Source organism: Rutilus rutilus, assembly GCF_951802725.1.
Source record: "Rutilus rutilus genome assembly, chromosome: 3".
In the NCBI taxonomy this organism is placed as follows: domain Eukaryota; kingdom Metazoa; phylum Chordata; class Actinopteri; order Cypriniformes; family Leuciscidae; genus Rutilus; species Rutilus rutilus.
In genome coordinates this window covers 34,257,163-34,371,927 of record NC_140211.1, presented here as the reverse complement: position 1 = coordinate 34,371,927, position 114,765 = coordinate 34,257,163, and the positions used below count along the sequence as shown (strand labels likewise).

Genomic DNA, 114,765 nt, shown 5'->3' with positions numbered 1-114,765 from the left:
ATAGTGAATCAAAAGTTATCCAGTGATAATGTGATGATATTGTGTGTGTTTAAATCCAGTTGTTTAGATGACCACCATAAAAGTGTCCAGTTGTTTAATCTTAAACCACTCTGTCCCATAGACAGTATATAAACGCTCTGTCCTCGTCACTCATTAGCTCCGCCCACGGCACGTCTTCCAGGAGCTCGACTGTTTTCGGAAAGAATCGATACAGCTGTATCTGTCTTTTATAAATCTGATAAAACTAAAGACTCTTCGGAGATATGAAGGGTGCAATAGTACTTTATAGGTAGGCCTACTAAAGATTAACATGTGTGTGGTGTGTAAACTGTGTGTGTTATGTGCCCTTTAATATACCCTGCAATTATAGGCTACTGTTGGAATAATATTGGAACATGAACCAAGCTAAATTGGAACAAGTAATGTTGTAGGCTACTTAATGCACTTTAGTTATCCGAAAATAGTGCTGAAGTTCAACTAAAGATTTAAAGAATGATATTTTACAGTGAGCATACTGTTGTCCTTACTAATAGTGATATTAAAACACATTTTAGGCTTAATATTAAGAAATGTGCATTGTGCAATAAAGAAGTAGCCTACTCCAAATAAAGTGTAATTATAATATTTATATCAGTATGTCGCAAGCGATATGTCAGTATGTACATTTATTTGTAGTATAGCCTACTTAGTATATGAAATAAATGTATTTTAAATACATTTTGGGATAGTTTTTTTTTTTTACAAGGGAAGTCTCACCATGTAAGCTATTTCAAGTCTGAGAACGATGCAATAATTTTTTGATGATGCTATGTAGGGGTGGGCGATATGGCAAAAATATCATATCACGATTTTTTTCAGGAAAATCACGAATCACGATTTGATCACGATTCCCTTTCATGTTGGTTTTACTATTTTGTAAAAATAGTATTTCATGTTCATAATTCATGTTGGTTTTACTATTTTGCAAATGACTGAGCATTACAGCCAAACTAATGTCTCTATTTTAAAAACGAAACCTTAGGTAACAAAAAAGAATGGCAGACATTTAGGCCAAAGTGGCGAAGATAAAAATCTTTGTCATTACTATCTTTGTTATTAAAAATTAAGCATTACACATGCATAACTTAAAATACAAATTAAATAAACAGTGCTTTATTATTTCAGGTACAGTAGGTGTATTTAACAGTAGCATTGAAGAAATTAAATGAACAAATATGTAAATAAAACGCAACATAGACTTCACTGTATAAATTATACATTGATTCTTATTAAAGCTACTATTAAAGTTCTCAGTCAAGAGCAGTGAGTGATTTCCTCTTTGTGTTTTATTAACATTAAAGGGATAGTTCTCCCAAAAATTTAAGTTGTCATCATTTACTCACTCAAGCTTTTTCAAATCCGAATAAGTCACAAAATAACAAAAATTTTAAGCTTGTGACTTTGGAATTTGGAACATCAGCTCCCAAAGCAATAATGACAGGTGATATTGTTGGTAGTACTACAGCTATCAATTCGAGCCCCAATCTGATCCGGAAAAAGCAGATGACCAAGCTGATCGATCAACTTTGTCAGCGCGACTGGACCAGATCGTATTAGATTGGTCAGGTTTTATTTCATTGGGGACATAATTACTGATTATAATGGCTTATACTGTCTTTTTACACAATGCGCCGCGCTACGGGTGTGAGAACACTATGTAAACATACAACTACGTCTGCATTTGTGGTCATAGAAACAACATACAAGAGCTACTCACTGCTCAAAACTCGCGTTTGAATAGTCAGTAACAAATTCTTAAAATATGAAAAAATACTTATCGTATCGTGTGAGTCAGAGGCGCCAGACTGTATTTAGAATCAGCCTTTGTGCACAGCCGGCCTTGTACTCTCCCAGGTTCTGGAAACAGTCCTCCGAAAAATGTGCAGCACACAGTCGAATATTTTGGTTGTACTGAACAGTGTTGTAAATAAAGCTTAACCACTTTTTTCAAATCGTGTCCTCTTTTGGAAGGCCAAACAAAGTAGTTTGGCTTTCGCAACGAAAAACACAGCGTCTCCACGACATGGCGGACATGGCCGGCCATAATAATATATATTTTTTAAACAATAATAATAATACAGGAAGAATCAAAGTTACGCCTTCATTTGGGCGGTGTTATGAAATTCTGCCCCCACACACTGACGTAGATTTTCTTGTATGCACAAACAGCTACGTAACACACTAAAGAAAAAGGAAAACAAGAAATGGCATCATATGACCCCTTTAAGCTGTGCCAAGCTATTATTTATAAAGATTACATTATTGTATTTGAAGCACACAATAATGATGCCATTAGCACACTTGAGCCCCTTTCACACAGAGATTACGGAAAATACACGGATAAAGTGACCCGGGATTTGACCCGGGTTCATTTGATTTTGGTTCATTCACACTGCCAGTGATTTTCCGGAATCAGAGAGCGCGTTCACACACAACCCGTGTATGTCCCGGAAAGACACGTGACATCGATGTGACTTGTAATGTCTCAGCAGCGTCTCCAGTTTGCTTATGAGCTGCGATTTCTCTCTCGAGAAACCACGCTTGTGCATTTATTTCTCTGATTCGATCATAAAATTGCGCATTTCGTACCGCTTTACAGCTGGCGAACGATCCCGGCTTCAGCGTCATCACTACGACACGGCATTATTACGGCTTTTGTTCACACAGCGCGCGTTCCGGGACTGAACACGGCAATGTTACTAGGTCCCCAACCCGGCATCGATCCCGGCATTAAACCCGGGTCGTGTTTGCGTTCACACAGAAGGCGTTCCGGCAATTTGCCGGCAATTTCCCGGGTTCAATGCGCTGTGTGAAAGGGGCTTTGGATTGCAATGCATTTTAAAATCACAAAAAGTATGACCTCAGTTTGTTATCAGTATAATATTAATGTATGTTCAACACTCTTACAGTGTAATTGAACTGCAGTTTTAATGTCACCAAAATACATTTGAAGTTTATACTGAGTAAATTCTGCATTGCTGCATGCTAAATTAAAGGGATGGTTCGGAGTAAAATCAACCTAGGGTCCTTTGCACCGTGATCTCGAACCAAACACCCCTCCCAGAAGCCTTTTTTCCCTTGGTCGAACATTATTAAAGTTAGAGCTTATTTAGAGAAATCAGCCGAATGGCTAACGGATCCAAGGATAGCCTATATCTCGTAAATTACCCCACTAATAAAGCCCAGTATGGTACCAAACTTATACAGTAGTAAAAATAGGTTCTGTACTCATAAAACGAGGCATTGGAAAGTTTGTAAGTACATCAGGAGTTTATTTAAATAACACTGGCCTGACGACTCATGCTACCGCTAATGCTGGGTACACACCAAAAGATAATCGGGCTGATTTTGGGCCGATTTCCCCCCTTCCGACAATCCTAGCTATGTCCCGATTATCTTGATGGTTTAACAGATTATTTTATCAGATTTTCCCTTGGTGTGAGGTTTGTTAAGAGTGTCCGGACCTGCTCGGAAGAACGTCGGAGCCGCTCCGATCGCGAATCGTAAATATTAAACATGTTTAATATTTACGATCAGAAATCCTGATGTATGGGGGGAACCCCGAGGACAAACGCGCGCTCGCTCTGGAGATTATCACGTGAAACAAAACAATATCCAATCAGAAAGCGAGATGATGGAAGACACGGTCATTCTCTCACACACACACACACACACACACACACACACACACACACACACACACACACACACACACACACACACACACACACACACACACACACACACTTGCAGGAAGCTTAATGTTAAGATTTAGTATTCATAAGTGTAAATTTCGAGGAAACAAGCCTTTGTTGTTCATTTTAAGTGCAGAAATTTTACAATACCTAAACACAATTGGGTTTGAAAAATAAGAAAGCTGCAAAGTGCGTTTCAATCTGTAAACATTTTCAAATTTTTGTTTAACTTTTAAGTTTGTCACTGTTTATGTATATGTCTTTTTATGTTTGTTTATCGGCTTTACTCTTTGTACCCCCTGACTGTAATTGTAATTCTTAAAAAAAAAAAAGAAAAAAAAAAAAGAAGCTGAGTGTTAAGGGTTCAGTGAGGTTCTATAGAGGGATTAAATAACTTTTTCTAAAGAGACAATAAATCCAATAAAGAATAAATAAAGACAATAAAGAATGAATATATTTCTGTATAAAAGGTTATATACAATGGTAGGTACAATGGTTTTTTCACGTGAATTTTCTGTGAAAATCATTCCAAACACTATCGCAATTTCTTCCTGCATGTTGTCCGTCATGCTTATTCTGAAGTCTCACGATATTTTGCGATATTTCCTGTGTTCATAGTCGAGACCCAGGTTGAAAATCTGTTTGTGTGTGGTGTGCTGTCTTTGTCACATCATGGCACACCACACACTATAGGAGCAAAACGCTTAAATCTAGGATTTTTTGTCCTCATGTTTGTGGTCTGTCACATTTTGAAAATCTTATAAGATGTCAAAAATCTTTTGGTGTGTACCCAGCAGGACGTCAACGTCACTTCAGGGGTTTGGGAGTCCTGGCAGAAAGCGATGCATGAGGATGTAGAATATGGGGGATGTAGAATATGGTCTTGAAGAATAAATGCATAATATGTGCTTTAAAAGTACCAATTAACAGCCAATATCCTAGTATTATGCATGCTAATAAGCATCTAGATGCTTTATTTTGCTTTTGAAATTAGTTGCTAAAAAGATCTTCTGACATAAATATTATCTTTATTTTTAGATATGTCATCAAGGCTAAAGTGAAAGTTTTATTCACGATAGCTTTGGTGACATTATACGTGGTGACTGGATACCTGTTTGGAATATATTAAATGCAAGTGAAAATTTGAATCAGATTGCAAAGTTTAGGCATCATAGAAACAGAACTTTCAGAATCTGACATCGGATAGGAGTTGAACATTATTTTATATTATTATTTTGTGCCGGTTCTTTTTAATGAACCATTTTATCTGATTCACAAATAAGACTGAACAATTCACTCTGATTAGTTTATGAATCAGAGTTCAACTCACTGATTCAATGATCTGACACTAAAGTTCTCAAGTTAATGCAGCTGTGGGCACTATAATTACATATTATGGAAAAGACCTGTGTGGAGATTATTAGAAGGACATGAAGATGAGTAAATCATGATAGAATTTTTTTAATTTTTTTTATTGTTTTTATTGAACTATAAAAGGAAATGAATGAAAATGAGATAAAATGACACAAGGTTAGGGGTTATAAAGGCTGAGAGGAAATCTGGCTTCAACTGTTTGGCCTCAACCCTTCTTCCTGTGTCAGCGGCCGCCCGTTCATATGGGTCTCTGGTTTGTCACGTTCCTCATGAGCAACAAGAGAAAATATATGTGTGTGTGTGTGTGTGTGTTTTTGTGCGTGCGTCAGCACTGAAGTATGTTAACTAGGCCTACATGAAATAACCACCAAAACGATTTCTGACCACTCAGAATAGTTAGAGAGCAAAACACTCTGACCACAAATTAAGCAGACCTGGATCCAATGTGGATGTCCACTATCCTATATATATATATATATATATATATATAGTGGTTAAATTGGGCCGGGGCTCTCTGGGGCTCAGCCCCGACACATAAGCCTGCTTGTTTGTAGTCAGTTGCCTACTGGAAATTATGTCACATAAAATTTGATGAAAGTGATGCTTTTGAAAACATATTTCTGATTATAAATGAAAGATTTTGAAATGGCATGTCTATTTTGTCTCGGCGGAGCTGAGATGAGGACAATCGGAACACCGCCGTATTCTTGTTCAGCTGCTTAGTCTCGTTGTCAGTCGACCATGATCGCGCATGCATGCGCATCTACATAGGCTACTACTCAGAACTCCGACATGGATAAATGTACGCAGCAATAATGAATGTTCCTGGGAGATCCGTAGTTGCGCGGGATGTGGAAGCGCGCAAAAGTTCCAGAACCTTCTACTGCCTTGAGAAAAAAATAAAATAAAATAAAAATCACGAACTGCTGGCCGCCGCTGCAGCAGCAGATCAATTTTGTCAAGTTCAGCACAACGTTGGTTGTACAAAAAGTGCCCTGGCCTTGAATGACAAGGTAAGGAAAATATGTTTGGCACATTGTATGGGTCACTATATCATAACAAGGTAATACAATGTGTTATCAAGCGTTTTATATTTAATATGAGGGAAATAGGCTACACATTCCGTGGACGTGACACAAAAAATCGTAAACTTTTAGGTGGCAAAATATTTTTTTGTAATTCTGTGAATTACACTGCAAACCAAAGTAATACTACCCACCGGATGAAGAAGGGTTGGCTCTCCACAGAACATAACATATTCATTTTATTTTATTTTTCATTTATGAGGGAAAAACAATGTTACGGACGGGACCACTCTGAAAGCGGCACTAAAAGACTGTTTAAAACTTTCACAGAGACCTCAAACAGAAAGCACAAAGCCTTTCTTTAAAATGAATTTCGTTTTGTATTAATTGTATCTTAATTTTAATCAATGTTTCATCAACCAATTGCCTGGATTTAATACATAAGAAGTAAATTTAGTATATAGGCTAGACCAGCGGTTTTCAATAGGTGAGGCGCGCCTCCCCTGGGGGGCGCCAAAGAGCCACAGGGGAGGCGCGACACGCAAAGGAAAAAATAACTTTGCAGCTCTATTGATATCGGTAATTGTGTGTGCGAGTATTAGCTTTAAAATGCGTCGTTTCCTTGTCCCAAGTCAACAGAAGTCAGCATTAAGGGAGGATACGGAGCCCGGGAAGTCACCTGTGTGAGTAAAAAAAACGATCCGTGGCGACGGTTTTGCAATCCGTCCGCTCAGTTTATAAACAGTAGCCTACTCACAAATTCTCAAACTGTTCTCTCGGTTTAACAAATCGTGCCCACGGATTAATAAACCGTACCCACGAGTTTCTAATCCGCGCTCTCAGACTTGTTAACCGTTCCTTCAGTTTTTTCACAAATTCATAAACCGTGCCCACGCTTTCGCAATCCGTTCCCACATAGTATTGCGTGACGAGTTCATAATGCGGTGAATTCCCGCTCCCATTTACTTCACAATCTCATTAACATTATAGAGAGACGCTCGTCACGATCTGTGCACTGCCGCAAGTCCACTTGCGCAAAAACGTTTTTCATGTTCAACTGTTTTTTTGTGTGTGGATGCTGCTGATAAAACAGCTTCGCCGAGACTACAAAGAGACATGCATTTGTGTGTGTGTGTGTGTTTGTTTGTTTCTTTTGTAAAAGTTTCCCGGATATAACTTGCCTATTTAATGCACAATTTTCCTTACAAATGATATTATCAGCATTACAATGTGAGTAAATGTAGCCGTGTAAAATGTAAGGGATGATGCCACCCTTCTACAACAATGTGCATTTACGTTTAGATTGTAACATATTTAATGGCATGGAATTACAGTGTAATTAGTGTTAGCCTACTATCTTAGCCTTTTTCAGTGCATTAGGTGAGGTAATCTGATAATATTAGTGATTCTCATTTAATATATAAACTGTAGTGCACAGTGTTTATTATCGGGGTAGAATCTGCAGCTCAGTACTCACTACTCACTACTCATGAGTACTTTTAAATAAGCTACTTTTTTACTCTTACTCAAGTAGTTTTTTGGACAAGTACTTTTTACTCTACTCACACTACATTATTTTGACATGTAATGGTAGCCTACTTTTACCTGAGTATGTTTTTTCAGTACTCTTTCCACCACTGCTGATTTTTTTCGAGATGATGTGCATCTCCTTCAAATGTGCGCTTAAAGCCCAGACACACCGTGCCGATTTCAGCCATCAGGTGTCGTCAGTGGTAGCTTTGGCACCGATTGCACATGTTAAGCATGTTTAGTTGACTTGTGGTTAGGCCTACTGATGTTCAGTGATTATAAAGTAGCCTCAATTAGGCCTGCATGAAGTTGGAAATTATTTGCTGTTGCAAAGAATCGTTTATGAATGCGCTTTTAAGAAAGTTGTGGAAATAAAATAATATTTACATTTTATCAGTTGTTATTGAAACTCATCATTGCCTGGAACACACAAAAGATGGCATTTACTGCAGAGGCGTGTGTGGGGTAGGGCAGGCGGACAGGATTTTGGGGAAGGGGGGGCTCGGCTGTCCTTACCTACTCTAAGGGGAGGCTCACATTCACCCAATTTGAAAACCCCTGGGCTAGACAATAGATAATCAAGACACCGACGCGCCGGCGAGAACTGGACTCTCGTCTCATAAATGAACTGAAACTCAGCGTATAAGGGAGCCTACTTGCCTGACAGACCTGATAAATATATCTATAGAAAGCTTGGAAGGTCTTCTTTTAAACAGAACAATTCAAAACGAAAGAAAACAGACCGCTGCTTGTGTAATCTGTATGAAATGCATTTCTCTCTGGCGCGTTCACTACTGCGAAGATCGCGAGTCATCGTCAACTTCATCAATGCAGGGCACTGACACAGAAAACAATTGTTTATTAATAAACAATTAAAATGTCTCCTTGCTATATTTTACATATTCATAATCATTACTTTTGCCGGTTCTTTGTGACAGCTTTTAGGTGCTTTATTGGCAGCGCCACCCTTACATGTTACATGAACGCGTCACCACCGCATCAGCACCGAAAACAGGAAAAAAAATTTCAATCCCTGTTTTGGCAGGGGGAAAAACTGATCAGAAAATGTAACGAAACGTTGTAGAAATGTAGTGGAGTAGAAAGTATAATAATTGCTGCAAAATGTAACGAAGTAAAAGTCAAAAGTATGCACTATTGATTCTACTAAAGTAAAGTAGGCCTACAGAAACGAAGTTTTTGTACTTCGTTACATTCCACCACTGCTGATTAACAGTAGTAAATGCTAAATGTCCTAATACCTGTTGATACTACAACAATGCAAATATGTTCTTAACCTTGCAGTTTTTCACATATCATGTAAGACTCAATTTCTCCATTTCTTTGCACAAAACTCTCCAGAAAATGCCATTTAATAGTTTTTTTTTTTTTTTTTAATTCCCGGGCGGGCATAACCCCGGACCCCCCTAGGCAGAGAGCCCCCCCCCCCATAATAAATCCCAAATTAATATATATATATATATATATATATATATATATATATATATATATATATATATATATATATATATATATATATATTTCAGCAAAAAGAGAATGAAACATGCCACACAACAGAAAGTTTTGTTTTCAGGGTAGTCAGTCGGATGGATATGGATTGAAATGACACATCACAGTAAATTGTGACTCATGAACAGTGTGGATTCAATAAGAATTATAAGATCCTAAAACAACCATCATGGTGACATTATGATGAGAATAAGATGGATTTGGTTAGTCAGAGTGCTTTGATATGCATCCATTATTTCCATGTCCCCATGGAACATCTTGAAACCAGTCTGGCTTGTAGTCAGACAGCATGTGTGGGGCCACTATTTGGGGAGAAAACTTGACTAATATCCACATTAGTTCCATTACAAATGGTGTGGATTCCCATTGCATGAATGCCCATTGAGATAAATTAATCTCAAACCTAGTCAATATTTTTAATATTAAGTTTGGTTTCACTTTATTTTGATGGTCCCTTTAACACATTCTGTTGACTATAAGTAACAATGCACCTACATGTCTACTAACTCTCATTAGAGTGTTAGTAGCGTATTAGTAGACTGGTAGGGTAAGGGTTAGAATAATAAGTTGACATGCAATTGCAAAGTTACTTATAGTCAGTAGAATGTCTGTTGGAGGACCATAAAAATAAAGCTGAGAGAAAAGAATGATATGGAGTGTATAGGGAAAATGGAAGTATTTGCTTTCACCTCAGAAGGTTTTGTTGGTTTGACAGCAGTACAGCTGACTTCTGTCTGCCCTGGTGAAATACTGAGACACCAGGCAGAAGCAACTGGAGAGGTCATGAGATTTTAACAGCGCGTATACATTTGTTTACTTGAGCATGACACTGAACCATAAACTCCTCTAGTAGGACTGTCTCTGGAATTGGTCTTAGCCACTATGGAAAATGAATTGTTTTAATTATTTTGCCTTTAGCCTTTATTTGATATAACATTGTGAGCAGATAGGAAGCAATGGGAACAGGATAAGGAAAGCATCTCAAGCCTGGACATGAACCCAATTCACCCAAAGCGTTATTGTGCCATACTGTATTTTAGAGAGCTGTCCTCAAGGCAATGGCTGCAAAAGTAAAGTGCAGTTATGTCATGTTATTTAATTATTTAATTTAATTTGTTTTTATTTCGTTTTTCTGAGCATTAATTTCGTTTTTAATTTTCCACCCTCTCTCTGAGCCTCAAAATATAATAGGCTGTCCAAACAGTTGCATTATTGTGACAGGTGCACAAACCACTGAAATATGCCACTCAAACTCATAAGGTCATACACATATTTAAGGATAGTTAAAAATAAATCATGCAGCCACTCTTTTTCTAATGTTAGGATCTTTCAGAAGGATATTATGGAGCAGCAGGTTCTCCACACAGGCTTGACTGACTTTACCACATTTTACTCTCATCATTAATTATCTTGGCGTTTAGCAATAATAGTATCTGTTAGTGGTCATGTGACTGTTTTTGACGTCAGAAATCAAAGTATTTTGGAATGAGATGTTTTTGTAGCTCATATTAAATAGAGCTTTTTCCGAGTGAAAGTTTTGAGTCAAGGTATGTTTTCATAGTACAGTGAACTATTTTTAAAGATGAAGGAAAGTTTTATTCCTCAATATATGGCTATTTAAACTTATTTTCTAACTCTTCTTAAATCTCAGACCTGACACTCTAAATAACCAGACAAAAGCTTTGCCCTTCACATTTATTTTGGAGTCACTTTACTCACAGCTAGGCAGCACCAGGTGTTTTCTTTTTATCATTTACATAAGGTTGACCAAACTTGAATGACTTTATGAGAAGGTTACAAAAAGACAAAAAAGGACGGATATTTCTTTATCATTAAAACCAGGCGCACTGCACACAGACACACGCTCACACAAACACTTCACTAGTTTGAGTAGATGACATCTTCCTTGGCTATTTAAAGCACTCAGTGGCCAAGGTTACTCATCAAGGATTCATACTGAAATGGGAGATTTGAAGTCTCTAATGAGTGCTTTAATTAGAGCTATAGGTACCAAAAAACAATATTTAGTGAGATCTTCCCTGTAGGCCATGGATGGAAGTCCTAAGAACAGTTTCTAAAACTAAAAATCTTTGCATGGAAATGTTTTGCATGCTCATGTTGTTGTTCTTCTTTTTCTTATTTATTATTATTATTATTATTATTATTATTTAAAAAAAAATAGAAAATTTAAAATAGAATGAAAAGGGTCTGTCTTCAGGACAACACACTATCTATTGTGGGGTGGCTTTTCAAATTAGTCTGTGGTTGACCATAATGAAACCATCTTTTTTTCTTGAAATGCTTTCAAATAATTTAAAGTAAAAAAATGTAGATTATGTGATGTAGATTTCACAAGAGAGAGAGGTTGAATTGCTTCTTTTTTAACCCCAAAGGAGGACAGGGTTGAGGGATGAGGAGAAAGAGAGATTGAGGATCGTATTGAATTTAAACTTTTAGAGTTCATTGAACATGGAGAGGGCTATTGGCCCTCAGCCTTTGCTCATTAGGTGGAGGGGATGCATTCAAGGGCTGGAGGACAGGGGAAAGTGATAAAGAGGGCAAGAGAAAGAGACAGAGATGGAGTGGATGGGACAGGGTAAGAAGTAGTGTCTCCTTTTTTGTTCTGGTGCTCATCAGTTATGCTCTACAAATTCTCCACAAACTTGTCTTGTTCACCACATTTCCTTTCTTTCTTTCTTTCTTTCTTTCTTTCTTTCTTTCTTTCTTTCTTTCTTTCTTTCTTTCTTTCTTTCTTTCTTTCTTTCTTTCTTACTCACTTTCTTTTACTTACTTACTTGCTTGCTTACTTGCACTGGCACACCTATTTATCTAGGTCATGCCGTTGTTTTAATAATTTTCCTTCGTCGAAGCAGAGACCAGGAGACGTTGGGATATCTTTCAAGCAGGATTCTTTATTGAGAACTCGCTGTGCGTCGCTGTAGTCATCCAAGTCTAAACTAATAGCTCAGCACAGTAGAGTTTATACCTTTCAAGAGGGAGGGATTTACGTAGAGGTGGAGACACTCTGAACAAAGCATGCAAATAAAGTACCAGAGTCAGCCCGTTACCAGAATTTCCCCAGCCCTGATCTCATCAGCATAAGTGTCATTCAAATGCATAGATGTTAATCCAATCAGTTTATATACTATTGTATTGGAACCTAGGGTGTATTCACACCTGCCTTGTTTGGTTCGTTTGAATCGAACTGAAGTTCGTTTCCCCCCTTGGTGCGGATCTTTTGGGCAGGTGTGAATACAGCAATCGCACTCGGGTGCGGACCAAACAACCGAACCGAGACCCGGCTGAAGAGGTTAGGGATCGACCGATATCAGCCTTAGCCGATGACCGATACGGGCTGCCGATTTTCTTGGGCTGATATTTAGAGCCGATACTGCTTTTGCTCACTCAATTTTACATCATAAAAATGACACAATGATGATAACAAATGTTACAAGTCTCAATTTAAAAAAGGAACATTTATTGAAATTAAAAAAACAATATTTGACAAATATTAAAAACATGTGAGGTAGAACAAGTAAAAAAAAAAAAAGTTCAGTGCTGAAAATACTGAAAATAAATATTTAAGCATAAATAAAATAATTACACAATTGCACACAGTAGCAACAAGCAAGCAGCATAATAAAGTGCAAACTGTACTATACTTAATTTTAAAAGTAACCAACTATTTACAACCTAGTCATTTAATGCTTAGGCATACATTTTAGTGCACTTAACTTAATCTCTTGTAGAGCAAATGGCTTTTCTAAGAAAATGGCTTTTCCTCCATTTTAAACAAAACAAAAATGATTTTAAACCAAATAGATTCTCAGTTTATTATGAATTAGGGACTGTTCACATATCGCGTCTAAAACGTGTGGAAAGCACTGCCGCGCCGCTTTCTCCTTTCTACAAGCGCTTGCGCTCCTGTGGCGTCTGTCGTTGCTATGCAACCATGAACTGCCCTCTCCATGATGACGAGGAAGTAAGGATTAATTTACTTCTAGCCCTTAACGACTACATATATTTATGGAGATGAGAAATAAAAACCTGCCCTGTCCAGCTATGATCAGCTGTTCGGCCGAGCTTTCGATGTTGTTTGATCTTTTTCAGTTGTTTTTTGTCACATGACCTGCGTGCGCTTGCGGCATTCTGAAAAGTTTAGATGTTTTCATCTCACCACGGCATAGGAGCGCCTGGACAAACGAGCGCGCTGCATCGCATGCGTGTCGCAACCGTGTCGCTTCTTTTACGAGCACACGTCCAAACCTCAGCCAGGTGGTCGCTGAATAAAACTCCCACAAATATCACGGAATCACGGAACAACGTCGCCATTATTTAATCCTATTACCAGTGTTCGTAACAGCTGCCGTATGCATATGGATAGCCTCAAACTTTACTATTTGCAGCTCCCTAAATACAGTGACAAGCAGTTTTATAGATGAGGCATTCGGCATTCGCGTTTTCCATTTGGACCCACAAACTTGCTTAGCTATAGTTGCACGCACATATAGAGCAACGTGTTTCCACTTTCAAAGTGTATGGCAATATTTCAGCTAAGTCAAACAGTTAAAAGATGCTTTGAAAGTTTAAAACTTGTCTTGAAGAGGCTTCCAGCACTCTGCTAGTGTGGGAGGGGCAGTGCATGGGCTGCACACTGCAGCGTCTCCATCAGCACAGAGCTGCCTGTACTGACGCCTGTCTGTAAATAATGCTGGGAAAAAACTATCGGCGAACGCAGCAGCCGTAAAACCCGCAAATATCGGCCCGATATATCGGTCGATCACTAGAAGAGGTGGTCTCGGTACGGTTCCAAACGAACTCTGGTACGGTTCGTTTACGGTGTGAACATGAACCGACCCAATTGCTGGAAATAACGCATAAAAATACTGATGTGTTCAGCAAGTTTCGCGAACGGATGAAGGAGAGGGGATATAAGTGGTCTCCCGCACAGTCCGGCGCGCTGTCTGTGCACACGATACTGTTGCGTGTCTTTCTACGCGTCGTGTGTGCATCAGGACATTTACAGAGCGTTCTCTTTTGTCTTATCGCGCTTAAATGGTTTAAAAGCATTTGCATGAATAGGAGAGTGATCATATAATGTAACGGTAGTTTAAAAATCCTATTACAACATCGTATAGACGACATTGTATCATATGATGCTCATTAGATTCTTCATATTACGTTTGTAGAGAATAACACCAAATCAGTAAAAGAACAAATATTGCATTACGAAATATCTCCATACTGAGCCTGTTTTTGCACTTCCTGCTTTTCCCTGCTTGAGAATTCCTGTCCAATGAATGGACGACCTTAGCCCACATGTGGTTTTGTTTACAAATTTGATTCACTTGCAAAAAGAGCAGTGTGAAAGCGAACCGTACCAAACAAAAAAAAAATCAACATTGTATTTGGTCCGGACCAAAGCAAGTGAACTATCAGACTTTCCTGGTGTGAATACACCCCTAGATTTAACATTTAATAAATTTGTAGTCCAACACTGTCTACAGAGCATCAAGCTCTCTGCTGACGCAACAGCTTTGTTCAATCCAAAAACAATGAGAGCAAGTAACATTAAAACAGCTGTGGTAAAATGGTTCCCTATCGGTCAGTCACTTCGATGTTGTGATGAAACTAGGGGTCGCACTTGGGAGCCCCAAACACCTCTGAGACTTTGAGAAAAGGCCAATGAGAATTGCCAAGTGGAATTTGCTTATGCCACTCCCCCAGACATACAGGTATGAAAGGAGATGGCGTGCATCTACTTATTCAGATTTGTTCTGCGGAGCCAAGCAGTTATCTACATAATTGCTCCTTCCATTCACCTCACGATTGATCTGCTGGTGTTACGGTGCATTGCAGTGGTCTTTCCCTCACGCACGGATAAGTGCAGAGAGCTTCCCCTGGGCACTTCAGCGATCCTCTAAAAGAGCAAAACTGATGGAAAGTGTATTTTCAAAGATGACTTTCTGTCTGTGTGTTTCTTGATGGATTCGATACCTCTCATCCTCAGACGGCCGTGCTCTGTTTAACGTGTTTGGGTCGTACCCACACTGAGATGGTTTCTGGATGGCTCATGTCCTCACTGCGAGAACATAACCATGGCAATGTTGCTGTCGCAGCTCTGTTTTCTGGTCACAGAGATAGTTACATCCGTTGCTCCCCATCCCAGACCTTCTGCTATGCACAAGGCCGTGGCAGTAAACGATGAGGGCGATATGGGGACAACAATGGGAGTATTCCCGCCAGGTCAATCCCCACAGGCCTCCCATTTCTCGTCACACTGTTTTCGCCCAGTTGAGTTCTTGGATGAATTAGGTGGTTTGTCTCATGGCAAACTTATTTTCTCATTCTGGGCTCAAGATGAGGATGAATTGCATATGCAGCTCACAGCTGCGCCTGGCCCCAGAGCCTTTCTTCCTGGAAGGTGCATGAAAAGCTGGCAAAGTCACGGAAGGCACCTTTTACTGCCAAGTACGGCTTTGCAAGCTCTTCCAGCCTTGCTACCATCGACGGTGGGGCAGCCAGGGGGTATACTGAGGTTCCACAGGTGTAGCATTTATGCCTGCAAAACACTGCCACTTTTTGGAATCGTCCGATTCCTGCCCAGGGCCTGCAAGTTCACTTCGTCTCTGACGGCGAAGGCTTTGAGTGCCGCTGGATAGGCTGCATCTGCCCTGCATGCCATGACCATCCTTGCAAGTCCATCAGGCCAAGGCACTAAAAGAGTTGCACAAGGGTAGTTCTGAGCAAGGAATTGATGCAGAAACTGTGCTCGACGACCGACTTTCAAGATCATGCAGGCTCTCAGCCAGGTGATGTCCACCTGGGTCCACCAGGTGAGGTACTGGAGGGCAGAGAGGCCCTCCAGGTGTTACGTGAGTTCTTGGATGAATTAGGCGGTTTGTCTAAGGATAAGCCAGAGAGGGCTTATCCTTGCTAAGGTGCAGGACACTGACAAAGTTCCCATCTCGCATGGTGGCCTCTTTGACGCCACTATCGAGGACCAGCTTCTTGGCAGTCAAGAACCAGACGGAAGCAATAAAACATATCTTTCCTCGAGGTGACTCCACCGCTACCTACAGGCCACAGAGCAACCCTGCCTGCCCAAAAACCTGCAGTGGACCACAAGGAGCCTAATCCAGAGCCCAGCCAGTCATTACCCCAATACACAGACATTAAGCCAGAGCCCACTGGGTCCAAACTGGGTGCTCACGACTGCCGCGATGAACGAGCCAGAGCCTGAGACGAGGACTGAGCCTACCATCGCCCCGACATCACCCTGGTCAGACGTCGCCCTGCCTGTGCCACGGTCTTACGAGCCGTCTGCTGCCCTATGTCTCTCCACCCCTTCGGCTCCGTCTGGCTCACCTTCCCTCCAGCTCCGCCTTGGTCCTCATTCCGGTGTACTACACTCCGGTGTAGTAATATGTTCTGTTGGTGTTTAATTTCATTTTCATGGACTTTTAGTTTGCTTCTCTTCAGTTACCTATTTCCTTTGTTCTAGTTTCGAAACCCCTTCAAGAGAGTCCACACGCAGCGTTTAACAGATGTGATTTTAGCCTCAGTTTAAAAGTAGGTAGTGATTCTAGTGATCTAATAGCGAGGGGGAGATCATTCCATAGTTTTGGTCTGTGTTGTGTTGCACGTCACCACGTATCACACACATGACCAGCGTCGCCCAATAGTGAGCCTACGTGGTGACGTGCAACACAGACGTGCTACGCTTAAACACTACGTGAAAAGACTCGAGGCCCAGAGAGAAGGAAATGAAAAGTGGAATAAAGTCGTTATTTTTGTTTGTTTTTGCGCACAAAAAGTATTCTCGTCGCTTTATAAACTTAAGATTGAGCCACTGGAGTCACTTGGACTATATTAAAGATGTCTAATACATTTTCTGGGCCAGCAAGTTATAGTGTCTTAGAAGCCTATGGAGGAGTGATCCAGCACTCAGATTTAATAAAAAATATCTTAATTTGTGTTCCGAAGATGAACGAAGGTCTTACGGGGTTGGAACAACATGAGGGTGAGTAATTACTGACAGAATTTTCATTTTTGGGTGAACTAACCCTTTAATTTTTAACCCTGATCATCTTCATTGGATTTAATTATAGAATTACAATATGGTTACGATATTAATGCATGCATTATTAGTGCCATTCACTATTGTAAAAGTGTTTTTAAGTCATAAGAAAGTATTGTGCTGAAAAGTAAGTGTTTATTGTAATCATAATTTGTGTGAAAAGGAATAAAAGTTGTTGCTTTGTTACTGTCACTAGTGTTCATTTCAGATGAAAATTGCTGCGAATATTACAGGATGTAGGCAAGTAGTGTGTTCTTTGGAATTTTGCAAAAATAAATAGTAGTTAGTCACATATTTTCAGTGAGATTCCAGTGGAATTGTCAGGGAAGCAGCCGCTCATATATGCGCTTGTGTTGTGACTAACCTAAACAAAATACATCTTATACCACAATTAGGCATACAATGTATTTAGAAAGTATTCAGCACCTTTCTTTTTTTTCATATTTTTGTTCTGTTGCAGCCTTCTACGCAAATGCTTTAAATTACTTATTTTTTCAACATCAAGATACACTCAATACCCCATAATGATGAAGTGAAACCAGATTTATGATAACTTTTCAAATATATAGCTGGGTGCCTGGCCAAATTGAGTCAAGAAACCTAGGGTTCTATATAAACTTTTTTTTTCCCTAAGAATGCAGGCCGAAGCTTCACATTCCAACAGGACAATCACCCTAAGCACAAAACCAAGACACTGCAAGAGTGGCTTAGGGACGACTCTGTGAATGTCCTTGAGTAACCCGGCCAGAGCCCGGACTTGAACCCAATCAAACATCTCTGGAGAAACTTGAAAATGGCTTTCCCCCGATGGTCCACATCCAACCTGAAATAGCTTGAGAGGATCTGCAGAGAAAAATGACAGAAAATCCCTAAATCCAGGACTGCAAAGCTTGTCGCATCATACCCCAAAATACCTAGATCCTTGAGATCGGAGAATCGTCATCTTTTATGTGTGAGTAGTAGGACCAAATATAAACATGGGGGTGACAGAGCATTTTCACGAGCGGGTCCAAAACTATGGAATGATCTCCCCCTCGCTATTAGATCTCTAGAATCACTACCTACTTTTAAACTGAGGCTAAAATCACATCTGTTAAACGCTGCGTGAACTCTCTTGAAGGGGTTTCGATTGCAACTGCATCGGTTCTATGTATGTATGGATGGATGTATGTATGTACTCTTTTTTTTTTTTTTTTTCTTGTTTTTTTTTTTTTACATACTGATGTTGTGTGTGATTATAAAGCACTTTGGGCAACTTGTGTTGTATTAAACTGTGCTATATAAGAATAAAGAAAGAAAAGAAAGATACCCCAAAATACTTGAGGCTGTAATTGCTGCCAAAGGTACTTCAATTAACGGGGTGGTATAATGCCCCCTTTTACAAGATGTAAAATAAGTTTCTGATGTCCCCAGTGTGTGTATGTGAAGTTTTAGCTCAAAATACCCTACAGATTATTTTTTACAGCATGTTAAGTTTGTCTCTTTTTGAGGCTGAGCAAAAACGTATCGTTTTGTGTGTGTCCCTGCAAATGAGCTCCGACAGAGGTCGGAGCTTCAAGAGCTTGTATGTTAGCAGCTCTGATTACCTCACACAGACACGCACTAAAATGTCAAACTGTTCTGCCTTTTATGTTTAAACTGGAATCGGACAATGATGGAGAGACTCAAGAAGTGTCAACATGTAGAATGCAACAGGACGTTTCTGAATGGTTAGTTGATGAATTTGTTGCTGATGTGGAATTAACTATCTTCAAGTCTTTGATTAGCATATTCTGTCATGATATTCTATAAAATCGCTTGTGTGGGAACTGTTTTAAGATGCCTACAGAGTGACATGCTATTGCATTTGTGTTACGTACTGTTAAGTTAACAGCACAATGAGTGCATCTGGACCTCCTGCAAAACTAGTGCCTTTGGTGCATTTTGAATATGATTAAGGAAACATTGTATAATGTAAACATACAATGTCATATAGGCCTAGCTTTTCTAAGTAGGATTAACATTCTATAATCCCTACACTCCACTTTCTGCTGAGGAGTCACAATAATTAAGCATGACACCAGGATATATCATCATTTTCAATACATAATGTGTGACACAATTATATAGTGTGTCATTGATAATCACCTTATCAAAATAACTAATTCTACATTTCCACACAAACTTAACCAATTGAAGTGTAATACATATCCCCTCAGTGAGTCAGTTTTGAGACACGCTAATCCTGCAGAAAATACTATACAAACATAACCCATTTTCAGATTCAATTAAACACAAGAACCAACTGGATCATTAAAAATAAATAAATTGGTTGTAGGAATTCAAACAAAACTGGCTATATGGGGCAGATATGGGAGAACATGTGGTGGTAGTTGTAAGACAGGTGATGGTGAATCTGAACTATGAAACAAATTAAACAGCCATTAAATATGTCTATCAATAAAATAGTCACACAAATACCAAAATGCTTAAACATATATCATTTTACACAATGAGAATGAAGATTAGCTCATTTTCTTCATTAGAAGCACGTATGTATGTCATGCAAATGAGATGTTCGAGCATGTGTGTTATATGCATACTGAGGGGATCCCTGTCCATGATTTATTTAACAGAGGGGGATGCTGGTTATTGATGCACATACATTTGTGATAGATGTGTCCTTCACGTGATTTCTGTGTAATGTGTGTGTGTGTGTGTGTGTGTGTGTGTGTGTGTGAGAGGGAGGGAGGGAGATCTTGCCATCTCCTTTAATTTCTCCCATGGGAGGCTGTTAAGAACCAGGCTGAGCGAGGGGGCAAACTCCCTAGGCTCCCCCGCTCCATCCTTACATTGATCCCTCACCTCTGGGGTTCACTCTCTCCCTCTCGGATGACCCTCAGAGGGGGTAAAGATAAGGTCATGTCATCAAAGGCTGGAAAGCTCTTGTACTGCAAACACAGGGCATGTTGAGAGAAAAGGCCTAACTCTTTAAAGCTATTTGGCATAGATATGTAGCCAACATATATTCCCCAAGATATAAATTAACATGTTTTTTGGGTACCGGACAATTGTTTAAAAGCAGTCGATGATCAGGGCCGATTATTTCCTGTCAATTTAAAAGGGGGCAGGAAAACATGTCAGGCTGCAACAAATACTGTGTGTGAAGAAAATATCTATTGTGTTGAATTTAGGGCTGTCGGAGTTAATGCGACAATAACAATTTTTTTATTTTTTTTAAATAGTGACACTAAAATATGCTCTATCTGACCCTATGAATCACCCGTAGTTCAAGCCAGGGTTGCCAGGTCTGCAGTTTTTCCCTACAACAATATTTGTTGATATTAGCCCAATATCAGTACAACTTGAACTTAACCAAATGTATCATGTCACATGTAATCGCTCAATCAGTGTTTCAACTGTGCAAAGACATCAATAAAACAACTTGTAAACAGTATGTCACTTAAACTTAAACCTTAGGAAAGTTATCCACTGTTCAGTTAATTAGAAAGCTATAAAAACACTAGAAGTGCTTATTTACTATTAATTATATATGCATGTTTGAATAAATTTGCCATGAAGACGTTTATGTGCAACTGAGTTGTATACAAACATTTAAGGTTTTGAGTGTAATTGTTCCCTGTATAGTTTACAGCATGGGAGAGATTTGTTTTCAGAATAATCGTGTATTTAGTATCGGTGCATCTCTATTATATATATTTTTTTAAAGTTTCATCACTTCTTCACCTTTTGTTACACATTAGTTATTGACATAAAGCCTCCAGGTCGTGCAAGTTTCTTGGGTTTCCCATCATGCTCTGCACATTTTGTTTTTCCCTACATGGCTACATCCCTAAAGACTACAGCATCTAGCATCAGTTACTAGTGCGCCTCTTGAGGCAAGGGAGTGAGGTTTACTCGCACAGCTCTTACTAGTTGGTCTCCATTACAGTTACACGTTACATGTTCTTATTATAGTAATAAAAGTAAGTTATGAATAATTACAAGCATCTAGCCCTAAACCAAACCGAGTAACACTTTATTTTACAGTGTCCTTGTTACACATTGCATGTAGTTACTTTAGTAATAACTATAAATGATGCGTAATTACATGCAAATAACCCTAAAACAAACTTAATCCTAACCCTATAGTAAGCAAATGTGGTTAATTAAAATTACTCTGTACTTATTTAATTACACTGTAACAACGTCACCTTAAAATAAAGTGTAACCCCAAAACATGACCCTATAGTAAGTGCATGTAGTTCATTAATATTACTCAGTACTTATTTAATTACACTGTAACTAAATACGATGCAGCTAATGATAATCATAGAAACAACAGGGACATAATCAGAAACCAAGGAAACCAAAACTAAACAGTGCATGGAAACAGGAACTAAAGGAAACAAAACAGAATATCAACATTAGAGTCCATAACTAATAACTAATAATAATAATAAATTGAATTTGTAATGCACTTTTCTTAAACCCAAAGCACTACAGTAAAATAAACAGAAACAACAAGGGCAATACAACAATTCATTCAAGAAAAACAGCCTTAAATGTGTCTTAATCAACTTTTTAAAGTGTCCCAACGTTGGTGGATTTCTGATGGTAAGAGGAAGCACATTCCATAACTTGGGGGCTTTGTATGAAAAGGCTCTTTCCTCCATGGTCTTGAGCTTACATGAAGGCTGATGTAGTAAAAGAGTTAGCAGAACGGAGAGAACGTGATGGGAGTATAAGGGCTAATGAGATCACAAAGATACTCTGGTGAAGTCCCATATAGTGCCTTGTATGTTAAAATAAGAATTTTAAAATCAATTCTCGCATTTATGGGAAGCCAGTGCAACTGTGAAAGCACCGGTGTAATGTGTTCACGAGGAGAAGTACGAGTGAGCACATGGGCGGCAGACTTTTGAATATACTGTAGCCTGCTCAGAGATTTAGCTGGAAGGCCAGAGAACAGGGCATTACAATAATCTAACCTAGTTGTAATGAAGGCATGTATAAGCCTTTCTGTGTCTGCAAAAGCGAGAAAAGGTCTGAGTCGAGCAACGTTTCTCAGATGGTAAAAAGCAGTTTTAGGGATGTTTTCAAATGTTAACTGTGGATCAAAAATGACACCAAGATTCTTCACCTATGAAGTGGGAATTACCATGCTGGAGTCAACAATCAAACTAATCTGCTCGGCCTTACCCAAGCTTACAAACTGGGCACGATTCGTTAAATAAGACCGAAACCAACTGAATCCTGCTCCAGAAGGCACGTCCTCGCACAGTAACTGATAACTTCAAGTGTGGAGGGAGGGGGCTTTGGAGGAGGGCTTGGAGCTAATGATGGACATGTGGACAATGTGGAGTCGGTGGAGAGACAAAACATAGTGGAGCCGACAGGTGGAGGAAGCCAGGGTGGAGTTTTTGCTGAATGCCTGGGCGGAACATGGAGGGACGAGGGAGCCTGGAGGAGTCTTAGGGCTGATGGACCACATTGGAGCTGAGGGAGCGCAGAGCCAAAGTGGAGCCAATGGGTTGACAGGCCGAGGTGGATACATGGGCCTGAATGCTAGAGGTGAAGCTGGGGAATCCGCATTCTCGTGCCAAACTGGTGATAGGTGAATCCGATGAGCTGCATGGAGTTAGCGGTGGGGGCAGAGCCGAGGAGCAGGTCAAAACCAGTGGAGCCAATGGATTCAGGGGACTGTATGTAACCAGTGGAGGAGATTGGACCAGGAAGTCGGGCTATAAATATTGGAGGAAGATTTCCGAACGGGACCAGCAGAGAAGGCAAAGATTCGACGGTGGGGACTCGGGAAAGAATTGGATCTGCGGACCATAGGTCGACAAGGTAGTGGTCCGCTCCTGACTCTGGGCTGGACCGGATATAGTGTGTAGACTCTGAGACTGACTCACTGGTTGCCACAGGCTCGCACGTTGTGATGGGAAGCTGCCATGCTGGAGCATCCAACCCAAATACTCCACCAGACTCCTCTGTTCTGGCTGGTAAGTCGATGTTTCTTTTAGTTGTCTTGAGGGGTGGTTATTCTGGAGGGCATAATCAGGAACTAAATAAGATAGAGCTGATGATAATCACAGAAACAAACAGGGACATAAGCAGAAACCAAGGAAAACGAAACTAAATAGAGCATGGAAACAGGAACTAAAGGAAACAGAACAGAATATCAAAATACACATGCAACTTCAGAAGCTAAATACAATTTTAATTTAATTAAGTTTTATTACAGATTATTATGTATAAGAATACAACTCCCAAAATCTATATTAATGTATCTTCACGAGAAAAACATTTTTGTGCAAAGCCAAACAAAATTAGTTTGAAGATGTTTTGGATGGATGGTACAATCGTGTGTGTGTGTATGTGCGTGTAGTATGTGTGTATTCATGAGTGTGCAGGAATCTATGTTCTGCATGCACATGCTGTATGTTGTGAATGTGTGCTTATGTGACGCCTCAGTAACTGGGGCAGAACTGATTGCTGCTGATGGCTGTAGGCGCGTAAAGACCTACATTCAGCATACAGACACAGGAAGGAGGCATAGAGAAAGAGGAATAACGTAATGTTGCAGACAGAGTGTCTACTGCCTTGGTTTCATTTTCCTTCACTAAATGTCCACCAAACAGCTGACTAAAAATTATATTTAAAAAAATCATAAACAGTGTGAAAATCACTCCAAATAGAAGTGGAATGACGAATGATTAACAGATGAGAAGGCGTGATTAAAAAAAAAAAAAAAAAAAAAAAAACCCACAACGCTTAGATGGGTCAATCACCAGGGACAGGATCTGGCCCATCTGCTCAGCTGATATAACAGGGAATTATTCATGCAGATTGGCATTGCATCTCCATCCTCACCCCCAAACACGCTTCATGACGCATTTATGCCGACAAAGATCTGGATGTGAGAGGATGAAAAGAGGAATGTGTTATGGGGGTTAACAGAAGTGAAAAAAGTGTGGGTGCAATGGAGAGACGTTTGTGAAGAGAGAAAAATTGAAAAGGCAAAAGGAAAGAGGAAGAGTGTTGCTGCTTTAGGGAGTATAAAGGATGAAGGTGACTTTTCTTCCTTCCTCGTGTCCTTTCACAGGTGTGTGTCTGTGCTCGTGAGAGAGAACCCCTGTGTGGAGGAAATCTGTTCTTCCTTATAAGAATCGTACTGCATGAGCTGACATAATATGACATTATTTCCTTCTAGAACAGCTTTTAGCAGGGGCGATTCTAGGATTTCAATAAAAGGGGTGCTCGGCCCCCAATGAGGGTATGATTTAAAAAAAAAGTTGAGTAGGCTAGGCAATAACAATACATACTGTAGGTTCTGCACTACCTACCAAGTGAACACCTGAATATTGATTTTATTTCAAATAATTTAACCAGATCATATTCATTCATTTATAATTATTGATAAACCTTATTTTGCTGTAACTGTCTAGATTGGCAATATGTTTAATCTGTCCTGTATTAAACCATTCCTTTTTTGTTTTCTATTAAAAAAATTATAATAACAGCACATGAATCTTATCAATTTGCCACTTTTATAATTCAAATTGACATCAAAAACCACAAATACCTTTACTCTAAGGCTAATAAATGTGTCACAAGCTGCTGGGTAGTTATCAGTCAAAATATTTTTTACTTTGTTTATATAGTTTTTCTTTTTTACCCAACAAACATAAGGATACTGATGAACACAAGGCACATGCATTTTTACTTCTTGCGTACTCAATCTATGGCAAATTTTTGTGAAGGAAGACAAGCATGTGAAGTTTATCTGGTTTCAAACTGAAGCAAAAAGCTTTCCTGAAGAACTGAAAAGCTCTTAAACCTATTGTTGCGCCAGCGCCAATAAAGTCATGCAGATTTGAACAAAAAAAATCAAGTGCAAATACAAATACAAATACAAAAATAAGATGAGTAAAGAAAACGGGGTTCTTAATAATCACCCTTTATTAAATATATGAACACAGAAACCCCCTATTAGCTTAATGTCACGTTTCCCATTCCATGACTAGTAAAATAATAGCAATTTACTCTCTGTAAAATGCCGTAATCCGCAGGGTGATGGAGCTGTCTATGTGATGGACACGGAGATGGGTAAAAAGGTTGATCGCTAGTTGGCTACACATTCTGCCGCGTCGCGTGTAGGACAACTCGAGGTATCGCACACCGGACGCTCACTTTCTCAGTTTATGGCCAGCAATATTCTTATGTTTAAGGACATTATGAAATTAAGATAATGTCTGTACTATGTTATGATTCAGTGGCGTACGTTTGATTTTGAAATTGGTGGGGACGGGGACATCAATATAAATATATTTTAACTATTGATCGAAATTATTGCTAAGGATATATCAGTGTCACTGGATATTGGTAGGGACACGTCCCTAGCGTCCCTACTAAATTCTACGCCCCTGTTATGATTGTACTGTACAATTAAATACAATAGTTGCTGAGTCTGTGATCTGAAAACTTTACCTCAGAGCATCCGTTAACTGAATGAATTGAGAATATCACCTGAAAATCCGATAACATCAGCAATTTTCATTCAAGCAGCTGATTTCTGTAAATGAATGTAAAATTAAATGTATATTGCAGCACAGGGTGAAGTCATTTACTAGCCTGACGTCGTTATACTCAGATTCTAGTCAGAATGTGAGTCTGATACTGCTCCATTGAGCTTTGATTATGGGGCGTGTTTCAACCGAATCAGGAAGGAAAATGCTTCTGCACTCAAGTGGATAGACCTACAACCAATCAGAGCAACGGAGTAAGTTTTCATTCATGTTTCCGATCGACAAATGCCTTGATCGCGGTTCTCTGTTCCTCTTTTTAAAATTAATGCGCTGTCGATATCTTCTATAACAGACGCGATGGCGGAATCTACACATAATATTTAATAAACAAAGTTCGGCAGGAGCACGTTCACATAATCAATCCAATCAACTTGTCATCAAAAACCAGGTCTACCCTATCAGCATGAGAGGAAACATATATTCACTCTTGTCAACTCACCTAACATTCCTTGACAGTTTTCAGCATCCCTCCACTAACTCTCGGCTTGTTCTTCCACACACAGCCTGGAATAGGGGAGTACTTTGGGTTCGGGCCGAATACCGAGCCCGGAGCCTCTCCTCGGACAGCACGTCAAATATGCATTTATTCTATCTGACTTATTTGTAAGTGTGAACTCGTGAAGTCTCAATTCTCCAGCGGCAGTCATCTTTGTTGTTAACGAATTCAACCCAAGCGCTTGTTGGTGATGTAGATGATTACGTTGCTCATCTGTCCATCATCGTATAAAGCCCGCCCTGACAATTTGATTGGTCCGAACAATTTTTGTTCGGGCATAATAGCTCCTCAACGGATCGAGTCCAGACCGAACTTCCCGACCTAAAAATGTTGTGGGCGGGGCTAAGTTCGGCTGGCATCCAGGCTAGTCATTTACGATGATTTGAGACAAATATAATGTAAATTTAATATAAAACTATGTAAATGGCGCACTGTGTCGCGGCAGGATTTTGAACAAGGTCCTGAGCCGTTGCTGGGCGCCGCGGACAGACGCCGAATGGCACCGCCGGTGTGTGTACACCATAGACTGTAAAAAAATATGGACGTAGTGTCCGTGATGTCACCTGTAGGTTTTTGAAGACCGTTTTTGAAGCCTAAAGTGGGCGTGGCCGACCGTCGCCATCTTGGTAGCACGTCACTCCAGAATTTAATTATTTTTACAGTCAGACAATTAGCTTAGGTAACGTGACGGCTAACAAACAGCAGACAAATGGCTAATGATGACTAATGACCACTGCAGCGGGAATCCACCTGTCACTCAAAAGTGGACACCCTTAAAGGGGTCATATAATGGTACATGCACTTTTACAAGTTGATTGTACTGAAATGTGTGTTGGCAGTGCCTGTACACAACCATCATAAAATGATAAAAATCCATCCAGTGTTTTTTTTTAAATCTTCTTATGTTTTCCCCCATCTCAAATCAAGCCGTTCGATTTTGTGACGTCACAAAATCGACGCCCCTCCCACGATTGTTGATTGACAGCAGCGTTTCAACACAGACCCGCCCTCGCTCGTGAGCGAGCTGTCAATCATAGTCCGCGCGGACCGGCGCGGCCATTGTTGATACGCTGGAGCACTGTCTATGAGCAGAATGGCGTCTAAGCGATTGTGGTGTTCTGTTCTTGGGTGTAATAATGAACACAGCAGTGATGTTCCTAAATCCGAACCGCTGAAGACGCAGTGGCTGAGTTTGTTTTCGAAGGGAATATTCCCCACGATCAACGTCAATGCTTTTATGTTTGCGCGAATCATTTCACACACCAGACTGCTTTACAAACGAGGTCAGTATAAAGCTGGTTTTGCTAAGAAGCTGCTCCTGAAAAAAGGATCGGTACCAACTACTCGTGTTCCTGCTGCACCTCCAGAAGAAGAAGTGAGTGTAACGTTTTATTAACCTTTATATTAATCTTTGCAAATCGCTTGCTGCACGCTTCACAATGAATGCGGCTGTTTACACTCAGGGTACATTACGGCATGTTTTCTATGTACGACGTTCTCAGTATAGTTCATAATCCCACGTTTATAATGAACAACGCGTTATGGTTATTGTGTTATTGTGTTAACAAACGGTGTACGCACGGAACAGAGGGGCCGGGGTGAGCAAAGCTCATTATCATTTAAAGACACATGCACTTAAACGGCGTGCTGAAAACAGAGCTGTTTTTGACCAGGTAAAATGAGTGTTTTCTTACAATACTAATGAGAATTTTTAATTAAAGTATATTACAAACTTTTAATTTAGACCCTAAAGAATCATATTAGCTTGTACAAAAATGGCATTATATGACCCCTTTAATTATGCAGAACTTTAAGGCTTAATATAATTTAAACGCATGAGTTATAAAAAAATTCACCCCCCTCACAGTTGTCATGAAGGGAAAAATAAGCTATATAGACCAAAGCCTCTTTTTGCCACCAGGCTGTTTTTTTTTCTGCTGTAAAGTTGGGTATTTTAACATGGGGGAGATACAGATTTGACTCACTTCTGCACCCAGCCTCAAGCGGCCAGTCAATGAATTGCCGTTGAATTCACTTCCGTGTTGGTTTCAAGAGAGAGACCGGGAGGTTTCCGCTTGGTGTACACTCATAGAGAATGATGTGTTCAACCATGTCTTACCAGGTGTGTGAGCCGGCAACATCTCTAGTTCCTGTGGACATATTTGTGGAATATGAGGGGATGGGGTGGAACCCTACCCCTTCAACTATAGTGGATAAAGATGCATTGGACTCTGAACTCTTGGTTGATTTTGAGACTGATTCTATCCTGCTTGTTTTGTCACGTTACACTGAGCCTGTTTCGTCACCTAACACTGAGTTACTGAAATATGTGTTCCTGCCCTGCCTCCCACTCCCAACTACACTGCCTGTTCTGAGTCTACTGAGAGATTTATGTGTACATTGTCTGCCTGTTCTGAGTCAATAAAGAAGATCGTTCCTGAGATATTTGTCTGTCCTGTATTTACCTAGAGATTTTTTGGTGAAACCCCTGTCTGCACTGCCCTGTACTTTAGACCACCCCTCAGCCCTTCGTCTCCTGATCAGTTTATCATGAATACGACTCAGTTTGAGCGTTTGCCAGTCCAGCCCTGCAGTGTCGACCCACTAGCCCCATCCAAAACCTCCGTGCCAGGCACCCCACCTCAGCTCCTCACCCCCTCTGCTCCACCTGGGACAATTGTCCTTACGACTACACCAGGGTTCCTCATCCCTCAAGCTCTGCCTTGGTCAGTCGTCGCTCTGCCATCGCCATGGTCTTACAGGACTTTGTCAGTGACTTGTTCTGGCCTCTGGCTTCACCTCAGTCCTCGGGCACACCGGCTCCGCCTCAGTCTCCCGGCACCCTGGTTTCACCTTGACCGCTCGTCACATCGGGTCTTCGGCTCCCCCTGGGTCTCCACCACCATCGGCTTTGTCTCAGTAAGTTGTCCCCCTGGTTCCACCGGTCAAGCCTCCACCATCTTGGTCCCCCTGGTTCCACCACTCCCTCCCTCGACTCTGCCATGGGCTTATGTCATAGGATTCCGGCTGGGTATTCCACTCTGCTTAATTTTTTTTAGGTTTCTTTGATGAATTAAAAGTGCATCAAATAATTTTTTGATCAGTTTAATGCATCCTTGCTGAAAAGTAGTAATGTATTTTGTTTTGTTTTTTAATCACACTGACCCCAAACTGTAGTGTAATAAAAAATTAAATTAATAATAAATAAATAAAACGTTTTTTATTATACTAAATTTGAACATCACCAAATAGAGCCACTCCAAAATAACACAAAGTATATGGATATTGCTAGGGGTGAAACGATACCCTCATGTCACGATTCAATACGTCACAATACTGAACTCACGATACGATATAATTGCGATACTCCAAGACATATGATAAAAGGTTAATTAGATATTACATTATATAAATGGATATTCTTGGACTTGGTGCTGGAAACCCAAAGCACAGGACAACAATAACACCAGCATAAAAACATTCATGGTTCTGCATACTGCAGGCTGCTCAGATTTACCAATGTTCAGAAGTATTGACCTCCACAATCTCCATGATAAGGTTTGTGAAATTTTATTGAAATGTCAAATGGTATAAGAGAGTAATGCCAGGGGGTGGGTGCCACCCTTGCCTCGGCACATTGGATGGACCTCATTGTGGATTTCATTGTGGATATTATGAAGTGTGCCTCTTTTTTTTCTTTTTTTTTTTAAGTCTTTGTAAGACACCATTTTCTTGTTGTATACATCCTCATTTATGGTTGCAAAATGAATGTAAGCAGGACATTTCCCTACATACACAGTCACACAAGAATGTGGTGGTGTGTCTGATGGTTTGAATGTATATGAGCTGTTACAAAAATGTAGTTTCTAGTTATTGTCAGTACTTTAGTACATTCCAGTAGTTTTGATTGGGTAGACTAGCTGTCAATCAGTTGAGGCCTTAATGTTGCCCCTCCCCTAGTTTGCCAGAAGGTTGTGCTCGTGTTGCTGCTTCAAAGCAGTAAAAAAAAAAAAAGACAATTTAAAATTCTGACAATACATATCAGCAACATATGTAGCCATGGCCAAATTGTAATTAGTGTCAGTATGGTCAACTTCTACATTCTTCTTTTCATGTATGCCACAAAAATGTGTAATAAGGGTTTTGTGTTCTCGTTAGGGAAGTATTATGTGCTTACTCATTCAAAAATGCTGTTTCTTGAGTAAATTAGCTAAGAATGAAGGCACTCTGAAGGGTATGTTTTCAGATAAACTGTTGCCAGAGCATCTTTATTTTGTTCTTATGAGGTTTGCAGTGCATCCAAAGGGTGAGAAACACAAAAAAAGCCCAAGTCTCTGAATTCTATGTTTTTGAGGACCGACATGCTAGATTTGTTACCAGAAACCCAAGGGTCTAATGATCCTTATTCAAGAGACCTCACAGTTACCCACAACACCACGCTTCACGGAAATCTCCATCTGCCACTGCGCTGAGATGTGGCCTTTCAGAAAGCTCATATAAACCAAAATAGATTAAATGTATATGGAGAGATGGATGATGGAAAACACAATTATGCTGCATTTAGTGGTCTGCACAGCGAAATGAAAGAAGCCTTTATTTCTTAAGTCTGTGAAGATGTCTGATAGTTTGATGTGTACATATGATGATTCACATGGATGTAACAGTATGTCCATAAAGATGCTAAAGACTGACGTCAAACTTCCCAGAGGGGCATTGCTGGTCAAATCTCCTGTGGAAAATCATCTATTTAGTCAGAGGAGTGCGATAGACTTCAAACATAAGAAAAAGAGCTGTGGGCGGTTCTGTACTGTCTAGCAGAGCTAAGGAGAGGATAGAGAGAGGAAAAGGGGGAGGGGGTATGTAGCGAGAGTGGGTTGTATGACTCATTCTGACCTAGTTTATGGGCTAAGATGGGTAAGTAAGGGATAATGCAGAAACGTGATAATGAAATATTTTTTTGGTCTCCAACATTTAAATCAAAGAATAGTCTTAACAGAACCACAAAACCTATTAATTTGGGAGGAAACTGAACCAGTTTGCTCTGGGCACTTTAGTTTGCTTTCTGATGTCCAGTTAGGCAGTCAAATAGCTGATATGCAGTCTTACAGCTCTAGAGTTTCTCACTGTTTTTAACACTCTGCTTACCAATGTTAGTTTGAGTTAGTCTGTGTTTTCGTAGTGGGGATTTTTCATTGACTTTCTGCAGGTTGCATCGATACACCGGAAGGTGGTGACAAGTGACTGTCTTAATGAGTGGATCCTTGAATCATTTAGTCAACTGATTTGTTCAAAATAGTACACTGAGGTACGAAAACAAATCTGTAGTTGTGTCCGAAGTTCCATATTGCCTGAGAGGTACAACATTTAAATAAGAACTGTTAAAACAATATGTTCTATTCACCTTATTTTTAACGGAAATACGGACGCAGCCAGTTGACGGTATTTTGTGCGAGACTTCCGGTCAGGCACTTCCGGTCACTGGCGAGCTCACCGTAGCGGTTAATCAAACAAGTATTCATAACAACTAACTCATCGTTATGGCTTCAAGGAAGACCGGGATTGTTTGTGCAGTTAGAGGTTGTCATAATAACTGGTACAAAAGAAAGATTTACTTGGCGTTTCTGTTGCGTGGCGTTTTCTATATCTCTGCACACCAGAAACGTGTCTGACGCGGCGCTGCTGCTGCTTGGTGACATATGATAAGCCTCATTGGTGATATATTCGACATATGGGGAGAGAGTTGTGGAAGGCCTATGTTAAACATAAATATATAGCAGCAAAGACAACGTCGGCAGTATTGACGCAAAATAGGTTGTCCACTTAATTCACATCTTTACATTTTATTAGTATGCTTTGCGTGGTTTCGCACCTTGGAATGCTTATTTGTGTGTGTGTGTGTGTGTGTGTGTGTGTGTGTGTGCAGTTTTGAGACAGTCCCTTAATTTGCTTGGCGAATGTCTAACGAATGTCCAACATAAAACCTACTTTACCGCACCCTTCGCCTGTGGTTAAAAGCTTTACATTTGAAGAAACCACCGAAACGACCGTATGTTTGTTCTTTTCATTTCGTGAACACAAGACCGACAGAAGACCACCCGATACCAGAAAAGTGGCTGGGCTATGAAGTCTCAATAAAAAACTCTAAGGAGAAACAAAATCATAGTAACCCCTGTATAAAATCTAGTCATCATGGTGTTTATTTTGTATGATTTACAATTATTTATAGCCATCTACTTATTGCTGTCCTGTGCTTTGGTTGCATTCTGATGGCATTATTAATACATTTGACATGACAAAAATACCTCCATAGATATATTAGTCCAGCGCTGGCTCGGCCGTGTTTAGGGCGGTGCTGAAGGCGCCGGCGAAGTTGGCACTCTGCCAGCTAGATGCATGAGTGTTTTCAACCAGGTCCGGTACCCGAACTGGGTGAGGCGGGGCTTTAGATCTTTGTTGTATTCATCTGTTACGTTATGTGTAACATTTTTCTGTCAATTCTGCATAATCCTTTGCGATTGATATCGTTAGTTAGCCCAGGGAAGCGAGGAAACGGAAGTGCCGCACAAAAACCGGATACTGGACCCATGTTTACTTCCGCGTTCGAAAAATAAGGTGAATAGTATGGTAGTACTATATAGTATTTGAATAATTCATTCAAAATCACTGATTCAGGAACGAAAATTGCAAAGCTTCTACTTTTACTTTGGAACTATTTCAGTTTACAGTGCAAAAGGTAATATTGTGTCTAAAATGTAAGTTACTCAGTATTACTTGTTTATTGAACCGTTGTATAAAAGCAAGATCCCACTCGCAGTCTTGCTGTTGGGTCTCAATATAAACATTCTAAACGAACATAAGAGGAGTACTATATAATAAGCATTCAATCACTTTTGTCAGTTAGTGTTTATCTAAGATCAGACTCAACAAAAAGAGTGCCATGTGCCATGTCACACCTGATAGTCATTAGATTCTTGCTTTATATCCACACATGCTGGTTTATTTTTGGGGAAAGTATCTAGTTCCTTGTTGCCTTAAACCTTGATAACAGTGCCCCCATGAATTGTCATAAAGCAAGATTTCAAATGTAAACAGTTCATTGTGAGTGGAAAAGAGAGCAAAAGATGAATTGTCACGATGCCCTGTGGTCGTGCCCAAGTTGTTTGTGGTGGAGCCTAATAAACCCTTGTGACTGGCTTGTGTACAAAATAACATTGGTGCTGTGAAGGTAATGCATCATTGAGCAAGTATGGGATGTTGCATACATATTAAATTATACCATAACACTGAAGAAGTGATTGACCTGTATTTGGGAGACTGCATAAAAGACCCTCAAAAAATTAGACAGTGGTTTTCTTTGGCATTGAAATTTTGAAACCTTTCCCAGAAATAGTTTGAAGAAATGAATTCGTTTTTTTTTTCCTTGTTATTCTCTCTCCATTTAAAGTATTAATAGTGTAAAGACCCAAGGAATCGGGATTTGGAGGAGGGTTTATGTTCCGCTTGAAATGAATCTGATGTAAGGTACTTGGAATTTGGTTATATTAAATCTTTGTGTTAACTCTTTGTGGAAGAAAAATAACAGTTGGGATTTGGAATGCATCTGTAGGGTGCAGCAGAAGGTAAAATATTATGCAATGTAGTGCTATGGACAATTATCAATATTTTAAAATAGAGGTAATTATTTTCACCAACTGTAAACTACTTTTCTCTCAGGTAAAATTCTAATTCACACTCTGTAGATCTCTGGAGATTTGCATCATCGCTAACTTGCATATAAAACAAGTTCCAACAACCACAGCAGCACTGCTGAGTCCCTGAACATCATTTGGTGCCAAGTACGTGTTCGTGGACAGTAGATCTCAGATATGTGAATGTGAAGATACTAAATTCTAAACACTTAAAAACTTTCTGAAAAAATATGAAAGGAAATGTGGAAGATATGGTAATATATGTATTTTAATAACTGGGGATGAAGGATGGCTGAAGCAGGTGGTTTGGCATGGTTGTTGGCAGGACAATTTGATGCTGATGCAGGCAGTCTAGCTGTCTTGCTGAGTAATGTATGAAATGGAGGGGAACCTTGTTATAGGCACAGACAGTGAAGATCAGCAGACACTGGGTGAGAGAGTGCAAAAGAGAAAAAGTTTTAGAGTGAGGGACATTTACATTTGTCCAGGCAGATCTTTTCTGACTAAAGTGACTTACAATAATGCAAAGTGGCAATAAACAGACAGTCAATACACAGAACTGATTATGTCTCTCTGTCCGTATAGCCAATACGCATTGGCAGGCCATGAACAGTGCCTTGACTTATTTCTAGCAAACAGCAGAGCAGATCAGAGGTGTAACGTGAGAAAATTCCCAAAGGAGTTAAGAGGGAGAGGCCCTTAACCTGGTATTTCTGTAAATATGACACCCGGTTTTGGAGGCAAAGGCCACTCGCTGTGACCTTGCTTTTGAACCTTTGCGAGAGTGCTTCATCCTCCCCCTTCCACTGTGACGAGAACGAGATGATTTATTTTTTTCTTTTTATTACAGCATTAAGACATAATCATTAAATCTTACTTCAGCTTCATTATCATTTATCAGGGCATTAATGAAGTCACTGAATATGCAGATTGAATCCCACCCTTTATGTCCAAACTGAGATGGTTTTCATTTAAGGAATAGTTCACTAAAAAATGGAAGTTCTGTCATGATTTACTCACCCTCATGCTGTTTCAAACCTGTATTTCATTCTTTCTTCGGTGGAATATAAAAGGATATTATATTTCCATATTATGGAAGTCAATGATTACCAAAACTTTGATTTGTCATACTCAACTTGGATACTCAACTGGATCTATTATACACACAATATGCAACATGACAGGACGTGAAATATTTGAAATATGAAATATTTAATATATAATAATTGTATATATCCTAATTAGACATTATTAATAATTCATTATCTTCCAGAATTTTAATAGCATTTTTTTTAGGCCTGTAGTAGCCTATATAGCCTAATCCTTAGGAAATGTCTGTCTTTCAGAGTTTCATATTCAGACTGTACAGAAGGAATGACACGCTTTGGTCTGTATGTTGTGTCCCATCTCTCCTCCCTTCGGCCTCCATGTGACAAGAGAAACTGTTCTGCCCAATACGATTCGCATAGATCGAGTTACTGGCCCTGCCGCGCTGCGCCGCTGCTGCTCAGTTCACTCACTCACTCACCAGTCTCAGCCGGGCGGGTGGCGCACCGATGCACCGCTCCACACACACTCTCCGCTTCTCACATCCATTCAGCTCGATTAAGCCTCGTTGTCCGAAGATGACCGTGACTATTACGGGGCCATCCACGAGCCTAACCTCCTCCAACCGCGGAGAGTAGATCCGGAGCCGAGGAGAGAGAGAGTTAACCCCACATCTCTCTCGTCTCTCCCCATCATCTGCCTCAATCCTCTGGGCAGCAAAACCGACAGCTTCTGCTGAAATCTAGCTCTCACCCACAAACACTCTCCTGCTTTTAGCTCTCAAGACGCGTCTCTTCGGGATATTGTGGAAGTAATTCAACACCAGGAATTTTTTTTTTTTTTTTTTTTTTTTTTTTTTGCTCTGTATTCGCTGAAGATGGATAATATAAACGTGGAGTCTGTGGAGAAGGAGTGCGGGGCTCTTGGTGGATTATTCCAGGCGATTGTCAATGATATGAAGGTGAGAGGTTTGACACGACGCTTTAAACACATGAAACCGTAAATTCTTCATGAGCGTGACCAGCATGCAGATGGTGAAAATCTGAAACCTGTTATCACGAAAGTGACTTTGAGCAAATAAACATAATGCAATATACAATCGCCTATTTATGTTAGACCAAAATGACAGGGGGAACTACTGTATGACATTCACTATCCTTAAAGAAGACAGATAGATAGATAGATGCAGACATACATACACGCACGCACGCATAGTTTACATACAGGCATGTTGTGTATCGTTCAGCTCGATACATTTTTCCTTAATGCCGGTTCGGCTGATGTAGAGAGGAAATGGAGGGGGTTTCACTCACACAATGGGAAACAGACTCAACTGCTGCTGATTAAGCATATGTGGCCGCGCGCCATTCCGTGTCACACACCGTGAGATATGTTGCGTCTTGCGTTCCGTCATATCATTGGGTCTAGTAGCGTAAAAGAGCGACCGCGCTCGCGTGAAAGCACCGTATCGATCTTTTGTCGGGGTTCATATTTTAACCACAGCGTGAAAAGCACACACAATCGTTCTAATGTATGCTGACCGGTTTTTGGGGACTCGTTTCCATGCAATAGCCTATATTCTGACGTTCTGGCAATAACACAGTCGATGAGACCCAATAGCGACCACATGACTTCTCTCTTGACGCTTTCAACCTGCTTGTTAATTTCACAGTGTTTTACTGTATTGACAAAAATACGTGATTTTCTTTAGATCTAACAGCTTTAAACAGCACACCCACCCCATCTGCATCTGATCTCTGCTCTCCTTACACAGATATTATCTTCTCATTCATAATTTAACTCTTACTTTGCCAGCATGCTCATGGTCCCATTTGCTTCCATGCTGTTAAATGGGGGATTGCAAAATATGGGTCAGCTATCATGCCTGTCTGTGTATATGTCTGTCTATTGAGCAGACAGTGGCATTGGTACAGTGGGTCGATGATGTTTGCCTCAGAGCCCCTCATTTCGGTGTCTGGCACAGTTCAGTAGTGAACAAGTGCTAAAGATCCAGATCCAGGCTTCACCTTTAAGATGTAGGTTGATTCAGATGCTGCGCTGTTCCTGGTCTCGCTCAAGCTCGCTCTGTGATTGGACCTTGTTGCCGCGTGGATCCAATGCAGACATGCTGTTTGACCTCGCCAGTCTCTCATGTTGCTATATTGAGATGGGGAAAAGCAGGGAAGTACTGTATGGCGGAGTTGTTAAAGTTGAAGAATTTTATGTTGGTTACTCAAAGAAAGTGCAGACATTTCATTCAGTAATGAAACAAAAATGAAGAGAGCCTTGTTCAAGAGCCAAGATTTGGAAAATCTACCACTGTCTTCTCTCTGCTTCTGCCTTTGCGTGTCTTTGTTAGTGGGTTGTGGGCAGCCTGTGGCTATGCCAGCTCACTTGTCATATGTGTCTCATCACCAGAATGTCAGCTGGATCGTCCTTGTTTCATCTCTGAGGTCCTGACAGTACTGGAATAAATACGAGGCCCCAATTCCCCACCTGAATCAATGAAGTATAGATTCAGCTCACTGTTCTACTAGTGCTCTTCTTCACCCAGAAGATCTGCAGGAAACTAGCATGTGGAGAAAATGTCACTGTATGTGAAAGATTACTGTTTCCTGTCAAATAGGAGCAGAAAGGAATAATATGCCATACAAGGCTCTATTAGGAATGCGAATGTTGTTTCTAATTTAAAATCAGCATCAGTTTGATTTCGATGCATAGCTGTACATGTGTGTTTTTGTGTCTGGCTCTTGGGGGGACACTGTTGTAAAAGGGTTGTTATGATGAGTATGGCTCTGGATCATGGGGGGAGGATGATCGGATTTGAAGGGAGGGGGATGGAGAAATGAGATGGAAGGGGTTGAGGAGTGGAGTGGGCTGTCATATTTAGACCCACATTCTTACCCCCCTTCTTTAGGTGAAAGGGCCCTAAGCAAGCGAGAGGGACACCAGCATTAGACGTGATGATGACACAAGCACACAGTTGTCTGTTTGCCAGCTGGACCTGTTGTATATCACTGCTGTTTACATTCGCGTGCCTCACACAGAGTTGTGCATACCAGCCTAGAGTAGAGACGCTCATATAGACTCACACACTTGGTCTAGATCTCATTCTGCCCGGCTACTGAATGTGAACTATGCCTTCAGTAATCCTTTGACTGTTTGCCTGGAAATGGACCTGAAATCATGCATAAAGGGCTGTTTCTTTGGTTTCTGGCACTTTTAAATTCCAGACGTTGATTTTTAGTAAAACTACATTTAAATGTAAATAAAACTAAACTAAATTTACTTTTAGATTTGATTTCGATCTTTTCTTTTAGTTATATAATATCACATTAAAACCAACTTGGCTCTGTTCTTACTGTTGTTCCAGAGCCAAACTTTCAATCTTAAAATATGAAAACCCATCATAAAAATATGAATTATCACTTTGTATTAATTGTCAGTAAGGAAAATACTTGAGATGAAATGTGGCACGTTTCACTTTTCACAGCAGAAATGTTTTGTTGAGCCAAATTTTGTCAAATTGTGCAAATAATGTGAACATTTCATGTAATTTTAATTTAAGTATAATTGAATGTGTATTTAAGAGACATAGGGTGCCAGCTATGAAAATAGTTAGCCCTCTTATTTAAAAAAAGTAAAAAGTAATTTTCATCACTGTCATTTCTACACCAGAATGCTAATAGAATTTGAGATGTGGCAGAAATGGCACTGCAGTGGGAATTTCAATGATTAACTTTCAGAAATAAATGAGAAAAAAGAAACACAAAGCTCCTGTGATGCATGTGTTGGACATTATTAGTGGACAAATAAAACAAACTATAGAGTCTAATGTCGCTTACTGATAACCAAATTTAGGTTAACCAACATCATTGTCTTATTCACTTTTGCAGAGCAGTTCAGTATGAGTGAGTATGACAGACAAAAACTATTTGTCTGTATTAAGGCCCGTTCACATAAGGTGATAACGATAATGGTAACTATAACTATGAATAAACAGGGAAGTCAACACCACAACTATAACAATGACAAGGAACAATATTGTTGGAATCAGTGATTTTTCCTGCTGATGAATGATAAAAACACTGACAGGCCATCAGAATCCACCACACTTTAACAAGCTTGAGCATTTAAACCTGCAGATGACATAACTGCAGTATATGCTTATAATCGACAGAATGTTATCATGCTTTGGTGTATATGCTAATATAGTTATCATTATAGTTATCATTCTGGGTGTGAACTGGCCTTTACTGCTTTATTCAAACAATGAGGCTGAGAATCGTCATGACCACTCAACTCATGTCCACTCATTGTTTATTTTTTAATGGGAAAGCCCTGAGACAACAGGTTTGCGCCATCTAAATGAGCATGTGTTTTCACTGTCCCCTTGTTAAGCTTGTTAAAGATGAATCAACTTGTTTTGGATGGAGGAGTGTTCTTGGCAATTTCCCAGGAATACTCAGTGCGTCTTTGTTTGGACTGTCAAACTCATCTCATCTCTTACAGTATGTCTGCTGACATGAGGAAAATCTCCCAAAGAGTGATGATTATGGGTAAGCACTGAAATATGTGTCAAATGAACATTTTACTACTCAGGTTCAAAGCGGGGATCTTTGATGTTGGGAATACTGTTATATGAGCCCAGTGGCCTCTTGGTAGGGCATCAGATTTTAGAGCTGAGGATTGTGGGTTTGAGCCCCATCTGGGTTGCCTTTTAAGCTCAGCTGATCCTGCAGCTGAATATGTATCAAACTGCATTTCATTTTAAAGCTCTATCTTTCACACATGGTGCAGCCTAATGGCAAAGGATCAGGGGTGTTAACAGAGGGTTTTAAATGCAGTGGCAATTAAGGGACAGGAGAGGCACATATACCCAGACTGAACGAATGAATGAATTAATGAATGAATGAATGAGTGAACGAAAGATGGAAGAAAATCATCTCTATTTCTGACAAATCACAAGTGTGTGTGTGTGTGTGTGTAATGCGATCTGGGAAAACCCGTCGGATGTCGCGCTGGTACGTTTTCAGTAGGCTAAGGTCTAAAAATAGGTCGAATGACAGTTTTTTTTGTCAAAATTGGGTTTTCATTAAATTATTATTATATAACATCTTGTCTATCATATCTGAATATATCTTGGCAAAATTCACTAGTTTAGTGCAGAAATAGCGATTTATAGTGGCAAGCTGAAAAGACTGTGTCTTTCTCTTTAAGAACACGCAAAAAAAAAAAAGGTGCAAAAAAATCGCCCACAGCATCTCCTTCTCTTAACATTACAAAGACAGTTCACCTATCAAAATAAACCACATTACATCTAGAATAAAGGTATATCAATGCGCATTTCCCGCCAGTCTTGTGTAAACTACAACGGCAGGCAAGTGTTTTTTTTTATTATTATTTTTTTTATCCAACGTCGTGATTATCGTGAGATGCGGAGCGGAGCACGAGAACAACGGAGTCTGAAGTAGCTGGTCGCTTAAAAGTTCTTGCTCGCCTCTCAATCATCCATTTCAAAACAGTTTTCACAGAAATTATTTTGAGTTCGTAAGCTTTTGAATGATACCTAATCTATGATGATCACTAAAATATGTGATATGAAAAAAGGCAATTAAAAAAGAGCGCCAATCGTCCCGCTAGCAGGACGTGACAGTTAATTAAACCTGTTTACCTCAAAATTCCGTTCCTGAAAATCATAGCGATCAGCCGATTTATGATAACCATAACTTTTGTTACCGACAAACGATGAATAGAGAGAGAGAGAGAGAGAGAGAGAGAGAGAGAGAGAGAGAGAGAGAGAGAGAGAGAGAGAGTATGTGTGTGTGTTAAATTAAAAAAATATATATATTTGCTTAGCTTTTATTTTTTACAAGAGGATCATCATACTTGGTCCTTGGTGTTAAAAAATCAGTTTTAACCTATATGGTTTTAACGGAAAGTACTGCTAAGTGAATTTCATAGACTTACTTGTTTCTCACTAGCTCTAGCCAGAGCTATAGACATTGTTGTGCACAAGGGCACCTGTTCTTTCAGCTTGATGACAACCCTGTCGTTAAAGTTGCACCATTTCTCTGACTGGTAGTCAATCACAGTAACCTCCCTTCCTTTTAAATTACATACATCAGGATATACAACATCTAGTATATCTGAGTGGTTTCTGTCATATAGCTTTCAATCAGACTAAGTAGGCTACCCTTATTGAACTTGAGGCAGGAAAACAAGAACATATTTGAGTTGGGTTGGTGGGTTGTCTTAGAAAGAGATAGGAAATATATGTTTATATACACTCAAATCAGTCTCTGTCTGTGCCTAACTGCTCTCATCCTTATGTTGGTATGTTCTGTTATTATCAGGAAACTGAAAAGAATGGAAATTACTGGTGGTTGCGTATTAGAGAAGGATTCAAATTGGAAGGAAAGGGAAATGAAAATGAGCAGTTCAAGAAAAGACACATTTATATTAGAGAAAGAGAGACGGGGAGAGAAAAGAAGAGCTTGCATAGCGCTCATGTTAAGTGATTTCCATTATTCATTAGGGCATGGCTTCAGGCGGCTGTGGTAAATGTCAGAAATAGAGATGATTTTCTTCCATCTTTCGTTCGTTCATTCATTCGTCCGTTCGTTCGCACCAAATACTTTTGTGTACTGTATTGAGTGCTTTGAACACACTGGCACTTTCTGTCCTCTGCCCACAAAGGCACAAAGCCAATCAGTGCCGCTTCAAAGAAGCCCAGCGGAAGCAGAACAGCCAATCACATTTCATGGCTTCCACTAGCCCCTTGATGTCTGTTCTCCGAATACGTGCATTCCTCCATTCCCCCATTCATCCCTTTATCTGCTCGTTGTAGAAGTGGAGGAGGTGAGAGAAGAGATTGTTTTATTAAGAGCATATCAAGAGTGTCAGAGGTTCTATCACATACCCATCATTAGTTATAGCTGAGGAAGAAAGAAATCAAATGGAGCAAATCTTCTCATCTTTTTAGGCCCCTATATCTAATAAAACATCCATAATTTGTTTGTATTACTATGTTAGAATAAGTAAGCTTTTTTACTCATAATTTATGAAGCATACAATCTCACTATTTAATTTGACAGCTGCTTGTCTGCCAGTGTAATTCAAGTTTGATGATTTTCCAAAGAGTCTTTAAGAAACATGATGCACAACTGGCACTCTTTTAATATCATTTCATTTTGTGTAAATTTTTAACCCCATAAACATTAATAATACAAACTTTGCAGTGTAACATTAATCTGTTAGATTAATTTGTATCAGCGAGATAATTTAAATAACATTGATAGTGGGGAACAGTATTATAGATGCTTGAATATAGAAATATTCATCATCTACATTTAAGCTCCACAACTCACATACCGGTAGTGCTAATGAAAACATTAACAACGATTTCAGTAGGGCTGTACTGTCCTAGTCGATTAGTCGATTAGTTGGTCGATACGTTCTGGTTCGACCAAAATTCTGATTGGTCGATTTTCTGCCGCGTTTATTTAATCAGTTTTGCCGCGCTGAGGCGCGCTCATTTCATCAGGTGGAAAGCACTAACTGCTAATGGGGGTGTTTTCAGAATACCCTTGTTTCACTGTAACAGTCTGTCTTCAAAACACCCCCCTTGTTTTCACCTTTTTTGGATTAGTCCAACCCAAGAGAGAGCGTCGAGCGTAGAAGGTTTGATGCTGAATATTATTTATTTAATTGTGAGAGCGTTTAATAGTCAGTCCTCTTCTAACATGTCAACAACAAAGAAATCGACAGTGTGGCAGCATTTTGTTAAAATTGATAACAGGAAAAAGGTCGAATGCAAAGTTTGCAAGAAACAGTTTTCCACAGCTTGACGACAAACATGACATATCATCTACTGTAAAAGTGGTAAGCTCACTTGTCTGCGTTAACTTGCCCTGTCTGTTTTGAGTAAGCTATGAACATATCAGAATTTGCATATTTCAATGTTTTAGTGTGATAACCTAACTTTTTTTTATTTTATTTGGAGCCTAATACGCAATTGCGCTGTGCTGTTGGTTGTGTTAGTTTTGAGCCTAGGATGCTTTATTTTTCAGTTATGCACTTTATTTCGTTTCTGCTCTTGATCTGGTTTGTTTAATAAATATTCTTTTTTTATTAAAGTGGACGTGCCTTTTGTGTTTATTAAGAGTAAAAGCTTTAAGTTAATAGTCTATTCGTGTCTCAGCTGTGAAGCTAACGTTAAGCTCATCAGCCTCGCTCGGTGCGAGGACATGCACGGTGAAATGATAGTGTCTGACTAATAATAACTTATTATTATAACATATGACAAAAATAATTGTCTAAATTATGTTGCATATTCCTCAACAGTTCTTGTGATGATATCACTAGTTGACAACATAGTACTATTTTCGGAAATCATAAGCTATGATATTGCGCAGGTGCACGTGATGCAGCGCTGTCAGAGCTGACAGACTCAAGTGTCAGACTCATTTCAGTGCAAAATAATTAGGTCAAAAACGATTTAATATACTGCAAATAGCCTACTAGTTGTTTATGTTTATTTATAATTCATTTAGGCGGACAACAAGGCTACCAAGTACTGCGCACAGTGCACATCTAATTAATTTAACGTTTTTTTTCCTAACGTCATTTTTAGTCGATTTTAGTCGATTTTTAGTCGAAAATTTCAGGACTTCAGTCGACCAAGATTTTCTTTGGTTGAGTACAGCCCTAGATTTCAGAGGCCCTCTTAAGAACTTTTTAATGAACTACTGATCAGGGACCAGTCCTCATGGATCACTTGTTACCGTCATATGAGCCTTCCCAGTATGAATCTCTGATTTAATTAACCTGTTAACTGTAATTTTTGTAATTTGTGAATGCTTTGAAATACAGACCTAAGGTTGGTGTCTTCCATAGAAGCCACTCAGCAGATTATTGCAGATGTTAAATGACTTCAAAAAAAGCACAACATAATTTTAACTCTAAAAATGCTAGACAATTAAAGCCACATGTCTAACTAAGTTGGGGTCCAATTTTGACGTTGATTTCACAAAAATTGAGCCCGCAAAACAGATTTTAAGTACCCTTTCCACGGTGTCCATATCACAAGATGAACTTTGAGTGTTTAAGCTTTCAAATGATACCTAATTTATGATTATTACTAAAATATGTGATTGGGAAAAAGGCAATAAAAAAGCATGCCTAGTGTCCCTCTACCGGGACACTGACAGTTAACAGGTCGAGTAATATGTCTCTACTTTTTAGACTTTGAAGCCCTCAACAATTTCTCACTGTTGTAAGATGTCATTAGCTATGTTTCCATCTAAAGTTGCACATTTAACTTATGCGCAAAATTGGAATATTGCATAAAACATTTGCAAATAAAGCATTGTCTCCATCCCATGTGTTCAAGAGAACAAAATCATCACTTCCTGGGAAATTGGCACAATATATCTGTAATAAAAATTTAAGTTGCTGCAATTGGGAAGCCACCATGGCTCTTTTATCCTACATCATAGGCCTACATATACATAAAAAATGTATCCACCTCAATTGAGCTCATACGTTTTTTAAGCATTTTTTTTTTTTTATATATATTTACTTTATTAATAATTGATAATTTGTTACATTTATATAGCGCTTTTCTGGGTATACTCAAATCGCTTTACATGGAAAGGGGGAATCTCCTCAACCACCACCAATGTGCAGCATCCACTTGGATGATGCGACGGCAGCCATACTGCGCCAGAACGCCCACCACACACCAGCTGACTGGTGGAGAGGAGACAGTGATGAAGCCAGTCAGTATATGGGGATGATTAGGAGGCAATTATGGACAGAGGCCAAGGGGCAAATTTGGCCAGGATGCCGGGGTTACACCCCTACTCTTTTTCGAATTTCGGGATTCTTAATGACCACAGAGAGTTAGGACCTATTTCATTCATAAAAAAATATATAACATTATAACACATTTATTCCTCTGCCAAGCAATGTAGTTCCAAAGAGGTTGCCAAGCAACACATGCAGCAACAAAGAATCACAAACGGCAGTTGCGCAGTAATACTAATGTAATGCGGTCACAGGTGTATGTTTGTTGAGTAATTTACAACGGCTTCGAACGCGGCTCAACCAATCAGAATCAAGGACCGGAACTATCTGTTTTATAATCTTGCGTTACCAATGCAAGGACTGAAGCTTTTGTAATACATTCCAAAGAGCAGCGGTTGTCAGCCCTACAGTGGAAATGGAACCATATCCGTACCGGCTGGCCCGGATCGGTATGGAATGGAACTGTTAAGCAAAGACAACGTTTTGGCCCGACCGTGGAAAAGCGGCTATACAGAACAATTATACTAATACTTGGACATAGTAAGAAAAGGCTGACAATAGAATTCAGTTTCAAAAGTGATACTCTAGATAAGTGTATGAATTATGAAATAAAAAATCCATTATTGTTTAATGGCTCGGGCCTTTGTTTGAGCATTTGAATTGATTCAGTTGTAGAAACAGAATTAGTCTAATGCAGCTCTGCCTTTGTCTTCCGCAATCACTAGCGAAAGCAGTGGGGAAGAAAAGAGAAATGAAGGCAGCTGCAGTGAGCTATTCATTTTAGGATCATAAATGAAAATGAGTCATTTGAACTTTGACAGAATGTGTCTTTAAGATCTGAGGCAGTGGCTCCTCGTGGGATTCCATTAGCAAGAATAATGCCAGAGAGGGCTTCCTTTGTTAAGCCAGATCAATAGCAGCAAAATCAGTCTTCTCTGGTGATTTCATAGACATCTATGGAGCTAGACTGTCTCTTTTAGTTGCATATGTCACTTTTATAGGAATTACATAGCAGACATACTGTACTTCTGAAGTTTCGGAATCATTTGCTTAAGGATCATTGACAATGATGGAGCTCAAATTGAGCAAGGAGTATTTCTCTGAACAAGTTGCGCTGACCTTTACAAGCGCCATCATCATAATCAATTGAATGTAATCCTCCTCACATTATCAAGGCACATGGTTTGTTTGCCCTGTACACCTCTACAACAGAACCTGGGATAATGGCTGACAGAAAGTATTTGAGGCCAATGAGAGTAAAAAATGCAGTGGCTGATCAATACATGTGTTCATGTGTGCGTCTGCGGTTGATACACCATGTGATTCTCAGAGATTTTTAATCATGTTGATTTAATTAAAGTATCTCTGGACCTGGGCTACATTTCTCAAAAGCATTGTGAGCTAAGTTGATTGTAGAGACCATTGGTGGGTGGCTTTTGGGAAACGCATTCCTGGTCCAGAGATAATTAAATCAACATTATTAAGCACAATCATGGTGGTTTGGGATGTGTGACATTCTTTTTTTCCCCCAGATCTGTTAAATTGTTCAAAATACTTTAAATTTAATTCATACTACTCTTATTTGACAAAAATGTTCATTTTTCAATTTTATACAGTTAGGTACATGGCACATGCATTCAGGTTTATTTATTTATTTTTAGATTTTTCTCTTAATTGTCATTGACCCACATCCAGCAGCTGCCTGCTATGGTAATGTTGGCAGATTTAGTAGTATCACTATATTGTGCTGTTGCTTACGGAATGCATGAAATGGCTTTAGCTTTTATCATCGGCCAGAATTCGGGCTGTTTTTTGGCCTTATTAAAATTCACCTTTAGTGCCGTTTTTTTCCACTCGGTTTGGTAAAACAGAAAATAGCCTGCTTCCTTTACAGGGCTCATCTGAGCATGTTTTATCTAAAATGGTGGGGAGAGGTACTTACCCAATTGTTTGTGGATCACTTGGCAAGTCCAGAAAGAGACTGAATAAAGACAGGGATAGAAAGATGTGAAATGACTTTAGTAAAAATGAGCCAGCTAACAGTATTTGCATAATTGGACACAGTGCTGCCCTGCTATTGGATTAGCCTATGAATATGCTAATGTCTGGAGATGGATGAGGGGGGTGGGTCTTGTGCCTTATCACTCTCCCACAAGCCCCCGAAGATGATGAACCTCTGTCCCGTGCTGCAGATTAGAGCACTTCAAACAGTGCAGGGGTCCCCTCTGGAGTAACGTGTTCAGATTTCAGAGCAAATTAGCAGACATCAAACAAGCAGGACGAGATGCTGGATCAAAGGAGAGACGCTCACAATCTTTGTCAGCGTACCAGCCGCTTTTGTAGTGTCACCAGTGACTGGGCCCTTCTGCGCTCATCCACTGTCCTCTGCGCTGTACTGTTCTTTCTTTTTCTTTCTTTCTTTCTTTCTTTCTTCTAAAGGTCCTTGCACGCTGAGTCCGAAATTCAAAGAATAAATACGACCTCACGTTGTGTCAATCACGTTTACACACTGCCTCTGAAACTTTCGTCCGTAAAAAAAAAATTGGATCGGATTAAATTTTCTGCATTTTTCGCATCCGTAGCAAGCATTTTGAGAGGTGTTTTGACAATTCAGAGCTACCGTACAAGCGAACACTAAAATCCAGAACTGTTCAGGATCAATTGGTTCACGGAAATTGTGGTCTTTTTTTTTATATGTGGCTCCAGTATCGCTAGCAAAGCATCAAACTGAGCCTCTGACATCCTGAAGTAAACTTTGAATCGCTCGGGATAATCCCACAGCTCCTTGATAAGGAGGTGGAACTCTCCTTCCTCTCTACGCAATCTCAGGATTGGATGGACCCAATATTTCCTCTTTTTTTCCTCTTTTGTAAGAAGAGAGAGGACAACAAAATCATCCACCCTGCTTGAAGACTCCATTTTTAATTGTTTTGCAAGTTTTTTTCACAACGGATTCATTAATACGCATGGGACTCAGTGCATACAACCAGTACTTTTGGGGCTAATTCAGAGGTCCTCAGAGAAATATTATCTTGTCTGAATAGAAATATCTGCTATTGTGGAATATTATTTATTAATTCTACTTTTCATTTATTTTCACCTTCATCACATAGCCTACCGTAACTAAAGCTAAAAAATGTCTACCGCTTACAGTGCATGTCGGAACCAAAATGGCCATATCTGAATTCAGAGGCTTACTCTGCACTAGTATACACAGTGATATGAACAGTATCACACGTTAGTTTTACCATATCAAGTCCTCATACTTGGTAGTGCATGCAAAGTGCATTTGCTTTTTTTTTGCATCTTCTTGACATTTTGACAACATGAGCCAAACTCTTTCAGCTACAACTACAGTGTTTAGGGGCTTTCGCACTGGAGGAACCTTTTCATAGTTCCTAGATCTATTGGTGGAAGTACCCGGATTTTGGCGTGTTCGCGCCGCAGGAACTAGGAACGATTTTAGTTCTAGGAACTCCTTTTGGAGGAACTAATTTAGCTCCTACTTCAGAGGGTCTAAACCAGCACTATAGGAACTACCAGTGATGTTAGTGTACGCTGATTGGCCGAACGCACGCCAAACACCAGTACCCATCATTTAAAAAAAAAGCTATGTACACACACAGATTATAGCCTATATACTCTACTCCACAAACTAACTCTGCGAACATGGAAAACAGTGATAGATGGGCCTCTTAACCTTTACGCTAAGGAGAAAATCCAACACAACTTTGAGGGAACCAAGCAAAACATGATTATGTATTTCAGCTCAGTCAGCAAAACTGGACATCAACCACACGGCATACGCTAATACCTTTTCATATACTGTCTACTTTCTATGTATAACAGTTCTATCTAATAACGTATTAGACAGGACTGTTAGACAGATCGTAAACTAATGAACACGGAGAATGCGAGCACTATGTGCTCACTGCTCAGGCTCTGGCTGGCGTTCTCAGCGCCGTCAAAATAAAAGTCACAACAACGAGCGCGGCTTATGTCATTTCAGAGTTCCAACTGACGGTGAGAATGCAACCAGGAAAATGTTCCTAAGGGTACCATTAGTTCTCGGGGAACCACCCTGGTGGCTAGTTCCTAGAACTAAGTTCCTAGAACTACCCGATGCGAAAGCCCCTTTTAAAAGCGGGTCAAAGTAGACATAGGTTCTTATTGGAAGGAAGACTGGAGTTACTGATGACTCGTTTCAGGCAGTTCAGATTCGCTACTTTCTTTTGAGAGACAAGAACTCCATTTATTGTGGTCTTTGAAACTTTGCACACCTTTTACATTCACAAAGTGTGTATAACAGACTACATGAAAGGTAATGTTTGTAAAAGGATAATAGGGGCACTTTAAAAAGTAAATTAAATGAATAAAGAGCGATAGATTTTGCCCGATTCAGTGGATGAAATGACAAATGTCCTGAATTTTGAATAGTAAGCCAGATGTCATCTATGAAACAAATCCGTTCTGAACAGTGCTCTAGGCTATTTTGCTCCAGTCCCCATGTGTCAGTCTCTTTTCTCTTTATCTTAAAATTGTTCTCTCTTTTTTTGACTGTGGGGCAAGGTGAGACATGGCACAGGGGTTATTTGGGTAATGTGTGGGTGTATGAGGAAGGGGAGGGGTCTTCTTCCAGTTGCTGAGCACAATCTTGACCTCCAGCTATGCTCTGAAGTGCGGCTAATTTCACCCCTTGACACACAGCGGTCTGAATCTGCCCTGCTCAAAGCCCAACTGAACTCAGCGGTCTTAAGATGCTAACAAAGACAGCTGTGGCCAGGGGCGGTTTATGGAGATACTTTCAAAGGAGCTGGAAGTGGAGATGCAACAATGATAGTGAGATCACAAACTAACTTGCTGATGAGTCATGCTGATTGATAATAGTAGAAGATTCTTGGGTTTAATATCTCAAAAACATACTTAACATTGAAGTAACGAGGTGATACTTAATAATAAATGTTGCTAATAATTTGAGAGTTGATGTCCTCCATGAAAATAAAAACATACTAAATTTCACATGCTTATATTCTACACTCCTGTTTACATGATACTCCAAAATCACACTGTAAAAACACTGTAAAAAGTAACCTGCAATTGTTACTTTAAAGAACTATTTCTACCTTGTCTTTCCACTAAATTTAGTTTTGTTGGTGTAACCTACCATATTTAGGTTGATTCAGTAATGTTGCATAAGACTTTTAAAGGTGCTGTTTGTAACTTGTTCACTCTACTAAAGCATAAAATACCACAATATGTTTGCAGATATTTAGGAAACATGCTGAGGTCACATACTTGTCTCTCTGAAAAACACTTCTACAGCCAGTTATTTTACTTTGAAATGTGCGTTCCGTGTTGGAATGTCTGTTTTTGTTTTGGTCTGTGTGATCTCGCCCACTGCCAGTTCACCCAATAGTATATCGACACCCCGGGATGCCAGATGGCAGGAAACACAGCGTTTTGCAGCCAGCAAACAGACTGGGTCAGAGATTGCAGATTCTGCCCAACCTAAAATGCCTCGGTATCCATCTAAAAATCTCAAAAAATAAATAGAAATAAATCATATAAATCAACTCATCAACTTACGTAATAAATTATTACGTTACTTACGTAACTTACGTGTAAGTCTCCTCGGCTTTCATTGTCAATTGCGCTTGTTCCTGTTGCGTGTCCTCAAACTGGCAACCCGTGTGAGCGTCGAGGCGGGGGAAACAACGATATAAGCAACTGATGCTTCACGATCTCCGATATTTTGAATTTGGACTGCAGTACCTATTTCAACCACTAGCTGCCATTCTTACAGACTGCACCTTTAATTTGAATACAGTTCATTTAAAGCGATAGTTCACTTTGAAATTAATTTTTGATATGTTTTAGCTTACCTCAAGGGCATCCAAGATGTAGGTGTCTTTGTTTCCGCAGTAGTTTCAATTTTGATATTTTTAGGTCCAACCGTTCTTGTCTGTCAGTCATATAATGCAGGTCTATGGTCATTGTCTCAAAACACAAGCACAGAGTCCAAATTAAAACAATTCCCCATCGTCCAAATGAAACAATTCCCCATCATAAGTACACATTGATGGCCTAAGACACGAAACGAGCGGTTTGTGTGAGAAAACGAACAGTATTTATATCGTTGTTATCTCTTGAAAACAGCACACGTCCAAATGATCTGACGGCGCGGGCGGGTATAGATATACACTAGATGTCGCCTTCGCTACTGCAGTTCATTGGAACGAAACCGTAGCCAAGGCGACATCTATGTATATATCTATACCCGCCCGCGCCGTCAGATCATTTGGACGTGTGCTGTTTTCAAGAGATAACAACGATGCATTATATGACTGACAGACAAGAACGGTTTGACCTAAAAATATCAAAATTGAAACTACTGCGGAAACAAAGACACCTACATCTTGGATGCCCTTGAGGTAAGCTAAAACATCAAAAATTAATTTCAAAGTGAACTATCCCTTTAAATGGTAGCATATTTTTTAGGTTACCGCTTTTTTAAGTAATTATATCATTTTAAGTAGTTATATCATGCCCAAAAACATGCCATATACCATGTTTTGTTATTGTGATGTTGCAAAATTTATCTTGCTGTCTTGCTATATTAAAATTAATTTCAAGAAGACAGTTCAAGAAAGAAATTTAATATAAGAAAAAATCAGTTAGAATCAAAATTGACTTAATAATATAAATAGTGGGAGAGAGTTTCATAGTATACTGTTCTAGAAGGCTATTTTGACCGTTTTTGAAGCAAGATCATTATTGAAGTGATTTCAAGAGAGAAAAACACCATTACAGCTCAGGATGACAGTCACAAGATTGTGTGTACTAGTCGACATGCTTGTTAGTTTCTGCTCGGTTACTGTGATATTGCATTTAGCCTGTGGCCTGTTGTAAAGCAGACTTCACACAGAATACTTCGTCTGCTGCGTTTCCGTGGCAACTAGGCAGAGATGTACATGGCTCGTCCCCTTATCATCAGGCGACACGTGTCTCCTGTTCCTGCCCCAGGACAAAACACATCCTTGCAAATTATCATATCCATATAGATACACACACATTATATATGTAAAGGCCCGCATGACTACAGTGTTTTATCTATATCTAACGTCCTGCTGCAATTCATACACAGACTTCATTAAATATATTCACCTTTATTTTGTACACATACTGATTTTTTTCACACATTTGCTATTAGGATTATCAAAAGTGACAATAAAGACATTTATAAAGTTACAAAAGGTGTTTTATTTCAAATAAAGGCTGTTCTCTCTATTTGTCAAAGAATTCTGGGAAAAAAATTATCACAGTTTTCCACAAAAATATTAAGCAGCACAACTGTTTTCAAACCTTATTATAACAATAAATGTTTCTTGAGCACGAGATCAACATAATTATTAGAATTATTTCTGAAGGATCATGTGACACTGAAGACTGGTGTAATGATGCTAAAAATACAGCTTTGCCATCAGAGGAATGGATTGCATTTTAAAATCTATATTTTATAATTCTTATTGTATTTTGTGTAAATACCTGCAGCCTTGTTGAGCGTAATATATTTCTTTAAAAAAACATGAACAAATCTTACCGACCCCGAACTTTTGAATGTTAATGTACGAACAATGCGCTGAACTTGAAAAACTGAAATTACACATTTACTGCCTTGTACATTGAACGCATATTTACACAAAGGACGCACTCATAACCCGCCTTGTGTCTTTGTTATTTTGCAGTGTTCATATCCTGTCTGGGAAGACTTCAGTGCCAAGGCCACCAAGCTGCACTCTCAACTCCGGTAAGTTCAGTCTCCGGCTCACATCCGCACCTGTCATGTGAAGAAGGTTTTATTGAATGCTAAGAAAAGACAACGTCATCAATTTATCCCATTGGTTTTGTGCTTTTCAGAACCACTGTGCTAGCAGCAGTGGCCTTTCTGGATGCCTTTCAGAAGGTGGCGGACATGGCAACCAACACAAGAGGTATAGGCACAATTACGGATGTGTGAGAGTGTGTGTGTGTGTGTGTGCGATTTCTGTCCAACTATGTGTGTGCGATTTCTGTATGTATATCCCATTATGAGGGTTATGCATAGCAGAAAACACGACTGGAGAGAGAGATACTGAGTGTCCAAAACAAAGGATTATAGAAGGCACAGAGCCAGACTCTCTAGATTTAATGCTCCTGTTTGGCTGATGAAGTATGTGAGGATGTATTTGTGTCAATGTTCGTATTTGTGTGCATGTAAGACAAAAGCTGAACTAACTTTATCAGCAAATGATTAAACACAGTTGCATTATTCATCTTTATCTCTGGTGAGTTTTGAACAGTATTTTCACATGGCAGAAATAAACAGATGACTATATTGGATAAATGAGAGGGAAGAAAGACGTGGCTCATAGCTGTAGAGAGTGCTTTTGGTTATTTACGGCGTGATGCTTTATTAATGATTTGACAGAGTCGAGATCTTCAAGGGGAATCAACTGATGAAAAAGTTGTTTGGAAATAAACCACAAGCCTCATTATGATTATATTATTGTTTTGGGCTTTTTTCTCTTGGTTGGGGGATTTTCTCATTTCATCTTGTCTCGTGGCTTGCCTGAGGTAAAGACTGTGTTTGAAGGAGTATGATGATCTGAGTTATTATGGTTGCGTGTGGGCATGTTGTGTTTTTAATGAGCTGACGGAGGGAGCCTTCCCGTATGCCTTATAAAGGCAACAAGGATCGCATCCAATCCCACTTGTGACACTAGCTTCAGATGGAGGCTGTTGAGGTGCAAAAGGAAAGTGAGTGACAACAATAAACAAAAGGAGCATTAAATAGTCAGAGGAACAAGGCTAAAAGAAAGTGAGGCATTTTATTACAAACATTTTTGCAGATAAATGCCCTTTTGTCTCATGCAGTCTTCAAAAATGTGCATTTTTCTCAAGCTTTCATATACTCCAAAATTCAAACCCACAAATCTGTGTATTATTTTCCAATAATATTAACTACTCGTCTTGAATAAATGGATTTTGTTGTTTTTCTTTATGCTTAAACCTAAATATATTATTTTATATCTTATATTTGGCCAACTCTCATGTTCACTGTTGAGTAACTCACTGCTCTTACCAGAATGAGAAGGACAGATGCCAGTAATTTACAGATTGTATAACTTATTGATGACAGTATAGTTTTGTAGCACATAGCTAGTGTCCTGGATGTAGGTCGGATTATGCTGCGCATCACTCGTTTCTTCTTTAACACTTTTTGATATGCAAGCTTTTGCGTGATATTTCCTCTGTTGTGATTTAGACATGCATCAGCCCACATCCAGCCTTTGGCTCAGAATAGACTTAAAATGACTGTAGTTGAAAGGATGACAACAGCTTTCACAGATACACATTTCAGAATGATATGAACACCATATTTTTATTTTAGCAGTCAATAAAAGTGGATTAGGAAGATGTGGAGTATATAAAAGTGGGCTAGATAACCCGAGGGTTTAGCTCATGGCACAGGTGAGTGCTCTTAAACACAGGTCTCTCCATGGGAAGGAGGGGTCACGTACTGCTCAGTGATCATGTGACCTGATTGATGTCAAATTTGTTGAATGCCAAAAGGAGAATGGCCACGAGCTCCGACACACCTCACTGGCACTTCAAAGAGAGAGAGAGAGAGAGAGTGCGTGAGGCAAGCAAACATAGTCTATGGATGTGTGACAGTGTGTTGACCACAGGGCTGCAGAAAAGATATTTTAAGACCGAGAGAAACAAAAGGAGAGAATATGAGGGCACGGTTGTGGTGTCGTGTGACAGGATAAAAGTCAAGTGAACTCTGAAAGGAGGATGTATCATAATGTATGCATCGCATTCATTTTTGGGAAGTTTCATTCTAGCAGGGCCATCTGGAGTGTTGTGGGTGAAGGGACACACAAAGGTCCTTAATGGGGCCCTGAGAATTATTATTATTATTATTATTTAACCATTACTTTGAAATATCAATGATCAAAACTGACTCTGAAAAGAATACAAATGCATCTCATATTTACAACCCAGGTTTATTGGAAAAAAAGTGTCTCTACGTAAATTTGGTAAAATCCCAAAAACAAACCTATACATGCAATTCAGGTTCCAGCTGAAATTTCACATGGTTCTTGTACAATACTATTTTATGATCTCAAAACACTTTTACCACAGTGCATGGTTAGCAAACTAATACATTGTGATGTATGCATAATTAGCTCAATATGTCTGGCTTTTCTGACGCTTTCTCAGTAGTTCACCTGGTACAGCACTCATGATGATGATGCATGATGATGCGGTGCGCTCAGGTACGAGTCCCGTGAAACACAAGTCATGAGAAAAGAGCTCAAAGAACCAATTCATTTTTATCTCACCTTTGCTTTTGTTAAAGGTGCATTGCGCAACTTTTCATGTTAAAAATACCCGTTTTCTAACCCATACATGCTTAAACAATTGCCTGATGGGCTGACTGAGCCCTTCTCTGATCACTGCGATTGCCTCTATAATCCTGTACAGTAAAATAAATAAGAGGGATTCGGGTCGGAATCTGAGACTGGGCGTGACGTCATGCGCGTTCACGGCACGCTCATATGTCTGGCAGGTTTGTGTATGCGCCGACGCCGCCATTCTCCGTAGAAAATGGATTCTAAGAGACCGGCTTGTAGTTCATTTCAAACACCAACGCAAACTCCACGTAAGATAAAAAAAAAAGAGAACTTTTGTCTAGTGCAACCAAAAGGTCCAAATTGGAGTCAGACAGGCATCGGGGTAAGATGAGAGTAAACATAGGGAAGGCTTTCAACAAATGGAGAGATCTCCGGTCTGCTCTAGGGCTCAAACGGGATCCTCAGTTGTCTTTTTTCTTGATAAAAAGGTAAGATATATCCCATTCTCTAATGTCTGATACGGCCAATAATGACAATAAATGACGATCCATAAAATGTGTAATGCTTTAGCGTAAGCTAGATAAATGTACAATCGGAATAGGTTTTACTAACTTACCATTGTCAGTGATCAGGTTCAGAATGATTGTGATATAAAATGCTGATATATAAGTTAGATACTTAGACACAAATTTTGAGCAAATTACTGCTTAATTACGATGTATTGCTATTGGAATATGCTACTTAGCTGATCAATAAAACAGGCTAAACCCCCGCAAATCTTCGGCGGATTAGCCTGTTTGGCTTTTATGGTAACGTCATAGTGCCACTTGATTGTTTATTACCTTGAGACATTTGGGTGTACTTTGTTGACCGACTGTGTATGGTATGGTTTCATGATTACAATTTTGAGCTTTTACAAAGTTATAACTTATATTGTTCATGAACGTGTTTCCATAATAATAGTCATAAGTGGATACAGTAAACACATAACACAGTTCAACATGGAGATAGATGGGAATAAAAAACGAAGTTTTCTACTACCCCCATTTTTTCCCTCACACATAAGTGTGTTATTTACTCAATTGCCTTTCCTTTCACATATTTTAAATTACTTGCAGATTTAAAACTTTATTACCTCTGAAGACATTATGATTGTAAACAAAAGATTTGTGCGGCTGATGCTCCTTGGGTTATGACCAGCTCGAGCTCGTGCAAGCGCGCGTGTGCGTGTGGTCCGTGAGCGTGCACACCTCTGGTTGCAGTTTCGCTTGCCGCCAGAGGGGGCGTAGTTCTGCGAAAACTCAGACTCTCGCGCAATGCACCTTTAACTCTGTTGGTTAGGTTTAGGGTAGGGTTTAGTGTAGGTGGTATACGCTATTTTCAAGCACAATAGAGCATTACACTTTTAGTGATACTAACCAGACATTTCATTTCTAAACTGCCACTATATGCAAAACAACCAATATAATAAAATGTTGCCAGATTCACGGTCATCTATTTCAGATAAAACTGACAGTGCTTTTAGTGCCACTCACTAGACATTTCACTTTGCATCACACAAAAAAGTGTAAAAAGCAATGTAAAATTATTGTGCAGAAATGTTGCCACAAGCACATTTTTCCATTGAATTGCATATTCATGTTTAGCTGGTAAGGTTTATGTTTGGGACAAGTTTCACCCCCTCCCCATCACAGCGCCACAGACTGCCACGATGCAATGAGGAGGGGATGGCAGTGAACCGCAACGAAACGGAAGCAAACACACAAACACAACCGAACACACACACACACTCCAGGCCTTCATCCTCTCAATGGGGGTCCGCCGCTATAGTGAAGGAGGAAACTGATGCTTCCTGCCACTAACTGCCTATAATCTGCTTCTCATTTACTTTCTTTACTGTTCTTCTTCCTTCAGCTCATCCTCCTCTTCTCCTGCTGAGATTGAGTCTAGCTAACTCTCTTCATCACCAACACTTTTTCTTGTGTTCTCACATTGGCTATAAAATTACTTAAAGGGATAGGTCACCCTGAAATGAAAATTCTGTCATCATTTACTCACCCATATGTCATTCTAAAACTCGAAAAAATATATTTGAAAAAAGTTTTTTTTGTGTGTGCACACAGTGAAAGCCGCTGGGGTCCATTGTTGTTTTGGACCCCTTTAAGTTAAATAGTTCACACAAACCATTCAAAAGACATCTTCCTTTGTGTTACACAAAGTCATACAGGTTTGGATAACTAAAGTCATACTGTTTTAGATGACTAAATGATGATAAAGTTATTATGGTCTAACACTGTCTCCTTTAAGGAAAATCGGGGCTTTAGCCAAGTTATTGGCTTTTTCACATGTGTACAATAAGTGGCAGGGGAAAGGAACACAGCATCGGGAGGCCTAGATAATAATCTTGTTCTGTATGGACGGATTCAGTGGAGGGAGTCTGGCTGTGTGTGTGAAAACCCTAATTCATGAGCCAGAATCAAAACAAAAAGTGCTTTGGCTTGTCCTCTCGATCTTCCTCTCGGCCTCTCACTCTCTCTTTCTCCTCGCGCTCAGTCTCTCACACAGAGACTCTCTTTCCCACTCTGTTCTTGGCTGTGGTGGGAATAAATGTTGATAGATCACAGTCTGTCCTGGAAGCCTGGCACGGGAGCTCGTAAAAAAAGGCGTTCTGCAGATGTGTGCGCGGCGCAGAAGGCTCGTCCGGCGCTTCATAGTGGTGTTTTACTGCCCTGCCTGCATGAGCGGAATAGTGGCAACCATAATGAACATCATAAATCTGATTCATACACCAGGGGGCAAAATGGCTGCCCCTCATAGTCAAAGAGAACATGAAAAAAAAGAAGTCTGCCAGCTCAGCAACCGGCAAGCTATTTGGAGGATCAGTTTGTGTGTCTGAGTGTGTTTGTGTGTGTGATAGAGGTTAGTATTTCCCCAAATGTTTTAAGTAGACTCACTGGTGTAGGCAGCAGGGTGTTACCATTCACACAGCCGTGTAAGCAAACACCAGCCAAACAGTCTGAGAGGAACATTCTCAGTCGCCTTAACACGTCTATTTCTGATAGGGTCTAGTGTAGATTTTCAAGGCACACTCTATAATATCAACAAGAGATAGTAAATTCTTGAAGTGGAACACAAATGTATATGTACCATGAATAATACGTAATGAAACCAGAGGAGCACCTTTGCCGTCATTTTAGTGTAAGAACAAAACACCAAAGTATGACCAGTTGTGCTTAACACAAGCATGGTCTGCCAAGATGGTCTCCAAAAATAATTAATGATCAATTAGTAAAACTGCAATGGAATTGCTTTAATAATTAGCCCATTCTTTCTGAACTGTTATTTTCTTGCTCACATTGCATTACCTTTGCATTTCTAAAGTTTTCAAGACTCCATTTTGATCTTTACTAGGTGAAAAATGGAACGATGGACATTATCCATTGTGATACATTCAGGATGTATTAATTCAATATTAGTCACCTTCCTAAAATAATTGCCCAAGACATTTTTTCAGGTTTCTCAGAAAACACAAAAAACTGAACCAATAATTGAGGTGGAGTAGATTTTCGTTCTTCTTGATGCAGCTGCCATCTTGAAAAGCTTGTAAAATTTCCTAAGTCTCATTGTCTTTTGACTTAGGCAAAATAAAACGGCCTAAGTCACACTCTTGACATAGGCCATTATACTACAGGGGTAGAATTGCATGATCTGTTCAACTGAGGATGTGGGCGATTTTACCAGAGGTGGCGAGCATCATGAGGAGATGGCTTCAAAAAAAATTACTAAGGCAATTATTTTAGGAAGGTGACGACAAGAGCCGGACAGTAACGGAGTACATTTACTTGAGTACGGTATTTAAGTACAATTTTGAGGGATCTGTACTTTACTCGAGTATCATTTTTGGGGAGTACTCATGACTTTACTCAAGTACATTTGAGAGGCAAATATTGTACTCTTTACTCCACTACATTTCGATCCATAACCGTGAGTACCAGTTACTTCTTCAAAAAAAAAAAAAGAAAAAAAGAAAAATCTCGGAAACCCTCAATTTGTTGTTTCCCTCTCAAACGTGATTGGATTGTGCAGGCGCCACTGATTGGGACAGCCTATCAGCAATCACCTTCAGCTTTCCGCCAAAGTCAACTCCATGGTCAGATTTAGATAAGAGACGAAACCATGGACGAAACAATGGATGAAGACGCAGCAGGTCCATCCCGGGAATGTGCCAACCCGTGGCCCCACCTCGCCAGACTATTTCAATTTTCTGAACAAGTTAATGATAGTTTTCGCTTCAAGTGTTTGCTGTGTTTACCAATGTAAGCACTGTGGCAGTAGTAATGCAATATTTAAAAAATGTACTCTTGTACTCTTGATACTCAAGTACTTTTAAAAACAAGTACTTCAGTACCTTTACATCTGACTGTAGTACTTTTACTTGTACTTGAGTAAAATTTACCAAGGGGTATCTGTACTTTTACTCAAGTAATGAAGCTGTGTACTCTGTCCGCCTTTCTGAATTGCTAAAACACATTTCTTGAAACCACCACTCACTTTCTCAAAACCTTAAACACAAAACCAAATTTTCAAACCACATTCAGAGAACCTCTGACTCTTCTGGCAAAATCAAACAATTGCCTCAAAACCATTTTATCTGTGCTCAAAATCAGACAATGCTTTCAGATCATACACACATGAGTCAATATTATAAACACTCCAGATCATCCATTAAACACTAAATAAAAAAATGGAGAACACAGAATCTAAAGCATGCAGTTACAGAAAAAAAGTATATTGGGACAAAGTAAACCATTTTTGCTATTACATAAACAAGTATAGTAATTACAACTTACCGTAGTAAGGTGAATAAATTGTAGACCGTATGCACTGCAAGTATAGTATTGAATGTCTGTATATTCAGCACTTGCATACTTTAAAAATAATGACCCAACTGCAAAAGGCAAAAAGGTTACAGTAAAAAACTCTAAATGAAAAGCATGTTACAGTAAAGTACACTCAGAAGAGTTGTGCAACTGCAAAATCAAGGTCAGTGAGAGAGATTCTGTTTCAGCATCATGTCTTCATGTTGGGTTCAGACTGAGGACTTCGTCCACATCTCTGCAGCCAAAGGGAAAAACCCTAAAGCCAGATCCAGCCTTGACAACATTCTCCACATCTTGCTCTTTCTCGTCCTCATCCTCGTCCTCCTTATATACCTCTTTTACACATACTCTTTCTTCTCTCCCTCTTATATTGCTTCCATCCATTGTTGGTATCAACATTGTATCAGTGCAACATTTTGAGTCAGTTTTGGCACTCTGAATGGACTTGTATTATGTACAGTTGGTTTGGTCACATCATTAGAAACAAGTGTGAACTATTTTGAGTTGTTGTGTGTAAACGATGACAACAGTGTTGTAGTTGTGTTTAACTTTTGCCTGCCTGTGTTTAGGGTTTTGAAACAAAAGTGTATCACAGTGCAAAATGTGTTTTAGTGAGTGAGAATGTGTTAAGAGTTTTGCAAAAAAAGTTAATGAGATTTGTGTTTCACTGCCTGAACTTGTTGAATGTTTTACAGAAAGAGTGATGTATTCGACAATTTGGTTTAGGCTATTGAGAATTTGGTTCAGAGAATGGGGTTTAGTGTTTTAGCAATTCAGAAAAACTGTAACATAACATAATAAAGCATTTAAAGAACTCAGACTGGTATTTAAGCACAGCTTAAAAATATACACTGCTGTTCAAAAGTTAGAGGTCAGTAAGATTTTTTAAATACATTTTTTTAAAGACATTACGGGAAAAAATACTTATGCATTAAATCGATCAAGTGACAGTAAAGACTTACAAAGTTACAAAATATCTATTTCAAATAATCATGAAATAGTTCATGAATGTAGTCCTATATTTATGCAATCTTTAGATTAATAAGCATTTAGAGCATTCTTTAGTTCTCTCATTTCATGAACGTAAAGCATGTTTGTGTTTCAACCAAATGAAAGGGAGCAGGTGCAATTCTGAATGCTAAATGTACAGTTTTTAATTCATTCACCTTTAATTCATTGCTGTCCAATTTCTAATATAAGTACTTTTATAATTGTAGTAACTCTAAGTGCTGTACATTCCTTTGTCACAAGGAAGAATAATTTGACGCTGCGTTTAAATAACTGAGGATCAAGTGAAGTCCATCTGTGTCTGCCAGTCTATCTCTCTATAGCCAAGCCTTTGACAGCCAGTGACCTTGAATGATCCCGTTTCAGTACAGTACAGCCAGGCACTATTATGGCTTCTCCTTTTAGAGCTGTTTATTCTTTTCTCATTAAAAGGATGCATTATCTGAAGAGACAGAGTGTTTTGAATATTTTGAAAATACAGGCTCTGTTTATTAATATAATGTCAGCTTAAGGACATAAGAGGGTTTGTGTGATTAGAAAAGAAACGTGAAAAGACACAACACACAACACAGCCTTGTGATATATGTTTGATAGCAATGGCTGCCAGAAAAGGTATTAAAAAAGGCAAGAAGATAGAATCTCTTCTTACAAACCATCACTGGCTTTGTGCTCCCCATCAACACTCTCTTATTACAGGAAAATTACTGCTGCTCTTTAATTCTACAGGGCGGTTTGATGGTGCAGGACCTCCCGCCAGCATGGTGAGCCTGACTCAGCTTTCCCAGTATACCTCCCCAAATACACACACACACACTCCTGACCTCCTCTAGGGAACACCTGTTCTTACTGAGAGACTTGTACAGCTCAGCACTCCTACATCGTCCCTAACTACACTATCATTAAAACCTTATAATCAAGAAACACTATTAACAAAAGACAGGATGCTTGAAATTAGCTCCTCGACTAAAAGCCAGACGCAAAGATTTCCATGAACAGGTTCTTTGAAGAGAAACACACATTTGTTCACACTGTATTAAAGACCACCAAGAAAGAAGGACCCGCTTTTTCTTTGTCAGTGTTTTTTTTTTCTGTTATACTGTAGGTAATTTACAAGCACTATAGGGAAAGTGGGGTGAGTTGTGCCAGTTTTTACTCAAAGTGACTTTAAAGTGAGGCCATGGCAGTAATGCCTTCAATTTAAGGATGTACATATATTTCAGGATGTGTTGCATCCCTGAGAACAATAACTTTGGATCTGAAATAAATTGTTTCAGAAATATAGCTTTTGGGAAAAAAGTGGTCTCATGGCACAACTTGCCCCTGGTGCGGGGGAAGTTGTGCCTTTGGGGGAATATATTGGGGTAAATTGTGCCAGTGATTTCTGAAGTAAAACAGAACATTTTAATGTTATGAACCGTAATGCTAGCCTGGCAAGCCAGACGTACATCAAGATGTTTAGTCTGGCAACTCACCATAGACACGGTCAATCTGATGGGCGGGATAAACGGCTGTCTTTCAAATTCCCTCTGCACACAATAGGACAGCGCTTCAACCAACCAGAGCGTTTTCCCAACAGCGGAGCTTAGTTGATAGATTCAACTTTTAAATCTGGCCGACAAAACTACGAACACATCTTCCTTTTTTTAAGAATGACTTCAGTGCCGTTCTTTGTTCTTTTCTCAAAGAAAAACTTAACTCCAACTCCTCCAGAGTTGCGGCCAAAGCCGATTCGAAAGACCGTTGTTCTCCATCCGCAGCAGCCATTCTTTGTTTTCAAGTGGCAGGGAGCCGTCGCAACTGTCGTCATATGTTAAGCCCGCCCCCGCCTACTCTATACACGACGTGATTGGCCTGACCCAATTTAGGTTTTTGCAGCAAAAAGGTCTATTGAGAGTTGCTAGACCCACCCTGGCTGCAAAATAATTTTGCTGCCGCTAGGGTGCGTCTAGATTTCTAGGCTACCGTAATGCTATATGAAAGCAAGATAAATTCAATACAAAATTACTCATTTAAGGTTTATTTAGATATTGTCACCCTGGAATACCATAGCATGCGTTTTTCCTACTATGGTCAATTGCATAGGGATTTTGTATTGAACATAACTCTGGATCACAGTGTCATAGAGAGAAGGGGGCAGGCTCATTTTACTCAGACGACCAATCAGTCTCTCAGGATCATTGTGAAGCTATCAAGCTATGCCCTAGCAACCATTTAGAGCACCATAGCAACACAATATATGATATTTGTGAATCATTTCAGGCAAAAAGGCTTTGGCAATAGATGCCTGTTGACATAGCGCTGTCTGTCAACTATGTAACATATAAGAATAAAGTGACTAGGCTAATTTCTAAACATCCTATTGTGACCTAGGCCACTTAAAAACGGAATAAAACTTCTCTTTAAAAACATAGTGCAAACTCAAAACTGAAATCAGTGTTAGCTAAATTAAACAAATAGCAGGCAGGCCCAAGTCAAACAATGATGAGGCATGCCCATCTCCTCACTTCTCAAGATTATCCCCTGTGAGTATGTAGGTCTAGGTGGTCTGGATCTGGCACAACTTAACCCAGGCCCTTTGGCACAAATCACCCCAGACCCACAAGTTTGAAAAACTAGCATGATCCAGCAGTTAAGAGCTAACATCATGCTAACTGTATAGACTCATTGTGTAGCCTACTAAAGCACTAAAACATGTGTGAAATGTTTTCAAACTTGTCTATAATTGTTCAGACACTACAATAAAAAAACCTTAATCATAGAAATTTTACTTTGAAAGGGAAAAAACAGTTTATTGCACTAAAATGTGCTTAACTCTCATGCCATGTGTCTCTCTTCTTTGGAGGATGAGTAAAAGTGATTGCTTTTCAAAATTATATGGTCACATGACCAATTTCTTCTATGGTTTTACAGAAACAAGGGGTGGAACTACTTCCCCCCTGGCACAAATCACCCCACTCTCCCCTAAATTTGGATTCTTTTGTCGATTTTATTTTAAACTCTTGGCTGCAATATCCTTTATTTCTCACTCCATCCTATACTTAAATAGCTGCTTAAACAGTTAGTTCTAGACCTACAATTTGACTGGACTGGTAATGTAACTTATTCCCATTGTCTCTGTTTGTTTTGTGGGTAAACATGGCCTTTCTCCAGGTTAAATCGTTACGCCAGTACGTGGCGACAAGTGTCTTTATGACTGAGTCATTGAATCATTCGCTCATTGAAAAATACTGATTCATTCAGGAACAAAACATCACTACTAGGCTTTGCTAGGTGTCGGAGATGATTCTGCAGTGGATTTGGAACTGTTTTTGTTGGACAGGCAAAACTAGACAAAGTCACTTTCAAAGTAATTTACTACAGTTTTTCTTAATTGCTAACACACTATAACTGATTCATTTGGCCGAATTTCCTTAACCATTCATTCAATTGACACATTTCTCAAAACGTTCAACACGTTTCACCTGTTTTGACACTCGTTCCAATTTTCTCAATGTTTTCTGCAAAACTCGGCACAAAAATGTCCTCATTTTGCACATTTAACCATGCTATCATTCAGAAAACACAAGTACACCATATAATTAACTCAAGTGTCACACTGTGAGCTCAGATAGCACACATTTATCCATATGTAAACATTAAGTAGGTTTTGTGTGTCATCTGAGGCAAAAGAGAATATGTTTTTGACTGGCAGTGGAAATTTGAGGTTTGTACAAACTGATAGATGGTAGTTTTGAGATTGTGTTTATAGTTCATAGTATCATGAATTGTGTGTTAGTAATCAAGAAAAACTGTTACTTATTGTTTATTGAACTATTGTGTATAAACTATATCATACTCACAGTTTTGCTGTTGGTCTGAGGAACAGCACTGTGTACTGCTCCTGTGATATTACCTATATATAATATTTATCAGTTCACACAAAAGGCATTTTTTGAATTCCACCGCACAGCTTTTTTACTTGTTTTTGTATGTAAACATGCATAAGATACATGCATTTGGCCACTGCACAACATTTGCATGTAAACGCTGTGGTTTTGAAAAACATTGTGTCCACTTTTGAACTTGCTTTACCAGTTATATATGTAAGTTTCAAAGCAGTAAACCGATCAAATGAGCTGAGGCACGGTCTACATGAGGCGTGGTCGGCCTGAAATGGAACAAAATGTAGGATGGAACTTGATTTTGTCCATTAGTAATTGATTGGATTGCTTGTCGTTTGCAATTGTTGTGAGTGACAGGTTGTTACTCATACTTTTTAGTGTATTTTTTGGGAGGTATAAAGAGGGGGGTGTGACCAAAACAGTTAGAGAACCACTGGTTTAGAATGTGCTTTTGTTTTGTAGTCTTTAAGTTTGTAGTTTTATTCCTGTTTCCTGTTCCACTGTTAGCCTAATTACCCGTGCGTATAGTGTTTCCTGTGTTCAGTGTTAGGTTTTGTCCTTACGCTTACATGTGCTCAGTTTTGGTTTCCTTGTTTCTCTGTTCCCATGTTCTTTGTAATCTTCTTTGGTAAGGAATCTGCATTTGGATCCAGCTCTCTTGTGTTTTTTAGTTCCGGGCGTGACCGTACATTTACATCCGTACATGAACATGCTCTGAAACAGCATGTACAATATGGAAATTCAGAGGCTCGATTTCGCCTTAATGGCAATTAAATATTAACTATGGTTTGAGTTATAGACCTAATTAAGATAGCATCCTGGGTAGACCCTCCAGCTCTTGTCCCCTGAGAGGATTCATAAAGCTGCTCAGAAGCTGACAGAGATGTCAAAAACTGATCGAAAGACCCTCATTTTTATACAAAGACTGATTTCTGGTTTGTATGGATTATATTAATCAAACCATAAGGTCCTGTGCCATAAAGCCCAATGTGAATAATAGCATCTAGAGAGATTATTTCTGCTCTCCCTCATGTAACTGTATCATCTTTTTCTGCTTTTCCTTAATTCCTATCTTCTGATTGGTTCTGACAGCTCAATATGAGCAGACCCTTGTTATAACAGACTAATCCACATGGGAGAGTGTGGGCTTGTGTGGTGCTCTTGGCATTTACCACAGGATGTCGACTGTTTTTCCTCAAGCTAATCTGAAACACTGGATGCGGTGCAGTGGCACATGACACACAGGTAGACTCTATACCCCACCGCCAGCCAGCTCATTGCAAAAAGGGAGGGCGATCGCTGCATTGTTGCCTAGCAACAGAGAGAGATGTGCCCCTGTTGCTTATAGTGTTGCTAAGAAACTGGGAAAAAATTTTGCAGTAATTTACAGTGTTTGCAGAGTGGCAAAGAGTAACATGGTAGGCTACATGCAGAGCTGCTTGTTTCCACAAGCGTTTTTACAGCGTTGAACGAATGCAAGGGTTCAACAGAGGATACAAGCTCAAACCTTGAAGCTGTAGGTGAAGACTGGGATGAATCTGAATCAGGACTTACAGTGTGGGCGAACTGTGAAGAAGATGCGTCTCTTGTCATTAGTAACAGAATCTCTGTCTAGCACATATACTCCCATGCGCTCACACGCACATACCCACCGCTCTCATTAAGAAGACGGGAGACTTGCCTTGGCAGCGGAGTCTAGTTTCTGCCGCTTCCCACGTACATGCTGCTGGCTGCAGGCACAAAGAGAGCCTGTGACACAAGGAAGTGTCCTAAAGAGAGGCTAAAAAGAGAAAGAGAGAGTGAGAGGGATGCAGAGGGAGGAAGAGAAGCAAATAGATGAGCATTGTGAACGCAGCTTAATTAAAGACAATAATGTTGTTTTTGTAGCACATTCTCAAAAACAAATGGCTGACTCAGAGAGGTGGAGATGGCCTAGTTTCCCACTCGAGAGAAACTCTCAGCTTTTAAGAGAGTTCAGATGAGATTGGCTTTAGATGAAAAGCATTTTCTTGAAAGACTTAAGAGTGTTTGCATCTGTATACATTGACTTGCATTATATGAAAAAAAAAATGGAAAAAAAAACACTGAAACATGCAGGGGTTGGACATTGAAATTGAAACACTGGCCAATATAGTGTTGGATGTTTCACGCCAGTTGGCGTCCTGGTGGCCAATCATCTCTGATTTTACATTCCATCAGTAAGAGCAGAGTGTGAAGGTTGGATTAGCAGAGCAATAGCACAGGCTGGGCTGCTAATGCCAAACCTTTGGTTACTCATGCCAATGTCCAAATGTCAGTTTCATTGGTGTCAACAGGGCAAACATTGGGCTATGGACAATGTGAAACATGCATTGTTCTCTGAGTCTGATGAGTCCACCTTCACTGTCTTTGATGACCGAATTTTCATTACTGGGTGAATTATCGCTTTAATTTTAACCAGTGTGAGAAATCAGTGCATATGTATGGAAACATTGTATCAGACTCTGTTTACATTTAAAATAATTGAAATGGGTCAGATCAGATCATAAGGAGAGTTCCTATACTGTAGAGCTTAAAACTTCCAGCCCTAAAACAGCATAAAATAAAATGAAGCTGCACAAGCACAGTTCTCGTGCAAATCACTCACATGGTCAAGACATTTCCACATCAACCATAGACATAATCACACCCAGTTCTAGGTTTTGGTTGGATTATGCAAAAGATAGGATTATACATTTCAGGTAGTCCTTCTCTCTCGGCAAGGACTTGCACAAATTCATGCTCTTATTCAGTCAAATGTTTGTACTCAGGGACTCTTTGTATTTGCTGATCTGGCAACATGGGAAGTAAAGATACATTTTCAACATTTCCATCCATTTCTACCAGTTTGATCCATTCAGGCCCATTTGTGAATGTTTGTGAACATAATAGACGACCAAAATTGCATTGATAGGGTAATCAGCCAGACAGTGCTAAGGAGGCACTGCATGCTTTCTCGTGACTGTTTTCACCTATATTTTGTTATGCTCCCTTCACATGTACACTTTTAGACCTTTATAAAGGCCTTTTAACACCAGTACAAATGTCCATGACATGCACAAATGTGAAAATTCAGCGCAATAAACATTTTATTTTAATGAATAGCTGTTAATGTGTTTGTTCAGACTGACACAAACATTTCCACGTGGCTTCCACTGATTTAGAAAAAAAAGAAAAAACTGGATAACCAATAAGATTTGCTTTTTTGGTCACATGCCCGGAACAGCATTGGTCTAAACAACCTAATTTTCGTTCCAAACATTCATGTTGTGAACGCGCCTTGAGAATACATTGAGTTCTAAGGAAGCAAAATAGACGCTGCCTCCATCTGGAAGAATTTCACCTCGTGTTTTGTAATCTTTGTGTTGTTTAGTTTGTTGTATTTTTAATTATTTTCTCATCCAACGGTTGAGGAGGTGCTGTTTCTCCCTTGTCCTCAGAGCACAGTAAATGTGTATTCCACTTTTTACATGTAATTTTTCATTTTTGTGAATTTTTGAATTTGAATTTGTGTCTATGCCTTTTGTGTAAATTTGCCATAGAATTTACAGGATCATACTGCCTAGAACAACCTAATATACAAGTGTCTATATGAGTCCAGTCCACTGATAATGACAGATGAGTGTGATATGTGTTGTGTTCAGAATGTATGTGTTTTCATCTGTGTGTATGTGGAGCATGAGTGTTGTAGGGTGATCAGTGGGTGAGCCCAGGCCGGACTGAGCGTAATCCCTGCTATTAAGAATCAGCATTCAGGCGTGATCTACCTCTACAGGCTCTACTGCTGGCTCAGCTGGTGCTATCATCACACATTTCATTAACCCTACTCTGCCATTCTCTCTCTCTCTCTTGTCTTTATGTCTCCTTCTCTGCTGTGCCATCCACGAACTGAATATGTCAATCAGGGAGCTTTTGATCCACCTCTGCTTTGTCTGCACTGCACCCTTTGTGTTCTCCTCACTTACATGTAGATGTCAATCCAGAGCAATAAGTGTGTCATATGTTTCTACGCCCTACCCCAGCACCCCAGACAGTCAAAGAATGTCTTGAAGGGTCGTGCTATTGTCTTGAAAAGCTATAAACTGTTGAAGTCATGAAGTCCATTTGCAGTGTGCACCGTGGGATTGAGAGATGACAGGGGTCTGATGGACAGAGAGAATGAATATAGATTTGAATGATGAGACTATCAGAGCATGAATGGAGACAAAATGAATAGACATTGACAGGTTTATTGATGGATTGTGAAGTGGCTGTACTGTAATTCCATGTTCTGCTCTCTCAATCTCTAACCTTCCTCATCTTTTATTATTTCCTGTCCACTTTCTCTTGTTCCCAGTGGAAGGAGCACATTTATAGTGCTTCTCTCTTTGTCTTTGGGAAACTCCTCTCTCTTTTAATATGTCTGTTGTTATTTTTTACTTTTTCCTGTTGTTTCTGTCTTATTTTACCTGTATCTCTCCATCTCTCACTGTATATCACTTCTATATCTGTTGGTCCTTTGGGTGTGTTGGCATGGCAATCACCTCTGCAAAATCCTGATTTGGGATTTGTTGTTTTTATATGTCTTTGTGTGCATATCTTTGTTTTACTTCCTTTTGCTGCATGTGTTCATGTCTAGAAATAGACATCTCTAACGCACAGACATCACTGGGATACTTGAAGCTTCAAGTATGATGTATGTATGTATGTATGTTTAGTGCATCTGTATGTATAGATGCACCAAACAGTTTTACTGGTAGTTTTATGAGATGGGTAGGTTTTGGGGTTAGGGTTAGGAAATAGAATATACAGTTTGTACAGTATAAAAATCATTGTCTATGGAATGTCCCCATAAACAAGGAAACTTATCATATATGAAAGCATACCGATTAGGCCTAGAGAGAGTGGGAGAGGTTGGAGTTTGGCAGCTCTTTTCACTCTGAATCTCTCAGTCTCCCCTGGAGGTGCATGGAGTGCACTAGGGTGCAGATTTTGTGTCCCTAAAAGTTTTCCTGTGAATGGCCTTCTTGGCCATTGGTCTGTTTGTCTGGTTTGTTACCATTGTCTTGTCATGTTTGAAACGCTGGACACGGAAAAGGTCAGCAAGGGCTGTGGGTTTTCAGTCCTGGTGAAATGATTACAGAGCTCTGCAGTGCCGGACACTTTTTCCCACAGCCTGTAGAAAAAGGAGGGCTGGAGCTCAGCCAGATGGGATTGCTGTTAGCAAAACCATTCTCAGGGAGCCCCTCCACCCAGCGAAAGAGGGAAATCTGGACCCATGACAGAGGGGAAAGTGTTTAAAACTCATGCTGCAGTGATGCTAAATTTACACAAAATGGCAGCATTTGGCAACATGTTGGAGCCTCACCATTTTCCCAGACCGAACTTATGATGAATGTCTTGTTTTTGTCTTTCTCTACTTATTCATCAACTGCCCCCTCTTCTTTCACATGAAACATCTTCATGCATAATCTTCAGTTTCTTATTGCATTCATTGTCACCTACCATTTTTTTCTTTTGATAATGGAGCAGGCTGGAGACTTAAATTTAGCCCTTGTTATTAGATCCTCAACTCTTGTCCTTGTAACACTGATTCAAAGATTCCTACAGTTCTTGCTTTGCAGACGTCAAGGGTTTCCCAAAAATGTAAGGAGTTGTGAAGATCCCATTAACCCTGTGGAGTGTTTGGAATGCCTGAAATACCCAGAATTCTGTTCTGCTCCTTGTAATGAACTCGCTGACAGGAACTTTTTGTTTACTTGAATAGTTCAGGGTACATGTTTTTTAACAATTGCTTTAATACCCTAACAGAATCTGAACAATCAAACAAATTCCCAGAATCTTCTTATCTGTCTGTATAAAGCAATATACATTTTATTTATTTATTTTTGTGGTTCTGAGGGCACAAAAAGTGTAAGAACATAAATACGTCCCTTCTATTCTATTCAATTCTAATCTACACAGGTTTTACAGCTGAATGTGAAACATATTTTTTGTTATGCCGCATTTTTAATCTCACAAGACAATGATTTTTATCAGGACAAACTCTTTTATTGAGTTATGTACAATTTTTTTTACTATATTCTATAGGTTGAATTTTATTAAATGATTGTATTTATTGAATGCTGAATCTGTTTCTGCTATGATATAGCTTGTGACACTGATATGGCTATAATCTTAAATACAACAACTACAGCTGTATGTGTGTGTAAGAGAGAATATGAGACGGTGTATTGATGGGTGTATTTATAGTTAGGCTATTGTGGGAGTTTTCTGAATTTCTGAATTTTTCATGAAGACACTGACAAACTGACTAGATCATGCGTCAGTATGTTGATTGTGTGTGTGTGTTTAAAATGCCACAGGGTTAGTGGTTAGATCACCATAGTCAGTTACAGTGGGATTATAGCAGAGCTAATACAGCAGTTAGTGGATATTATAGCACTATTGCATGTGTGTGTGCATATGCGTGTGCATGTACTATGTCTGTGGTCGAAAATGTAATCCTCTTTGTCACTGTGACACACAGACCGAGTTTTTATGAGACCTGGCATGCCTCTACTTTCATACGCCTGTGTGTATGGGGCAAAGCTCAGCAGATGGTGTGTAATAATCATTGCAGCCATCAGGTTTAAAGGTAGACGGCAAGAAAGAGGCATGCATATCCATGTGCGTTAACACACAGTAACATACAATTCTGCACTGATCATGTAAATCCGTAGACAGTTGCAGTGTTGTGTTACATTAATTTATTGATTTATATAATGCCTTTTGTAGATTATTTGATTGTTCTGTACAGTAACTAAAACTTCTCTCGTCTGACCCAGTAAACAAAAAAAAATATTCTTTAAACGTTTTGCTAACGTTCCCATTAAGTTATGAAAGTGTTATTTATAAACATTTTCTGAACATTCAAAGCATCCAGTTTTTTAAATGTTTTAATACTTTTTTCATTACATATTTTAATTATATTTTTCATACACTCCATTATCATTTTGTAAGATGAGAATATTACTCTTTAATGTTCTGAAACAAGTAGTAACGTTTAAAAAACTTATTTAAATGTTTCAGAGAGAAAATGAATGATATGAATGATCCTTGAATGATATATAAATAATGTTTTTGTGCTAACATTTTGAGAACATTATTAAAGACCAGATAACTTTGAACAAACATTCTATAAACGTTACTGGAATAATGTTTATTCATAACTGAGAGAACATTGCCATAACGTTAGCTCAAGTTTTGAGAAGGTTCCCTGCTAGCTGATGAATTTCTCATCACTGCATTGTTTATTAGATTTTGGTGTTTTGCGATTGTTTATTGTGTGATTTTATGTACTTCTATGTACTTTTTGTTTTTTGCTGGCCATCTTGACCAGGTCTCACTGGTAGAGGAGATACTGTATCTCAACGGGACCTTCCTTTGTTTAATCAACCAATCAATCAATCAGTCAATCAATCAATCAGTAAATCAATAAATAAATAGGGCTTCATTACTGTTTCATGGCACACAGAATATGTTTAAAAGTGAATAATAATAATAATAATAATTACCCATATGAGATGTAACTTATTTGCATTATCTTCAAAAAATTTGAATGCTTCATGTGTTAACCCCCCTGCCTGCCCTTTAGCAGTCTGTTCATCATGAGTATCTAATTAAAGGAAGAGTAAAACAGTTTTTGGCTTGTTTTTCTTCCTTCTCAGAGCTGCTCTCCATATGTGTAGTCTAGAGGCTTCTGCCCAGGGAGTTCTAATATATTTGGTAAAAGCTATCCATTAGTGTCCCATTCATCTCAATGGCAGTTGCTTGGCTGGTGTCTTCAGCCCCAAAAGTATGTGAATTGGAAGCTGCTTTTGGAAACACTTTTTTGAGCCTGTCGGCTGAGCCGTAAATGCCATTCGACTTATTATTCTGGAATTGATGTCATTTTCCAACATGACTTAATGGTGTAATGGTCCAGGACTGACTGCTAGAGATGACCATCCAAACCTTGACCCCTGGTTTGGCCTCTCTTGCCCTGGAGACTGTCTGTGGGCCTTACTTTTTCCATCCCGTCAGCACTTCTCCTGTTCTGATAGATGCAGAAACACACTTCCTCTTCTCTCATTCCAATGCATACAGCATACACAGTCTTTCCTGATCTCATCTCAACACCATTCCTCAGTTATTATCTGTGCATCAGGAAACTTGCCATGAAACATCAGTGGGTCACATCCTTTTAACTAGTCATTTTCTGTCCCTAGAGATTGGGTGAGATTTCCACCAAAATTCTTTATCTCCAGAATGCTTTATAATACTTATAATCATGCACAGTTGTATCAGGAACTTTGTAATTTCAGGAATGCAATCAAGACAATAAAAAGAAAACCTACAGCACATCCCAGAGTGCATTTGTGGCTGTTGCTGTTTCAGGTGGTTTAACCCTTGAGTACATTATTAAAACTGTGCGCTCACTTTACAGTCTGCAGGAGTGCAAGCATATGCAAAGAAGTTTAATTTTTACTGATTGCCAAAGTTTAGGTTAGGTGAACTGTGACCTGTGAAAACATATAGCAAAGATAAATGTTTGACCAACAGACAGTTGTTCTGAATGTCAATTTTTGGCTCAGTACAGCAAAACCTACCTTTGTAATTTCCATTGTTGTGGGAAAGTAGAGTGGATATGATACATTGAACATACTGCTATTTCATTTTTTTCATTAATATCAGAAGCCCTAGAGTTGGGGTTTCTTATATTCATAGCATATTCATATTCATAGCAGAGTCTAAAGTAATTTTACATAATAATAAACAGTCAGAGATATTATTTCCAGGGGCTTGTCTAGCCTTTCATCGTTACTGGGGCAAAGGCCCCCCATCAATATGTGCCCATATTTTGATAACTCAAGCTGCACATACAATAAAGAATAAATGACATATTATTAGGGGAAATTATACTCAAGTATTTATTCAGTAATAATCATCATCTGGAAAGTATTTATCAGAAATATTTTACTGGGGCACACCGGTATTTCACCGGCCTCGTGCCCTAGTAAAAAGGTTCATGTTCAAAGGGAAACTCTGATCTTCCTCTCAAGAAGTTCAGCATTTCACACTATCCATATTGATGAAACATTATTCTTCCATATCTCCAAAGACTGTGGGAAGGGGGGAAGAAAATAGAAAGTTTGGACTGTGCACTATGGCAACAGCTCAAATGAGTGAGTGTTTGTATTGTTTAGTGCTGGTGAGATCATGTCTTCCGAGTGCTGTTTTTACCGCCTACTGTACATGGATCTGTCAACCATGAGGTCATTTTGTTTCCTGAAATACTTTGGCAAATATCCGAAAGAGCCGGGACGAAAAAAGTGAGCAAGTTGGGGTGGATTGATCCAAGAGCAGATTACAAAAAGTTCAACTGTGGAAGGGTTAAGACAAAGCCAAGAAAATGGATGGCAGGGATGAGGTTGTGCTATGAAATTTTTGTTTGGCTAAAACTTATTTTTTCCCCTATACCTTTTTATTTTTAATGAAAAGGACATCTGGTGTCGGCAGTGGCGTTGGAGTATTTTTAGCCATAGCAGCGTCCTTTGCCAAGAACTTCCCTTTAGAGTAAATATTTCTTGCCCTCTGTCTGCTTCATTCTCCCTTCAGCCTCAGGAGGGCTGGGTAAGCGCTTGCTAATCAAACCCAGATCCTGCCATTGGCCCCCAGCCCAGCTGATTCCAATCATCCTCCATTACACCACCATAGTTAACAGCTGCGCTGATTGGCCCGCTGGATTTTGTCTTGCACCTCGGGGCCAATTGTCTGTTTCGGTTCATGTTAAAGCAGGTGATCAGAAGCTTTGAAGTGCTAGCCATAAACCAAGGCAACATTCCCGATTATCTGCATTACAGCATAGCTCATATTGCTGCTAGACCAGCTAATGAAAAAGGTTCACCCAGCATTCACCTTAAAACCAATCCAATAACGCCTTTAAATTCTCGCTGACTTTGTTCATGGATGCTTTGTTCTTTTGCATTGAGTTTCCATCTGGAAAGCATCAAACCCACAGCCTTACGATGGTTTAGAGTTGGAAATTCTTTCTGACGCTGAAGAGTGTCGATAAGACATGAGTGGAAGGTTAATGTGTTAATGTGAGTTCTCCATGGAGTGTTAAAACAAACAATGTGCACATCAACGTTACTGATATGATCTCACACACTCAACTGAGCAATTGATGAATCTTGTTTGGTTTTGTTCATCTGTCAGGTCAATGAATATCCAGGTCAAGTTTTTGAAAGCGGTCATTTAGGGTGTTTTGGGGGGCCTGGGATGGCGATTTGCATTGAGCTGCTGCGATATAAAGGGATTCCGTGACAGACGCTGAATGAGGCTTCTTCATGTGTAAAAAGAGGCCTGGTCAGGGAGATCAGAAGGTTGCGAGAGGAGCACACTGACCTAGTGTTGTGTGGTAATGAATGACCAGAGGGCCTGGCTGATCTGGATCTACGCTTCTAACTTTGGTGACGGAAAGTTTCATGTCTCGATTAGATGGCACATGATTGGTGTGGGATGTCTCTGAGGGATGGTTGGCCTCAATCAGAGGGACATTGAGGCCTGCAGACCTACTTTCTTTCCCTCATAATTATACTTTTTTTTTTTTTTTAACTGCTGATGTGTGTTAATGGACAGTATGGCTTGATAGAAGATTGGAGACACTCGGCTCCTCTCAGATATGAACTGACCTTGCTATTTAGACACCGATTTCCTCCTGGGCCTGAAAGAATATGGATTGTTGATATTTTTGGAATCTCACTTACATTTGGGATTCTCAACAGAGTATATCCATGCAAACGGCAGAAAGATGATTGAGCACCGTGCATTAAATGCACATACGCTATGTATATAAAAAAGAGCTTTGTGGATATTTGCATTCAGGGACCTGTTAACCAAGCTGTGCATAAGATATTTAGCTTAGAAAAAAAAATCATACACTTCTAAATGTTTTAGCATTGTACCATTAAATTGTTGAAACATAACCTTAAAAACTTAATAAATCGGCAGAAAACAGAAGTTCTTCATGAATCATCTTTTCTTCCCTTTTGTGATGAGAAAAACGGCTTCTCGAATGAGAACAATTTTTGGGCAGGACTTGGTTCATTGGGAATAGATTAGATTGTTGCAAACAGCTAATAATATGTTGCTAATGTTTCACAAAGCATGTTCCCGTTCGACATCTCAGTCTGCCTTCCAAAAATCTGTATCCTAGAAATGCTTAGAATATCATAGAATGTCAGTGGAGAAAGGCATATAGTTCATCATAACATCCTAATATACAACATATACATATTTCACCCGCTATTTTGGTAAATGTACCCGATTTTTCATATCAATGTGTCAGATGTTTTGCCTCACAGCTATTAAAATATGAGGACAGCATCATCCAGAGAGACAGCCTATCTATGTCCCTGCATGTCAGCCCACTGTCTGCATGTATTAATATGTCAGTCAATACAAAATGTCAGTCAATGCAAAATGTTTAATACTTCCAATACATTATTGTAGGTGAACATTTAGGATGATCAGTTTTAGATGTTCCAGATCTCACTCTGATGCTTAATGTACAAAAGTTGTCATGCAGAATGGTGAGATCTGAGTGAGTGTGACCTGGTGTGGACTGTGATGTGAGGTACGATTCGCCACTGTAGTCAGCTCAGATACTGTAATGCAAAGTGACACACACACTCTGACTCAGTGCAGCGCCTCACCTGACCTTACGTGTCACTCTACAGGAATTGAGCTCAGCCAGTGGCCACTGCACTTCCATGTTAATTATTAGTATTAACCCATAAAACTAGGGTTAACACAACTTTGAATGGACTGAAAGTTGATTTGGATAAAAGCAGAAACTGCTGAATCCATAGATGTGATGGACACTCTAAAAAATGATGCTGTGTCAAAAAGGGACTACCCCAGCACTGGGTTGTTTTGACCCATCTTGGGTTAAATGTTTGACTGAACATGCCAGGCTGTTAAAGAATTTTGCACATTTTAGAGTTAAATACACCAATCTAGTGTACATTGAGAGCAAAATTAGGAGCTCCATCCCCTTTTTAGTGACCGAATTAAACAGAATATTTTTTTTTTTTGCATTGATTTGTACTTGGACTTTAAAGTGGACTCAAACTTCTTTTCTGTTGTGATATTTTCTCTGTCCACATTACATTCACACTGGTGTTTTTAGGAATTTAAATATAATGATGATGATGTTCTCTCTCTCTTTTACGTCCACATTCCCAATCCAGCACCATTGGGTTACTGATTATGAATGAATATCAATGCAAATTGGGTCAAATCGTCCCAGCTTCCTTACCCAATAGTCTCAAAAAAAAATTCATGTCATGTTTTTATGCATGTACTCCCCCTTTTATTTATTTGATGAAATTCATGCGGTGTCAGGTTTGACGTATATTCCGTTGCCAGTGATTCTCTATGCAGTTCTTTCTGAGCATCTCAGTCTAATCAGAAGCAGTTTTTGGGGCAGAAGCTCTGAGGTACAGACGCATGCTGAGAGGGGAATCAAGGCTTGCATGAATTATGCTATTTCATGTGCTGCTGCAGTCATCGTTTGTTGTCTTTCTCTTTCTTCCTGTTAGCTTTTAGGGTGGTATTTTTATTTAAAATCAAGGTCTACATTTTTTTTTTTTTTTTTACAAAAATGAGATATGCATGGATGAATTGTTTGGAATTGGATCAATAACATGCATTTAGACAATTAGATAGATCATTTCCATTCCATTTCGACTTTAAAACAACTGGGGTAAGAAATCGTAAACCAAGAAACATTTAACAAACATAAGAATTACTATCTTCAATAATTTTGCTTCTCATATTATATTGTCTTGCGTTAAGGATATCAAGATCCTTTTTTTCCCCTTTTTTTCTACAAGAAAACAAAATGAAAACGATGGTCATTTTAACATGCTTCAGTGTTTTATCCTGTCTTCAGTCTCACTTGGATGTCCCGCAATGATGTTAACACCCCCAACCCTGGCACGCTGGATCGGCTGAAATGAATCTTTTGTCCTCAGACTGATTTTGGCAGTACTGCCTAAGGAAATGAATTTGCCTCGGTTATGGGATACAAAACAAATTAATGAGTGGCTTTAATATGAAATTTGGTTGACATTTTATTAGCATAGTGTGTAAATTTCAGCCCTGTACCCCATACTCTGATCTATGGAATGACCTGCAAAGAGGTATCATCAAAGGCATAAAATCTCTACATGTCAGTTATGTTATATTATCTTCACTGAACCCTCTGGTGCTGTTTGGTCATTTTTACTTGAATTTTTTACTTCATCAGAATAGTATGAAACTTGGTCAAGTTTTTGGCACTTGCTATGTGAACACACGAGCACACACACACACACACACACACACACACACACACACACACACACACAAATCATAGACATGATTCAAGAGCTAAATGGTCCTGAAAAAAATTGTCACATTTGCACTGGTGGCATTACTGTCAAAAATGACCGAATTGGAAACAAATGGGACGCGAATTTCATCTAGTGGAAACGTTTGGTACTGCTCCCTAACAAAATCTTTATTTTTTGAAAGCTCATTTTTTGAGATATCTTACTCAAATTTGGAGCACAACTTGTTTAGATTTATGGTTTTGATTTTCTATATGTTTTAGAGTAAAACATATATTTCATATACAATTTAAAAATAGAATTATAATTAATTTTTTATAATAATTTTTTTTATATATATACTTTTTTTTTTTTTCACTTAAGCAATAATCTTCTTTCTGAAGAAAAGAAAGAGTGGTTTCCAAAAGTGGTTAACAGATTATAAATGGATCATAACTATTTCATAAATATAATTTAGTACCATACATATAATATACTTCCCCTAAAAATACAAAATATATATAAAATAAAAAAAAACATTTGCGAACTAAAATATAGTACATTAATTTCACTGAAATAAATAAAAATAAAGAATTGGTCATTTGTGCCCGCCAAGCAAGCAGCACAGAGAATACACTTCTTTCTTTTTTGTTTTCTTTTTGTTATTGTATTTTCTTATATATTTTGTGTAATCAGGGCTTCAGATGTCCACGAATGTCTGATGCAAAGGGGTCAAAGACTATCCTGGGAACTAGGCCAGCTTGTGTGGTTTACACTACTGGGCTTACTGTAAACATACAAACAAACAAACAAAGAAGCCCCCACTATACTCCATTTGACCCTTGGGACCCAGTTCTTCATAATCTGTAGTTCTTAATGTGACCTGTATTTGAGTCCTTACTGGTGTCTCTACTTTAACTCATACTGTATACTGTGCTTATTTCTTCCATAATCAAACAGAATCACTTATAATCTGCAAATGATGATCATCCGATCATTGTCTGTGTTCAGTGTAAATTACTATAAAAAAAGCCCCTTTAGTATTTTCTCATATATGAGTTGAATACATAAAGTATTAGTGTTCATGCAGTTGCGTAACAGTGAAACCTTGTGTGTTTGTGTGAGAGCATGTCTGCATTATATGAATGGTGCAAAGAGAAGAAAATTGGCAGGCAAAAATCCTTGAGCAGATTTCATGTCTCCTGTTGCTATGGCAAAGCATGAAGGGCATAAAGCTATGGCTATGGAGCAAGGTACAGGAAACACTTTCGTATGACGTATTTGCATCAAGTGGAAATGATAATAGCACCATTGCCTCATTGAGGTTAACTGATAGTCCATGAAAAATGAGCTTGATGTGATTTATAAGCTCAATTCTCCCTCACTGAATGATTAAATGGATTTGAGGGTCTAATAATAATACTAATGTAAAATAAAGGTCATTTGTTACCCTTCTAAGTACTGGAATTGTTCTGTTCATGTCCTGTTCATGATCATTATGATATAGCTAGTTTGATGTCTGTCAGAATCTGTTGTTTTGATTTAGATACATATTAAAGCACCTGTGTTATTACTAATTATTAGCAGAAAAAAAATATTGTACGTCAATGGTTAGGTCTGGTGGAATGAGAGGAGGAATGTTCTGGAGAGGTGAGGGCTGGTCTGTGGGGGGGTTTAAGGCCCTGCAGGCTGAAGTCTCTCTGACAGTCTTTCATGTTCAGGAGCTCAACAGGGAGTCATGAGGCAGCATGCGCCACACATCATCAGCTCTCGTGACGGAGAAAAAAGGGATGTCTGAATTACTTCAAGGAAAGGGGTGGTGTGGGGTTGGGTGAGTAGTGAGAACTTTGACAGGTGGGAGAGAGGGAGAGGAGGGGGTGGAGAACGATGTGATAATCACTTTTAATGCATATTCTAATATTTCCATAGTCCATAGATACTGTGATACAGTGATGATATTTCATTATATGATTTTTTATACTGTACATTATAATGTTGTGAAGCAAACATTCACTTTAGGCTATTATTTCATTTGGCTATTAAACTATTTTATGTTTATGAGAATTGGTGGCAAATTTAAATGAATTTGTATGAAAACATCATGAAGCATAGTCTGGCTATCACCAGACCAAGCTCAATCTTTTAAGACTGAACATTGGTCTGGGGAGTCTGCTATGTATTTTCTACTGCACAAGAGGCGTGATCAACGGGCATAGTTCAAATGACTCTGTACGCAATTGGATAGTCCTTCAACCAATCAGACCAACGATACGGGTGACGTACTTTGCAGAGCGACGCGAAAACTCCTGTCAGGAAATGCGTAACCAAACGTGTTGATCAGCGGTTTGCAGGAGCAGCAATGGAATCCAGCGATTTTTGCAGGTTATGCAAAAAAAAAAAAAAAAACATGAAAGTTAGTGGTATTTACTCCCACTCGAGCGATTTGTTTGCTAAAAAGAAGCCATTGAGCATCGTTGAGAGGTTAAAAGGAATTGGACAGAGCCATAACGGCCCTGGAATTGGATTGGATTAAACCCGCCAATAGCGGGTTGCCAGGTGGATAAGCCAGTTTGTGATTGGTTCCCGCAAATTTGTAAAGGAAGCAGCAGAGATAAATGTACAGGTTTCCAGCCTAAGCTGCAGGGCGAAATCAAATCGCCGGCAGATCATGAAGCATGAAGCATGAAGGTCCACCCTAAACCGAACCCTCAGGAACCAGATCGTATGAAAACTTACAAATGAGATCCTATGAATTCATACAAATTCGCTAAAATGTAAAATACTTGCAAATTGCCAGAGTATTTGCAAAATACTTTGCCAAATTGTTGGTTCTTTTGTTTAAAAAATAATAATATTTGTTTATTTAATATAATTCAATCTAGTGGACATGCCAAAATGGACAGAACTTTCAAAACATCAAATCATTTGAACATAATTTAAAAGAGGGCTTCTATAGCAATAGATAATTCCTGGAGAGCAGCACAGTGCCCTGTCATGGCAGCATCTGTCCCGTCATTCTGCACAGACTAAATGATTTTTGGACCACTCACTGGCCTGTCTGTCCTGAGACCTGCACTGCTCTACATGTCTCACCCACCATCTGTTGCCCTGGAACAAGCAGAGAGACTGGACAGTAGAAGCTCCCCAACTGCCCATAGAGAGAGTGAAAACAATCATCACAATACTTGAATATTAGCAGAGCCATTACATGCTTCTGTTCGCATTCATTTACTGTATATGGCTAAGTACATCTGCTGATTTTATTGCCTCCTCTATATTACTGGTGCTCAACTGCTTTTGATGACCTAGATTTCGCATTGGACTACAAGTAGTGAACCAGTGCTGTACCAATATCGTTTATTGTGCAAATAAAAAAATGACACGTAAAAAATATTAACATGAGTGAAATAGGCTAAATGTTTTTATGTGAATGTTTTATAAGGGCACAGCCTGTTTGTGTTGACCTAATTTTGCTCACCTAGAGCTACTAAGTTGTTACTATTTAGCTAATATTTAGTTTTTTAGCTATATACATATATATATGTACATTCATCACTGTTCTGTGTTCATCTTTATGCTCGTTTTTTTCTTTATGGGTTGAGATGGCAAGTCAAGATTAACGATGATAGCGTTGAGTAAATGCACCTGTACATCAGCTCTTTCTGAAAACCCAACTCAACATTATAGACCTGCCCCTGTCTCTCTCTCTCTCTCTCTCTCTCTCTCTCTCTCGTGTAAGTGCTCTGCTCTGCATGCCTTTCTGCTGGTCGTCAGCCAAGTAAATGGCCCTCTTTATCCAGTTACTCTATTCAATTAAGTTCGGAAGCCACAGAAGGAATTCCCAACAGGCAGATCTCATCCATTTTTGTCTCAGATGTAAAATGATGGAAGATGATCATACAGTACACGCTGACACAGAAACACACACACAGTTATTATCAGGTGTTGGTGAGTGAGCAAATATTCTGGCGTGAATAACTTTTTATGCATATGGAGCGCACAGCCGGAAGAGTGATTTAATGGGCAATATGTGTCATACTGTGTCACCAGTATGATGCAGGGATGCATCGGAATTGGTAGCAGACAGAATTTTAGTAAGTATATAAGTATTTTCCATGTTATGGCCAATAACCAATTAATGTCCCATATTCAAATTGTGAACTAAAATAATACACTAAAATCTAAAGTCATATTTGTTCATTTTGAGATTTGCTAAAGTTTATATTGAATAGTGTTCAAATATTAGTGTTTTTTAAGATTAGGTGAGCTTTAAATGAAGGCAAAATTGTGGAAATGAGCATGCACAAATAACTGTACAATACTGGACCATAACACATACCATTCAAATGTTGGGGTGGGAAAGGTTTTATAATGCTTTTGGAAGAAGTCTCTTATTGTAACTTTTTTAGACAAGCAACATGTATGGATAGGAATTCTCTAGAAAGACTTTAATGATGAACACATGCCTAATAAAATAGTTTACAAAGACAATAACAGACAAGGGACTTGAAACACAGAGTTTAAATATAAGACAAACCAAATGTCTGACAGGTGAAAATCATACGTAACCGTAGAAACAAACGAGGAGATAATCAGTAAGCAAATCTAAACGGAGCAGAGAAACCGGAATTAAACAAAACACAACAGAATATGTCCAAGTCCGTGACAGTAGTCACCCCTTCCTGAGCTGGTGACGGAAGAGGACCCGGAGGAGTCGGTGGAGACAGACACCATGATGGAGCTGATGGTGGGAGAAGCCCGGGTGGAGCTTTGCCTGAAGGGCTTGGTTGAACCCTGGGACTGACACGACAGAGACGGAACCAGGGTGTGTGGAGCATCTTACAGGGCAGAGAGGCCGACGGACCAGGTTGACTTACACGGCCTGCAAGCCCAAGGCGGAGCTGCTGGCTTGCGGGACCGAGGTGGAGACAGGAACTCGGCTGACCGGGGCGACGATGAAGCGAGCGAATACAGGCCGAGGTGGAGACATGGGCCTGGAGGCCCGAGGTGCAGCTGGGGACTCAACCTCATGCCGAGCTGGTGGAGGGGAAGCCAGAGAGCCTGTGATGGCAAAGCTGAATTTTCAGCACCATTACTCCAGCCTTCAGTGTCACATGATCCTTCAGAAATCATTCTGAAATCTTTGCTGCTCAAGAAATCTAATTATTATCAGTTTTGAAAACAGTTGTGCTGCTTAATATTTTTGGGAAAACATTGATACATGGTTTTTCAGGACTCTTTGATGAATAGAAAGAACAGTGTATGTTTAGCTACTACATATAAAGGAGTTTTAAAGATTTTGAAGTGTCAAAAGGTCATTCGGTAAAACCGATATAGTAAATATTTAAATGGAATAATATTGTTTTTAATAACTAAAGGAACTACAATAATACAAATATAAAGCAGATAAGGCTCTTTTTTTTACATTTCCCCTTTTCTCCTTTCCCTGTGCAATGTTTTACTTGAATATGTTGGAGTGTTTAGAGTAGTCCAATAAATGATTACATTTATGAGATCAGTGATCATTTTATTTAATATTTCTTCTGTGGTACACACTATATACTATCTCAACATCAATGTCAAATCAGTTTTTAACTTTCAAATCAGTGGTTAAACCGAATGACTTTTTTGGTGACAAATTTTTTGGTGACAAAGTTAATTGATTGTACAAACCACAAAATCTTATTGTTAACATCTAGGTAAACTAAAAAATGGTTTCAAAAATAGTTATATCTCCATTCTACTTTTTTACACTTTTAAAAACCTTATTCGTCAATGACCCATCTGCAGATAATCTTTATGGTGCCCATATTTTATGCAAGCCTTGATTTGTTATGAGACATTAAATTTATATTGATTTAGTCATTGTATTGACAATGTCTTTGTTATTATTATATTGTGAATTTTAGACTTGGTATGGCAATGTTATGGCACTGAAAGAGTGATTAGTGAAATACAGTCATTCATGAGGAAGATGATGAATTTATCCCCTCTTTTACAACAGTCCACCAGCTTGTAAACACTTTCCACTCATCTTTCCCCAGGATGGTCGTTTTCACATTGTGGTGACTAAATGTCATGAGAAAAATCAATATGTGGGGGCTAGTGTGGCAGTGTGGGTCTTAGCGATGAGGCCAACAGTAAACACAGGCTGCTGTAACAGATGGAGGCGACAGCGCTGTGTGAATACTGCCACTCTGTACAGATTACTGCGGTAACAACAGTACACTGCTTCAGAGCACACGCTGAGCCGGACATTCTCAAGTGGCTATCACATTTCAGTCTGATATTTTCTTTGAAAGGTTTGCGAGAGACACTCATTGGGAAAACTGAGCATATGCCGGGAGAACTTGTATTGTTAGCCAAATGTTAGCTGTCTCCCTTTACGTTAAAGTAGCGATGAAATGGAAGGAGCATCAGATCTGATCTTCCGTATTTTGACGTACATCCAAGTTATTATCAAAAAAGAAAAATTTTGAGCTCTATCTTGGTTCTATCCATCGGTTGTTGATAGGATGGAGGCAGGGGGGGGGGGGGGGTGTAGCGGAAGGTAAAAAACACAAACAGAAAAACATCTCATGTCGCTGCTGCAAACAGACACTAAAGAACGTCTCATTTCAGAAGCAATTAGAATGTGCAACCTCACTTGCTCCTTCCGTTCTCACGCTTACTCGTTCCTGGTTTTTGTCTTTCGTAATGTTTTCTCACTATCTTAAGATATGGTGGCACTTTGACATTAGACACTGTATCATCTCACTCTGCTGTGTGTTTGTGGGATGGATTAATGAATGGTTGCTGGGTAGAACAGGAGGCATGAGGCAGGAATGTGTTAATTATGAATGGAGCTTCTCTCGTGGCTCACTGAGGCTCTCTTTGGAGAAACACTGTTTGTACGCATGTGTGCCCTGTGTGTGTTTGTGTGTGTATCGGCACGCATGCATGTTTAACTCAATACGCTCAGAGCAGCCATGCAGAAAATCTGTGTTTGTGAACACCTTACTGCTCTCGCAAAATGGCAATAGATTGTTGGCAATAGATAATAGATAATGGCAATACAAGTCAAAGGCATGTCAAAGCAAGGTCGCTGTGATTTTGCCAAGCAAGACGTGTTCCTGGATCAACATCTTTTGTTGATCATGGAACAACATTCCTATCCAAAGACATAGTCCTAACCCTATCCCTACCCATAAATTTAACCCTACCCATAACTTATTCACCTATAATTTCCCTCTGATTTTAAGAAAAAGAATGGTGTAGAAGCCCCTAACCCTTGTTTTAAGCCTAAACTTGACATTAACCGATAACCTATCCTTCCATCTGATTGGTTGATTGGAATGTTGTTCCAGGATCAATAAGGATGTTGATCCAGGAACTTGTTCTACTTGTTCAAAAAATCTGTCAAAAGATCTCATCAAAGTCTCAAATTATTCTCATATTTGTCAAGACACTAAGTACAAAGTCTGACATTTCAATATTAACAAATTCTTTAAAAACCAAACAATCTGAGCAATGGTATTCAGATTTATTTTATATCTCTAAACTCTCAATTGTCAACCATTCAACTCAATTCAAGCCTCATTTATGTCTTTATCTCTCCTCAAATTGTAGGAGAAACATCTGAGACAGTGTGGATACTTAAGAAACATAAATGAGAACCAAATTAGGCTCTCAAAAATTACAGTTGGTGATTTATTTAACATAAATATGGGCTGAAATAAATACCAGTAAGATAGGTCTATAAATAGGTCTATATCATTTTCCATAAATGGTAAAAAAATAGATTGCTCTTCAACACACCTTTTGAGGGCCAAGGTTGATTTGTTAGGGTTTGTGCCTGTTTGACAGGCCTAGATTAACCCTGTAAGGCCTAGATTACTGAACTTCTCTAATCGGGCTGAATCTCATTCCTCTGGTACTGGAGATCTGAGGTCAGCACAGACCAGGATTTAATGCTGGAATGTAGGTTTTCATCACCCTGAGAATAAGCTGAAAATACTCATTTGGAGAATAGATGGGTAAATCCTTTGCCGCAGCCACCCCGTTAACAGAGAAACATATAGGCTACCTTTAATGTTTATTGATATGATGACATGCCATTGAGTTAGATTGCCAGTCAAATTTCAACATTTCATCTTCAAAACTGTCTTCTTTCTTTTTTTCGTATTGTGTTGTGACAGTCATATGAAATACAGTGTTTTTATATTGTAAATACGAAATTGTATCCTATTTTGAAGGTCATGGAACAGTTAGATCTAAAGGGCTGTTGTGGTTCCAGGCAACACTTACAGACTTCTCAGTTCATCAGTTCAGTGTGACATCTTAAACACTTCAGGAAAATTATAGCTGTCCAGGCCACCTTCTTTGGAAGAAAGCACACTGCCTCTTATAAACACTGGGGTCAGGATTTTCCAAAGGTGTTTTTTTTTTTTTTTTTTACAGCCTGCTACTAAAAATAGCCTAATTTAGACTGTGGCTACAGGTTACACACACACTTTGGGGAATCTGGTAAATGAAACCACTCTGTTTGGACTTCAGTAAGCATACAGTGGGTACGGAAAGTATTCAGACCCCCTTACATTTTTTACTCTTTGTTATATTGCAGCCATTTGCTAAAATCATTTAAGTTTAATTTTTTTTCCTCATTATTGTACACACAGCACCCCATATTGACAGAAAAACACAGAATTGTTGACATTTTTGCACATTTATTAAAAAAGAAAAACTGAAATATCACATGGTCCTAAGTATTCAGACCCTTTGCTGTGACACTCATATATTTAACTCAGGTGCTGTCCATTTCTTCTGATCAACCTTGAGATAGTTCTACACCTTCATTTGAGTCCAGCTGTGTTTGATTATACTGATTGGATTTGATTAGTCTATATAAGACCTTACAGCTCACAGTGCATGTCAGAGCAAATGAGAATCATGAGGTCAAAGGAACTGCCTGAAGAGCTCAGAGACAGAATTGTGGCAAGGCACAGATCTGGCCAAGGTTACAAAAATATTTCTGCTGCACTTAAGGTTCCTAAGAGCACAGTGGCCTCCATAATCCTTAAATGGAAGACGTTTGGGACGACCAGAACCCTTCCTAGAGCTGGCCGTCCGGCCAAACTGAGCTATCGGGGGAGAAGAGCCTTGGTGAGAGAGGTAAAGAAGAACCCAAAGATCACTGTGGCTGAGCTCCAGAGATGCAGTCAGGAGATGGGAGAAAGTTGTAGTAAGTCAACCATCACTGCAGCCATCCACCAGTCGGGGCTTTATGGCAGAGTGGCCCGACGGAAGCCTCTCCTCAGTGCAAGACACATGAAAGCACACCTGAAGGACTCCAAGATGGTGATAAATGAGATTCTCTGGTCTGATGAGACCAAGATAGAACTATTTGGCCTTAATTCTAAGCGGTATGTGTGGAGAAAACCAGGCACTGCTCATCACCTGTCCAATACAGTCTCAACAGTGAAGCATGGTGGTGGCAGCATCATGCTGTGGGGGTGTTTTTCAGCTGCAGGGACAGGACGACTGGTTGCAATCGAGGGAAAGATGAATGCGGCCAAGTACAGGGATATCCTGGACGAAAACCTTCTCCAGAGTGCTCTGGACCTCAGACTGGGCCGAAGGTTCACCTTCCAACAAGACAATGACCCTAAGCACACAGCTAAAATAACGAAGGAGTGGCTTCACAACAACTCCGTGACTGTTCTTGAATGGCCCAGCCAGAGCCCTGACTTAAACCCAATTGAGCATCTCTGGAGAGACCTGAAAATGGCTGTCCACCAACGTTTACCATCCAACCTGACAGAACTGGAGAGGATCTGCAAGGAGGAATGGCAGAGGATACCCAAATCCAGGTGTGAAAAACTTGTTGCATCTTTCCCAAAAAGACTCATGGCTGTATTAGATCAAAAGGGTGCTTCTACTAAATACTGAGCAAAGGGTCTGAATACTTAGGACCATGTGATATTTCAGTTTTTCTTTTTTGAATAAATGTGCAAAAATGTCAACAATTCTGTGTTTTTCTGTCAATATGGGGTGCTGTGTGTACAATAATGAGGAAAAAAAAATGAACTTAAATGATTTTAGCAAATGGCTGCAATATAACAAAGAGTGAAAAATTTAAGGGGGTCTGAATACTTTCCGTACCCACTGTACATTACTGGTCCATGTTAATGAGAAATTAATTCAGTCATGAAACTCTAGAGGGCGCAGGCTGATAGGTCTATTAAATACAGTCCACAAGCAATCACACCATTACCGCATGGCACAAGCTGATTGGCCTCTGCTGATCCCTGCAGCCAATAAGACTGCTAGTCTTGCAGCGCACTATCAGAGTTACTCTGAAACCCTCCACCTCCCTCAGCTCCACCTGCCTAGATCTGCTACGGGATTTATGTATGTCTATTTATGCAGCAGCAGCAGCATATATCTTACACATAACAATGGCAGCAGCGTGTCTGCGTATCTATTAACTCTAGCAAGGTCATACTTGCTCTGCAGCAGCGTAGCAGATCTAGTCTGCCGATACCAAATACATTAACATTGCCATATTCGATTACATGCTAAAACCATTCTAAGAGTTGTCATAAATTAAGTATTTTAATGTCTTGAAGTTAAAATGCTAGTGATTAAAGTGCAGCGTATAAAGGTGCAGTAATTTCAGTGTTATAATTTCAATGTTGTTCTGACAGGTTTTCTTTCACTTGTGCATCCTTGTAGGTGCCACCAGGGATATCGGATCAGCGCTAACCCGCATGTGTATGAGGCATCGCAGCATTGAGGCGAAACTACGCCATTTTACTAAGTACGACCGCACTCCTCCTGTTAACTTCTTCCTGTGTGTTATAGTTCAGAAGTCTATATACAACACAAATATACTTATACTACATATGATTCTACACAACATAAGAACATACTAGAGCACAAACAAGGGCCAAAAGTAATTGCTATACATTTCATATGGAAATCATATATGAAACTGAACAGTGTTGTCTATTATGCAGAATTATGACAAGTCACCTGGAATACTGGACTCTGATTGGTTTATTGTGGCATTACATGATCTATTTTTCTAACATTAAGTACAACCCAAATCAGTAAATCAATCAATATTTCATGTCTTTTTTATTTTGTGTTTTGTTTTGCACACTATAATCGCAGACTCACTCTCAAAGTCTGATGACACAGGCATGGCAAGAGAACACAAATACACACACTTTTCACACTTCATTAGTGGACATCTGCAGACAATTCCCTCTTACAGTCTAATGAATGGTAGCCTCAAACTCTAAGCCACACTGTAAACCAAAGCTTTCATTTCGCATGATCAGAACCCGCCACCGGTTTGATGAATTTTCCTTGTGAATGTTCATATCCCTCTGTAACTGAATGAGAACCTCTGACTCAGCTACGAATGGTTGAAAACATGATTTTCTCTCCATTGCTCTCAGTGCTTTGATGGAGAGCCTGATCACTCCTCTACAGGACCGCATTGAAGACTGGAAGAAGACAGCCAATCAACTGGACAAGGACCATGCCAAAGGTGACTAAGCACTTTTTTCTTTGTCCATATGCACACTATGTCAGTTCTTAAAAAGTAAACAACACACAAATTTTCACACACTTCCATTTTCACAGAGTACAAACGGTCTCGTCATGAAATAAAGAAAAAATCTTCGGACACCATGAAATTACAGAAAAAAGCCAGGAAAGGTAACACACCTTCTTTTCACTAAGAAATTTTCAGCATGACAAAAAAAAAATTGGTCAATTTATTCTGTGAAATATTGTCATAGTAGCACCCACCAACAACACACTAGCATACCAGTGTTTTAATGTCAGTGAACCTGGTGGATCAGATCAATATTACATAACTTTTCCCTATTACAAAGCAGAAATGTGATGGGAATAACTCAAGGACATTTCCTCAAGGTCAAAACTGGCTGTTTCATTTGACGTTCAGAACAACCAGCTGATTGGATGCCATCAGCGTTCACTGTGTTTTTAGTGGCTCTAATGGTCGATGATGGACAGATGAATCTCGGAGCTGTTGTTAAAGCCGCATAGACTGCATAGAGTGCACAATGCGAATGCGCTTGGTGAAATTACTGATCCCTTTATATCAGGCAAAAATCCTCTGTAACGTAAGCAACCCCCTCTGCCGGCTGAAATGCAGAAGTGCAGCTCTCACCTCATTTGCTAAGCAGTTCGTGTTCATATCCCAGCAGCCAATAATTTCTGCTTTTGAAGATAGGATGACAATCCTGTGTGTTACTAGGAAGAGTCCGGTGTTAAAGGAAAAGCTCCCCTTTATTCTTTTGTTACAAGTCCGGCGTCTCACACCTTCTAAGACCAGACTACCTATTTGTTTTTCTTTTGGATCCATTGCACATTAAATCGTACATTTTTGGCTGGTTTTTGATTAATTTGGCTGTGGTGGTTGGCTTTTCTGAAACAATTTGGCCGTGAAATGAGCTGAATTGCTTCCTAATACTAACCCTAACACAGTGCTCTCCCTCCTCTCTTTCTCTTTATCTCTTTCTCTCTGTTCTTTTCCCTCTCTTGGATTCCCCCCCACGTTGTGTTCTCTCTCTCTTTCATCTACTCTCCCTCTATAGAGCTACAGGGTAAGTATGTTTTTCCACGCAAAGCTGTGGCTCACTTAGATTCTTCTCACTCGTTTCTCTGCATGGCCCTTTAACCCGGCCTCAACTCAAAAAAGACCCCAACACGTCTGCAGACAGCTCTGTGGTTGTCGGATTTAACCCCCACATGACATTTTGGCTTGACAACTTACAAGTGATTTCTCCCATTATAACAGCTGAGGGTTTGCTTAGTGCATGATTTTGCTGATGCCGTCCCAGCATGCATGCTGCTTGTGTTCCTGGAAGCAGTTCTTCTGCGGCTAACTGACTTTGCTTCCTCAGCAAAGGTCATGACCATCTCTAACAATCTAGTCTGCATGAGTTAACCTTTTAACTTCCTCTGGGAGGTTCAATGTGTTTAATTAAGAGTAGAAGATGTTCGATCGCAGAGTTCAGAGGTGTCTGTCTCCATTTGTTGTGTAGGTTCTAGTCGGAGTAGTTCGTTTTGTTCTGTGTTCACACTACGTCTGTATTGTTGGAGGCTGGAGGAGAGAATGATCCTCATGTTCTAATGCTGTATTCCCTCTTGTGTCACTTTTTTTTTCCTTCTGATTGTTCTTTACAATCTTTTCATTTTTCCATTTGACCTTCTATTTTGTCTGATACTTTGGCCATTTTTCATTCGGTCCATTCTCCACCTTGTTTCATCCCTCTCCCTGTCTTCCTTCCCTTCTTTTCTGCCACGCTCTCTGTCACCCCCTTTAGGCCGGGGGGACCTTCAGCCTCAGCTGGACAGTGCCATGCAGGATGTGAATGACATGTACCTGCTGATGGAGGAGACAGAGAAGCAGGCGGTGCGGCGAGCTCTAGTGGAGGAGAGAGGACGCTTCTGTACCTTCATCGGCTTCCTGCAGCCTGTAGTGGTACTGCCCACCTCAACCCCACTCACACCAACTGTACAGCTGCTCCACTTATTAACTCTTTCCCTGCCATTGACGGAATTTTCCATCATTTATGAGGCAACGCTTCCCCAGCCATTGATTTTCTGGCTTTCTGTGTTTTCACTGTTATACGGTAGGGGGTGCTATTACGCATCTTCTGAAAGAATAGAAAATCTGATTGATCTTATCGGACATGAATTTCTCAGCTTTTTGTTCAAATTTTTGCTTTTTTTATGAAACCACATTGACAAGTGTTGATATAAAAAAGAATGCATGAAACTAGAATAAAACCTGTTTTATTTTGTTTTTTAAGCTGAGGCTCTGTTCTTTCTTTTGATATATTGCATGTTCAGATATTCATATTTAATATATATTAAATATATTAAATATTCTGGGGGCCATGAATTTTTTGTGCAAATGATAAAACATGCTGGCGGTGACTGGCAAGTTTTTTTTTTTTTTAACGCTGGCGGGGAAAGAGTTAAGAGAACATGAGATTTTAGATTTGAGAGCACATTTAATTTCATCCTCAGTTGACTTTGTTTTGAGGAAATAACTATATATGAAAGACATTTATTAAAGCAAAAGTCAGGAGGAAATATAATGAAGTTAAGGAAGTTTTTTTTTTTTTTTTATGCAGTAAAATTTTAACAAAGCAGGTATCATTTAAAAGCCTTTAACAGGTGTCAGAGTTCCCATGTACATCACCGTTCAAAAGGTTTGGGTCAGTAAGATGTTTTAATGTTTTTGAAAGAAGTCTCTTATGCAAGGCTGCATTTATTTGATAAAAGTACAGTAACACAGTAATATTCAATAATTGTTTTATTTGAATTTATAAATCATAAAATCTTCATAAATCATTCTAATATGCTGATTTGATGCCCAAGAAACATTTCTTATTATGATGTTGAAAACGGTAATGCTGCTTAAAACCAATTCTGAAAGTTTCTTTGAACGGTAATGTATGCTGGACATATAATAACTAATAACTTAGTAAGTAAGCAAGTAAGTAATACATAAATAAATAAATACAATTTTAGATTTTTGTAAAGTAATTCATACATAAACACATTTTTTTTATAATTACATTTATCTACACAACTTATTTAAACATTAAATGAAAAGATTTTTATCGATTGAAATGTGAAGCGTAAATGTTTCATAAAAAAATTGTTTGTTATATGACAATGGTAATGAAGAATCTGTCCTTAAGCAGATATTCACAAAAACAATATGCTCTTAGAACGTGTTATTGTCTGTCATTTAAATGGCATTATGCACACACAAAAGTAACCTAAGAATTATAATATCTTAACTGGTTTTATTCAAGTCAAAAATTGTATTTAAAATAACTGAATCAGTGAATCTTGTGTAATTGTCAGAATGGAGAGATCGCCATGTTGGGAGAGATCACTCATCTCCAGGCCATTATTGATGACCTCACCGTGTTAACCACAGACCCCCACAAACTGCCCCCAGCCAGCGAGCAGGTGCACATACTCCTTATACACTTCAGTCATCATGTAGCATGTGCAGTGCTTTACAGAAACAAACCATAGTAAGACCATTCATATTACAGTTGTGTGTCTCTCTTTCAGGTAATAAAAGATCTTAAGGGTTCTGATTACTCTTGGTCGTACCAGACTCCCCCCTCCTCTCCCAGCAGCTCCGGATCCAGGAAAAGCAGCATGTGCAGGTGAGAGCATGAGTGATGAAGAAAATTAAAGAGAGACTGTGATGTTAAATCTTTATTTCTGCTTATTAGCCTTTTTTTCTCCTGGATAGGTTTGTTGCTTGTGCTGTGTACTATGTTGCTTGGCTTTTCATTGTTGTAATTGCTGTTTGTTGCAAAAAAACAATACAGTTTACTGCAAAATATAAATTGCTGAATGGAAGCTTATACTTGTAACTACCCTGCTAGAAAATCAAGCTTATGCTGTGCTTTGAAACACGGTCGCTGGTATTGAGCTGGTCTAAGCTGGTAGACCATCTTGGACCAGCAAACAAACCAGATGCCAGCTGGTCATACCGTCTTAAAGGGATAGTTCACCTAACAATGAAAATTCTGTCATCGTTTACTCACCGTCATATTGGTTTAACCTATTCTTTTGTTCATATTCAAGACACAAATTAAGATGTTTTTAACGAAACCTAAAATTTCTGTCCCTTCATTGAAAGCCCATTACACCAAAACTATGACGTTTCAAAAAGTTAAAGTTAAAAGTAATCCATATTAATTGGTTTTAATTAATAGTTTTATTTAAAAAACACTTTTTAATCAAGGCTTCGTACATACGTCAACGTACATGCATTGAGCACATCAAATGGTAAACGAAATCTTAACTATACTATATCTTTATAAACTTTTTGAAGCACCAAAGTTTTAGCTGAATGGACCTTCAGTGGGACAGAAATCTCTCAGGATTCATTAAAAATATCTTCATTTGTGTTTCAAAGAAAAATCTTGAGGGTTTGGAATGACATGAGGGTGAGCAAATGATGACAGAATTTAGATTTTTGGTGAACTATTCCTTTAAGGGGATGCTAACGCCAATGACCATCTTGCAATAAGTTCAATAACTAGCTAATAACTTAATTTTCCAACAGGGTTGTTTTTTGTGGAAGAGTGTGTATATTTTGAATGCAAACGTGTGTGTACTATAAGAAAGGGGGGGCTGCTGATGCTACTGCTGCTGCGCTACACAATCTCCCTGTATGTTGGCATCCCATGTAACCTCCTGACTGCATATTAGTCACAAGAGACAGAGCACTGCGGTCATTAAATGCTATTTTGCATTCCTGTATAAGCCTTGCTTTCAACGGCAACAGTTGAATGCTTATTGATTCATGTTATTCATCCATTGAGTCCTTGCTATTACAATTAACAAAATAAGACTAAAGTAGCTTGTTTAATATGATTTTATTACTTTTTTAATTCTCTAGCAATTAGAGCGTCTGATGAGCGTAACTTCAGTGCTGTGCTCTTTTAAATGAATATTCCAGGTTAAATACATTTTAAACCCCATTAGCAGAATATGTCTAATATCCCTGTACTGTTTTTAACCCGAAATATGATGAAACAATTACTTCAATAAGAAGTGAAAGCATTTCAAGATCACTTTTACATAACCAGCCCCTTTAGAGTTTTTGATTAGACCATTAGTGTTTTGCTTTGGCTCCAGGGCCAATTAAAGCTTCATTTTGTAATAGTGTCATTTAGTATCTGTTTGTGTGTGCCGCCTCGCATGGAGTCATGGGGCTTGATTCAAGTGCGTTGGCTGCAAAGCGCCGACACATCTGAACACAGCCTTCGATCTCCATACTAGGCCTCCTGTGTCACGCCTGTCAAACTTTGTCTTACATATGTTCTCCCTCTGCCCCCCCACCCCCACCCTGACCTCCATCCTTACCCATCAACCCCTGCTCGAGACCTTTGTTTCTCCATCTCCTTTTCACCCACAACTTTTTTCTCAACCATCATTATCACGTCATTTTTCTTTACATCAATCACAAAATGCTTGACTTCATCTGTTCCTGTCATCCTGTAAAACCCTCTCATGCTCATTCTGACCTTGTGGGTGTGGTTCACACTTATCACCAAATAATCACCCTCCGTACCCCACCCTTGTACCCTGGTCCTCTGCCCTGTCACACTTTCCCTTGCCCCTGCAGCAGTGTAAACAGCGCCCATAGTAGTGCCTCTCGATCCTCTGGTGGCTCTCAGACTCACTCACCCAGTTCGTCCTGTCGCTACCGCAGCCTGGCCCAACCGCTAACAACCGCTGCACACCGCCTCAGCAGCGTCTCCTCCCACGACTCCGGCTTCATCTCCCAGGACGCCAACGTCTACTCCAAACCCCCGTCACCCATGCCCTCCGATATAACCAGCCAGGTATTTATTTCTTGTTTATTTGTGTTTGTTATTTCCTGTTGTCTTAAAGAAATGTTGGTAATGTAACGTTATAAGGTACATTTAACTGATTTTCTCAGGGGTGATGTGTCAGTCAAATTGACTCTTGTAAAACAAGAGCAAACATATCTGTTGTTGTAATAGATGGTAAATATTTATTTAGTATATACTAAATATATTTAATTTCTCCATTTTTGGTTTGTTTTCGTCATATACACTACTGATCAAAAGTTTGGGGTCAGTAAGATGTTTTGAAAGAAGTCTGTTACGCTTACCATGACTGCATTTATTTGATACAAAATACAATTCAAAACAGTAATATTATGAAATATATTGGAATATATTTTAAAATGTACTTTATTCCTGTGATGGCAAGGCTGGATTTTCAGCATCGTTACTCCAGTCTTCAGTGTCACATGATCCTAAAGTCATGATCCTATATGTGAGTAAATCCTAAATTAAATCTAAATTAATTAAAAGTCTTTGACTGACATATTTGATTGATTTAATGAATTAGTATATGTAAATAAAATTAAAATAAGTTTGTTAGCGTGAGCTCACCAAATTGTAGTGCCAACTCTTTCGCCGCTGACACCGCAATGACAAACTGAAATTGACGCCCTGCATAATCGCTTGAAGAAACCACATTGTTACCGCACATCTGTGTCTCAGCTTTAAACATGCAGCAATATTCCCTCTGTGAAAGATTACAGTGACCTCTTGTGGACATGACTCATGAAACTGAAAGAAATATGAACTTCTGTATATCAAACAGTTCTTGACTGATGTTCAGAATGTGGGTGAGGCAGATTTTTTTACATTCTCTGGGAAAAGGTGTTATAGAAAGAGCTTGAAATTTGCTTGTGAAGCTTTGTATGTGGAACATAGGCTTCACATTATGTACACAGACAAGGTACTTCTACTTTCTTAAGCACGTTTCTTGGAGTAAAGCAAAAGAAAGAAGCTCACAGGCTACATAAAAATGGGATTTTTCAATACATGGCCGAGATGTGACACTGAAGAATAAGCATGTTGCGGGTCAACCTAGCATAGAAAATTCAGAAACACACCAGGCAATGTTAATTTTTAGATGGTAGCTTAAGCACAGTAATAAACAACCCTTTGAATCGTTTAGTTTCTTTTTAGTCAAGCAGTCAAGAGAATTAATTACAGAGGTTTATTACTTAAACCCCTAACCAGGATGTTAAAGTACTAGCCATACACACTCACACACCTCTACAATGTGGTAGATATGAAAACAACCAGCAGATGGCAACATACTCATTAAATAAGAGAGAGAGAGAGAGAGAGAGAGAGAGATCTGTGCTCCACTATAACGCTTAAAAAAAACTAAAAAAGTTAATAAAAAAGTAGCACTTGACTTTTAGAAATCCTAAAGATTGTATATCCTGTTTTTTATGTTCTTCAATTTAAGCATTAAAAATCAATTTCTGCATGTAATTAAAATACATTAAAAGTATAATAAAATATTATAGGTATTATAAATGTTATAATAATTCTTGTAAATATTTATAAGTTTGGGGTCGGAAATTTTTTTAAAATGTCTTTAAGGCTGATTTTTTTATTATTTTTTTACAGTAAAAACAGCAATATTGTAAAATATTATTGCAATTTAACAGCTTTTTTTATTTAAATTGTAATTTATTATTTTAATGACAGCTTAATTGTCAGCAATGTCACATGATTCTTCAGAAATCACTCTAATTTGCCGATTTGGTGCTCAAGAAACATTTCTCATTAGTTGCTGCTTTTTTGTGGCAAATGTAATAATTTTTTTAGGATACTTTGATGAATAGAAAGTTCCAAAGAACATTTATATGTAATATCATATGATATAATAATATATATGTTATAAATTCAATTTAATGTAATCAATTTAACACTAATGAATAAAAGTATTAATTTCTTTTGTATTAATTCGGTGATTTAAAATCACAGACCACAAACTTTTCTCTCCAATAGTAATCAATATGGCAACACTAAATATGACAAGCCAAATGACTTGAAGTTCTATTTAAAATGTCTTTTATCTGTTTATGAAGTGTGCATTTATTATTAGCAGTATACCACAAAATATCCAAAGAATTCAAACTTTTACAGAGCCCCTCTAAATTTCCCTTGCTGTAAAGAGTCATTTCAACTTAAATTACATTAAATTGACTTGAATCTTGTATAACTTATAAAAAAAAGTTGAAAATTGCTTAACTTATTTTGATGAGTTGAAGCAATTTAAAAACATATGTTGTCTTGATTATATCATTTTTTACAGTGCTGCTTATTTCCCGTCTATTCTTGTCTCTCTTGCAGAAGTCTTCAAGTTCAGCGTCCTCAGAAGCATCTGAGACCTGCCAGTCAGTTAGTGAGTGTAGCTCTCCAACCACAGTAAGTACGGCGCGCTCTGTCCATCCAGACATACACGTGCTGAAACTGTCAGTGATATTTTGTACTTGTCCGTGTGACCCATGAGGGTTTTGATGCTGACTGGCAGGTTGGGGTCTTCTCTTTCTTTCTTGCCGGTATCAGCTTTGTGTTGTCATCAGATCTGATCTTCCCTGCCACTCTCAGCACGTATCTGCAAAGTCACACGCAAAGGCTCCCATACCGTTGAGTAAAGGGGGTCTCTTGCTACTCTCACGGTCTCGATCTTATCTCTCCATTCCGCAGTTTGGCTCGTCCTTCGCTACCTTCCGCCCTGCTCTCTCTCACACTGGCTCCATCAGGCCTTTCTCTGTCATACTTCCTGCGTCCCCACCCTATAACCGCTCCCCTGGATCCAACACACCCTCTCCCACATCCAAGGTTCCTTGCTGGAAGGTTTGTCTTCATTGGCACTTCTCATTGCAGTTTTGTTTATTTCCTCTTCTTTTATGTGCGTTCTTGTGTGTTGAATACGTGCCTCCTGAATAACACTTTTTGACAGTGCTCCATTTTGGTTTCATTCTGCTTAACCTCATCCATTACCTCATTTTGCTTTTTAACACGCACCTTTTCTGTTGGCTGTTTGATCCTGGTTTCAAATCTCTGGCTGTGAGATTTGCTAAACCGAGCAGGCCACGGAAGGTACCTGTTAGTGTATCCAACTCGAACAGTGACGCAAACACTGAGATTGGGCTTTCTCTAAAGCACATTGTTGAAAGGACACTCAAACTGCTGGATCGTGGGCCAGGCTTCTCTCCCGCCCCTGAGACCATTGCATTTGTTGCTTTACACTGCCTTGAACTAACCGCTTGTACTTCCTCAGGACTGGTCCAAGGTAGGTTCCAGTGAGCAGCCGTTGGCCAGCACGCTTCAGAGGAGGAAGGAGCCTCTTGATAGGCTGAGGGAGGCAGAAACCTCTCCTCAGTCACAGGGGTATTCTGGGATGCATTCGGAGGACCCCCAGAGGTCAAGGATGACCCCTGCTACTATAGCTGCCAAGGTAACTTTCACCATATAAAACATTCATCATGCAGATTTTAATTTTGAAAACGCCAAGCGTTTTTTATTTGGCGAAGACTAAATCTGCCTGTTTGCTTAGGGCTGTTTTTAATTTGTCAAATATGGATGGTTCTGGCCTTGAGAATTTAATAAGGCAGTGGCTTAAAATTATTTAAAAAACATTACTGAAAATGAAGCTAATACCGGTAAAAATCTAAATGTAAACTAACGTCATATTTATTTTAATTTGTTCCCTTAACAAGTTCTCATGGTCTTCTAAACCTGGAGGGAATTTTAAAAGTGTGATTCATATACCTGGACAAGTCATGGAAAATAAAAATAAATGAATATAATTTTTTATAGTTATGTTGAGCTCTAAAATATAATACATAAGGTAGAAATTGCAATTTGTGAGTAAAAAATCATTAAAAAAAAAAAAACTAGAATGACAAACAACTCTAAAAGTTATTTAAATTCACAATAAAAAGGAAATATAAAAGTGTAAACCCTAAAGAACATTCGGTTATTGAAACATCTGGAATTTTGGAATTTAATTAGTTTGTTTTAATACTATACATTGCCACTAAATTAAAAAGTTTGAAAATAAGCAACCTTCAAATATTATGATTGACAGTGGGAGTTCTTAGAGGTAATAAATTGAGAACCACTGTATTAAAGGTTATTTAAAAAAGTCTTAAAACACATTTTACTCTCACTAGCTTATTAAGTTGACATTCATCAGAATACATTTTTCTAAATTTTTGCAACATCATGAACATTTCAATCACAGTGTCATTTCCACCGCATCTCAATTGATTTATTGATGTATTGCATTAAGCATTTTCAGCGCATCTTCATAGTTAGCAGTTTATGTATAATAAGGTTTAACAAATAAACATTTCAGTTATACTTTCACAGTCTATACATAATTGGCGCACAATAAAAAATAATTTGTTTAACAATTCTTCTTCATGTAATATATTTCACATCACTCGTGCTTTTTACTGACACTGGTTTCTCCTTGATAAACAAGTACTCTAACCTTCGAAAAATCTGTTTGTTCACTCCATAATTGTGGGACAGTCGTAATTCATGTAAAATGCATCATGTATCACAATAAATATTTATTTCACTCTTTAATCATTTATATTATTCAATGTTTTTTTATATTTACTTAAAAAAAAAATTAAATTCACTTTTCATAGTTTAATATTCAAAGTCTAGGTATATACAGTACACATGCACACATTGAACAAAATGTGTGGAGTCTGTGCTTGATGTAACTGTTTGTATATATTGTGTTATGGTGCAGCATGGTGAGGAGGTCTCTCCAGCTGCTAGTGATCTGGCCATGGTTCTGACACGAGGCCTCAGCATGGAGCAGCAGAAGAGCAGCCGAGACTCCCTTCAGTACTCTAGTGGATACAGCACTCAGACAACTACTCCCTCCTGCTCAGAAGATACCATCCCCTCACAGGGTAATGCACAGTCAGAAACACCCACATTTACTCAGTAACTCACAGCTATTTACTCATTATTCATTTAAAAGCAAGTTATGAGAATTGAATTTTTTTTTTTTTTTTTTTTTTGTCAGGCTCCGATTATGATGGTTACTCAGTGAATGGAGACACTGAGGCCGACGGTCAGGCCGAATTCGATAAATCCTCCACAATTCCTCGCCACAGTAACATCGCCCAGAACTACCGGCGCATGATACAGACTAAGCGTCCCGCCAGCACAGCAGGCCTGCCCAGCGGAGTGGGCGCTCTGGGCGGACCACCCGGCGGAGGCGGAGGCACGGCCACCATTCGCCGAACACCATCTACGAAGCCCGGGGTGAGGCGCACCCTCTCTAATGCTGGCCCTATTCCTATACGCCCACCCATCGTGCCAGTCAAGACCCCAACTGTGCCTGACTCACCCGGCGGGAACTCAGGCCCTCCCGCCCGTGTGGGCAGCGAAGAATGTGTCTTTTATGTGCCGGATGACGCCTCCCCGGGAGCGCTGGAGTACGTGAAGGCCTCTCCAAAGCGGCTGAGCCTGCCCAACACAGCCTGGGGTTCAGGGGGCGTGGGCGGCTTAGAGATGAGCGTGTACGGCCAACCGGGCGAAGAAGATCACCTGCTGGCTGCAAACCGCCACAGTCTGGTGGAGAAGATCGGGGAGCTGGTGGCGAGCGCTCACGCCTTAGGTGAGGGCCAGTTCCCCTTCCCCTTGCTTCCGAACCAGCCCCCGCCGGGCCCCGAGGCCGAGCCGGACCCCGAAGTGCCCCCGGAGGGTGAGGACATGCTGAGGTCTATTCGTCGAGGGGTGCGACTGCGCAAAACCGTCTCCAACGATCGCTCAGCGCCCCGGATTTTGTGATGCCTCCTGGAGAGATGGGAGGATAAGAGCGAAGTAACCCAGAGAAAAAAAAAAAAAACTTCACAATGACTCTCTTTAGAAAGCGAGCTATGAAAAAGAAGATTAAAAAATTAAATGTTTAAAAGTCATTATAGAAATAATGAATAACAGTAATGAAAAAAAAGTAAATGATATGTAACAGCAGGCTCAGGCCACTATAACTCTTAGCGTGTCCGAACGCATGTTTGTCTTATTAACACGCCCATCACTGCGGGATAGTTGAACTGTGGTGAGACAATTAACTAATGAAAGAACAAGGGGCCAGGATGTTTGGGGGATTTTTGTGGTCCGCTCCAGATCTTCGCATGGTCCCCCTAGAATAACGGCCCTCCTCAAACTATGGACCCCAGGAATCAGTGCTGGAGAAGCTCATGGGGTACGCAGGTTCTCTTTGAAAATCCTTGCTCTCTCTAACCCCACCCTCACCTCCAGTAAATTTGACATCACATCCTGAAAGTCTAGTTGGTATTGCTGTTGTGTGTTGGTCTGCAGTCTGGAGGTGAGCAGGGCTCTGCTGCAGGTCAGCTCGTGGTTGCGTAGAGGGACGGGATTTATCTTTTATTTGTACACTTCCGTGGTTTCGTTTTATTTACAAGCAAGTAATCGCCTCCTATCTCCTATGAGTAGGAAACGTATATGTCAGGTATGTGGATTTTTGTAGAATTAGGGTTTAAAAACCACCATGATAATGTGGAGCAATAATGCTTTTTTTTTTTTTTTGATGGGGGAAGGTTTCAAAGATCAGCTTTTAATAAAGCTGTACGTTTTTGATGTTCAGGTGTCTTCGGGGAAGCAGATGCTTTCTTGTCGAGTCTAATTATGGCTTATTTTAAAAGAAAATGAGGAATAGAAAGGATGCAGAGCACTTTCAAGGTGTAGTTTAGACCACTAGTTGTCACTGTGGCCACACTATGTGTGGTGAATGCTGTGAGACGCCGCGGTCACGTGCCCTGGTACTTAGGGAGACAAATGTGCGTAGCAATGTCAGGATATAGGAAAAAGAGAGTGATGGGATGTGAAAGAGGTAGGAAGAATGATTTGGAAGTTCTTTGCAGTAGGGTTCAATTTCTTAACATTATTTGTTAATGCATTAGCTACCAGGAACTAGCAATGAACAGCAATTATAAATCTAGGTTAATGTTAAATTCTACTTGTTCTAATTCATTTGTAAAATTTCAAGCAGTATAAATTAGCCTTTTTTTTCAACAAGGACACATTAATCTGATCATAAAGACTTTTATTTCAAACTCGCTATGAAAAAAAATGAATCATGGTTTTCACAAAAGTATTAAGCAGGATTGATCGTAGATCATGTGACACTGGAGTAATGGCTGCTGAAAATTCAGCTTTGCAATCACAGTAATAAATGACATTTTAATTATATATATTAAAATATAAAACAGTTACTTTAAATTTTCACAATATCATGTGTCAAATAAGTGCAGTTTTAGGGAGCATAAGAGACTTCTTTGAAAAACATTCACACATATATATAGGTCATTGTTATAGCTTACGATACCTATTGCAGTAACGGTTAACCAATTGAACCTTATTGTAAAGTGTGACTAATGATCTTGAAAGGGAATTGGTTGATACGATATATATAATTTCCAATTTGAGCTTCTTAAAATATGAGTTTTTCAGAAATGGTCTTTTACTTGTCAAGCCTCAAACCACAGTCCCCTGATATATCCGTAGGAGGAGTGGAGAGAATGAGCTAAGATGAAGGCACACACCTGGCTGCCATTTTTTGGGACATAAGAATGAACTTTGGTTCTGCAGAGGGAAGAAAGGGATGAATAAAGGAGGTGGAGAGAATGAACTCTGGGAAGAAACTCATCCAGTTGTTTATGATAAAAGCATTCCACTGCCTGTTATAGATAATATAGGAGTAAATACCTATGACGCGAAAGGTCGCAGGTTACCCCGTTCACTGGACATGAAGAAAAACAATGCTCTGTGATGATACTGGATGTGGAAGTGATATGTAGGAGGTCAAAACATAGTTTTAGTCATGTAGTGTCTGTTTGTGAGTGACTTTCTGTTCTCCCAAGACTCCCTAAAACCCCTGCAGTCATAAATAGTGCTGTTGCGCCAGACACTTGCTTCATACTCAGATTTTTGGGTTGTTTTTTGAATTATTTATTTTGCATAGAGCACTCTGTTTTAGGAATGCCTGTAGCGTGTTCAAAAGGAAAAAGTATGTCTGCTTTGTGAAAGTATGTACGAGTGTACCGATCTCTTGCCGAAAATAGCGTCGTTCTGGAACTCAGAGGCCGTATTGAGCGCAGGCTGGAATGAAAGAACGGGGTTACGGCAATTCAAAGCCCACACTGCCAGCCGGTGAAAGAGCAGGTCAGAAATTTGTATATATTCATATACATACATGCATATACTGTAAAAGAAGGTGAACAGTACTAGTAGCTTCACTAAAAACAAATGTCCCACATAAATGTTGTCTTGCAATGGGGCGGGTGAAGAATCAACGACAAGTGCATTGACTTCGGCAGCAATATAGTGAAGTTTGCTGGACGAAGAGAAAAAAATATCTGTTACATATCCACATATTTCATGTGAAGCTTCATGGCCTGCAAATCACATACAGCTCTCAGAAGTTCAATTCACAGCATTTAATGCACAGACACGTAAAGGCAGGAGAATACAACAGGAAGGAAGATAGAGAGTGGACGAGAAGTGAAAGAGAAAGAAGAGTGAGATGAGGAAGCGTAAGAAAGACAAGGCCAGCAGAGAATAATTGCTGAAAGAAACAGGTGGGAAGCGAAGCGGAGAAGAAGTGAGAGGGAAGAAAGACACAAAAGCCTGGTTGCAGATAGCTGGCTTACTGTTGTCTCTTTATTGTAACGTCAGTCTCTGCAGGTTTCTGCTCTCGAGGTCATGAAGCAAGATGACAGTTAAAAGCCCCTCTAGAGGAAACTGGGGGATAGAAAAACTATCACTTGAGAGCTCAGCCTTCAGCGTCTAAATACCCACATACTCACACAGCAGATTGATTATTTTGGTTCTCAGGTGATTCTAAGCAAATGTTCTCTTTGTTTTGTTCTCAGTGTTTAACATTACTCGCGTCATGTTCATTTGTCTCCCGCTGAATGTCATGATATTCTCACTATAAGGCAGCAATCACAATGTGATTTTGTTGGCCTGTTATCTTACACCTGAAATTTGTGAAGCTCAGAATTCAGAATTTGTCCAGTACACTCTCATGGAAATTCGGAACTATTTTACGCTTCGCTGAATTTTGGAGTCGGGCCCAGTGCGGTCGATAATCCCCACTGCCGATTAGGTTTAGACTTGGACCTTCATGCTTATGTTTTATTATTCTAAAAACCATACTTTTCCATACAAATCACATTGTACAAAACTTATACGAAATCACCACCCTCTCTCTAAAAAATTGCTGGGATGTTTCAACCCATGTTTGGGTCAACGGTTGGGTTTGTTCATATTTGACCCAAACATGGCTTGAAACAACCACGTTTTCTCATGAGATTGGGTTGTTTGTTCCTTGAACACCCCTGGTTGTTTTAGTTATTATTGGAGAAGAAGTGCTTTAGAAATATATGTGCTTTGATGATGTGTAAATGTGATTTTTGAGAGCAATATTTTATTTTAATCCTAACATCATCAACAAAGGAAGCTCTTATAAAGAGCTATCCCCAACGTCTCCCACTCTCACCTAAAAATAAATCATTAAAAAATGTTTAAATGCGTCCCTTCCAGATGATCATTTTGATGGGATTTGCTGGAGAACCATTAAGTAGGCTAGCACATTGGATATATTTTTTTTAAAACTGAACAAGTGTCTTCAGTTCTGCCTTCACATAAGATTTGTTGGTAAGCCAAGCAAATGCCAAAAAAAAAAAAAGAAGTCTATTGGCTATCCTTTATATTTACATTAAGTAATTGACCAAATCCTATAGAGTTAGCACAATCAATAAGTATAATGTTAGCCTTAAGCAACTTTATGCCTTTTTGATATTCACTCAGTCCATTCACTACTGCACTCAAGCCTTTTCTCTGTCATCCCATTTCCTTCTGCGTTGTGTTTCACATCTCTAAAATGGCTACAGACAATAAAATGATAATGTGGTGCGGGTGACTGAGGGATGAAATGCTTATTTAGACCGGAACACGTGCAGCCCCCATCATCCTTATCCACCCGCTGTTCTTGGAAAATGGAGAAATGCCCTGAAAGACACCCGTCTCCCACGCTCGGTTCAGCCACGACACTGCGATTTCCGCTCGCTGTCATCTCCACCGCGCGCTCATGGAAGGAGTGCTTGGCAACCGGGTGTCATGGAAACTGGGCCGTCTGTCTTACGCCGTTAGCCTGAGTTGAGAGTCTTTTCTTTTCTGCTCGCATACAAGTAGCATCACCCACATGCCTAACAACAGGCTCTACAAGCTCAGCCGGTGTACATGAATATTTTTTAATACTTCATTCTTATGTAAAAGATATGACGTGTGTAACGTTATTAGGGCCCGAGCACCGATGGTGTGAGGACCCTCTTGGAATTGCTCTGTTTATTATTATTATTATTATTATTATTCTTCTCCGCATTGAATTGCATTTTTGAGGGCCTAAACATGCTCGAAAACTCACGAAACTTTGCACACGCGTCAGAACTGGCGAAAATTTACATCTGATATAGGTTTCAGAATTGGGCGGGGCAAAATGGCTCGATAGCGCCACCTATAAAAGTTCAACGGAGTGCGCCTCCCGCAACGTTCCACGTACGTGCACAAAATTCGGTACATACATGTAATGACCTAATACCTACAAAAAAGTCTCTTGGAGCATAGCCCTAAACACAACAGGAAGTCTGCCATTTTGAACTTCCTCTCAGATTTTTGTGCAGTTTTTGCCATTTTCAGGCCTCGTACTTTAACGAACTCCTCCTACAGTTTTAATCTGATCATCTTCAAATTTGGTGAGTGTAATCTTAAGGCCTTTGCGACGTTAAATTGCGAAGATCTTGAGTTTTCGTCAAAGGGCGGGTCCTCGGCGGCCTGACAAATTTCGATGTTTCGCCATGAAACAGGAAGTTGCTGTAACTCAGGCATGGAATGTCCAATCTGCCCCAAACTTCACACGTTTGATAAGAGTTCTGTCCTGAACACATGACCATGCTCATATTCAGTTACAGTCATAGCGCCACCTGCTGGCAACAGGAAGTGACGTTTAACACTGTTCTTGACTCCTAATAACATATAAAAAAATGCCAGTAGGTGCTAAACATCCTACCAACATACTAGAGACATGCTAAAACATGCTAGCAAACTCTTAGCTAAGTGCTAAAGCATGCTATTATTGCAATTAAATAGGAATTTGCTGTAACCCAGGCATGGAATGTCCAATCTGCCCCAAACTTCACACTTTTGATAAGAGTCATGGCCTGAATACATCTACATGAGAATGTTCATTTATAGTAATAGCGCCACCTACTGGCAACAGGAAGTGACATGTTTAACACGTTGATGCCGTTTTAGCAACATGTTAAAAATGCCATTGAGTTCTAAACATGCTAGAAACGTGTTAAAACATGCTAACAATGCTTAGCTAAGTGCTAAAGAATGCTAATTCACTGAAACAGGATGTTGTTGTTACTCAAGAAGGCAATGTCCAATCTGCGCCAAACTTCACACTTTTGATAAGCGTTCTGTCCTGAACACATGACCATGCTCATATTCAGTTACAGTCATAGTGCCACCTGCTGGCAACAGGAAGTGACATGTTAAAAACTGTTGTGGACATATAAAAACATATAAAAAAAGTGCCAGCAAGTGCTAAACATGCTAACAACATACTAGAAACATGTTAAAACATGCTAGCAAACACTTAGCTAAGTGCTAAAGCATGCTATTGCTGCAATTAAATTGGAATTTGCTGTAACACAGGCATGGAATGTCCAATCTGCCCCAAACTTCACACGTTTGATAAGAGTCATGGCCTGAACACATCTACATGAGAATATTCAGTTATAGTAATAGCGCCACCTGCTGGCAACAGGAAGTGACATGTTTAACACGTTGATGCCGTTCTAGACGTTCAATGGTTAAAAATGCCATTGAGTTCTAAACATGCTAGAAACATGTTAAAACATGCTAACAATGCTTAGCTAAGTGCTAAAGAATGCTAATTCAATGAAACATGACTTTGTTGTTACTCAAGAAGGCAATTTCCAATTTGCACCAAACTTCACACGTTTGATAAGAGTTCTGTCCTGAACACACATCCATGCTCATATTCAGTTATAGTCATAACGCCACCTACTGGCAACAGAAACTGACATGGTTAACACAGTAATGAAGTACTAACCACATAATTATTGTGTACTAAGCATGCTAGAAACAGACTAAACATGCTAGCAACACTTAGCTGAGTCATGAAGCATGCTATTATCACCATTATACAAAACATTTTGTAACTGACTTTGACATACTCTTACTATATATACCTCCTTAAATGTACATTTCCCAACCATGCTCTGTCTTCCTAAAGCCACCGAGTGTTGATGGCACGGGTGCGAGGGCCCTTTCATCGCTGCTTGCAGCTTTAATTTGTTTTGTTTTTGTTCTTTTCGTCCGAGCCCATCCTCCCCTCCTTCATCCTCTGACTGAAGTTGAGTAACGCTACAGGTTCTGTCGTCTCTGTCTTTCTTATTTCTCGCTTCCTCTTCTGCTTTAATTTATTGTGCTGTTTTCCTAAGGCTAATTTACCACTGTTGCTGATAACATCATTTCCCTTTTTGGTAATATTTATCCTTCTAATTTTTGTTAAGTTTAGTCACAGCTAATGTAACAAAACACACTGTGATGATTCCAGTATTAATAAAAGTTGTACTTAAACTGTGTGACGTGAAGAATATTCATTTGTATTATGTTAACATTTTTGTGAGGAAAAAGAAAAGAAAAAAGAAAATCAATTTCATATGGGTCGGACTCGGGGTGGTGTGTATAGAAGCACATAAACACAAAAATCTTTCATTGTAAAAGGTCGAAATGATGGGATGAAAACTCGAAATTATGACATTCAAGTCATAGGTTAGTTATGAAATAAAAAGTCGAAATGATGACCAAAAAAAAGACAAAGTTATGACACAAAGTCATTTGACAAATTATGACAAATATGTCAGATTTAAATGTTAATGTCATTCGACGTTTTACCTCATAAAATCATAGATTTTTCTCGTTATTAACAACTTGTATACCAATTATGACTTGGTGGCCTGGTTTCACAGACAAGGCTTGATTAAGCCAGTATTAGACTTTAGTTCAATTAGGGCATTTACGTAGCTTTTATAAACGCGCCTTAGAAAAAAAAAAAAAACATTACTGGTGTGAATCTTGAGACAAAACAGTGGCACTGACATTTTTTGATATAGCCTATACGCCTAGTGCAAGTTGCTTTCAGTTCAAACAGCTCAAACATGCATTTTAGTCTGGGAATAGCTTAAGCCCTTTCTGTAAAACCTAGGGTAGGCTATTATTGTCATAATTTACCAACTAGCAGACCGAAATGGGATTGTGATAATAATGTAAAAACAGATTCTGCCCTGGCTAGTGCGCGCACACACACACAAATACAAAAAAAAGAAACGGGATGATTGAAGTTCAGCTTGAAGGTGCACCGCAAGTAAGAAAAGATCAATCTGATCAATTTAACGTGTGCAAGGTTTATTTCAGACGCCAGGTGGCGTCAAAGCGTTTGCGACTGCAATACAGCCAGACACTGAAAGTTTGTTCGAATTTTTTCTATATTATCTGTAGAATTTGAAGTTGAAACACAAATAAATCTTGTCTTTCACACTGAAAATAAACAACTTCCAAAACCCCTGTAATTAAAATCACAAGTCAGTCTCTAAGCGCCAATCTTTTGCTTATCAGCCTTAACAACGACTTTCAACAGTAGAGAGAAAGGCCGAGATTAGCAATTCAGCTCTGTTATTTGCTGAGAAAGCCCTTGAAGGTGTATAAGACAGTCCCAGCTGCACACTGAACTGCGCAGAGCTCAAGTGTGTATCTTTAATGATAGTCAAGTCGCTTCATCTATAGAAAACACTTCCGCAACTTAATTAGAACGTCTTCTGAGCTCGTCATCTCTCCGGAGTGTTCTTAAACCACACGAATGCAACTTTAATTAAAAATAAGTAGGCCACGATTAATTTAAGAAATCTTAACAATGATATTCAATGGTACAATAAAGGGATTAGAGAGTTAGAGCGAGAAAAAAAAAGTGTTCAGTTTCCCATTCTATTTACACCATCATATCCATCTGGATCCCATGGCTGTCCATGAACCCTGCAGGTGAGTAAATAAATATGTAATAAATAAATTCTCATTTGAGTAAACTGTTGGTTGTGGGGTGAGCTATTTGAAAGTTTAGTTTGTCCAGCAACATTTGAATCACCATTTGATAGGTCAACAGTCAAGATCCATCCATTCTCCAAACCACTAATACGCGGGAATGCTCGGCTGCACCCGAAATCGCATAGGCCACTTCCAAAACTGTATGATGAAATATGTCACATGGTGAGCATACGAATCCCATATGAATGGTTGTCTCAGCTGGGGTTTTATCAATATATTAAATTATATTTTGATTTAGTAGCCTACTTATACTTCTGCAGATAAAGTCATTTAATCAGCATTTTTATCCTGCTAATTTAAAACCATTAGGCTAAAACAGCTAGCTAAACAATAGCTGACAGTTGTGGGGTAGATTGTAACATTTCTTTAATAATAGATAAAGATATTGGAAAAGAAGGGTAACTGGTGAGGTTTCAAAAAGACAATGTTAAAAGTCACTGGAGGATTCTGAGACCTCAGACCAACTGAAACATTTATGTTGTCTGGAGCCGTTTGGCAGCTCAAAGCCAAAGGAAGTGTGGGTAAAATGTGCCCTATGCAGTCTCTGGGCCCACCACTCTATGGTTAACAACATTCATTTGTCACCGTTGTGACTTATTGAGAATATTCACACATTGACAAACTCACACACACGTTGACAGTGTTTTTTTTTGTTAGATCTACATGTTCTTTACGCAGGTACACTGGAGTTGAGCGTTCATTAAGCATAAATACCGTTAGGGAAGTTTGTTCTAGTAGACTAACTTGCACACACTCCTGAGTCTAACAGAAAGTGGATTTGAGTTATGGTCAGTCACAGAAAGAGAGACATTGTTTTGTATTGTTCTTTTGTATTGTTTCAATAAATCTGTTTTTTGAAGCATATTGCATGGTGTGGCTGCTGTTTTTTGCCTCTTTTGTCAAATTGTTACAACCTACCCCGGTAGTGGGGTAGATTGTAACAAAGGCACACCACAATGTATTTGACATCAACTCATAAGGGCTGTGCTATTCTTCTTCTTAGAGGCTAATGAATCCGAAGTCTCACACATTCAAATATAATAGCTTACATCCACGTTGCAAAATAAAACGGATAGGCAGGGAAACACCCTGGTGGATGACCAGTTCATGGCATGGCTATCACACACAGACATTAACTAACTCTCGCTCATACCTACGTGTGTTTGGATTGTGGGAAAACCGCAGCAACCAGAGAAACTTGCACAAAAACAATGAGGAATTTCAAATAAATGATCATTTAATTAGGATGACTTTATCAAACTTGAACAGGTAGCCTACACTAAGTACAACAAAAACACCCAGCTTAGGCCTAAACTAGTCAAAAATGGTACACACAGGGTCTCAAATCTGCGAATGGTGCATTATTGGTTAATTTATGTGAACCATCCCGCAGGAACCGATTCAAATGGACTTTCCAACGCTAGAGAGAGAGAGCAAAGACCATTTAAGTGATTGTGTTTGATTATTTCCTCAGCTCAAACTGCTAGCTTACTCATTTAAATAAAAAACTTGCTTGCTTGTAAGTGGTTAGTTAGCGTTAAGTAGCGTCGTTATTTTAGTTAGTTACTTCCCAGCACTGCTGTTCCCAAACTTTCCTTTTGGAATTACTGAAATCTTCTTCATTTGAAGAATCCCTCATTGCAAACCTGGTGATGCGGATCACATGAGAGAGGTCATTCCACGCTTGACCCCCTTACCTCAGATTACAGAGCTTTTCAAAGGTACACGTTCTCCCACCGTGACAAGAGGAGCCACTAAACGGCCCCTCACACCCCCTGACTGCTCTTATTGCCCATAATACATTTATATCTATCGCCTTCCACCCTTCTCCCACATGGATGTGTTCAATAAAATGTGAAATGAAATTCGTGTCCACTCTGTGCCTTATTATCCCGCTAGTTATCAAGGAAACACAGAGAGCTGGCACAGAACTCAAGGGGGGATTCTTCACGCCTCTGTTCCACCTACACAATCCTGAGTGGAAGACAGGAAGAACGCAATTTTAAAACTATTGATTTCGCTGAAAATTATTATACCTAGATATTCAATTACAACATATTTGATATTTTCCTCAAATAAAAAATATAATATGTTTTATATGTATCTTTTCTCAATGCCTACATTCATAGCTACTGTATTTCAATGGTGTGGTATTTTCAATCAAAATTCCTAGGCTTTGACTAGACAGTGCACATTTCAGTCAAGGTTTTTATTCATTTAAAAAAATTGCAGGTCCATGTCTTAAATGAGAACAAATAAACTGCATCAAGTGTGGTCACAGGTTAGATGTTTTCTTGGTTATGCCTGTTTCAGAAATTGGGCATTATGTGGAACATTCTTGACAACTCGAATGATGTCAGAATTATGATTTGGCCAATTATGCTGACCTATTCTTCCTGTATATCGTTCCCAGTGGACATTTATTTAACATGGATATAGCATGATTTTTAAGTTTGTACAATAAGGGACATCACATTAAGTAAATTGTGTTGCTCCCACACTGAAAAAAAGTGTGTTGGATCTACATGATGTAATCGTGGATATTGGATCCACATGAATCCATTAAGTATAAAACATAATTTGTTCACATAATGTCAATATCATCAAATTGAAATGTTTTGAATTTACCAAATTAAGTAGTCTCAGTGATTTGATGTGGTTCCCTGATTAATTCAATCTTATACACATTTTCTGTCACATGACTGAGTTGTACGATAGTACTAGTTAGCTAGCAAACTGTTAGCAATCAATAGGACATATTAGCATGCTAAATGCTAAGTCTGCTCCTTAAAGCAAAAATAAGACACACACTTTATGTACCCGCCCTCACCCTAAGCAAAAGCTTCACTCCACAATAGTGCATTGAACATTAAACACCATCAAGTCTCCTTCTTTTCTCAAGTTCAACCTGCTGTTGTTTCTTCATGTCTTATGGGGACTTTCCATAGACAAAATTATTTTTATATGTACAAACTGTATTCAAAAACTGACCCATCACAGAAAACTCTTCATTTTTACTGTAGCAAAGTTAGACGTTTTGGGAAGGAGGCGGTAACCGGCGAACATTCAAACATTTTAATAAAGTAAAACAACATAAAAACATTTTAAAAAAATAAAAACAAAAATGTAATGTTAAAGAACTTTTTATACTTGACCTGACTCAATAAATTCACTTTTCTGCCTTGTCATTGGTTTAATGTAATTGAGTTTAGTTGTCTTTGAGTCGAGTCTTTTGTCTTGATCAGTTTTTTGGGTGTAATTTAAACTATTGCTTTAAATCCAATTAAAATTTTACGTCCACATTCAAACCACGTGACTACTGACGTCATTGAGTTTGGGTCGAGAATTTTCTGTTCGGCCGCCATCTTGTTTCGCTGTATGAATACCGCGTTGCGGATACGAAATTTCCACATTATTAATGAGTAGGCTACTCCTACAAATACTTTTAAGTTTTATCTCTGTTGATATAGACTTGTATATTAAAGTAGAATTCAATGAATTAATGCATGTGTTTAGTTGAATATTTGTTTTATTTTAAAGGCTGGTCAGAGCAAGTGTAAGGTAGCTATCAGGCCTAATAGCCATACTTGTTATTATTAATACTAATAAATGTGTTACACAATCCTTCAGAAATTTTAATAGCAATGATTTAAGTGGTCTAAAGCCATTTCATATCTTGTTGTGAGGGACAGAAGACATTTTACATCGCTAAATTAAAGTTCACGTAAAGTCGTCTTCCTTCAGCTGCAGCTGTCAATCATTCTCCATTCAGCATTCAAACAGTGCGTCAGTAGTGTACCAGGTCAGTACGGTAAAAATCCTTGTCTACCAAGTTTAATGATCGTGACAGCCCTAGCTGTCAGATACCCATTTTCCAAGCAGGACTTTACCACCTCCACCTCATTTTGAGCCAGGAAAAACCCTAAAACAGTATGGGCCCTATCTTGCACCCAGCGCAATTGACTTTACACAGACGACAGACGCATGTATCATTCCTATTTTGCACCCGTGCAAAGCGGACTTTTCCCTCCACAGATGCACGTCGGTTAACTAAGAAATACACTTGCGCTCCCTGGGGCGGTTCAGCGCAAAGAGGAGGCGTGTTCCGGCGCAAACGTTCCCTCATGCTATTTTACAGGTTTAGAAAACAATTGCGCCACTGACCGAAAAAAAAAACAGTTTAAAGTCAGTGGCGCATTGCGCATGTTATTCATATGCTTTTTTAAGGGCGCATGCTTGGCCTTAATCAATGTAGCGTGTGCACAATGCGCATACACTTTGATTCTCTCATCTACACACAGACGCAGCAGTTATCATTTTTGCAAATACATTACGATAGATAGATAGATAGATAGATAGATAGATAGATAGATAGATAGATAGATAGACAGTTTATTATAAAAGCATACATCTAGCTTACACATTTACCCAAATTATCATACGCCTGTTTAACCGAAGTTAATTTGGGTGTGTTTCTCCATCCCCAACGTCCCTGACGGGAACGTCGGTCTCCTCGGCTGTGAAGCACTCCTCGCGTGCGCCTGGCAAATCCGCCGTTATAATAGGAATCCGCTTTAGAACAAGCGCGCCGGCTCTTAAAGGGAATGTGAGATGTCGCTCTGATTGGTTTATTTCACGTTACGCCCAAACCACACCTATGAAT

General features: G+C 39.2%; 1 protein-coding gene across 4 annotated transcripts; it reads left to right on the top strand.

Moving 5' to 3' along the window:
* Positions 1-35,518: 35,518 nt before the first annotated feature.
* Positions 35,519-101,824, top strand: mtss1lb (MTSS I-BAR domain containing 2b). 4 transcript variants are annotated; one of them, XM_084403927.1, is made up of 15 exons: positions 35,817-36,032; positions 52,627-52,688; positions 52,799-52,872; positions 89,158-89,242; positions 89,889-89,980; positions 90,076-90,150; positions 91,788-91,945; positions 93,346-93,453; positions 93,562-93,659; positions 95,636-95,855; positions 96,250-96,315; positions 98,202-98,276; positions 99,136-99,312; positions 100,624-100,789; positions 100,906-101,824. In XM_084403927.1, exons 1-15 carry the CDS (start codon positions 35,949-35,951, stop codon positions 101,673-101,675), a joined length of 2,310 nt encoding a protein of 769 aa, XP_084260053.1. In that variant the 5' UTR covers positions 35,817-35,948; the 3' UTR covers positions 101,676-101,824. The 4 variants fall into 4 exon arrangements, with proteins under 4 accessions (XP_084260052.1, XP_084260053.1, XP_084260051.1 ...); XM_084403925.1 differs by having other exon boundaries at positions 35,849-36,032; positions 95,723-95,855; XM_084403926.1 differs by lacking the exon at positions 96,250-96,315 and having other exon boundaries at positions 35,519-36,032; positions 95,723-95,855.
* The last annotated feature ends 12,941 nt before the right edge of the window (positions 101,825-114,765 follow it).

What these genes read in the sequence shown, in the direction of transcription:
- mtss1lb (XM_084403927.1), top strand. Translation starts at nt 35,949, where the DNA reads ATGGATAATATAAACGTGGAGTCTGTGGAGAAGGAGTGCGGGGCTCTT. An exon ending in AAACTACGCCATTTTACTAA is followed by an intron (nt 89,243 to 89,888) that starts GTACGACCGCAC and finishes CATTGCTCTCAG; the next exon opens with TGCTTTGATGGAGAGCCTGA. An exon ending in AGATACCATCCCCTCACAGG is followed by an intron (nt 100,790 to 100,905) that starts GTAATGCACAGT and finishes TTTTTTTGTCAG; the next exon opens with GCTCCGATTATGATGGTTAC.